At 45.3% G+C, this 141,031-nt stretch overlaps 8 protein-coding genes and 2 pseudogenes across 30 annotated transcripts in view; 4 read left to right on the forward strand and 6 right to left on the reverse strand.

Moving 5' to 3' along the window:
- Positions 1-6,948: 6,948 nt before the first annotated feature.
- On the reverse strand, positions 6,949-7,629 carry LOC306670344 (caspase-3-like; annotated as a pseudogene). Its single transcript has one exon. The product of its transcript is annotated as a caspase-3-like (transcript).
- Positions 7,630-15,918: 8,289 nt separating this feature from the next.
- LOC306637676 (large ribosomal subunit protein eL19-like) lies at positions 15,919-17,007 on the forward strand (annotated as a pseudogene). The gene is made up of 2 exons: positions 15,919-16,526; positions 16,981-17,007. The product of its transcript is annotated as a large ribosomal subunit protein eL19-like (transcript).
- A 4,688-nt stretch (positions 17,008-21,695) lies between these two features.
- Positions 21,696-22,416, reverse strand: LOC306670732 (cell division control protein 42 homolog). Its single transcript, XM_079155681.1, has one exon. It carries the CDS (start codon positions 22,310-22,312, stop codon positions 21,737-21,739), a length of 576 nt encoding a protein of 191 aa, XP_079011807.1. The 5' UTR covers positions 22,313-22,416; the 3' UTR covers positions 21,696-21,736.
- Positions 22,417-27,373: 4,957 nt separating this feature from the next.
- On the reverse strand, positions 27,374-55,309 carry PLXNB1 (plexin B1). Its single transcript, XM_079155428.1, has 38 exons — positions 54,859-55,309; positions 51,141-51,193; positions 49,391-50,503; positions 48,416-48,598; positions 47,964-48,092; positions 47,738-47,838; positions 47,325-47,457; positions 46,882-47,038; positions 46,467-46,575; positions 46,283-46,391; positions 45,220-45,873; positions 44,916-45,038; positions 44,603-44,725; positions 44,145-44,238; positions 43,885-44,057; positions 43,566-43,717; positions 41,946-42,051; positions 41,655-41,791; positions 41,201-41,374; positions 40,609-40,780; positions 40,209-40,451; positions 39,363-39,539; positions 39,137-39,285; positions 38,577-38,677; positions 38,265-38,482; positions 37,960-38,138; positions 37,746-37,812; positions 37,367-37,513; positions 36,320-36,488; positions 35,960-36,063; positions 35,801-35,885; positions 35,414-35,586; positions 35,128-35,288; positions 34,892-35,039; positions 32,855-32,919; positions 32,639-32,714; positions 31,611-31,685; positions 27,374-30,435 (listed from the first exon to the last, which is right to left on the reverse strand). The coding sequence occupies exons 3-38, from the start codon at positions 50,495-50,497 to the stop codon at positions 30,331-30,333; spliced, it is 6,378 nt and encodes a 2,125-aa protein (XP_079011554.1). The 5' UTR covers positions 50,498-50,503; positions 51,141-51,193; positions 54,859-55,309; the 3' UTR covers positions 27,374-30,330.
- A 1,286-nt stretch (positions 55,310-56,595) lies between these two features.
- Positions 56,596-69,178, reverse strand: CCDC51 (coiled-coil domain containing 51). Of its 6 annotated transcripts, XM_079155587.1 has the most exons (6): positions 69,076-69,175; positions 67,500-67,591; positions 63,073-63,155; positions 60,636-60,955; positions 59,243-59,407; positions 56,596-58,783 (listed from the first exon to the last, which is right to left on the reverse strand). In XM_079155587.1, exons 4-6 carry the CDS (start codon positions 60,945-60,947, stop codon positions 58,028-58,030), a joined length of 1,233 nt encoding a protein of 410 aa, XP_079011713.1. In that variant the 5' UTR covers positions 60,948-60,955; positions 63,073-63,155; positions 67,500-67,591; positions 69,076-69,175; the 3' UTR covers positions 56,596-58,027. The 6 variants fall into 6 exon arrangements, with proteins under 6 accessions (XP_079011713.1, XP_079011718.1, XP_079011714.1 ...); XM_079155592.1 differs by lacking the exon at positions 63,073-63,155 and having other exon boundaries at positions 69,085-69,175; XM_079155588.1 differs by lacking the exon at positions 63,073-63,155.
- A 12-nt stretch (positions 69,179-69,190) lies between these two features.
- On the forward strand, positions 69,191-70,909 carry TMA7 (translation machinery associated 7 homolog). Its single transcript, XM_079155696.1, has 4 exons — positions 69,191-69,325; positions 69,406-69,461; positions 69,547-69,634; positions 70,709-70,909. The coding sequence occupies exons 1-4, from the start codon at positions 69,310-69,312 to the stop codon at positions 70,741-70,743; spliced, it is 195 nt and encodes a 64-aa protein (XP_079011822.1). The 5' UTR covers positions 69,191-69,309; the 3' UTR covers positions 70,744-70,909.
- Positions 70,910-72,095: 1,186 nt separating this feature from the next.
- Positions 72,096-88,346, forward strand: ATRIP (ATR interacting protein). Of its 4 annotated transcripts, none has more exons than XM_079155492.1 (13): positions 72,096-72,491; positions 74,346-74,476; positions 75,864-76,034; positions 78,397-78,515; positions 79,910-80,067; positions 81,614-81,715; positions 82,305-82,434; positions 82,597-83,283; positions 86,508-86,650; positions 86,763-86,851; positions 87,313-87,393; positions 87,562-87,814; positions 88,207-88,346. In XM_079155492.1, the coding sequence occupies exons 1-13, from the start codon at positions 72,245-72,247 to the stop codon at positions 88,272-88,274; spliced, it is 2,379 nt and encodes a 792-aa protein (XP_079011618.1). In that variant the 5' UTR covers positions 72,096-72,244; the 3' UTR covers positions 88,275-88,346. The 4 variants fall into 4 exon arrangements, with proteins under 4 accessions (XP_079011618.1, XP_079011620.1, XP_079011617.1 ...); XM_079155494.1 differs by having other exon boundaries at positions 86,508-86,644; XM_079155491.1 differs by having other exon boundaries at positions 72,097-72,491; positions 86,760-86,851.
- A 538-nt stretch (positions 88,347-88,884) lies between these two features.
- TREX1 (three prime repair exonuclease 1) lies at positions 88,885-90,370 on the forward strand. The gene is made up of 2 exons (XM_079155641.1): positions 88,885-89,023; positions 89,360-90,370. Exon 2 carries the CDS (start codon positions 89,386-89,388, stop codon positions 90,328-90,330), a length of 945 nt encoding a protein of 314 aa, XP_079011767.1. The 5' UTR covers positions 88,885-89,023; positions 89,360-89,385; the 3' UTR covers positions 90,331-90,370.
- A 224-nt stretch (positions 90,371-90,594) lies between these two features.
- On the reverse strand, positions 90,595-111,763 carry SHISA5 (shisa family member 5). 4 transcript variants are annotated; one of them, XM_079155666.1, is made up of 7 exons: positions 111,577-111,763; positions 109,172-109,328; positions 102,918-102,995; positions 98,299-98,382; positions 92,314-92,429; positions 91,915-92,130; positions 90,595-91,741 (listed from the first exon to the last, which is right to left on the reverse strand). In XM_079155666.1, exons 1-7 carry the CDS (start codon positions 111,647-111,649, stop codon positions 91,662-91,664), a joined length of 804 nt encoding a protein of 267 aa, XP_079011792.1. In that variant the 5' UTR covers positions 111,650-111,763; the 3' UTR covers positions 90,595-91,661. The 4 variants fall into 4 exon arrangements, with proteins under 4 accessions (XP_079011792.1, XP_079011789.1, XP_079011790.1 ...); XM_079155663.1 differs by lacking the exon at positions 102,918-102,995 and having other exon boundaries at positions 111,577-111,762; XM_079155664.1 differs by lacking the exons at positions 98,299-98,382; positions 102,918-102,995.
- An 11,886-nt stretch (positions 111,764-123,649) lies between these two features.
- PFKFB4 (6-phosphofructo-2-kinase/fructose-2,6-biphosphatase 4) overlaps positions 123,650-141,031 on the reverse strand; it is a 56,043-nt gene continuing 38,661 nt past the window's right edge. For 9 of the 10 annotated variants that reach the window (XM_079155550.1, XM_079155545.1, XM_079155544.1 and 6 more), the window contains 5 exons: positions 131,122-131,226; positions 129,047-129,176; positions 128,847-128,909; positions 127,781-127,845; positions 123,650-125,707 (listed from right to left, as the gene is read on the reverse strand). In XM_079155550.1, coding sequence (XP_079011676.1) covers positions 125,648-125,707; positions 127,781-127,845; positions 128,847-128,909; positions 129,047-129,176; positions 131,122-131,226 — 423 coding nt within the window. In that variant the 3' untranslated portion in view covers positions 123,650-125,647. The remainder of the gene's footprint in view (positions 125,708-127,780; positions 127,846-128,846; positions 128,910-129,046; positions 129,177-131,121; positions 131,227-141,031) is intronic. The other variant, XR_013766473.1, reaches the window with a different exon arrangement.

The following is a 141,031-nucleotide window of genomic DNA, read 5'->3' on the forward strand; positions in this document are numbered from 1 at the left end:
GTGTAGGGGCACCCATTATCATAGTCAGTGACATAGATTTGTCAGGCCACTTCATTGTCCTCACTGGACTGTGGTCCCATGGAAGTAGGAAGTATGTTTTTTTAATTCAGTGCAAGTTTCTGACTAAACAATTTGCCTATATGTGTGTGTACATGTTTTATATGAAAACAGCACATCAGATTGCAAGTTTCCTGTTGCCAGTTCATATAGACAGCCCTAATTGGATGGGAGTCGGTGATGGAAGTATTATTGTCTTTGAGAGTGGGTCATACCTATTCCTCTTCACTGTTAATGGCCTCATGCTGCAACGATTTGAGGGCCACCAGAGCACCATCAGCAACATATGGGTGGTATGTAGGATGCTTTTTCTTCCCCCCCCCCCAATACTGGGGTTGAACCCAGGGCCTCATGCATGCTTAGCAAGGCACTCTGCCATTGAGCTACATCCTAGGACCTTCCCCTACTTTTTGATCTGAGCTTGACTCATTGTCCACTCACTCCCGGATATCCTTTGAAGGATTCTCTCCATGTCCTTGCTGCATCTGTGGATGGTTCTATACATGTGTACATGTGGGAAGAGGGAGGCCATTACCCATATCTCAAGAGGTGCTGTCACCTGGAATACATGGGGAGTAGTCTGACACCTAGCTGGTAAGCCCTGTTTTGTGACAAACTTTCCCTGAAGTTTATTTCTACATAAAAATAAATGAAAGGATAATAGGGGTTTTCTTTAAGATTCTTTATCGATATGTATGAATAAACTTATGATTAAAAAGAGAATTGATGGGGTTGGGGTTGAGCTCAGTGGCAGAGCACTTGCTTGACAGTGGGTTTGATCCTCAGCACCACATAAAACAAATGTGTGTCCATCTACAACTAAAATCCCAGTTCAGTACCCTCTTAAGAATGTCTTTCAGAGACACTGTTCTTAATTTTGAAGTTCAATTTTTCTTCCAAAATGATTGAACTTTAGGTGTTACATCTAAGAAATCTTTGCCTAAACCAAAACCACAAAGATTTTCTCTTGTGTTTTTTCTCTAAAAGTTTTATAATGGCAGGTTTTAAATTTATGATCCACATTAAGTTAAATTTTGTATGAGCAAAATAAAGATCCAGGTTTATTTATGTTTGTATGTGGCTATTCAGCATCAGCACCATTTATTGAATAAAAACTATCTCCAAAAAATTGTCTTTGAAACTTTGTCAAAAATTGCATCCCCAGCACCATCAAATTGCGTGTGTGTGTGTTAGTAGCAAGACCTTTGTTCTATTGATTACACACTACCTTGAAAGTAACTTTTTGTGGACACTTTGAAATTGGAGTATTCAAAGTTCTATAATTTGTTCTTTTGTAAAATTATTTGGCTATTCTAGTTCCTTTTTTTCCACGTAAACAAGGCTTTCCATTATAAAGTTCTCCAAAAGCTGTGCTGTGGTTCATATTAGAATTCTGTAGATTCAGTAGATATTTTGGAGGGAAATTAGCATTTTCACCATATTGACTCTTATAATCCATGATCCTGTATGTTTCCTTATTTAGGTTTTCTTTGATTTATTTAATCAATGTTTTCAGAGCTGCTTAGGTACAGATTTTACACATATTTGGTAAAAATACTTATGCCTAAGGTTTCAGGGTTATGGGATTCCTTGGTTTTTGGGTTGTTTTAGGTTGTTTTGGATTTTTTGTTTGAGAGGTTATTTGTTTTGGGGCCTTTTTCGGTTTTTGTGCAGTGCTGGAGAATCCAGGACCTTGTGCATGCTGGGCAAGTATTTTATGATTTTGGTGCCAATATAAAAACTATGATCTCGGGACGGGGTTGTAGTTCATGGGTAGAGTGCTTACCTAGCATGTGTGAGGCACTGGGTTCGATTCTTAGCACCACATATAAATAAATGAATAAAATTAAGGTTCAAAAACATCTAAAACAACTTCTAAAAATAAAAATATGGTCTTATTTCAACTTTTTTTTCATTACTAGTGTGTAGAAATGAATTGTATATTGACATCATCCTGCAAAATTGCTTAACTTATTTATTCTAGCAGGTTTCGTTTTTTTGTTTGTCCTGGGGGAATTGTTTTGTTCTGTTTTTTGGGGGGTTTTCTGTTCGTTTCTGTGTTGTGGTACTGGGGATTGAACCCCAGGGTGTGCTACCTCCGAGCTATATCCCCATCCTTTTTTTTATTTTGAGACAATGTCTTGGTAAGATGCTGAGGCTGGTCTTGAACTTTTGATCCCCTGCCTCATCCTCCTTTGTTACTGGGATTACAAGTGTCTGCCACTGAGTCCAACATCTAATATACTTGATATATATTTGCAGATATTTTATGGGGGGGGGTTCTAGGTAGACAGTCATATTGTATGTAAATAGAGACTAGTTTCTTCCATTCCAACATGTATGCATTTACTCCCTGATCCTTCTTTACTGCATTGGCTACAACCTTCAGCATAATGTTGGAGTGGATAAAAAGTGTTCAGTCATTCATCATTAATATATTCACCATATCTTTGTAGATGCCACTTATTGGGTTAAGGAAGTTCTCTTGTAGTACTCATTTGCTAAAGATTTTTATCACAAATGTTGAATTTTTCCAAATGCTTTCCTTACATAAATTGTGATAAGCATATGGGTTTCTTCTTTAGATAATTAGAGTGAATTATATTGATTAACTTATTTTTATCAGGACATAGAACTTTATTTTTAAATCTATGATTAACAAATAATTATATATATATTGGGTACAGTATAAAGTCTTCATGTTTGTATACATTTGTAGATGATTGAATCAAGCTAATTAACATATTAATCACCTCGTACTTTTTTGAGGTGAAAACATTAAAATCTACTTTTGGCAATTTGCAAATTAATTACTACTAACTGTAGTCATCATAGTGCACCAAAGATCGCCACAATTTATTCTTCCTGTCTAAAACTTTGTACATTTTGACTCCATTTTCCCATTCCCCTTCTGCACCCCATGCTCAGTTGCCATTCTACTCTCTACTTCAATTAGTTCAATTTTGCTTTAGATTCTGTATATAGTTGAAATCAAATAGTATTTGTGGTTCTGTGTCTGATTGTTTCCCTTAGCATAATGCCACATAGTGATTCATCCATGTTGTTGCATATGACATATTTCCTTATTTTCCTAAATAGTATTCCATTGTATATATACCACATTTTCTTCCTTTATCCATTGACATGCACTTAGGTTGATTTCATATCTTGAATATTGTGAATAATGTCTCAATGAACACAGGAGTAAAATTATCTCTTTGACATACTGATCTCCATTCCTTTGGATATATACTCAGAAGTGGATCATTATATGATAGATCATATGGTAGATCTATTTATCTATATATCATATGGTAGATCTATTTTTGATGTTTTGAGGAACTTCCATACTGTTTTCCATAATAACTGTACCAAATTTACAGTTTCAACCAACAGTGTTCAAGTGTTTCCTTTTCTCCATATCTTTGCCAACACTTGTTAAGTCTGAGAAATCCACTGTCATTCAAATCTTTCTATAAAACATGTGCTGTCCTCTGATTTTCAGTTATTTTCTTTGTCTTTAGTTTTCAGAGACTAGATTATGATGTTTCTAGTGTGCATTTCTTAAATTTTAACGTGTTTGGGTTTGATCAGCTCTTTGAAACTGTAGATTTACCAATTTGGGGGATTTTGTTTGTTTGTTTGTGCTAGAGATTGAACCCAGAGTCTTGTGCATGCAAAGTGTGAAGTCTAGCACTGAACTGTACCCCAAATCCTTATGGAGTTTAGTTGTTACTTGTCTATGCACACTCAGTGGGGAGAGAAAGGGGTTACCACTTCTACTCACCATAGTACAGAGGAGAAGGTGGTCAAAAGGGCTTTATCCCCATGAGTAGGTTGGGATTGCTAATCCTGCAAATGATACTCAGTATCACTTGGCTGGATCTATGCAGTTACTCAAAACCAAATTCAAGAGTATGATTAAAGGACCAATTAGAAAGAATATTTTTAGTTTTGTCAAGTACTAATTTAATATCAACAATGGATATACCTAGTTTCCGTTTCATCCACTGATCTTGTTTCTTCTGCCAGCAACCAGGTCTCCAGGGCAATATGTGATAATGTGAGCATAGTACGAGTGGTGTCAAGAGTTCATGAATCCAACATTCTGGTGATGTATGCTTTGAATTCATAACATGGAAACCAATGGAATTAACTTTGATCCTCCTCTTCTTCCTCCTCGATGTAATAAAGAGAATTGTTTGCAAGACCAGAATGATTTAAATGCTGTTAAGAAATGGTTGTATATACAGTGAATTGGACTCATGACAGATGTTATGAACAGGCACTGTACAGATAGTGTGGAGCAACACATCCTTTGTCCTTGCCATCAGGGGAGAACAGAATGCAAATAAGGTAGTAAAATGCAAATAGTCACAGAGGTACATTTCCAAATAATTCAGGAGGAATATGTTGTGGAGAAGATTTTCAATTGTAAACTTAGATCGACAAATTCTTTCACTTTAAAATCAGCCTCAATCAATGTTCTTGCCTATAAGCAACCAAAAAAAAAGTATTAGACATAGATTAATATTTAAAGATAGCTAGAAGAGACTCAGACTATAGTCTTTATTGGTCCCTTTTTCTTCCCAGTTGGCCTTTTAATCATACTCTTAAATTTGGTTTTGAATAACTATATAGATCTGGCAAAGTTATGCTATCATTTGTAGGAATAGAAATCCCAATCCGCTCTGATAAATCACTGTCAGATTTCTCTATCTCAAAATATAGATGGGAATAAATACTTAATAGGACTTGGAAATAGAGAATATATCAAAGGCTAAACACATAAGTGTTTCAGTTTGCATATTACTATAGCCATGGTATCAAACATGACAGAGCTGGCCCCCATCCTTGCATCACTAGCTAAGGATTCAGTTTATAGGGTTTCTTCCACATACAGACGGGTGAGGGAAAGGGTTTCTGTCAGAGGGATGAGCCGGTTGTAGATTAACCACTAAGAAACGTATTTAATAGAATAACAGGAGACAATTATCTTTTTTAAATCAAAGGGAGTGTGAGGGTCTGACTCAGATGGGGGAGCCCACCTTCCCTTTATTTAGTCATACAAGTAAAAGGGGGACCAGGAGGAACTTCTGTGAGGAACAGGATAGGGTGGAGTCAAGGAAGCCATTTGCTATAGTGGGTCATCCCAGTAAGACCTGCAAATTCCCAGCGGTGAGCCACTGCACAGACATCACATACTTCAGGCGTTCTGGAACGATCTCAAGGATTGCCAGTTCCTGAAAGCCATGTCTGACAGCTCAGCAAGCCTGGTTTTAATTGCTGGTCATAAATGACTCCCCACATGAGTTCTGAAAGAGAATAACAATTAAGCCTAAGACACTGTTCCTCCTGGCTTTTTTTTTTTTTTAAGTTTGAACTTATGTTTTGAAATAAAATGTTTTACGAAACAAATTCTTAAAATAACAAATTTTTACAAAATTGTCACACAGGAGCACACCTTAAGATACCATTACAAGCTACATTTTCTTAGAAAAAGTCAATAGATTCAGTCAATTAGCTGTCAATTAAAATGTGAGTTCCTTTCTTTGAGCAAAAAGAAAGCTCATGTGAAATGTTGGACTGAAAGCCAGCGAGACCCACCAGAGCAGTCAGTAATGGCTCAATACCTCCAGAAGTGAGGAAACCAGAATCCTGGCCTCCCTGGCTGAGGCTAAATTCTGCCTCCTGTCCCTCTGCACAGGACAGGCTCCAACTGGATGCTTCTGAAGTTCTGTGTACATGGTCCTTTTATTTCAGATAACTACATAAAATGTTAACACTATTTTAGTTTGATTGTAAAGTTCAGAAAATAATGTTTACAAATTTTACCACAAGGAGTATCATGATTTTTTTTATTATGACTCTCACCAACTTTGGAAGAATCTCCATTTCATAAGTTTCTGATTTAGTTCATCTTCTTACATCACTATTCATGCCTAGGGAACATCTGCCCCCATACCTGTACATGTAAAAATCCAGCTGGTGGTCCTTTTCTCAAGTTGAATGTATGGCTCTGCCTACATTAGACAGACTGTGCCAAATCTATTCTTAAATTAGAGTGCCCAGCCAATCATTTTTTCTTTCCTTCTATTTTTCACTATTATATAAATCATATTTTAGCATGTTCCTGCAGCATTTCTTCATATAGCCTAACAATCAAAAATTGGATTTTTTTATATTAGTTCTCTAGACATTTTATTGGTCTGTACATCTCGGTTGATTTGCATAAAAACAAACATATACAGGTAGATCTTAGCACCTTATAGTTATGATTCTGTCCCTCAATGTTGTAAGTTAGCCTTAAAAGAATCAACTCAGCTTGCTCATACTTTCTCTAAGATATTTAGTTCCTGTCTCCACAGTAAACACGAATTTTTTTACAACAGACATGCTCAGAACAAATGGCACAAAACCATGAGATATGACAAGTGATAAAAATGAACTTGGCTGACTTCCATGTATCAATTTTAAACTAATGGCCTTTGAACATTTCCTTGTCCCCAAGTTCTCAGATCCATGATCCTACAACATTTCTATAGTTTGACAAAAACTAGAATGCACAATCTTAAGTGTGTGGGGGAAATATTAAAATTCATTACTGAAATGTTTCACTTCATAAATTATTGAAAATTCATAGTATGGCATCACTAAATCTTGCTAATTATGAAAGATGTAAATTGACAATAATTTCCTCTCATAATGATTACAATATCCATGTTTATTCCTAATTCAAGTCCAACTACCTATTTTTGAGTTTGAGGTAGCTTCGTTATGGTTCTACTGCAGAAGTGGTATGTTTCAAAGTATCATCTTTAGATAAAAATTGAGAGAAAATAAAAGTATTGTTTTCTCACTTTGCATACAAACTAAGAAAAAATCAACTCTTTAGTGATAAAAATACAGTTCTTTTGTGAACATGAACACAATACATGGAAACTGTTTCTTTTCATGAAAAGTGGAGTCAAGGGAAAAGGGCTCAAATTCTGTTGCTACCTTCTGGTTTACCCAAGTAAGAACATGCATAAATTCAAGCTTATGAGCATCCAGTTTCAGCACTGCACAGAGTTACTGGATGAATGAGGATCCATTCTTGGAATTTTGCCAGGAAGAGTAACCTGCATAATGAAAAGTTTGGGTTTTCAAGTTAGACTTCTACAATAATCTCTGAAGAAACCTAATTTTTTCAGGTCAAGAGGTTCATTTGTTCCAAAAATTATTCCTTCATCATCATGGCTTAGAATTACACACATAAAGCTGCTCCTTTGCTACGATTTTCTTTAGAAATGGCATTAACTCCACAATTTCTTCACATATAAGGTCATTTTTATTCTTGACTTCATATTTCAAGTTCATTAATGTTTCTCTGAGGTTTGCTGCATCCACATCTGTACCAGACTGAGGCCATTCCAGAGCTTTTATGAAAGTTATAAAACATAAACCCTTTTCTGGATAATCCATTTTGTAACTATTGTCCAAGGATATTCCAGAGTCCATTGATTTGCTTCCATGTATGATCTTTGAAATTTTTAATGGATTTGAATCCACTGAGTTTTCACTGTTCTCCATAATTGCTTTTCTTAATACATATCAGGTACTTTGTGAAGCATCTCATCTTTGCTCTTCCAAGAAATTCTACAAAGTCAGGAAACCAACCTGAAGTGAGTTTATCCACAGATGCCCTTCTTTTCCCACTCTGCTGTGCTGCCTGAGGAAGCCAGCTCCTTATTACTTGTCTTCTGTGGTTCTATTAGTAGTCTCTAGCTTTCCAGGAACAAAGGGACTTGCCCTGATAGTCGCTCAGCTCTTACACGCTCCCATCGGCATACTGCTGCCAGTAACCCTCCTGGCTTTGAGGAGGTTAAAAGCAAAACAGTCTGAGGGGGTAGATTGTACTCTGTGGGAATGTAATCTTAATGGGAGATTACCCCAAAAGGCAGTGTAGGCTTCTAGACCTTAGTGTCCACCATCCCCTCTCTGTAAGAACAAACTTGAAGCTGTTACCAGCAGGATAAAGGAAGGGAAGCCCAATGAAGAGTCTATATAAAGGAACAAGTGGGTAAAGAAGGTATCACATCAGGTATTATAAATAGCATCTTGGAAAAGTCTGCAACATAATGAAATCAGAATTAAGACAGGCAGTTAGTAGATAGGTGATCTGGTAGAATGGAGAAAATGGATCCTGGAAGGCTGGGGAGATAGCTCAGTTGATAGAGTGCTTGCCTTGTAAGCACAAGGCCCTGGGTTCAATCCCCAGCACTGAAAAAAAAAAACTGAAAAAAAAAAAAGAAAATGGATCCTGGAAGTTGGAGACTGCCCCTGGGAAATTGGAATGACAGTGTCTCCAGCGCCTTTTTTTTTTTTTTTTTTTTATTGTAAACAAATGGGATACATGTTTCTCTGTTTGTACATGGAGTAAAGGCATACCATTTGTGTGATCATAAATTTACATAGGGCAATGTTGTTTGATTCATTCTGTTATTTTTTCCCTCCCCCACCCCTCCCACCCCTCTTTTCCCTCTATACAGTCCCTCCTTCCTCCTTTCTTGCCCCCCTCCCATCCCCCATTATGTGTCATCACCCGCTTATCAGCGAGATCATTCGTCTTTTGTTTTTTGAGATTGCTTATCTCACTTAGCATGATATTCTCCAATTTCATCCATTTGCCTGCAAATGCCATAATTTTGTCATTCTTCATGGCAGAGTAATATTACATTGTATATATATGCCACAGTTTCTTTATCCATTCATCAACTGAAGGGCATCTAGGTTGGTTCCACAATCTGGCTATGGTGAGTTGAGCAGCTATGAACATTGATGTGGCTGTATCTCTGTAGTTTGCTGATTTTAAGTCCTTTAAGGCCAAGGAGTGGGATAGATGGGTCAAATGGTGGTTCCATTCCAAGTTTTCTAAGGAATCTCCACACTGCTTTCCAGAGTGGCTGCACTAATTTGCAGCCCCACCAGCAATGTATGAGCGTACCTTTTCCCCCACATCCTCGCCAACACCTGTTGTTGCTTGTATTCTTGAAAATCGCCATTCTAATTGGGGTGAGATGGAATCTTAGGGTGGTTTTGATTTGCATTTCTCTTATTACTAGAGATGTGGAACATTTTTCACATGTTTGTTGATTGCTTGTAGATCTTCTGTGAAGTGTCTGTTCATTTCCTTAGCCCATTTGTCGATTGGGTTATTTGTATTCTTGGTGTAGAGTTTTTTGAGTTCTTTATAGATTCTGGAGATTAGTGCTCTATCTGAAGTATGATTGGCAAAGATTTTCTCCCACTCTGTAGGTCCAGAGCCTTTTGATCACCAAGATTTCCTAATGTTCCCAAAAGGCTTTAGACAGGGAATTGCTAATAAATACCCCCTGGGCTGCTACCTGCAACCCTTCTGCCTGCCCATCTGCTTCCCACCTTTTGGCCATTCCACTGGCATCTCCTGGGCCTAGTCATGTAAGCAGGAATGAGAGAGAGAAGGGGGTGGAAGCAGTAGAACAAAGGAAACTTTATAAGAGGGACAGGGCACTCTCATTTCTTGGGATACCAGAATACCAGCCACAGCCCCCTTCTTCCCTCCCAGGAGATGTCTGTGTTACTAAATTTAAATAAAACCTGCTTGATATCTTGCCTCTGTGTGCTTCTCTAATGTTCAAAGTTCAACATTTGCGGAAGCAGAACTCATCACTGATAACTGGTGGTATCAGTAATATGATTGGTTTATTTCAGGTAGCAATGTCCATGTGGCTAAGTTAGTGTTGAGTGTGTAATAAGACAAGGGTAGAAAGTTAAATCATGCAGACATTTGCAGGATCTAATCTAAACATTTAATACATACTAGGTGTAGTGGTAAGATTTTGGCATTTGGGGGATTTTGTTTTGTGTTTTTTAGGAAAAGAGAAAAGACATTTTAGATCTGTTTTGGAAACACCCTCATCACTGCCATTTTAAAAATTAATTTTAAAGGGTCCATAGTGACTAAGGAGTGCCAGAAGAGCCATTTTCTTGATTATAAGAGATAATAGATTCTAAAAGTAGTATATGGGCAATAAAATGTGAATAGTAGAGACCGAGGAAGAAATATGTAATCATGTACGTACATAATTTGCCAAAGGAAAGGGAAATAATAAATAGGCTTCTACAAGGATCTGTGATTCCCGAACAACTTAGGTTAAAATGAATTGCTGTTGGCTGTCACCTTCCAGAAACATAGGTGGCTTAGACGTGCAGAGAAAACTTCCTAAACATTTAAAATTGCAAATGCAAAACAAATTTTAAAAATCTATGGTTAAGGTGACTAGAAAAGAAACTGTCTAAATTGGAGAATACAAACAATATAAATCCAGAATATTCAACAAATACTGAAGATGATGTCTGTCTTCATAGACTTTTAAAGACTACATGTAATAGATACAGAAAATGAAAAAAATTCCCAAGATAATGTGGCCTGGGAAAAGTGAGTGAAAAAGAAGACCATGCACTAACAGCCTTCATCTCCCAAGACAAATGTTTTCCAGTTGCTGAATATAAACAGGGAGGAGGTGTTTTATCTCCCCTAAAGTAACAGTCTCTAGGAGGCGTTAATCTCCTTCAAAGTAAATCCTTTCCAGGCCGTGCCCACAGACCCCCAACCCAAGCAGTTCAAATTCCTGAGTGCCCAAGAAAACTGATATGCTCACTAGACCACCCTCAAAATAACTTATATAAACCCAGTCCCCTTTCTTTGTTCAGTGGCTTATTTTCCACCAGGAAAGTGGGTCCACCAATGCTATTTCATTCCTGCATGCCCTTTTCCTCTGTGAAACTTCATTCCTGAATAAACAGCTAAGATAATTTATTGAGGTTTGTGTCCTGCCTAGTCTTTTTTGCTAACAACGTGGTGGAATACAGGGCCTCTGCCAAACTGAAGGTCAGATCAGAGATCCGCAAGATCCAAGACTCTTGGAAAAGCAATACTCCTGTTGATAAACTGAGGGAAAATCTGTCCATTAGAGGATGATGGAAATAACTGCCTTTATGTGCTTCAAAAACAATTCTCCAGAGATTCCTAATTATAAATGACCTACACTTGGAGTTGGGCTGTGTATCAGTGGAGGTTCCAAGACAATAGAAGTATCACTTACAAATTAATTTGAGGAAGGTTTGATAAAGATTCATAATTTGGGGCAGGGTTTTTTAAAAGATTAGATGATTTATGATAAAAAGAATTAGAGAAGCTAAAGGAATATTAAATCTAATGTTATTTTTAGCAACTCCTTGTATGAACAGCCCTATAGTTCAACATGTCTACAAGACTGACTTGTCCTCACTAATCCAGACCCGATCTGGTTTCTTCCTCAGTCATAGGAAGCACTATTGCTAGGCACTATCCAGTGGGAAGTAGTTAACCTTCCCCCACCAATAAGGGTAGTAAATATATTATTTTACTAAGGTGAGGCACTGAAGTACAGTAACCTATCATAGTTGACTAAAAAGGGGTACATGCCTGCAATCCCAGTGACTCAGAAGGCTGAGGCAGGAGGATCACAAGTTCAAAGCCAGCCTCAGCAATTTAGTGAGGGCATGGGTAACTTAGCAAGACCCTATCTCAAAATAAAAAATAAAAAGTGCTGGGGATGTAGCTCAATGGTTAAGTGCACCTAGGTTCAATCCCCAGTGCCAAATCAATTAACTAATTAAATTTAAAAATAGAGTTACTGAGTGTTCTCACCTCTTCAATTTCCCTGGATGACCTGTGCTTCAAGCCACCACCCCTGAGTAGGAACTATAGAATCTAGAGAACTAATCAAGGTCATTTCCTTTATTAGAGCATCTTGGTCAGACATCAATGTTTTAATGGATGATATTTAAAATAAATGGGTGCCAGGCACATTGGCATATGTCTATGATCCCAGCAACTCTGGAGACTGAGGCAGGATCACAAGTTTGAGGCCAGCTTCAGAACGTAGCAAGTCCCTGTCTCAAAATAAAAAATAAAAGGGCTGGGGATGTAGCTTAGAGATAGAGCTCCCCTAGGTTCAATCCCCAGTACTGAAAGAAAAAAAAAAAAAGTGAGTAACAGTTTAAAGTTATAGATTTCACTAAAATGTTCTACTGAGTAAAGATTTCACAGGAGAGTCATCCTCATCTACCACAACATACCTGCTACACTAAAGTCACCATGGGATCAACCTGGACCCACTTTCAACATGCAGGAGATAAAACTATAGCAGTCCTTCCTTAAATCAGTTTTGCTTTCCAAGATTTGTCAAGCACAGCCAATTGCAGTCCAGAGATATTAAATGGAAAATTTAATAAACAATTCATGTCTTAAATTGCACACATCATTCTGAAAATTGTGATAAAATCCTGTTCCATTCCAGCCAGTGTATGCATACTGTATGTATATGCTACCCACTCGGTAGTCTCTTAGTATCTATCTTCATTAGAAAATCTGTAAGGAACAAGGTTGCAGCTATTTCTCCCCTGATTCTGCCCCCCCACACACACACACACATTTTATAATCTAGATTGTTAACTTTCTTGTCAGTCATTTGTCCAATTAGCTTGCGGCTTTCACTATTTAAGGGCAATTCCCTGCTATTTGCTCTCTTTTTTCTCTCTTTCACTTTAACTCTCACTCTCACCTTCTCTCTCACTCTCTCGCTCTTTCTTTCTCTTTCGCCCTTAAGGGCAGACACTCTGTTCATCTGCTAATAAAATTTCTTGTGTGAGTTCCCACATCCAGAGTGGTTTCTGGGTGCTTTCAAAATCAACTGTAACGGTATGGGGATCACAGTGCCATTGGTAAATGGTTTCCCTTACTTGGTTCAATAAATCACTCAAACTTATTCTGCATTCTATTTTTTATGATAATATTCTGTAATCATTTTAAATTTTCTATTTTTTTCTATTGGTTTCCTACAATTTAGGAATAGCATAAGTGCTTCATCTAGTAATATTGATGTATATTTATTCTTTTAAACAAAACTGTATCACCATCACATCACATTCAGTTTGACCTCACTGCAGCCATCTTGAGTCATTACTGCCACAACTGCCCCTGAGTAGCCCTGGTTGCTGCGCCCACCCCCTTAGTTTCCTAGTATACTCTTAATAAAACAATTAGAGTGATAATGTGAAGCTTCACAACTGGACCCTGCCACCCTCAATGCCAGGAATATGCCTGACATCTTGATATTAGCTTAAGGAAAAACAAATACTAGCTTGGATGAAGTTACTTTCGTCTGGACCACTTCATAAGCCCCTTTCCTCTGGACCAAATTTCAGGGATCCACTAATCTTGCTGCCATCCAAGACACACTTCTGTACACAAGACCCCTGGTAAATCACAGTATGAAATCCTGGATCCATCTCTCTCTTTCCTGGGTCTCATGGCACCTGAGTCATACCTGGGACTGGGTTGTTTCAGAATAGTATAATGAACAAGTCCTTGCCACTTGATAATAAAATAATCCACATCCCACTGCTTTAAAAGGATGTTAAAATCTTTTGTACTCCTTTTGTTTTACACAATAGCTATACACTGTTAATTTGAAATTATTTGATTGCAGCAGCCAAACAATGGGCTTAGAGAAACTAATACTATCAGCCTTGGGTAAGATCAGTTTCTCAAAGAGTTGAGGACATTATAAATAACGTTTGATTTTTAAAACGAGGCAATGCCAGTCATGTGAAAGCTCTGCTGGATTTGAGTAACCAAGAAGAGGTGTCTGCAGTTAGCTACTGGCATAGCAGCTGGCTAGCTTAGCAGCTGTCTCATCAGGGACTTTTCTGTGGACTTGGAAAGGCACTTTCTGAGGGCAGAGGTTCTTTTTTCATTCTCATTTGCCAGCATCCAGCAAAGGCTTTTCCTCCTCAGCAAAAAGACAGAAGATACAGACGATAGTTTCCTGCAAGTCACTGTCCTTCCTAGTCTAGACCCATTCTGACTGGCTGTTTAAACTGGAAAGGTTGTGAGCCCACATGGGCCAGCTTGCAGCTCTTTTGGCTGGGCCAGGATTGAGGGTCTTTCTGGGACAAACAGCAGCCAAATGCACTGATAAGTGAATAAGGACTAAGGTTTTACTGAGCTACCTGACAGCTGTTCAAAACAGATGTGATAGACGGGGGTTGTGGCTCAGTGGTAAAGCACTTGCCTAGCACTGGGTTTGATTCTCAGCAACACATAAAAATAAATAAAAATAAAGGTATTGCATCCATCTACAACTAAAATATATTTGGGAAAAAAAAAAAAGACAAAACAGATGTGACCCCACTAAGAATGCCATTTATTATAAAGGAAGATGGTTTGGCTTTTTAAAAAAAGACATGTCGGACATGGTGGGGTACACAAATTCAAAGCCAGCCTGGTCAGCTTAAGACCCTGTCCCAAAATAAAAACAGGCTGGGGGCTGGGGCCTGGGGATGTAGCTCAGTGGTAAAGCACCCCTGGGTTCAAGCCCCAGCAGTACCATTTTTAAAAAAAAGGAACCGTGCTGGATACAGTGTAATCCCAGCAACTCAGGAGGTGAAAACAGGAAGATCATAAATTAGGGAATTTAGGGAAATCTTGTCTCAAAGGTTAAAACGAGGCATGTGATTTCAAGTGGTCTTCCTGGACTCTGAGTCTACAGAAGTTACCAATATTCCTTAGTTATTTATTTGAATGGTATTTGCTGAATTCAAAGTGACTGAGTAGTCTGCATGGAACAACTATATGTGAGAATATTTTCAGACAAACTGGAAAAAGCCTGAAGTACAACCTGCTATAACTGGTGGTGATAAAGAAATATCCTATAAATAGAATATTTCTAAATGCTGACAATAGTCGATTCAAATCACAAGTCAGAGACACATATTCCATGTTCTATAACCACAATATAATTAGACTGAAACCAAAAAAAAAAAGGTATATTTTTAAGATTCTAAACTTCTGAGTAACAGATGGGTCAAACAGTAACAGTCCAAGAAAAAGACTGTTAGACAAATTTACAAAACTTGTGAAAATGTAAATGAATAGTTATTCATTGTGTTATTTATCAGCATGTACTTTGAGGAAAATATTTAACTATCACTCATTATTGAACCAGTAATGTCAATGGTAAACCATTTACTGTGATGAACTTAACCATGCTCAGTTCCCTGAATTTCTGTGAGAAATACAGGTTGATATCCTGACTTGAATAACCACACATCAGTTTCTTGGCTTATCAATAATAAATTTTCATTTCAATTTTTAAAGCTTATAGCCAAGAACTGTCCTCAGTCATTGGGTAACTTTACAAATTAGCTTTTGCTGCTGTCTTATTTTTCACAGCTATAACAAAAGACCTGAGTCTGGGTAACTAGACCTATACTCCTACCAAGCATAAACAATGGACAGATATTAAACCCTGCATTCCAAAGTTAGAATATACATATTACTTAAGTATGAATACAATTTTTTTTTCTTTTTGGAACCAGGGACACTTAACCACTTGAGCTACATCCCCAGTCCTTTTTATGTTTGTTTGTTTGTTTGTTTGTATTTGTGTTTGTTGTTTATGTTTGTTGAAACAGGGTTTTGCTAAGTTGCTTAGGGAATCTCTTAACTTTCTGAGGCTGGCTTTGAACTTGCAATCCTCTTGCCTCAGTCTCCCAAGCAAGCCACTGGGATTACAGGTGTGCACCACTGTACCCAGCTCCAAATAGAATATTTCTAAATGTTGATAATATTCAACTCACATCACAACCATCATAAGTCAGAGTCACATATCTCATGATCTGTAACCACAACAAAATTAGCCTGAAACCAAAAATGGAAAGGAAAAATACATCTTTAAAAATATAAACTTCTAGGAGTTCTTTCCTTTTGCTGCCAAGGCCACATCCATAAGTATGCTCAGTCTTCAGAAGAGGCTTACCTCCAGTGGCCTCCGCTGTTCGAAAAAGAAGGTCTGGTTGGACCCCAATGAGACCAATGAAATCACTGATGCCTACTCTTGTCAGCAGATCCAGAAGCTGACCAAAGATGGGTTGATCATCTGCAAACCAGTGATTCTGTCCATTCCTGAGCTCAATGCTGGAAAAATACGTTGGCTCGCCAGAAGGGCAGGCATATGGGCATAGATAAGTGAAAGGGTACAGCTAATGCTTGAAAGCAGGAGAAGTTATATAACCTGGATAAGGAGGATACGGATACTGCATAGGCTGATCAGGAGATACTGTGAAGCTAAAAGACTGACCACCACATGTATCACAGCCTCCATCTGAAGGTAAAGGGGAATGTGTTCAAAAACAAGTGGGTCCTCATGGAACACATCTACAAGCTGAAGGCAAATAAGACCCGCTAGAAGCTCCTGGCTGACCAGGCTGAGGCCCGCAAGTCTAAGACCAAGGAGTCATGCAAGAGCGGTGAGGAGTACCTCCAGGCCAAGAAGGAATGTCGCCGCCCGCAGCAACAATCCCGTGGATATTTGTTACCACCTGCAGCAACAATCAAGCAGGTATTTATTGGAGGTGGACTGGAAATAAACTACTTCTATTCCTGAGCTGCTTCCTTGCTTGCTTGCTTATTCTCTAGCTTATAGAGGAAGAGCGGCTTGCTTGATTTTAGAGGAAGAGAAGCTTTGAGAGGGAATTTTAGAGAAAGGCTTGCTACGCTTTTTTTGGCTATTCCTTCTTAGAGTTCTGCTGCTTCTTCTTAGAGGTGCATCCTGCAAACTAAAGGTGGGTGATAAGGTGCGTGCTAAAGGTGCTGTCTATCAGAGGTGCTTCTTAGTGGTGCGTCTTGTACTGCGATCTGTGATCTGCAACCTAGAGGTGTGTTCTTAGTCCTCTGCGATCTGCCTTCTACCTTCTGCCTACTGCTTACTGCTTACTGCTTACTGCTTACTGCTTACTGCTTACTGCTTACTGCTTTTTGCCTTCTGCCTACTGCCCGCTTATATTCCCTCCAAGAGGCGGAGGGTAGGGCCAGCCAGTTAAGTGAAGATCAGGCGAGAAGCCAACTGCCCAATCACGGCAAAGGTCAAAAAACGAGCAGGCAGGAGCAGGAGCACTCGGGAACACATGTGCACGCGTTGTGTGCGTGGACTCACTTGAATCCGGCCAATGATAAAGCACCTGAGTGTGTTTATGTTAACCAACTTCCTCACCGCGGATGTGATCAAAACAACTTCTGGCTGGCTGCCAGGCGCCATCTTGGCGTAGTCCACATGGCATAGCTCCCGACAAAGGAAGAGACCAAGAAACCCTCTTGTGTCTGCACATAGTGGTCTCAGTGATTAACTAGATCAGTCCTGAAATAAAAACAAGCTTTCTCTGTTAAGAAAGAAAGAAGGAAGGGAGGGAGGGAAGAAAGGAAGGAAGGAAAGGACAAAACGAAGGAAGGAAAAGAAAATAAACTTCTAAATAACCATGGGTCAAATAGTACATTATACTTACAATGACATTTGGATTGTACTTCAAATTGAATAATAATGAAAACATTACTTTTAAATTGACAGATATAGCCAGGCACAATGGTGCATACCTGTATTCCCAGTGGCTCAGGAGACTGAGGCAGGAGGATGGCAAGTTCAAAGTGAGGCCCTAAGCAACTTAGCAAGACACTGTCTCAAAATAAAAAGTAAAACTTACTGGGAATGTGGCTCAGTGGTTAAGTGTCCTTGAGTTCAATCCCTAGTTTAAAAAAAAATCAGAGATAGTTAAACCAATACTTTCTGTCCGGAAATATGCAAAAAAAAAAAAAAAAAAAAAAAAGATTGTATTTGGAAAAAAGAAAAATCAGTTAAGCTTTTTAGTCAAAATTTTAGGGAAAAAAGCAAAGTAATCCTAAAGAAATCACAAAGTATAAAATACACATAATAATCCAAATTAAGGCGAAAGTAAAAAATTCTATATAGCAATACAAAATTGCTGAGAAAAAAGTTGAGAAAGCAACCTCATTCACAATAGCTACCAAAAACAAATACTTATGAATCTAACCAAAAAAGTGAAAATTTCTATAAAGAAAATTGCAAAACACTGATGAAAGAAATTGAAGAGGACATTTAAAAATGGAAAGACATAGTCATTGATTGGAAGAAGTAATATTGTTAAAATGTCCATATATCCAAAGCAATTTACAGATCCAATGCACTCCCCATCAAAGTACCAACAACATTCTTCACAGAACTAGAAAAACACAATCCTAATCCTAAAGTTGATGTGGAAGAAAGACCCCCAATTAGCAAAGCAATCTTGATTTTAAAAAGAGCAAACCTGAGGCTGGGATTGTAGCTCATTGGTAGAGTGCTTACCTAGCATGGGTAAGTCACTGGGTTTGATCCTCAGCACCACATAAAAAAATAAATAAATGAAAACTAAAGGTTAAACTATTTAAAAAAAACAAATGAATAAAAATTTGAAAAAGAGCAAAGCTGGAGACCTCACAATAACTGACCTTAAAGCATGCAACAAAATCATAATGACCAAAAGACCTTGGTACTGGCATAAAAAGAGACACAGACCAATGGAACAAAATAGAGAAAAATACATTTACAGCCTACTGATCTGTGGTAAAGGTGCCAAACATACATTGGAGAAAAGACAATTTCCTCAATAAATGGTGCTAGGGAAACAATGTCCATATATAGAAGAATAAAACTAGACTCCTATCTCTTACCACGTACAAAAATCAACTCCAAATGGATCAAAGAACTAAATGTGAGATCTAAGACTATAAAACTACCAGAAGAAAACACAGGAGAACACTTCAAGACATTGATATAGGCAATGATTTTTCAGATAAGACCCCAGAAGCACAGGCAACAAAAACAAAAATAGACAAGCTTCTGATCAGCAAAGGAAAAAACAGAGTGAAGAGAAAAACTGCAAAGGGGGAGAAAATACTGCAAACTGTTAATGGAACAAGAGATTAATATCCCAAATGTACAAGAGACTCAATAGCAAAAAAAAAAAAAAAAAAAAAAAAAAAAAAGCCAAATAAATCCATTTTTAAATGGTCAAATAAGCTGGGTATGATGATACGTGACTGTGATCCCAGTTACTTGAGAGTCTGAGGCAGAAGAATCACAAGTTCAAGGCCAGCCTGGGCAACTTAGCAAAACCCTGTCTCAAAAAATTTTAAAGGTCATGGTGACTGGGGATGTAGCTCACTAAAAGAGTGCTTGCCTAGCATGTGTGAGACCCTGTGCTCAATTCACAGTACTGCAGAAAAAGGAGAGTATGAGTGATCTGAACAGACATCTCTCAAAAGCATGGCCAAGGACCACCTGAAAACTGCTCAACATAATTGATTATCAGGGAAATGCAAATCAAAACAACAATGAGATATCATCTCACCCTAATTAGAGGGGCTATTATCAAAAAGGCAAAAAATAAATTATGGCAAGTACATGGGAAAAAGGGGATTCTTATACATCGTTGGTGGAGATGTAAATTAGTGCAGCCATTATGGACAACAGTATAGTTTCCTCTAAACACTAAAAACAACTACCATATGAACCAGCTATTCTACTGAGCATATATCCAAAGAAGATGATAGATACATGATAGATGATGGATAGATATATAAGATATCAATATACCAAAGGGATATCTGAAAGTCCATGTCTATTGTAGCACTATTCACAATAGCCAAGATATGGAATTATGGAATTCAATAAGATGTTTACTAATTGAAGAATGGATTTTTTTAATGTGATATATAGGGCTGGGGATGGAGCTGAGTGGTAAGGTGCTTGCCTAGCATGCTCAGGCCCTGGGTTCACAAAAAAAAAAAAAAAAAAAAAAAAAAAAAAAAACTGTGGTGTATCTATAGAATTGTGGAATTCCTCCACTAAAAATTAAATCCAGTAACAGCAAATTAAATCCAGCAACAAAGATAAAACTGGAGGACATTGTTAAATCAAGTCAGGAACCAAAAAACAAGTACCTTTTTCATTCATTTACAGAAGCTAAAATAGATGATCACATAGGAGTAGAGAGTAGAATAGAGGTTACTAGAATCTAAGAAGGGGAACAGTGAAGAAGAGAGAGGGTGGATAATGAGAATCAAAATACTGTTAGAAGGGAGAAAATAGTTCTGATGTTCTATAGCACATAGGAGAACTGTAGTCTACAACAACTAATTACATCTTTCAAAATAACTAGAGAAGAGTTTGAAGGAAACCTTCAAACACATAGAGTTTGAAGGGAAATTTCAACATATAGAAATGATAATTGAGAAATGGAAATGCTAATTACACAGATCTGATCATTACACATTGTATACATGTATAAAATTATACTATCCCCCATAAGTACAAATATTATGTCAATTACAAGTAAATATTTTTTAAGGGTTTTTGTTTGTTTAATACATCTGAAAAGAATGCATACACAAAGAATTGAGACAGGAAAAAGCATTGATTCAACACTAATGAATCTACAAGATTTAGGATTTGGGTAAGGTGGAAAGATTACCTAAACATTTTTAAAAACTGGAAACTGCAACCAAATAAGCTGGAAAAAAAATCCCTATTAACACTTATGAAGAGTCTCCAAGACTCTTGCCATGATTTTCATTGAAGAATATGGGGGGCTAGGGAGGCCTCATAGGCAAAACAGAAATAAGGGGATTCCCAACTGGTCAGTCCCCTTATTGGTAAATGTTCTCTCACCCCATCCATCCCCAGCTTCTTAATGAAGCAGGCCTACATCCTCAAACCTGAAATGATGCCAGTCATCCTACAGACATCTGTCTTCTATGAGCACCACCCCTCATAGTCCTTACATGTGCCAGGTCTTCAGCTGGGCTCTAGGAACACCTGAGGTGCAAATCTATGCTAAGTATATAAGACAATGACTGACAGGGAAAAAAATTTGTCTTTTAATTACAAACCAAATTCATTTGGTGTATTTCAAAAGGTGCAATACTTTTCTTCATTTATCAGTGAAAGAAGTTAGAAATGAACCCCACCCCCACCCCAAAAAAACACCAGCAAATGGCAAACAAATTTCCTTGAAAGTCACAGTCACATATAGAGTGCATCCTAGAAAAAGAGGAGGGGCAAGACAGCTGCCACCCATTTTCATCAAATACCAGATCTACTCAAGGGTGGAGCGAAAAGGCAACTTTCCAAAAGGAGTAAATTATTAAGCAAGGCATTTACTATACTCCTTCCTAAGAGCACCAGGTAGGGAACACATTTTCTGAACAAGATCTAGGAAGTGGAACGTGGAATCAATTTCTCCTCCTCCACTAAGGGCTGTCCATCAGTTAATGAATTAAAAAAAAAAAAAAGAAAGACTAAAAAAACAAACCCCACACACTCCTCCCCCCACCAAAAAAGGCGGGGGGGTGGGGGACGGAAACAAAGGTGTTCCAGATTACTCTCCAGGTTGGAACCAGGAAACAGCTTCAACAAATTAGTCTGTTACAAAGTCATCACAAGCATGCCTTGCTTTTAAACAACAACAAAAAAAGTGTTTTTTTGAAACAACAAAATAAAAACTAGTACTGATCACTTTCTGACAATACACAATTACCCAAAATTAACTAGTATGGAGAGGGGCATACCTATGGGCCTTGTCTCACATGTGGGTAGGTGCAGGGCATTTGTTATTATTGCAGAAATGAATTTTAATTTTTAATCTTTAGTTCAATTTAAACATTGCTTCTAGTAGGATGCCTGACACCAGCTATGCAGAAAGGACTCTGGAGAGGCGTTCATAGCAGCACACACCTGCAGCTCTTCTCCGGTTCTGGAGGTTCCAGGGCAGCCGATATTGCTTCATCAAACACATTCTTTAGGCCTTTCTGTGTGACTGCACAACACTCCACACACTTGACAGCCTTCAGGTCACGGCCCAGCTTTTCAGCAGTCTCTGGAGTGATAGGCTTCTGTTTGTTCTTGGCAAGTTTCTCAATAGTAGATGGGTCATCTCTGTGTTCAGTTTGGGTCCCCACAAGCAAGAAAGGAGTCTTTGGACAGTGGTGAGTTATCTCAGGCACCCACTTTTCTTTCACATTTTCAAATGAGGACAGAGAGACCACTGAAAAACAGACTATAAATACATCTGTTTGTGGATAACTTGGCGGTCGTAATCTGTCATGATCCTCTTGCCCTGCAGTATCAAAAAGTCCAAGAGTATATGGCTCTCCACCAACCATAACTGTGACTGCATAGTTGTCAAAAACAGTTAGTACATATTTGGATGGAAATTTGTTTGTCGTGTAGGATATCAGGAGGCATGTTTTACCAACAGCACCATCACCCACAACAACGCACTTAATTGTCTGCATTGCAGAAATAGTTTTGTATCCACATTAAATATTTCAAATTTAATGTTGATCTCAGCTTCTCCGCTGGGACTTTGGCAGCACTGTGCCGGGTCTCCTCAGCTGCGGGACAGGGGCACACACCTGACATCAGCACTGCAAATATTTTTTTCATTTTTTGTTATTTTTTATTATTTTTTATTTGTTCTAATTGGTTATACATGACAGTAGAATGCATTTTGATACATTGTACACAAATGGAGTATAACTTCTCATTCCTCTGACTGTAAATGGTGCTGAGTCACTCCAGTGGTGTAATCATACATGTATATAAGGTAATGATGTCTGTCTCCTTCCTTCCCCTAGTCTACCGTCCTTCCCATCCCCTCCCCTCACTCCCCTCTGCACAATACAAAGTTTCTTCATTCTTCCCTATCTCCCCGCACTATGGATCAGCATCGACTTATCAGAGAAAATATTTGGCCTTTCGTTTTTGAAGATTGGCTTATTTCACTTAGCATGCATTCTCTAGTTCCATTCATTTACCTAAAAATGGCATAATTTCATTCTTCTTTATGGCTGAGTAATATTCCATTGTGTATATGTACCACATTTCCTTTATCCATTCATCTGTTGAAAGGTTGGTTCCATAGTTCAGCTGTTGTGAATTGAGCATCTATGAACATTGATGTGGCTGCATCATTGTAGTATGCTGATTTTAAGTCCTTTGGGTATAAACCGAGGAGTGGGATAGCTGGGTCAAATGGTGGTTCCATTCCAAGTTTTCTGAGGAATCTCCATACTGCTTTCCAGAGTGGTTGCCCAATTCGCAGTCCCACCAGCAATGTATGAGTGTACTTTGTTCCCCACATCCTCACCAACACCTATTGTTGCTTGTATTTCTTGATAATTGCCATTCTGACTGGAATGAGATGAAATCTTAGTTTTGCTTTGCATTTCTCTAATTGCTAGAGCTGTTGAACATTTTTCATATATTTGATCAATTGTATTCTGTGAAGTGTCTGTTTAGTTCCTTAAAGGTAAATATTTTTAAGTTTTTTTAAATTACACTCTGGATATTGAACAGCATTCAAACAGGAAGTGCAGACTCCAAAAGTAACACCAGATGTGTGTGAATATACCACAATGATTTCCACTTATGTATATAATTATAGTGCACTAACTAAAATAATAGATGGGAGATCAGTAGAGCAAGTGGATCAGGGAAAGGGAAGATAGGAGGGAAAAGGACAGTACTGGAGAACAAGAGTGAGCAGATGTTTATGTGCATGTATGAATATGGCATAATGAATCCCACCATTATGTATAATTATTATACATCAACAAAAATAAGTATTACTAGAAATAAAAGGAAGTTTTAATAATGAAAAAGGATTAAAACATTAAAGATATGAAAGTCCTAAACATCTATTTATGCATGTAATATAAGAACTAAGACTGATAGAATTAAAATGAGAAATGGACCGTGAGAAGCATGAGAAGGGAGCTGATGGGAAACCAAAAGACTAAAGTACAAGGAGGCAGAGAACAAAAGCAGAAAAGGAAATGGACTCCTGGTCCAGTATGGCGATGAAGGCACAGAAAGTCCCAAAAGGTGACTTGGGTGCATCTGGGGAAAGGAGTATGCTGAGAGATTGAACTTGGGCAGCATTGGACCAGCAGGAACCCGAGTTCCATCTGTGAGTCCAGAGACCTGGGTTATAGTCCCATTTACTGTGTTCTTGAGCAAGTCACTCCTCTCCCTTGACTCAACCTCCCCAGTGAAGGGATACCTTCTCCATCTTCCCAGCCTAGATACTTCCCCAGAGCAGCACCTTTCACATATGTGGAGATGTTGACCAGTCAGAGGCAAAAGGCCTTCCTCTATCTCTTGGATCCTAGATCTCTCTCTACAGCCCTGAAGAACTCAGAAAGTTACCCTAAGCATGGGAGGAAGAGGTAAGAAACCTCTCAGGAGGGATTGATTGCAGGGTCTCTGATCCTAGCAGTTGCTGTACCCTTTGATTTGTTATTAAACAAAGTCTTTCTGCTCACCACAAAATGGAAGCCAACCAGTTGAGAGATAAGGCAGAGGTAAGAAAAAGAAGTTCATTAAGTGATGAAGCTAGTCAATCACTGCATGGCTGGTACATAAGTACCATCTTGCCAGAAAGCTGAATTAGGAGTAGTTTATACAGGAAATAGGTGATTGTGGCCTTCTCACAGGTGATGGTTTGTGGCCAGATTAACACGCATTTGTTTGTTTATTTGGTAGTTGTAGATGAACAGCATGTCTTTTATTTGCTTTTATTTTTATGCAGTGCTAGAGATCTACACGTGCTAGGCCCAGCCCTTACACATACATTTGATTTTAATTCCCTAGTTACAAATGTTTAGTTCTGCAAATCTAAAAAATAAAAAGTCTCAGCAGCCCAGCAGGCTGAGACAGAAAGTTCAAAGCCAGCCTCAGCAATTTAGCAAAGCCCTGTCTCAAAATAAAAAGGGCTGAGGGTATAATTCAGTGCTTAAGTGCCCCTGGGTTCAATCCCCAATACCAATATAAATAAAAGTGATTATTTTTGTCAAAAACATTATTTCCTAGCCAGGTGCAGTGGTACACACCTGTAATCCCAGCAGCTCAGTAGGCTGAGACAGGAGGATCACAAATTCAAAGCCATCCTAAGCAATTTAGTGAGGCCTTAAGCAATTTAGCAAGACACTGTCTCAAAATAAAATGTAAAAAAGCTCAGTGGTTAAGCACCCGTGGGTTCAATTCCTGGTACAAAAACAAAAAAGAACCATAATTTCCTCAGGCTATTCTTATTAACTAGTTTGCCTATGTCAGTTCCTGACACATTACACAATGAACAGGCTAAAGGGGACAGCTGCCCAGAGGGCCTGTTGCTGATCACCAAATTCATGATTATAAAAGAAAATATACTCCAACTGATTATTGTTAAAGACAAGGGTCAGGTGAAATTAAACATGGAGCCAGGCATGCTCAGTTTCAGATCACGAACCCAGCTCAAGGTGAAGAAGCCTTCATGATATAGGGCTTCCCTATGCAGTACACAGGGGTGGCACTGAGGCCCAGCAGACACCTAGGACTTCTGACTCCCAGCCTGTGCTCCTCACACATCACACTTCCCTCCATCCCAGTAGAGGCTAGTGTAAGGTACACTTCTGGCTGCCCCTCTCCTTTTCTTCCTCCAACAGTCTCAAGTGGGACAGGGAGTCACCCAGTTCACCCTACAGCAGGGTTAAGCCCAGGCCCTGGGGTGTGGAGGGTCAGCTCTAGCACACAGGTTCACCAGGACCCTTCCCCCTCCAATGATAGTTTTCAAAGGATGCCTCCTCTGGAAAGGTGGTTATAGACCCAATCTTACAGAAGAACCCAAGACTCAGAAAAAGAGGTCATTGTCTCAAGGTGATCAAGCCCAGTCCAAACCCTAGCTTTCATACTCTGTCTCCATAGGGCTTTCCACCAGAGTACCTTTCTTCCAGAGCTTCTGCCTACCCCTAATGCCACATTCATCATACATACATGTATGCACAAATACAAACACACAAGTACAATGAGCAACCTGGTGAGTGGGGTTCTCTGCAAGGGATTAGGAATGCCTACACACACCTCAATGGGTATGAGGAATTCAGGGGCACCAGCCTCTGCATCTCTGGGGTGGACCTGTGTCTTTCCATAGTTGAATTCATCTGCCTTGAGACAAAGCTGTAGACAGAGAACAGAAAAGATGCCTTCCACAGCCTGCAACTTGGTGTCTTCCTTGGGTTACTTCCTGGGTTATACTCAGCATCCTACTCAACCTAGAGAGAAAGCACAGAGGCCCCATCAACCCTGAAAAGTTGAAGTTTCCAAGGTCCTTCAGGTAGCCCCCTCCCAAGGTGCACTAGGGCATGGCATGTGGAGGAAATTTTGGGAGCTGGGAGACTGAAAAAACAAGCCCTGCTATAACAGAAAGTACTGTGGCCTTTCATGACAGAGAGTCTCACAGGGCAGTAGGCACTCAGGTGGGCTGCACCAGTGGCCCTTCTTACAACTTTCACCCTGCTCTGCACTCCAGAAGCTAAGCCCCACTATCTGCACCAGCAAGGCTCCCCTCTCCTTTGCCTTCCAGGGCCTTGGATACCCAAGTCAGCTCACAGATGTCTGGGCAGTGCAAGGAGCATAAGGCCAAGGTAATTATTCCCAGCATCCTCCTGCAAGTTGGCAACAGCTGCCTTCCTCCTCTTAAGGCTGAAGCTACTAGGGGGGAACCCTTCCTTCAGTTACAGCCCCTATTGTCATGATAACTATTCTATCCCTGCCCGTTGGTGCCCAGGGCTCATGACAGCTGTACTTCACTGCCCATCATTGGCTTCCCTTATACCTGAAGCTCTGTAAATAGTCCCCCAGTTAAACTCTCTTCTGGTTACATCTTCTCTGGTACATGCCATCAGCTTCCAGCGAGGAGCTAGACAGATCCAGCACTTAAGATATTTCATTAAATTCTGCCAGGTGCATCTAGGATGCAACCCCAGGACACAGGGTGGCTCCTACCACATGCCAGAATGTCTCTATCCTTCTCACCAGGTCATGGTCAGGGAAGAAGAAACTAGAACCTAAGCCTCCTCTCATTTAGCTTCCTGTTTGTCCCATTTAGTGGTTTGTTTTCCTGAATAGCCACTCACTGTTCTCTTAATTCTGTCCTTAGACGTTGTTCACTCTAAAACCAGAATTCACGTTAAAGTCCAGTCCCAGCTCTAAAGAATGCCATTGTAATTTTAAGAGCTCCAGATACGGGAACTTCCCTTATCTGCTTCATATTCTACTCTATGGCCAGAAGATGGCAGTATATCACCATGCCCACTTTTCTACTTCACTTGGGGCCCAAATACCAGCTGGAACTGGGCAATGAACACATTCCTGAAGGTTCTTCAATCCACAGCTCACCTGTTTAAGGTGCACATATTAGTAAGATAATCCAAGTACTTATGTAGAAGATCCAAACTTGTAGTCAAGGAAGAAAGTGCCTTTCAAACATCATGGTAATATTCTTTTCTTCTACTTTTGATAAACTTAGAATTGGATAAACCATCATCCTTTATTAGGACTGAATACTTTGATTCATGAACCATTGCCAGTCAGCTGATCTCAGTGGTGTTGGAGGTATGTTTTTCTTCCAAGTTTTATCCTACAAGAGCCTAGCAGGTGAAGCAAAAACATCAGTAGGCGTTGGTGTCCAGCAGAAAAACCTGGACAGCCAGGCTTACTCTGTGGCCCCCAGCACAGTGAAAACCACCTATTGGCATTGGCTAGTAGAAGTCAGGGTACTTCTGCCCGTTCTGCCTATTCCCAAGGCTCCAAGTGTCTTTCAAGAGATTCCAAAATGTACCTTGTGTACATGTATGATTACAGGAATGGTGTGACTCTACATCGTGTACAACCAGAGAAATGAAAACTGCACTCCATTTGTGTACAATGGATCAGAATGCATTCTGCTGTCATGTATAACTAAATAGAACAATTTTTAAAAAGAGATTCCAAAATGTATCAGCACAAATTCAGTTATTACATTGACTAGCACATGGTTCTTTCAATATCAAAAAATAAAAACAGACCTCCTGGATCTTCTAACCATTTGGACAATTATGCCAATATTTTAATTAGTGAAAGCTATTTTAATAAAGCAAGTAGCTCCATAAATTCCCTAAGAATTTATGATATTGTGATATTGAGAAAAAAGGTGCTTTTTATGCTAACAGGCTTGTAGAAAACAGTAATGAGAGCACACCTTTGCAATCTTGGTAAGAAAAAGACTGATAAAACCAAATTACATTCTACATTGAAATTGTGGACTGGACCCAAGTGAACAATCATGAAGTCCTGTCAGTGATGGCAACTCCATTGTGAGCCATGGTGTTTGAGTGAAGACTGGAAGAGTTTTCTATCTTATTGTGGTAGGAATTTTTTTTCTTTATACATCTTTTATTACAACAATGTTCTCGGCTGGGGATGTAGCTCAGTGTTAAGAGTGCTTACCTAGCACACAGGAGGCCATGTATTTGATTCCCGGCACCACAAAACAAACATTTTGTAAAGGTGAGCCACAAAACTGAGTGACTCAGAGCATGTTCAATATTCACCCCTCCCATGTACATGTGCCCAGGTATGCAGATACTTGGCCTTCCTCTCCTGGAAGCCCTCATCTCCAGTTAAAGGCCTCTAAAACTTGCATAGGCCTGTGTATGGAATGAAGGCTTGACTTTGTGGTCTTTGTGGTGTTGACAAAGGCTGCCTCCTTCTCTGTGCCTGCCTTAAGTCCACCCCAAACTGCATTCTCCATCCACTCTGCTCTCTGAAACTGTCAGCTCCATAGTTACCATTGCAATTACTGGGGGAGCATAGGAACCATTCTGGGTGACTATAAAAACCTGGCTGTGGTACCCACTTGAAGAACTAAAGTTCACATGCTCCCAAATGATGACCCCTGACTACTAATGTGTCTGACTGTGGTCTGACCCACATCTGGCAGAAATGCAGGAGAGACATTAGAGCTAACAGAACAGCAGCTATGACTATCCCTGGCATGGACAAGACCAATGTGGGTCCTGTTGCCTTAAAGACAAGAACTTTACAGATGGCTTTGGGCACCAAAGAGAGGCAGCAAAAGGACTCCTGGAATTATATCAGCCTGCCTCTTCAAACCCTTAAGGAAGACCCCAAGGGGAGGCTGAGGGTTCCAGGGTTATAAGGAGTAAGCAAAAACCCAAAGGAGTGGTGTACCCTCTGAGGACCTCAGAGATGAAGGGCCCCAATTCCACCTTTATTCAGTGAGGGACTGGTCTGCTGAGGGAAGTCTCAGTCACAGGACCATCAACACCAGTACTACTGACCCAGATAGCAATGTAAGACCCCACTAGGACAGTCTCAAAGATCACCTGCTGCTATATATCAGGTAAAACCACCCAAGCTGTTCTTCATGGAGGTAGGCAATTGGGTTGAGTTCTTGCCCTAAGATGCCTTGACTTGGAAACCAAAGGTCCAGAAATGGGACCACAGAAAAGGGCCCTCAAGACCCATGCTGCCTGGAGTCACCTGTAATAATGCCATCCTTTCCCAATTCCTTTCAAAATAAATGGAACATGAGTACAGAAGTTATAAAACTTAAGTTGAAGAGATGGTGGACCCTTCCACCTCAGGTCACAGGCCTCCCCCAACCTGGTCCTAGATAGAGTTCTCCCTTCGCAGAAGCTTTGGTCCCAAGAGCCAAGGACAACCAGCCAGATATGCAATCTGGGGTCATTAGTAGGGACCCCAAGACCCTTCCAGGGTAGAGTCCACCTGCTAACATACATACCCCTGTGCCTGCCAGGCACAGCTGCCACCCTCATACTGTGGGAGGGGCTGGATAAGCCCACACATCAGAGTCTACTCAGTGTTATCCTTTAATGAAGTGCTGAGTCAGTGGGCCACCCTTCTCCCCAAGACCCCCTCAGTAGATACCCCTCACTACTGGCTGCCTGGAAGATAGGATGGCCCTGAGGCAGCCAGCCATGCTGAGGGGTCAGTTTGCAGTGGCCTAGGAAAGGCATTTATCTCAGAGACCTTGGATGTGACAGCAGCAACAAGGACAGAGGAAGCTAAACCGAGGTCAGGGGTGATGGAGAACAGAAAGTCTCTGAATCCTGTTGGGACAAAGGCCAGTGCTCAGGAATAGTACAGTCTGTCTCCCCAGGGGTCTGGAGGCCCTTCCGCTCAGGAAACCCTTAGTCCCAAATCCAAGCAGGCTGGTGTCACACAGAAGTAGCACACAGGGCTACTGAGCTCAGGGAGCAAGCCAGGCACCACCTCATGAGCTTCGAGGTCCCAGGTCTACAAGTGGGTCTAGCAGGGCTGAGGCCAGAGCCACCAGAAGACTAGGAGCCACCTTCCACTAAACCTGCTTATCAGTCACTATAGGCATCTAAGAAGGTGATCTCTCCTTAAGGTTCCAGGACTGTCCAGGCAGGGCTGAGGCAACAGCAGGCCAGGGCTCCCTTGGTTCCTAGAGATCTGTGACCTTGTTTTCCACAGCAGCTGCAATCTGCTGGAGCCGATAGCCCAGTTGCATTTTCTGGGCCGTGCCATCCTCCTCCAGGGCAGTGATGATCTGAAATGCAGACACCAACGCCATTAGGGGAGACCTGTGGCCCACACATTCACTGTAGATATCAACAGGTCTCCAAAGAAACACAGATGAGGGTAAGAGCCTGAGATATCCAGTGAACTGTCTGACTTCCTGTGTGACCTCAGAATCTCGCTGGAGAGAGGGATAATAGAGTAAAGTCACCATGGAGTTTTAAGGATTAATGAGATAGGGAATGATAGACTTTATTCAGTTACCTAGCATTTGTGGTTAAAAAACATAGACCTCACCCAGTGACAATTTAGTGAAAATGTAAGCAATCTAGTGAGACCCTGTCTCAAAATAAAGAAGAAAAAGGTCTGGGGATGTGGCTCAGTTGTTAAACGCCCTTGGGTTGAACCTCTGGTACAAAAAAAGAAAAGAAAAAAAGGGAACAGGAGGGCAACAGTGTCTCCATATGGGAACTACTACATCATATCATACCCCACATGCCAGCTGCCTTGGCCCACACCATGCTAAGCAAGGCTGCCTGGACTTCACATTTGTGGATCCAATCATTGTTAAATGACTGCTGTCCACCAGGCTGTGGGCTACAAGGTAGGTTCAACACTGAATAGCAACAGCCACGTCACTAGTGCCACACAGACATGTGAGTAGATGATTTCATCAGGCACTCATAGGTTGACGGGTGAGCACTCAGTGTAACAGGCCCAGCCAAGGGGTCCCCCAGAAAACCCCCTTACTGACTGTTGTACCCTTACCATCCTCATCCTGTGCCTGGACCCTCCTCTCTCATGGTTTATGAAGCCCAGCCAGGTCTGAACCCACAAAGGTGACACCATGCCCAACATGCTGCCTACCTCAGAATCTAGTAAGGACTGAGTGAAAGCGTGGCCCAGTTGAATGGTCCTAGATTCCCCAGCCACCCCCAATCTCTACCACCATGCCTGGGAGGCCTGCTAAGGAGCTGGGATGGGAAGTTGGGAAGAGCAGAGCCAACACCAAGAAGCAGGCCTAAAGGACAATTTCCAAACCAATAAAAGACCCGGTTCCTTCCCTATTCTGTGCTTGAGGAAGCCCAGACCCCCCCCAGTCACCACCCTGAATCACAGAGCCAGACCTCCTCACATCTGTCCCCTTAGTCTCCCCAGGGGCTACCTTGAGGTCAGCCTCCCAGTCAGGGCCCAGGGTCTGCCCACCTGGTCATAGTATTTGTTGATATACTTGTAGAGTTCATGAAGGGCTACTCGTGCCCCGAGGTCACCAGAGTAGTTCTAGAAAGAAGGCAGATGAGAAGTAAGAGAGATGAGGGGTCTGGCCAGCCATGGGAGCAGGCTCAGAACTCCAGGGGAGGGTGAGAAGAGAGACAGGAGCCTAAGAGGTAGAGCAAGAGACAGGCCCTATAGTGGGAAGTAGAGTCCCATCACAGATCAGGGACTCCAGGCTAGGCATGCCTAACTGAGGACAGGAGCCTTCTTAGTAGAAAGAGTCACCATTCTGCAGTTTCTTCAGAGACCCTGCCTTTCTCCCTGTCAAGGCTGTAACTTGGACTCCCACCTTCCCAGGGCACTACAGGGCTAGGCAGAACCAATGCCACATGCAGGCTATAAGCCCAGTGTAATTCTGCTCTGATCTCACTCAAGGATTTACTAAAGTTTTTTCATAAGGACACCTCTGAGCCTCAACCTCTTAACTAGGACACTGGTGTTGGGATCAAATAAAATAAGGCAACACCCCAAAGTACAGATGATGTTAGTATTGTGGTTGTCATCAACATCATCATTTCAGAAACTGTTCATAAATTCCTGAAGTTCACATTCCCTGAAACTGTCTGAGGAGTAGGAAGGGGCACATCTATACCACAAAGGCTAGGAGAACAGTGGGAAGATGCGGGCAGGCCAACACTAACAGGCCGAAAGTTGATCCCAAGCATTCCATAGATGCCAACAAGGGCTACAGGCATCCAAACACCTGGTTGAGTCAGATTAGGTGGAAGCTGCCAGGATAAGACCCCTGCTTGCTCTGTGATGAGATACCGGGAGCTCTGACATCTTGCATTAGCAACTGGAACATTCTACATTTATGCTGATGGTGTATATCATGCCTCAACCAACTCACAGGGCTGCTAAGGTCCCAAGGGCTTCCCTGCCAAGGAGCAGTATGAGGAGGGCAGGATCGTCATGGCAGGAGGCTTGTACCTGACCCAAAAAGCAGAGGCAGACCTTACCCGGGACAGCTCAGCCAAGACAGAGTTCATCTCTTGATCACTGGCTGGGACGTTCTGTCTGATGTCTGCATAGTACCTGCCAGAAAACCGGATACAGCCGCTGTTTGGTAAACAAGCCCACTCCCCACAGTCCCCACCAGGTCCCACCCCAAGACCTCAGCTATGTGTACGCCCACCCACCAACACCCTTTCCAGACTCACTCCCATCCCTGGTACCTTTCCACCATGCCTTTGTAACGGGGAATATCACGAGCATACAGAAGTTTGTTGATGGGGGAGTCCTAGCATCACCAGCAGGAGAGTATTGAAGATGGAAAGAAGGATGATAGCCTCTGTTAGGGTGATCGACTCCCTGGGGTTTTCAAGCAGTGCTTCAGTTTTAAAACTAAAAGTCCCATATCCCAGGAATCCGTCAATCACCAGCAAACCAGCATGATTGGTGACCCTAGCCCACTTTCTTCTGCAGGATCCTCCTCTGCTCCCTCCCTGCCTCAACATTCAGTTGCTGAGGTCCTTGGCTCAGGCTCCTCCCTTGTTATTCTGAGACAAAGCCTCCATCTGGAGTCAGAATGCAGAGTGGATGTATGGTGTTCACTCCTCAAGTAATCATTTTAAAAATCAGCGAATTGTGACCCCGAAAATCATATAAATTGCCCCAGACCACCTCACTCAGCTAGGATATGAAGCAGGTCTCTTAAGTCAAAGACCACAATTCTCTCACACTCAGACAGAGCCTGTACCACCAAACTGGGTTCAAGTCCTGGCAGCCATGACCTCTGGACCGCAGACTTCTGCTCTCAGGACTTCTGCTTCATGCTAAAACTTCCAAGAAAGAGAGAAAGATCTTTGCAGGGTACTGCCCCCATGAGAACAGGCCCAGGTCCTGCCTCAGCCTGAGTCAGGATGTATGCTTTCTCCTCAACTCTCCACAGCTTGGTATTCCTGGCTTGGACTATTTCTAAGCTACCCAGGAACCATTTGCTATTGTGCAGGGAAGAGGAGGCAGTAGAAAGACCTAGCAAAAAAAACAAAAAACAAAACAAACAAAACAAACAAAAACACCAAAAAACAAACAAACAAACAAAAAAATCACCACACAGAATCCACCCCTGGAGGTGACCCATGAGTCCTGGTGTGGCCTTGTAATTTTCAGTTCATCATAGGCAGAATGATGAAAACATGTGGAACAAAATGGCTTCCAAAAGACAGCACTACAAAGTGGAACTTTCATCAATATTGCTTCTTCATCAATATTTAGAAGTATGTCTCTTAAGAGACCAGAGGCCAACCATAGCCCAGAGGTCTGAGTTAGGCAAAGCTCCATTCATGGACCTGCAAAGCCATAAAGACCCTGCCTAATGGGTGCCTGAGTGACACACTGGGAACCCCATATATGATGGAACTCCGGCTTTGACTACATACTCCCAAACTTGGTGCTACCAGAGACCACTTCTCTATGCTTCCCAGATGTCCTCATGAACCCAATCCTCAAATCTGTCTTTCCTGGACCATCCTCCCTTCTACACCACTAGCAGACAGACACCTCCACCACCCTAAGGAACCAAATCCACCAGGCAGCCCAGAGTTGCACTGAGATCAGAGAATCCATGTCTCCACTGAAAACCACCTGGTGGACCCACAAACACCACAGGCTTACTGCCTCCAACTTTGAGCTCACCATAGCCAGAGGCCCAGGGACCATGTGTATCTGTCCTTCCATATCCCCCACATCTGACTCACAGTTTCTGTCTATCCTGTACCCTTTTGCTCACTTGAATCTGACCACTGCTTGTTCAAAGAACAGCCCAGCTTCCTCTGGACCCCCAGGTTCTAGTCTACCCACTGCTCAGCTGCCAGGATGCTCTACCAAATTCTCATCAGGTCTGATCATACCATGCCCAGGCCTTCTGTATCTTCCCATTGCCCTCAAGGTGAGCCTGAATCAAGTGGCCCTAGCCTGCTCCCACAGCCTTCCAGGTTGCACCTTCTGTTTACATCTTAATATTGTGAATTGGCACACAGTGCCCCCTACTCTTGCTCATCCCTTAAGATTAACCAATTGCCACCTTCCAGGAAGCTCTTGAAACAAAGCCTGGACAGGGAATGCCTTAGGTCAGTGGCCTTCCATAACCTTCTTCCTTGAAACTTTCAGGAGAACCTGAAAAATGTGTACACACCCAGCACTACTCACCCCCAGCCCATGCCACCCCTGCCCCCACCTGCTTCCTGTTGTATCCAGCCCAGCCTGCTCACCCGGCCCAGTTTGTGGTCAGCCAGGGTGCAGGCATCCATGAAGGTCTGTGCAATGACAAGGAGCACTGCATCCATGTTATCGGACGTCTGCACATCGAACACAAACTGTGGGTTTTTGATTATATTGATCCAGAACCTCAGTGGCAGGCTGTGAGTGGGGCAGACATGGCTGATGAGCATTTGGGGGAGGCAGGAGGGAAGAGCCCACACATGCCCTAAGCCCTGCCCCTGCCCACCTGTTGGTCTTCCAGATATGGATGGTATCTTGGTCAGAGATGCCGTGCTGCTGGGCCTGCTCATCCAGCAGGTCAAAGAAGTACTTCACAGCAAGAGGCACAGGGCGGCTGGTACTGAGAATCACCTGGAACAGGTCATCCACAAACTTCTGCAGGGTGCCCTGCAGTAAGAGGGGAAAGCAGACAGGTGTGGTCAGCAGTGGGACTTCAGCACCAGCCCGATCCCATAAGTAGCCACTTTCTCCCACAGACCAGACCCCACTGCTTGTCTTGTCCCTGGTCCCACCTTCATGGATAACAGGCGAGTCAGGTAGATCTCAGGGATGGCCTTGGCTCGCTCACGCTCTCCGCCCCGAAGGCTGCCCCTCCGAGGCCTGGGCGGCTCTGGTTCCTCACTCGGCTTCACCAGGTGCCAGGGCCGGATGCCCCCCTCATCTACATCCTCCAGCATTGGAGTCCCTGTGCCAAGACCTCATAGCTTATCACTCTACACCAGGTGCCACCTCCTGGGCCTCCAGGGTCCTCCAGGTTCCTTCCCAGGAGTGGAGGCACCTGGCTGAGGCTTCTTGGAAAGTAGGCACAAGCCCACCCTGAGGTCCAAAGAACTGTTCCCCATTACTCAGGTCTGGGCAAAGTGTAAGTTAGTGTAGATGACTGGGGATCAGGTACTCACGTTCTCCAGGGACATAATCCTGGTTTTCCCTGAGTATATGTTTGGTGAGGCAGGGAACAAGGGCCACAGTTGCTCCATCTGGAACCTGCTGACCACAGTTGGTGAACCCTCTACCACCTCCACCCCATTGTACCCCTTCTCCAGCTCCCACCCTCCTACCTTATAATGCTGCAGGGTGTTCAGGCGCCTCCACAGACCCTGGACCTCAGAAGTGACATCCTCATCAGAAAGGATGAGGTGTCCAGCCACCCCAGATCGCCATTCTGTAAGTATAAAATGGGACTTGGGCCAGGGCTTCTAGGATCCCGTTGTCACAATGGAACCCATCTTGTCCTAACAGAAGAACAATACCCCTTCATCGGGGGCAACCCCCCCTCACAAACTCTCCAAAAACCAACAAGGGCCTCACCACATGAGAGGTTGTCCAATATTACCCACTGGGTGATAAGATATCCCTGAAGGGCTAGTCCTGGACCATCCCAGGCCCAGCACTGTCTTAGGTACCCTCCCCACACTCACCAACATCCAGGGTGCGAGGGTCTGGTCGTTGGGCAAGAGGCACGCCTTTATAAAGCTGGTCCAGCATCTTCTCCTTGGCTTGGGAGATGGTATCACAATCCAGGACCTTCACGGGCACACCCTGGGCCTCTCCTGCCCCAGGTCCCACAGCCAACAGTGCATTCAAGGTCTAAGCCGGGCACATGAGAACCATCAAGATTTGTGTGACATTTAGGATGACCAAGACTCAAAGCCAAGGTCAGAGACAAACCACGAGAAAGCCACAGTCTCTAACCCCCAAGCAGTCCCAAATTCTTGTCTCATCACCTGTCTGCCTCCCCCAGGAACAGGAGCTTCCTACATTCATTGACCCCAGCACACAGGACAGTGTGCTTCTAAACATCTATGAGATAAATGGCAGAACACCTGAGTGAGCACAAACCCCTCTTCACTCAGGTTCCCAGGTGCCTGGCTGAGCTGGTCAGGTTGAGGTGCCTGAGGAAAGCCTGCATAAGCCAGGATTCCCTGCACAACCTGACAAAGGAGCAGGTTTAATGGAGCCTGGATGGGACCTCCTCAAAGGAAACCCTCATGTGGAACTAAAGGAAAGCAAACCCAGAGGAAAGACATGTAGGTCAGGCTCCTGGCTGGTAGACAAGGCCACATCCCTGGTAGGGTGGTCAGAAAGATACTCAGGTCCTGTCACAATACAGGTCCACAGTCCAGGGCAGAGCAGACTCCTTTCAGACCCTGGTTATATCCACTCTGGTACCAATCCCAAGTCTGGGGACCCTCTGAGGTACTCTCAAGGTATGGCCCTCAACCCTCTAAACTGTTAAGATTGTCTAAAGGCCTCACTTAGGCTGGAGGTTCATCTGAGTGACAGAATGCTTACCTAGCATATATGAGACTCTGGGTTTGATCCTCAGCATCAAAAATAAATAAGCAAAGGCCTCTCTCCAGCATGCAGCCAGAGATCAGCCTGGCTCTCCATTTAGGTACGGACACTAGAAGCTAGTACCTTAACTGAGGATTGATACAGCAGACCACACACATGCACACCCTCACCAGGGGACGGTACTCCACATCCTCTCTGAGTAGGCGGTTGTCGTTCAGAGTGTATTTAGCTTTGCCAGTCACGCTGTCCACTGGCCCCTTGTCCACTTGATGCTTAATCCCTCGAAAGAGCATGTACAGAGGCTCCCCAACTGAATCCTGGGAGAGTGTTGGCAGTTAGGGACCCAGGCAGGTAGCAGAGGTATATGCTATAGGGTATACACTGGGGAAGGGGACAGGATGCAAGCTGACGGTGACTGAGGACATGCTAGGCAGGGTCTCTGCTTTGACACAAGTATGCAGGCTAAGTTGCATGGGGGTTATAGGGTTAGTGATTAAAAGGGCTCAACCCCCTCTGAATAGATGTTTTAGCAGCCTCTGTCTCCCTCACCCTCACAAAGGTATAGAGACAGATGGACATCCAGTTGGTGAGCAGCTTCTCCACCACAGTTTCTGTCCTGGGATGACAGGAAATGGGAAGGCCAGGGTCAGCAGGTGGGATGCAGGGTTCTCTATTCTGTAAGCCCCAAGCAGGACCGAAGGCTCTGCCTCAGCTCCTGCCTCCAACTGTCCACTACCCACCCACTTGCAACAACCTCACAGACCTGCGCAGCATCAGCTTGGGGTTCTTGGCCACATACTGGGCTACCAGGTCACTAAGCAAGGTGCGAAGGATGTCAGTAAAGTACTCAAGCTTCCCATGCAGGGCCACAGTGAGCAGAGATGCCACATAGGCACGGTCCCGAGCAGAGAAGGTACGCTGACTCTCCAGTGTATGAATGAACTGGACCAGGGAAAGGATAGATGGGGGAGGGAATCAGAAATGCTAGAATGGAGAAGGACCAGACCATGAGAGTCCAGTTAGGGGTAAGATGGGGTAGGAAGGGTTCAGCTGGAGGTGGGAAAGCACCTTGGTAAGGAAAAGCTTGCTGTTGAGCAAGTTGGAGAGCTGACCCAGGCCCTGTTCCACAGTGGGTCGCCTGCTCTCAGGAACACCAAGGTCCCGATGCAAAGGCGACTCCCGGTGCCCAGGGAAGAAGACCCTCTCAGCATACACCTTATAGTCAAGGAAGGGGATGCCACTTCCAAGAAGGTCACTGGTGAGATCGGTCATCTCTGTCATGAGGTCTGTTGAGCAGAAGCCAGGTTGGGTGCCAATCCTGTGTGACAGGAATGGACTTGGGAAGAACTCTGGAGGCCAGAGCCATTTCTTGGGCCTCACCTGTGAACTCCTTCTTGCAGCGGTCCCGCACACTGCTCTCCAGATTCTCCAACTGGATCTGAACCTTCTTATAGTCCCTCAGGGCCTGCTTGCTCTTCCTCCTGCTTAGCACCAAGATCAGGAAGGGACAGCCAGGAGGCGAAAGCACAAGCACACCCTGACCTTGTCCAGCACAGTCTAACCCAGGGATGACAAGGCCTGGCCAAAACAATTCAGCCTGCCCTATCCCAGCAAGCCACACCCATCCATGCCCCATCTAGCTCAGTGTAGTTGAGCCTAGGGATCAGCAAACAACACCACCACCAAATTTGGCCTGTGACCTATTTTTACAAATAGAGGTTTGTTAGAATACAGTCACATTTATGTGTTTACATACTGCCCATGGCTGTTCTTGTGCCTGATTAGAGTTGGGTGGTTGATTGCAAGAGATATCCATCCTACAAAGTCTAAAATATTTACTCTGGTCCTTTGCTGAACCCTGGTGTGATCTGCCCCTTCCCCATCCTGCCACATCCCACTTCCTGCCCCAGACCAGCCCAGCCATACCTGGTTACACCCACCTGTACATGAGGACAATGATGATGACACCCAGAGCCAGAAGAGTAGCACCCACCCCCAAGCCCACCTGGGCTGCCACAGGAAAAGCCACAGGGCTCTCGCCGTCATACTGTACATGACCCAGGGAGAAGTGCAAGTTCCCCATCTGCACCTATGTGGGGAGTCACCTGTGAGGGAAGGTTTAGCACATCCCTGATGCCCAGTCCTGTCTGGGACCTGCCCACTGACCGTGAACTCAGGCAAAGCATCAGGTGCCTCCCGTAGGGCATGGTGCCATGGCAGAGGCTGCTCCACAGGGGGCTCACAGTACAGATGGTGCCGGGTCAGTGTCTTCACCACACAGGGGCCATCTCCTATCATGGCCACCACCTCCTCCTTGGATATTGCAAGGTCCAGATTCTCCCCCTGGAACATGGGGTGACTGATCTGTCACTTAGAACACCTCCCCAAGAAAGCTGGTGGCAATTTAGATCCTATCCCCCCCTATATGGGAAGGATGGTTCTGAGACCCACCCAAGGTGCAGGGCTAACAGTCCTTTAGCACTACTCCCCCGTAGATAGAGCTGATGGTCATGGAGATGTCATTCAGGCTGCTCTTCATGACCCTTTTCTTTCCCTCCCTACTTTTTCTACAAAGCTAAAAATTTGGAGAACCTAAAACTGCCTACAGAATCCTGTCCAATTAACTAACAAATCCAGAGCCCCCACTGTCTGAAGGTTCCCTAGGTGGGTGATGGATTGTCTACCTGTGGCCTCAGTGCCTATCTACTGCCCACCATGCATGTCAGAACATGTACCTAGTGTTATCTATGTAATCCAGGCTGCCATGTAGGTATTAGCCCAGTTACCTGCTATGTAGCACACTGCCCAGCTACTGTGTGTGCCAAGTCATTTACTGATTGTCATGAAGACACCCACCATGAAATGTTGGGACCCAGGCCACTAGTTAAACCCCTACCAAGAGTTAGGGTTCCCCCACCCCATAAGTCCCCTAGCCCTTGCTCCACTGTCCTGGCTTCTCCACTGCAAAGGGTGGGTTTTTTGGGTCCTGCCAAGCTCAAGAAGGAGCTGTACCTCCACAGAGAACACACTTCCAGGTTTGTGCCGGAATGGCATGGTGGGGTCCTCAGGGTTGAGGGGCTGCAGAGTGGGATCAGCCTCATAGGAGAAGGGTGTGGGGCTCAGTGTTGCAAAGTCAAAGACCAGGTTGTCGAGGACAAATTCTACCCGGACCCAGGGGTCCTCAGGCAGGCCTGGGAGGGCAGGTGTGCGGCACAAGATGAGCTGGGAGGAGTTCACATAACATGGCTCTTCAAACTGGTAGAAAAAGACAAGGGAGGGTCAACTGAGGAGCCACATAGGAAGGGGGCTGAGCTGGTACTAGCCACCTATGGCTGCCCACAGGGTGTGATGTGGGGAAAGGGGAGAGTGGTAGCCAGCCCAGGGCCAGCAGGGAAGGCCAAGGGTGTCCTACACGATGACTGCCACAGGAGGTTCCAGAGGAACACGCTGTCTCCAGGACCACACGGCGCCTCCGTCCATGCTCCTGACTGGGCCGCAGCACTCCTGGAGCCACAGTTACTCGGATTCTTGGTGTCTGCACCACATCCAGATTCTGGCCACGGACCCATATCTCACGTCCTCCACTGAAATAGAGATCATGAGCCACTCATGACATATGAATCAGAATCTTTTCTTATTTTTTTGGTACTGGGGATTGAACTCAGGGGCACTTTACCACTGGGCTACATCCCCAGCCCTTTTTATTTTTTATTTTGAGACAAGGTCTCACTAAGTTGCTTAGGGCCTCACTAAGTTGCTGAGGCTGGCTTTGAACACAAGTTCCTCCTGCCTTAGCCTCCCTAGCTGCTGGGATTACAGGTGTGTACCACCGACTGGCTGTGGATGAGGATTTAAATGAAAGTCAGTCCCAGCTAGCTCAGCCCAACCCAAGCCACACAGGATTCCCTATGCACGGGATTCAAGGGCCCCCACACAAAGCCCTATACCCACATAGGGAGTGACAAAAGCTCACTGGTCATGCAATCATGCCCTTGGTCCCACACCTGAGAAAACTCTTGGTGGGGCCAGCAGAGGTGATATTGGGATCTGATGTGTATTTGAACTGGCCATGCTGAAGTCTCCGCTCAGTGGTCCCAAACCACACGGTTACAGGAAGCGTAGCAGGTATGGCGTGTGGGCTGGTCTCACACTGCAGCTGCTCTGACTGCTGCTCCAGCCTGGGGAGGAGTGTGAAAGCAGAGGACAGGTCAGTTGGGAGAGAGGAACTTGGGACCCACTCAGGCCTCGGCTCCCTTTTCTCTCTTGCTTACTGCCATCTCCACCAGGTGGCCCTGAAGACTGTACTCCCACCACAGCCCCAGCTTTGGGAGGGCCTGATCACTTTCTCATGGGGTGAATTTGGCCCTCTCCCCATTTCTGTGTTCCCCAGCGTCCCACCCCCTTCCATCCTCTCCCTGGAGCACATGGAATTTTGAAGGATGAGGAAACAGCCCTCACAAGTGACAAAGCTGGTCTCCGACCATCACTCGGATGTCCTCTAGCCTCCCAGTCAGTAGCCTGGAACCATGCAGGGTGAGGCGGGTGCCCCCAGCTCTGGGGCCACGGGCTGGGAAGATGGAATGCACCTTTGGGTCCTATACAAAGGAGGACAGGGAGAGATAGAAAACAAAGGGAGCCTGAGTTGCACAAGACAGCCCTGGGGTGAGGAGCCATATGAAGGCAAAACCAGAGGGGCTGCCAAAGGGACTAGTCAATTGGCAGCTTGCAGGGAGCTCAGCAGTCTGGCACCTGGTAGGCAAAGTTGAGCTCAGAGATGCTACGCCCTCTTCCTGGCACTTCCACTGCAGCAGCACCAGCCACCTCCTCTCCACTGGCCCCAGTGATGCACACAAGACTGTGGGTACAGAGCAGGCAAGAAGTGTGAAACTATATCTAAGACCCACCTCAGAGAAACCCAGTAGTCCCTCTCCCCACCACTGCCAAATGTCTTTCCCTTCCCCATCCTCCATAAAACAGATCGGGATCCTCTCTTGTTTTGGAAGGAACTCCTTAAGGCACATCAGCAGGCCTTAGCATCTAAGAATTAATATTTGTGGTTTAACCTTTCAAGTGCAACCCCAGAGGCCCCCAACAAGGAGGAATTTATCCCTCTGTTATGGCATACATTTACAAAGGAGCCCTGTAAGGCTGGTGGTAGAGGGGTGGCTGAGCCAGCCACCCTGTCTTCCACCAACCCCACATGCACAGCACCCACCCACAAAATGGTAAAAACTTGATCTCTTCTTGAAAAAAATCTGAGAGCCTCTAGTCAGATCTGAGGGTAAAAGTGAACAGCCTAAGAAAATGCTGGTTGTCAGTCAGAAAACAGAAGTTGAGGAAAATTAATTTCCAGAATGTTAAGTCTCAGTGGCTCTATTCCATACCATTGTCACAGTCACTGCAAACACTTGGTGAAAACAGAACCAGTAAAGTGTGAACTGCCCAGGGGAGGCACCAGTCAGAATATATTTTAAACACCTTATAAATTACTTTGTAAACTATGTAAGTCTTATAGTTCTGGAATCATTAACAGTCTGGAAAGTCTCCTTAGGTTCTCAGTCATAACACATTTTAGAGAAAACTCCATGCTCTTTTGAAGTAGTTCCTTGTTTAAAATACAGATTGTGTCATTTGCCTAGCATGCATAAGACCCTAGATTCAATCCTAAGCACCACAATTAGTCAATCAATAATAAAATACAGATTGTGGGGCCTCACCAAAGGCCTTCTGAATCCACATCTCTGAGAGTAGAATTAGGAAACTATTCTCTCTCTAGGTCACCCTGATATTCAATCAGGTTTGGGTCCCACTAATTGTGGCCACTGCCTTGATGTCCCACATATGCACCTTGGAACGCTGCAACCACTGACCAGGTTACCATGACTAGAACCTCAGAAAGCCATGAGCCCTGGGGATGTGGCAGGGGTTTCCAGAGGCTGGACAGAGAAGCCTGGCATTCTACAGGTGTGCCACAAGTGCACCCCCTGAAAGCCCAGCAAGGCTAGTACTTGAGTAAGGACAGCTGGTGAGAAGGCTAGCCCCTGAGCCCAGCTATTGGGATATGGCAACCCTGCTACCACATCTATATCACTACAACTCAGGAAGTCAGATAAGAAGACCTAAGCAGAGCCAAGATGCAGTCACCAGTCAGCTCTGCCCCAGACAGGACCTGAAAGAACCCTGACCTGTAGGTATGTGCAGAATGCCAAGATGGGTACTTCAGTGCCTCAGTGGCAACCTTAGCACCAAGGCATTAGAACCAGAATCAAGGAAACAGGGAGAAGGAAAGCAGATGAGTAGCAGGTGGTAAACCCTGAGTAAAAAAGTCAGCCATCGAGCCCCTCCCATGTTGAGTCCAGTCAAACTCACCTACTAGAAACCTCATACTCCTGGGCATCCACAGCACAGAGCACTCCAGCCACCGTGACCATGCCCAATACATCCTGTACATGTTGGCCCAGGTTGGAGCCCCTGATGGTGACACGGGTGCCTCCGTCTATAGGTCCAGTCAGTGGCTCCACCTGTTCCAAGACAAGGACTGCTCACCTCTACCCACCTGTGTAGATTCTGGCAGTCTGGAGTGGCAGCCCCAGCCTCCCACCTTTGGGTTGCCTGAATCCATGGCACAGGTACTACCCTCCCACCAAAGACAGCACTGAGGAAGGGAAGTGCCAGCATTTCAACATACAGAGTGGATGAGAGGTGCAGGGCACTGGGTGGCCACAGCCTCAGTCTTTCCACAGGCCTCCTGGGCCACACAACGTGGATACTCCCCCTCACACCACACACAACCATATTGGGGCATGGCAGTTTGGCAGCGGCTGCAGTCCCCGTGGCCCACGGAACAGTTATATAGTATCACTGGAAGGAGCAGAGACAAATGTGAGAGGCAGGCCTGGAAAAGCCCTACTACTACCAGCCCACCCCCATGACCACTGGGTAGCTCACCATGCAGCCCATCAGCACTGTCCACACGTAGGCGGCCAGCCCGGCGCAGAAACAGCCCCACCTGGAGCTCTGGCTGCAGAGCCTCATAGCTAAACTGAAAAAGCAAGAGTGTGGTCAGGTCTGGGGTTGGGAAGACACCAGGCCTGGGGAAGAGGTGCTCAGAGAAAGGACTAAAATGACTAGTTATGGTAACACAGGGTCAGAGATCAGAATTGGGGTGTAGAGGCCCCACAGAGTGAAATGGTTGGAGATTAGAGGCAGAACTGGAATGGAAAGACTTTCTGGGATCTCTATTTAGAGGTCAGGCTGGATGCAAAGACCCCATGTGACACTGAGTCAGAGGTCAGAGATGGGGTACCCATCTGTTTTCCAGGGTCAAAACTGGAACTGGGACAAGCATGATGCAGCCAGCTTATGGCCAGTGCACCCTTGCCCATCCAGGTTCCTGTGATTTGCACCTGGTGATGCTGGCATGTGACATGGCACCAGGTATCTGGAGGCGGTGCACACTCAATCCGGGCCTCAACCACCACTTCAAGGCCCTCCAGCTCCAACACACACTCATTGTCTCCGGGGCTGTCCTGGGGGCAGAGAACACAGTTGTTGAGGCAGTTTGGGGAGCAGGTCCTGTGAGTCACATAGATTCCCCAGGACAGCTTCTGGGTTGTGATTGGGACACAGGGCCATGCCCACTTTCTGCTCCCCAGGGCTTGTGTAGTTTGTCAACAGTCAAGGAGGCTGCAAGGACAGCTGCAAGCAGGACACACACACCTGGAAAAGGCGCAGATTCCTGCCTTGCAGTTGAATTTCTCGTTCCACGTGGACAGGCATCAAAGTGGAGCCCTGAACACTCTCTACACACGGGCAGGAGCTTGCCCCCCAATTCATCTCTCCCTGCAGGCACCAAGAGTAAAGCAATCTATGGACCCTATACTGCCCACCTCAGGCCTCTGTCTTGCTGGACTTCAAGAGCAAGACCCTGCCCCTGCCCTTCCACTGAGAGAATCACAAGGCAAGCGAGGGGCTGCATTTCCCCGATCCCCTCCCGAGGCCTCCTTCCTGGGCTGGACCTCACCAGCTCCCAGAGCCCGGGGGTGTCGTACTGGTAGTCGAGGCTGGACAGGAGGATGAGGGGGGCAGGAGGGCCCTCGTGCTCTGCTGAGTCTCCATCACCTGAGAGGAGGGTGGAAGTGGAGAAGGCGGGCGCGTCACCCCCTGTCCACTCGTCGGCCTCGGGCAGCTCGCCACCTTCTCTCATGAGCCAGTCCAGAGCGGGCTTCGTGGAGCCAGTGGCCCCTGGGAAAGTGGTGGCAGGCACAGTGCCAGGGGGCTGATCCAGGACCACCGTGGAGGGAAGGGTCTCAGGGCCAGGCTCTGCAGGGGGCACTGCTGCTGCATCTGAGGGTGATGGGTGGGAGGCTGAGAGGTCCTCAGGTGTGGCCGCAGGTCCCAAGTTAGTGAGGGCAGGAACAGTGGTTCCAGGTATGGTGGGGAGGTTGGGAAGGAAGGGCTTCTCATGGAGAGGTGATTCTATAGAGGTGGTGGAAGGTAAGGGACCAGGACCTGCCCATGGCCCCAAGGGTCTGGCCCCAATCGGGACATCTGAGTCTGTGGCTCCTGGGTCCACAGGAAAAGTGTCAGGAACAGGAGTGACTATGGATATAGGGGCTGTGGGTGGGACAGGGGTGGGTACATCTCTTACAGGAGGGACTAGGGAGAGAAGTGGGCTCTGAAGGGGGAGGCAGAGAAAGACAGGAAGGGCCGCTCAGCAGGCAGGTGCAGGATCAGGAGGCAGGCAGGCAAAGGGTATGTTAAGAGGAAAGGAGACCAAGGAAAAGAGAAACAAAAACAGCCCATTAATTCTCCAAAGGAGAAACACAGAGGGCAGGCTCCAGGGGTGTCTGTGCTGAGGTGGGGCACAAAGGCCACACCTCTCGCCTCTCAGCTACAAACGTCCTCTCCTGAAACAGGCTGGACGGATCAGCAGCCATTCTCTAGTGAGTCCATCACACACAGCAGGTTGGGCGTTCAGGACACAGCCTCACATGGGCAGGCAGACACACAGACCCCGGGCCATCAGAAAACCCTCACACTGGGACCCAAAACCCCTATGTGGTCCATCCTGGGGTCCCACTCACCTGTTTGCTCATCACCATAGGCCCAGCATCACACGAGGCCTTGTGTGTGCACAGGTGCTGCCAGACACACCAGTTACACCCCCAGTGGCTGCTCACACAAGCCTGGCACCTGCACAGAGCACAACCATGGGGCAGAGATCGCCACAGGGGAGTTCAGATCTGGGGGACAGGGTGAGGAACTCACTGTGCAGATGGGCGGAGCTCAGTGACTGCCATACAGTCATAGAAGGAGAGGGAAGCTTTGGTGATTACCACGGTGCCAAATCTGAGCTCTACACTCACGGAGACATGGTCTGCAAAGTGGGAGAGAGGCCCAGGACTAAGGAGTGGGGAGCAGCACTCAGACCTAAAGCTGACATGCTGAGACCTCACAGAGGTGGTGCTACCACACTGGATGGGTAGAGAAAACCAGATCAGGGAAGACAGTCTACAGGACACAAAATAGACATTCTAGGGTTTTGGGAATCAGTGAGGAACTCATAGAAAAGCAACAATTCAAGATTCTTATGACTGGATTCACACCTTACCCTGACCACATCCCTTGGAACAAAAAGGAGTAAGGTAGGGTTCCCCAGGGGTTAACAGCTTCTCTCACCCACCGGCTCCTTTCTGCAGCACTGGGGCTTCACTAGGGTCTGGGGAAGGGCACATCACACCAGAACCAGTCAGCAGAGCAGGACTCTGATGCTCCCCAAAGTGGCAAGAATATGACTCCCCGGGCCATAGGGGTGGCAGGTTTGGCACCGACAGGAAAACCTGCCAAGAAAGTCCAGCATACACTTTCAGCACCCCACTATGGCTTAGGCAGTAGATCAGGACTCATTTACAGGGTACCCAGTGTGGGCAGGCACCAGTAGCCTCCACTCCAAAATCTCACAAACACCTTCTGACTGGGTCGATAACAGATGGAGAAATTGAGGCCCCCAAAAGGAGTGACTGTGTAAGGCCATGTGGTATTTGGTACATCTAACATCAAAATTGAAAGTCTGGACCCATCCCCAGAGCCCTCCCTTCTGGGGCCCTACCTACTCTGCTCACTCACCTCCCTCCTCTCCTCTCGGCTGATGTTGGCAGGACTCATGGCTGCCACTCGCAAACAGCCCAGCTCAGGCTGGAAGCTCCATAGCCACTGCTCTGGCCCCTGGCCCCTTGAGCACTCTGAATGGCGACTACACCTGAGAGAGAATGACCAGTCCCTAATATGTGACTCTTAAGGGCCTGCTGGGAGTTCATAGGGCAGGGACAACTGCAATCCTGAGCCCCTGGACGGACCCTCTGAGTGGCAGATAACACCAGGATCCTGTGATGCACAGACAGGGTGGATGATTGGGGTGTCCAGAATCAGAGGTGAGAGTTAAGGGTCAAGGGTCAAGAATCCTGAATGAGACAATTACACAGTAGGACTTCAGGCATGAGGCTGGGTCAGGAGGCATCAGGAACTGGTAGAACACTAACCTGCCAAGGAGCACACACCACCCACAGTATGGGTCCCTGTGAGCAAGGCAAGATGCACAGTCCAGGTGCTGAGCACAGGAAGCCACAGGAACCTTCGCAAGCTGTGACAGCAAAGAGGACCTGAGGCCAGCAATCCAAACACCACTGGCTCACCCACATGTGGATCCCCAACTCCAACCAGAAGACTCTCCCAGCAATCATGCCCTGGCTCATGCCTGGAACTCACTGTAGTCTGGGTCATAACATACAGGTGCTCAAAAGTCCCATCAAAGGTGAGGTCTCTGCTCACTGCAGACCCCTGCTGAATGCTCTGTATGGAGTATCGGTGTCCATCACTCTCCGGGCCCAAGTAGACCTGAGATCAGAGACCACAGAGTCTGGCACCAATTCCATGGCCTCAGACTCAAGGCCTTCTCCAATTCACAATTTAAGCAATTTACAGATAAAACTTCCCTCTGGGCAGTCCCAGGTCATTGCAAGCAGTCCCAGAGTAGGTAGAAGAGAGTTATAGATAAACCTATCCAGTCCTAGGAAGAGGAGCACAAATCTGGTTGGGCTATCACAGATCACACATCTCAGGCCTCAGAGGACATAGGGATACCTCCACCTAGGCTGAGTCCCTAGCAGCCTGTACTCTCTAGATCCCGGAACAGGACCTGGTACTTCCTGTGCACTCACCCTGTGCAGCTGTCCTTGACTGTCACCCAAGAAGGCAATGGTGTGTCCATCCTCTACAGTGACTGCCACAGCTGTTAACTGAACCCCCGGCAACTCTAGAATTGGTGTGGATTCCAAAGGGACATGGCTGGCCATAGGGCTGGGTGTGTGATCTGAGCCACAGGGATAAGCATCTGGGGTGTCCTGCAGGCAACAAGAAGCATTGGTTAAGTCCCTCACTAGATAAAATTCCCATCCCATCCTTCCTGGACAACCTCTTCCCAGCCCCTAGTCTCTCTCTGCCAGACCTCCCTGATAACCCTAGCCTGGGCAGCATCTGCCACAACCACATCCTTAGCCAAACTCCATGCACTTAATCTATGATTGCCATGGACAGTTACCAGTGGCTCCTTCCCCTCTTTTGTTCCCCACCCATGCCTGCAGCACCATCTTCTCCCATCCATGACCTGGGAGCCACTTCCTCTGATCTCTGTGCTCTGCCTTCTCTTGAGCCACTTCCTAAAGCTCTCATAGCTAACCTCCTCGCCTCCCAGACCACTGGCTTTAGCCCTCTGCATTTCTCACTGACTCAGTCTCGTTGTAAGTAGTTTCTTCCCTTCTGTATCCATTCTGAGGCTATAGCCACACAAGTCCCAACCTCCCCTTCCTCACTTGCTCCAGAACCTAAAACAATATGTCACATTTCAACATTTCTGCTCTTATCCTAGAATCTCAGTCCACCTTCACAATGCTACTTCTTCAACACTCTGGTCCAAGACATCCCTATTCTACTCTCTGCCACCCTGAATGCACTGCTGTGTTGAAATGCCCCTTCATCACCTAGGCCCAAAGGAAGTACCTAGTACTTGCTGACCTGATCATTCCTCACCTTACTACTACTAGTTTCCTTTCAGGTTCCTTGGGTAGCTTCTTGGCTGCAAATGCCTGGCCAGTGGCCTTGGAGAAAGGCAAAGGCCAGGCCATGCTGGAACTCACCACTGGCAGTTGGTCACAGCAGGAATTGACATCATACTCAATGTAGGCCACCTCAGTCCCATCCTCAGCACGGCCCTTCCGAGTATAGCAAGCATCTCGTGTATGATTAGCAAGCCGGTCCACCTCATCCAGAGGGAAGGCACAGAGTGCAGAGGCTCCAGATGCCCCAGTAGCCGCAGATGGGGGACGGCCCACAGTGGGGGGAGCCGCTGAGGAGAAGGCTGCAAAGAGCACCTCCCCACGAGCCACCTCCTGGGATACAGCCACAGCCGCAGCCTGGATCAGCCCATAGTGGCCACCCTGGCAAGCCAGAGGCAACTCTACATAGGAGTAATAGTGCTGGTCCCAGAGGCACACTCGAGACACATAGGCTCGGAAAGCTCTAGACTGAGCCTGCAGGTCCCGTCGCAGGAATAGAAAGTAGGCATTGGCTCCATGGGCAAAGGCACTCACAAAGTGGTGGCTATACTCAGAGAGGCGGCCCACTGCCAGCTTGGCTGTCTCTTCATAGGAGAAGGCAGCTTGGAGGTCTGGTGGTCGCAAGGCCCGGGTTGTGATAGGGGGGATACCACCCCCCACACCCCTGCTAGTGTATCCCCGCCCTACAAACAAGAGGGGCTCCCCTGCTAACCCCTGGGCCACCAGCCCCACTGTGCTGACTGCGGGGTCGTTGGCGGCCACATATTGGGTGTCCCCAGGCCGCTCTGGCCGCAGCAGCAATTGCCCAAGCTGTCCTAGGCTCCGCTGCTCACAGACCCCCTGGTGCACACTCCCGCACACCACCAGGGCTCCTGGGCTCACCAGGAGCAACTGGTTGGAGTTGTTGGTAGGCTGGGCCTGGGGGCACTCATCAGACATCACAGGCGGCAGGCAATCCCTGCTATCTAGCACAGGACCTGTAGACACTGTGGCCTCCAGCTGTAGTTCAGGGCTCAGTTGAAACAGGAAGTTGGTGGCCCCTAGATAGAGGGTGCCTGATGTGGGATCCCTCACCAGGTGTTGCAGATGTGTGCCATTGGCAGTGAAAACAGCTGGTGGAGAGGGCTGGAGGGTGAGGACCCACCCAGCCCAGAGTGTCTGGAGAAGAGCTGGGCCAAGGGTAGGCATGGTCACCTGTCAGGAAGAAAGGCTGAGTGGGATTCATGTGGCCAGCAGAGCACCCTAACGTCATTGATAAGGGATAGGCATTGCCTCCTAACCTGAGGGTAAGCAGAGGAGGATTAGGCTTAGATAAGCACTGTGGTCAAGGACGACCACAGGACCACATACTATCTGGGGAAGAAACAGATAACATTTATCCCTGGGAACTTCAACACCCTCCCTTCTCTGTAGGCACTATGCTCTCTAGAGTCCTACATCCACCCAACTCTACCCTCACTCCCTACTGTGCTGTGCCACCACATGAATCAAAGACAGCAGGGCCTAGAAGAAATAGGAAAGCAAGTGAGGAAAAGGAAGAGGCCAAGAACCTTGAGAGGCCCCCTCTGCATGGATGTTGGTTTCCTGGGCAGAGGGAGGAGGGAAGACTCAGGGGCCACTAGCATGTCTGAGTAAAGCAAGAACTGGGTGAAGGGCCTTTCTGGCCAGGAAACCAGAAGGGTGATAACCATAGAACTAACAGGCCAGAGGGAGGGAGGAGGTCCAGGCTGAGAGGGGTGGAGGGTGAAAGGCTGCGCCCCACCTCCGAGAGCCCTGAGCAGAGGTGGGAGGAACACTGCTCCCAGATGCCTAAGAGTGAGGTTAGGCTCACCTGGTAGGGCCAGCTGGATCAGGAGACAACAGCATGACCTGAGCAGGAGTGACCTAGCCAGGAAAAAAGCAAAATATGAATTTGGGGGCTAGGCTGCAGGTATTTGGGAACCCTGGGCTCCCCACTGTGGAGGAAGCACAAAACTACCCCCTCCCCATTGCCCAGCCTGCCTGTGCAGCCAGGCCCAGCCTGGCCCTCAGCCACCAAACACATTCCATAGAGGACGCCTCCTCAGAGCCCACATGAGGAGGGGGAGGGCAGCAAAGCCAGGCACCGAGGGGCCTGGGAAAGGTCAGTTAGTAAGGAGCCCCATGGCTGGCAGGGCCCAATCAGGCCCCCAACATGGCCCTCTGCCTCTCAGTTCTCTTCCTCTCAGCACTGTCTACTATCCTGTCCTCTACCCAAACTCTTCCCTATAGAGGCAACCCACTGTACACCCTCCACACCGGCCAAAAGCCCCAACCCCAACAAGCACCAATACATTGGCCGATACACATTTGTACATATCGATGCATGCACACCATCCAGCCTATGTGCATATACCCAAACAAACATATGGGTGCTTGTACATAAGTACACACACATGCTGATATGATGTGTACACACAGACACACACAAAAACACAGGCACACCCCATGTTCATCACCACATAGACACATCCATACAGAGACAATACCTACACATACAAACACACTGCATATTCTGTACAGGCACGCATCATACCCACCCACCAGAGACATACATAACACTACCCACATTTAGACAATCACACATACAAGATCAGAGCAGAGCCAGGGCCCAGGGTGTGGATGAGTGGGGGGTACCCTGAGAAAGTCATCATGTCTGTGTCCCCCGACCCCCAGTCCATCCGAAGGTCCATCCCTGGGCCTCCCCAAACTATGGGTACCTGCTCTTCTTACCCTCCAGCTAGGGCTCCTAAGTCCCAGAACCAAGAAACCACGGCAACATCAGCTTTCCCAGACCCCAGTGGTCCCCAGTTAAGAACATCAAGCATGCATCTCAAACTGGGAGACACCTCTCACTTGTCTTTGCTCAGACCATGTTGCCCAGCCCCTCCCACCACCCAGCTGCCAAGCTTTCTGTGCAGAATGTCCCAAGGGTTCTCACATCCCTTGGCCCAGGTCAACTCATCCCATCAGTGGCCTCAGCAAGGTGCTCTGTGGCTGCCCCTGTGTAAGCAGGGCTGGGCACAAGGCTCAGAGGAGGGTCTAGCAGCCTGGTGGGAGCAGGGACACTGTGGCCACAGCCTGGCTGGGCACTGCTCCCAAAATAGCTTGGGGGTTTCCATTTTTAGTGTGCAGAGAACAGGGCAGCTCTATGGGAGCGGGAACAAGGCTGCCTCTGTTTGCCACCCATGGGGTGGGGGGAAGGAGGCGGCAGGGAAAGTCTCGAACCCAGCCAGAAGCTCAAGATTGTGGCAAGGCCAGGCTGCCCAGGAACCCCCCCACCTTGTTTCCTCAGGATGGGGAGACAAAGTTTCTCCTTCTGGGAGGAAAATCCACCTAAGGATAGTCAGAGGCCACCTCCTGCACTTGGCTACTACCCATTCCTCCTACCACCTCATGCCAGGGATGTGCCCTGGGCATAGGGTCCTATAGTTAGACTGACATTCACTGTTTCATTTGCTGGCAAATATTTGCTTAGAGACTACTGCATGCCAAAGTTCTCCAGGCCTCAAGGGGCAGTTAAAAAAAAAAAAAAAAAAACACTCCCCAAATGTGAAATCACAACTGAGCTGAGGGGCACACAGGAAGAAATGCATGGGAACAGAAGAGATTCTGGCCAGGGAACACAGAAAGTCAAAGGCTGACCCACTCACTACAGGGAACTATGTCAGGCTTAATCAATCACAGTTTTCCCATGAAACAAGGCCTTGCACTGCTTCCCCATGTACCATGGGCAGGAGGAAGACAAAGGGCAGTGACATTTTCTCCTCCATGTTAGGCACACATATTTTACTTAACCTCTGCCACAAGGCACAGAGTAGCCCCTCTAATCTACCCCCAACCTCACAGGATTTTCTTTGAGCAGAAATGGAGTGCATCTCTCTCTCTAGAGCTTTTGGGGCACCTTAGAGAGAGAGGGATAAAGGTCAAACCCCTTGAGTCCACATCCTCCCCCACACATGCTCTTCGTTCCAGTCTGAACTGCAGGCTATTCCGCTTCTCCCTGTTGTCACAAGGGCTGTTCCCACTGCCTGGAATTCCCACTCGCTTTCTACCTCATTAACTCCCACACCCAGCCATCACCTCCCTGGGGAGCCTTCCCAGTTCTCCCAGGCTCCTGAGGAGGTTGAGGCCTGTGTGGCAGATAGAATAGACACACCCAGTCACCAGCCTAGTGTACAGTGCTCTGCCTAATGGGCTCTGAGACTCTGATTTCCAAATGACAGAATGAGAGCAGTCCTCTGAGCAGTAAAAATGGTAGTGTGTGCCTGGCATTAGTTGCACCACCCAAGAAGACCACTTCTCCCCATTATATCATTCCACATTGGACCTGAAGCTCCTTAAAGGCAGGGAATATAGCTTCTGATTTGGAGTCCCCAGCAACTAGCACAGACATTAGCACAGAGCAGGGGTTCACTGCATGGAGAATGAACCCCCATTTCTCAGCCAAAGAGACCCTATCCCTGGGAGAAATGGAAGCCTTACACACCCCTCTCAAAGCCAAGTTGGCCTTTTACAGGGCAAGGCATTGGTCCCACTTTCATTAACAACCAGGCAAGAGCAGACTGAGAAGGTTGATTTGAGCCAAACCTCGTGTCCCCAACTTGCACAGGCCACGATCTCCTGCCTACTCCCCACATCTCAGGCCCTGTCCAGGCTCACAGCCAAACCCTAACTGCCTGTGCCCAGGCCTGTCTGGCAGGCCTCTTCTGGGCCCATCTCTCTCTGAATCTCTTCAGCAGGGCCCAAGACTGCCTGCAAAGTTTACAAAGAGCAAGCACCACCAGACCCTCCTGCAGCAGTTCTCACCAATCAAAGTGGTCACAAAATGGCCCTTCCACACCTGTACATTTACCTTGTCTGAGAGTTAGTGGAAAACTTGCATTCCCTTTCCACCCTCCTGCCCCACTCCCATGGTCCACCAAAGGGGTAAGACTCATTGACATTGGTGCACACTGCTCACTCTATTCTGGGTGCTGAGTGAGGTGAAGGGAGCCACCATTTACCAGCCACCCGCGATGACCCAAGGCGCTCATCAATCATCCGTTGAATTTGAGTGTGGAGTGTGGAGAGGGGGTTCCCCTCTGGGTGTCGGGAGACTCGTGGTCCGCCTTTGTCAGTCGCAACCTCAAAGGGCTGCTACTCCTGTGGGAAAGCCTCGACCTTCTCATTCGACTCTTCACCAACCCTCCTCCCTCACTCTGCGGCAAGGAAAGGACCCCACCAGTAGTCCTGGAAGGGCGGGGAAGGGGCTGGCCGGTCAGTACCGCGGCGGTGGTGGCGGTGGTGGCGGGGCGAGGAGGGGGCGCGGAGGAGCAGCTCCACCTCCTCTGTCTCCCAATCGCGTAACAGGCGGAGCCGCCAGAGTTTGCTTTCGCGCTCAGAAGTGTAGTTTCAACTCTCAGGATCGAAGTCGCCCACCACTCATTAGGGCAGCCCCTGCTCTACGGGATCGAGGCCTGAGGCCATGCCACCTCGGGAGACACGGTCTCGTCCCAGTCCCACTGCCCCCGCCCGAGCCCCGCACTCACCACCCCGCCAGCCCGCGGGATGAGCGCGCTGAGACGGGTGCTGGCCGCTCCGGACTCGCTTAGGATCTGCGCTCGGCGGCCTCCCCCGGGGAGGTGGGTCTGGCGGAGCCGCAGCTGTTACCCGGAGACCGAGGGGCGGAAAACTGCGCCCGCTGCCCGCCCCTCCCGCCGCGGCGCTGCCACCGCTGGGAACAAAGGAGACAAAGCCGCGTCGGCCGGGCCGGGCTCCGCTCCTTCCCCCTCTTGCCCGCCGAGCCGCCCTCCCCCCGCCCGCCGCCAGGGCCAGGCCGGAAGCAGCCGGGAGAGCGGGACGCGCGGCCCTGAACCGCCCGGGACCCCGCATTCTGGTCCCCCGGGCTCCGCGTTTGTCCACCGATACGAGGTGGGGGGACGGTTTCCAGCAACTGGATAATGCTGCCCGGTGGCGGTAACCATGGCAACGCGGACCGCCGGGGTGGTGGCAGGTGTTGGGGAGTGAAACCTGGAGCAAGGGCGATCCCGCACCCCGCCCCGTCCAGGCCTCACCTGCGCGCATTGTAGGAACGGAATAGGCCGCCCCACCCCCACCCCAAGCAGCCTGGACAGTAGCTGTGGTTTGCACCCCTTGTGCTCATAGTACAGCGCCCGAGCCTCTTTCTGTGTCGCCAGAACGGGGTGGAACCCGCGCCTCTTACCTGCCTGGGCTGTTGGCTAGTGAACACCACCACCACCACCACCCCGCCTCGCCCAGTGCCCGGAGCTCCTTTCCCTTCTGGTACCGGGATCGTGTGGTCGTTCGCCCCCAACTTCCTTTATCTGAACTCCTAGGCCCCTTGTTTCCCTCTTCACACCTAGCTCTGCCCACCGCTCCTTCCAGATCTCCCCAACAATCAAGCTCTCCTTCCGGCCCCCACCCCGGGCTGTTTGAGAAGAGCTCGGGCTTTGGACCTGAGTTTGCACCATCACAAAGCCATGTAACCTGACACCCAACACCACCACCTATTTGCTAACTTACAAAGGGGGGGGGGGGGGTGACAGCACCCCTAGCCAGGCTATTAAGCAGGGTACACGGGCTGCGGAGGAGCACAAGCAAGGTCACACTTCCTTTCCTCCCAGGCCCATACCTGAACCCCACCCCAAGATGAAAAGCCTTGGGCAAGTCTGGGCTCCCTCACTATCAAACACCTGAGCCTTCCTGAGGAGGAAACAGCGGGCAGAAGGGTTTTCTCCTGAGGCCTATTTGTGGCTTGTGCAGGGTCCTTCACACCCTGGCAGACTGGAAGCAGAGGACCACGCCCATCCTGAGGACTTTGGCTCAAGGCCACTGACAAGGCAAAAAATCTCACCCAGAAGCCTTCACCGCCATAGGCTAGAAAAAGCCTCAATCAGGGGGCTCAGGTCTTCTACACTGGCTACTCTTCAAACTTCCTACCCGCTCAGGGTCTCCCTTCACTCTCATTCATCTGCCTTCTAAATTCTCCCTCCCCTTACCTCTGAGGTCACCCCTCTCCTCCATCCCCACTAAGAGTCCCTAAATCCAAGCACCCAGCACCTTACTGTCACCAGCATGGCAACCCCTCTCCAGTTCCTTTATTCCTGGCCTCCAGCCTCAGAGATTGCCAACTCTCTTCCCCATTCTCTAACTTTATAATCTCCAGCTTCCCCATGCCCATCCCCACCTCAGCCAGGACAGTTTGCGCCAACTCACTCACCCACCTTGGCTTTCCTGTCTCTACATTTTTTTTTTTTTTTTTTGGGTAGTTGTTGATTCTCTGTGGTGCTCAGAATGGAACTTGGTGCCTCACACATAATAGGTAAGTGCTCTACCACTGAGCCACTACCCCAACCTGTGGGATCCCCATTTACATGCCTGGAATCCTCCCCTTCCCAAATCCATTCACACAAGCGCACACTGGTCAGGACCTACCTTGCCCCATAGGTAAACTTGGACTTACCCTACAGTCCTCATCTGTACACAGATGAGGTATCTCCTGTGCATTAAGAGGAACAATTAGTACCAAGGTCATTCCATCCCATGCCATTCTGGGGAAACACTACACACCAGGTAGTCAAAGGTTCAGAGAACCAGTGGGGCCATTTGGGCTGAGCACAGGCTCCAAGAAGGGAGGATACCTAATGGGAAACACTTCTGACTTCACTAGCTTCTACAGAACAGTTTTACACAGGCACAGATGAATGAGCTACCATCCACAGACCTTAGGTACAGCTTCAGTGTACTCTGAAAGGGTAGGTGGGCTTTCTACTATGTACCAGATCTCCAGTACTACAACACAAGTATAGAGTACCACCCTACAGCTCCTGTTTACATAAGGCTATCCATGCCATTTGGTCAAGGAGGTCAAGGGTCACTGTTCCCCTCTGAAATGGGAGAGGTCAGAGGTTCTCAGGGCAGTCCATATCCATGCCTCATTGCAGTTCCCACCTACTGTGGGAGTCCATCCCCTTAACTATTTCTCCATTTACACTGCTGGTAACTACCTAAGCTCTGACTGTGCCTATTGAGGATCCCCAAATAGTGGAAGCACACCCAGCCCAGTGGCACACTGGTGCTGCCAAAGCACTCTGCACCAGAGACCCAGATTGGCCACCCATCTCTCTAATGATGTCCCTGAAAATACTAACCATTTCCCAAGTCTCTTTCCTCTGATCTCTCCTCCAATAGCATTAGAATCCCCAACACACCCCCATACCATGACAGAGAAAGAGATACAACAGGCTAGGTTACACTCACTGAAACCCCCAGGCCATGTGACAAGCAGATATAGCAAGCAGAGGGAAGGTCAGGAAATTCAAAATGAAAATCCAGGCCTCTGGAATGAGTACATCCAAAACAGACCTGAACAGAGGATCAGACCAAGATGGGGTAAAAAAGGAATTAAAGGGGGCTGAGTACAGGATCTGTTTTCAATGGAAAAAATTCAGTCTTTATAAATTATATTAAATAATACAAATTCTAAAACATTTTAATTGGACATTCACACAGTTGTGATAATTAATGTAAATGAGCATTGCCTACAAAGCAAAGTACATCTGCTGGTGAGTTGTGCAGATGATGCTCAGACTTAGGCTGAGGCTGTGTATGTCCCAAGACTCACTTGATCACTAGGATTCACTAATGAAAGCCACATCACACCTACCCCCTTAGACCTTCAAGAGGCAGATCCAGGAGCTAGCTGGCCTTGAACAGCATGTAGAGCACAGGCAGTGTGGCTATAAATGTCACACAAGTGACCAGTGTGCTGTAGACGGTGTTCCTGTTGCCTTGAACTTTTAGCCTCTGCTCCGTGTCAGACAAGGCCAACACCACACTCTGCTGTTCCAGCAAGGAGTTGAGCAGAGCCCCATCTGCTGGCTCCACCAAGCGTGGGTGTGCTGTGGCTTTTGCAAGCTGAACCACCCCAGCCATTTGGTTGCAAGTCTTTTCCAGGCCATCAAGTTGCTCTCGTAAACCCTCTAGACAGGAATGGACCTGCCGGGAATGACTGAGCTGCTCTTTCAAGGCAGCTGAAAGAACATCTGTGTCTTTGTTTCGGGTGGGGGAAGTACCTGCCAGTGACTCAGAGCCTTGGCCCTGCCCACCATGCACCAGGCTCCTCAGGTCTACCATGAGGTCTTGGAGGTCCCTCTGCTGGAGGGAGTAGCTAGACGCCTGTTCACGGATAGCCTCCTGGAGACTCACAGGCCCTTTCTGTGCCTCCAGGAGTAAAGCCTTTAGCTCCTGTAGCCGAACACGGTTGATGTATGTGGAGCCAGCCACACCAATCAGGGCTCCCAGGACTGACCCAATGAGGGACCAGTTCTTGGTCCTCTCGGCTCTTGCACGCTCCTTCTCATGACTCTCACGCACAGCTGCAGAAAAAAGGGAGAACTTCTCACGTTCAGAGTCTTCTGCACGCATGTAGGCCATGCGGAGCCTCTTCTCCTCCTGTGGAAACAAAGCATGTCACATAAGCAGCAAGAGGCCCTATGGCTACAGTCAGTGGCACATGGGTCACTCCCCTGCCCCTGGCTCTACAACACCTGCTGAATGATGAAGGCCACATAAATCTGGCCAGGTATAGGAGTAGAAGAACAGGGAGTATAGAAGTAGTGTCATGATCTTCCCATCTGGATAGTCTTGGGTCTGGCCAGAAGTGCACTGATGTTTCCCAAAGGTGTGTATAGGAAATGATGTGTCTGGAGCTGCCTGGGCTGGTCCCTCCAGTCATCTGGGTCCTAGAATGTTAATCAAACCCAGTACCCAAGAGGAAAGACATGGACAGGCTCTGGAAGCATGGGGCCCTGTCCCTCCACAAGAGCTTCTGGTTCACCTCTTAGTCTCTCTATAATTTCCACGTTAGAGGCCCTGTGCAGGTGAGAAAGGGCTACTTCATAAGAGGCCTACCTGCAGCATCCTGTGCTCCAGAGTAGCCAATTCCAGATACTGGTTATCTTCCCTAGAGACACGGTCCAAGCGGTCCCTCACCTCCTTCAGCTTAGCTTGTTGAACTTCCAAGTCTTCCCGAGCCTCTCGGACAAGCCCACGAGCCACCATGAATACTTTCTCAGCCTGCAGAGAGAATAGCAGAGGTCATCAGTCCCCTCTCAACACCCACACTGTCTCAGCTCCTTTGCCAAAAAGACAGTGGCTAAGAGGTCAATGGGGTGTCAACAGCAAAGGGCAGAAACGGTCCTTTTGGTGTTCCTCCTGGCTCACCCAGTGGTATAGCCCTGTGCCACACCCCTCCAAAGCCCCAGATTTATCCGTTCATGCAGAAATAATGTGCCTTAAGAAAATTGAAAGTAACTAACAATGCAATGCATGCTGTGTCCACTAAATCCAGCCAACTCTTGTCTGATACAAACCACAGTAGAACCTATGTTCTTACATTGTTTCCCATGTGTTACCTTATGTATGCCTCAGGACAAGGCCATCAAAGGCATTGCTACAAGTCTCCAGTTTATAGACCAGGAAAGTCCATCTTGGCCAAGATCACAATGTCCAAAGAAAGAAAGCAATGTGCCTCAAATCCTCAGGTCCTTCCTGCCTTGCTACAGTGCTTTAGGCCTAAGCAGGAGTGGAACCAGAGGTGACAATGAATTTCTGCTGCTACAAAGGACTTCAACCACAGGCAGTTCTCAGTGCCCTCTACCTTCACACAAAAGGCAGCAACTCACAGCCCCCTTGCCAGGAAGTCTCACCACTAACCCTCCCAGTCTGTGAAGGAATGTTTATTGGCCTATATACAGAATGTATATTAATGATCATGGACTTACTGGCACACAGCAAATATTTTCAGGGAGATTAGGAAGCACAGTTACATAGAGACCTTCAACCCAGAGGTGTCAGACCCAGGTTTCCATGCAAAAATAAGTCAAATCCTTCCACCAGAGGCAAGTCTGGCCAGGTGTAGTGGCACACACCTATAACCTCAGCAACTTAGGAAGCTAAGGCAAGAGGAACACAAGTTTAAGACCAGCCTGGGCAACTTAGTAAGACCCTGTCTCAAAAATAAAAAAGGGCTGGGGGTATAGTTCAGTGGTAGAGCACCCCTGGGTTAAATCCTCAGCACCAAAAAAGTAAATAAATAATAATAAATAAAAAGTACTGGGGATATAGCTCAGTTGTAAAGCAGCCCTGGGTTCAATCCACAGTACCAAAAAAAGAAAGAAAGAAGGGCAAATCTGGAGTGTTTTCCCAATACCAGCATGTGGCTGGTAACTTACTTGGTAATAGCCAAAATGCCACGTTTCCCAAATTGAAGGGCCAGGCCAACCACCCCAAGTCCCCTGCTCACCTCAGTCACATTTCCCTGGGCCTCTTGAACCTCATTAAGTCCAACAAACTCTTCATATCTGTCCCACCAAGTCTTGGCTGTAGAGGTTGCCCGTTGCTGAATGTTGTGCCCCAGGGCTCTTCCCAGGGCTGGGAGGCGGTGATACAGCCCAAAGGCCGCCTCCTCTTGTCGCTTCTCCCCAGGCTGGCTAGGGCCTGGGCTGCAGAGAGTCCTGGTCACAAAGAGGTCCCTTCCAAGGAGACCCCTTCGCACCAGTATGTGGGGTACATCCATGATGTGCTGCATGGCAAACACAGGGCAACACCCCATCATCAGGTGATCTATAAGGAGGACATCAGACAGATGAGCTCACAGCTAAGAAAGGGTGGACATTAGTTAGGTCTCAAGGCCTAGGAACAGTTTTGAACAGACTCACTTCCACTAAGATTATCTAAACCAAGTACCATTCTGTTGGGTTCAGAGACTGCAGCCCTGTGGCAAGAGAATGGTCAGGTTTCCCCCTGTGTCTCCTGAACAATGGAACACATTTGGGGTAGAGCTCATGTCTTCCATGTTCCTCCATGACACTACCCAAAACAGACCCTCCCACCTCCTTGCATCCCTCAGGTATCTTTGATGTGACCTGGATGAGAATTTTAGAAGCCAGTTTTCTGATAATGTCAATGAAAAATCCCAAACCTGAGTTGTGTCCATGCTGACAAAGCCCCACAAAGACTTATGGAGACTCCCTGGGAAGTGATGGAACTGAAGGCAATTCAGAAAAGATTAAGACCCAGAGTTATTTCTGGAAAAGACTCTCACATTCAACTTCCTAGACTTCTGAAGCCATCTTCCCATTGGGTAAGCAAAGTTTCAATTACATGCAAGGACACAAGGACACAGGTCATTCATGTCACAACAAAGAAAACACTCAGCTCTCTTTTAAGAAGATAATTCCAGGGAAGAAAAAAATCTGCTTTATCCTAAGAGAAGAGCTTTTCTTAGGTTCACACCAAGACTTCTCCTACCATCTAACTCAACCAGGCTACCAAGTCCCAGTCTCACATTTCTTGCTTTCCGTGAGCTTTTTCCTTCCTCTCCAACCTCAGCTACTGCTCAACAGGTTAGGCTTCTCTAGTTTCCCTTTTTTAGCCTTGCTTCAATGTTTGCGCCCTAGCAATGCCTACTTCCCCGACAACAAGTCTTCCAGTATCCAGAGGCAGGACTTGCCCCAGTCCAAGAACAGCAGTGATACTGAGGGCACCAAAGAGTGGGTAGGTTACCCATATTCTCAGGAAAACCTGGCACCTTCTTCTGGCCAAACCACATTTCAAAACCCCTAAGCACTGATCCTAGCTGTCAGAGTGACATCTAGTGGCCAAATAACCAAGTCACACAGAGAAAAGCAGGAGTTAAGCTCAGAAAGCCTGAGGAAGAAACATCAAGTGCCAAACAGAAAATGGTTTCCTGATGTGAAACAAAGACCTGCCCACAGCATCCCAGCCTTCACCTCATCATCTGTGAAGAAGCTCAGGCCCTCCTGAAAATTAGCCTCATGGGCAGGACATGTCAGAGTCAGAGTAGATCCAAGCTGAGAGCCACAAAAGGGGACATACATCCCCGTAACAGTGGTTCCAAGCTGTGCTGCACAGGAACCCCTAACTTCATTCATAAGGCTGGAGATCATGCCCAAGGAAGAGCACATCCATGCACAGTCGATGGGTAAGCCTTACAAGCCTCAATGCCAGTGCCCTCAGCACACACACCATGCCCCCACCATAGTCCTGCTAGTGTACCCTTCATCAAAGCAAGCACACAGCACTGCACCCCACTCTCTTTCCCAGCAACACTTGGCAAAAAGGGGTCATTACCTAGACTATCACTACTCTGTCCCCTCCCCTTTTCTTGATCCTACTCCATAATCAAGGCTGTTCCCTGTAGATCCCTCAGAACTTCCAACTTGTTAGGTTCCAATTTCTGCTTCTCAAATTTCTTCTCCAGCCTCTGCAACTTTCGACACCCTCTCATTCTGAAATCACTGCCCTCTCAGCTTCCTCCAATGTGCTCAACCTCTGGCAGAGGCCCACTGTCGGACCCCAAGACAGTCGTCCATCCCTGGGAGAGATGATAGCTACAGCCTCCAATGCAATCTCAGTTTCCTCCCCTGCCTTCCACAGACTGTTCTCCATACGGCAGCCCAAAGGTCTATTAACATGTGAGGACAAATCACATCCCTCAGCTCCTAGCTTACCTAGCATGAACCCCAGGCCTAGAAGCAGCTAACAAGCCTCTCAGCCCTTACCTTCTTTCTTCTCTCCATCACTGTACTCTGCTCCAGCCACCTTGACATGCTAAGCAGATTCTGTTACAGGTTCTATGCCCTGCCACTCCCCCAACCTAGGCCTCTCTTCCTCAATAAATCTCCGTGGCATACCCTGACGGTATGCTCATAGCTCACCTCTCAGTAAGGCCCTCCTTGGTCACTCCTTCCATGGTCATCTTTCCTGCTTCATTTTTCTCCATTAGACATCCATTTCCTAACTAGAACATAAGTTTGGTGACACAGGGACTTCATGAAGAAATATGTCAATAACGTGGAATTTCTTCTCCACTCCAGTCCTTCCTCCCAGCCTCTCTAGCCCATCCCAACCCCTGGCTTGTCTCTTAGTCCTCACCACTTAGGTATCTTCCAGACCCTTCAACCAGCAAAGGGAAGAATGGTGCTGGCAGAGGTAAAAGATGGAAAGCACCTGAGGTTGTCTAAAACTTGCAAATCAATCTGTGCATCCCAGAAGTAGAAGCAGACAAGGGTAGATGGAAGACAGCCTGGACAGATGGGCAGAGGCTCAATTAAACAGGTGAGGACAAATCACATCCCTCAGCTCCCAGCTTACCTAGCATTCCTACGGGCCAAGCTTGGAATCTTGCCCCTCCAAATTCATTCTCACACTCCATCTAGATTACTGTCTCCTGCCAACTGCCCTTTCCTCAACCCTCTGTCATCTGTACCTTATCCTCATTCACAATTGAAGGCCTACTTCATTTCTCACCAAGAAAATATGAATTTGGAACTTCCAACAAACTCCCATCATACCTTCCCAATTGCCAGTTTCTGCTCCATTTCTCTTTCTCTCTTCTGTTTTTGTTTTTTTGTTTTGTTTTGTTTTGTTTTTGTTCTGTTTTTTGTTTTCATTTTTGGGGGGGTTTTTTTGGTGGTAGTATAAGGAATTGAACCCAGGGGCACTCTACCACTGAACCACATCCCCAGTCATTGTTATTTATTTTGAGACAGGGCCTCACTAAGTTGTCCAGGCTGGCCTTGAACTTGATGATCTTCCTGTCTCAGCTGCCAAAGCAGCTGTGATCACAGGCATATATCACCACATCTCAGTAGGAAATTGCTTTTTGTTTTTTTCTGTGGGATATTTTTTGGGTACCAGGGATTGAACTCAGTGGCACTCAACCACTGAACCGCATCCCCAGCCCTATTTTGTATTTTACATGTGACATGGTCTCACTGAGTTGCTTAGCACATCACTTTTGCTGATACTGGCTTTGAGCCACTGGGATTACAGGTGTGTGCCACCGTGCCCAGCTTGGGCAATTGCCTTTTTTTTTTTTTTTTTTTTTTTTTGCAGTGCTGGGGATCGAACTCAGGGCCTTGTGCACGCAAGGCAAGCATTCTACCGACTGAGCTGTCTCCCCAGCCCCAGCAATTGCTTTTTGATAAGGGTACTATAATGATTCAATGGAGAAAAAATAGTCATTTCAAAAATGGTTTTAGGCTGGAACAGTAGCCCACACCTATAATCCCAGCAACTGAGAAGACTGAAGCAGGAGGATCACAAGTTCAAGGTCAGCCTCAGCAACTTAATGAGACCTTGTCTCAAAACAAAAATAAACAGGCCTGGGTATGAAGCTCAGTGATAAAGTACCCCTGGATTCAACCCCCAGTATTCCCCAACAAAAATGGTGTTAGAACAAATGCAACAAAAGAATTAATTTGAACCTGTATGTCACAATATATAAAAAAAATTAACTTGAAATATATCAAAGACCTAAATGTAGGAGATCAAACTACAAAAATCTCAGAAGAAAATAAGCAGTGACTTCTTAGATGTGATACCAAAACCACAATAATCAAAGTTAAAAAAAAAAAAAGAAAAAGTATTGGACTTCACCAAATGAAAACTTTTGTGCTTCAAAAGACATTATAAGGCCAGGTGTGGTGTTGCACGCCTGTAATTCCCGTAGCTCAGGAGCCTGGGACAAAAGGATTGTTAATTCAAAACCAGCCTCAGCAACTTAGTGACACCCTATCACAAAATAAATATGAAAAGGGCTGGAGAGGAGCTGGTTTATGGTTCAGTGGTAAAGCGCTTGCCCAGCATGTGTGTGACGCTGGGTTTGATCGTCAACACCACATAAAAATAAATAAAATAAAGGTATTGTGTCCATCTACAACTAAAAAAATGTTTTTTTAAAAAAAGGGCTGGGGGTGTGTCTCAGGTTAAGCATCTCTGTGTTCAATGCCCACTACCAAAGAAAAAAAAGACACTATCAAGAAAGGAAAAAGATAGGGTCTAGGAGTGTAGCTCAGTGGTAGAGCACTTGCCTAGCATGCTTGAAGTCCAAGGTTTGATCTCCCAGCATCGCCAAAAAAAAAAAAAAAAAGTGAAACGATAATTTAATTTATAGAATGGACTCCCCATCTCTCTTGATTCTCAGGACAAAGACTCTGACCAACACAGGCCCAGGTCCCATTTTCTCTCCCTCCTCAGACATTGCTCAACAATTGATGTGGCACTCACTTCAGCAACTATCCCATTTCTCTGCTCTTTACACCATACTCTCTGACAGACTGCCTGAACTCACCATCTCCACTTGTTTGCCTCCTGTTCTCTCACAAACCCTCTCTGCTCTGACCCTCATTCCCACCATGCCACTGAAACTGCACTTGTCTGGGTCACCACACTACTAAATTCAATGACAAGTTTTCTAGTTCTCATCTCATTTGCCCTGTCAGCAGTCTGTGCCTTATAGTAGCACCCCTCTTCCTTCAATCGCTATTTTCACTTGGCTCCTAGTTCCCCACTCATCTCCCTAGCCTCTAAACATCTGTCTCAGGGATCAGTGCTCACACGTCTTCTTTCTTTTTTTTTTTTTTTTTTTTTTTTTGCGGTGCTGGGGATTGAACCCAGGGCCTTGTACTTGCAAGGCAAGCACTCTACCAGCTGAGCTATCTCCCCAGCCCTCAGTGCTCACACTTCTAATACAGCCTTTTAAAAGGCTATGGTTGGGAGGGGGGCAAGAATGGAGGAAGGAGGGACTGTATAGAGGAAAAAGAGGGGTGGAAGGGGTGAGGGGGAAGGAAAAAATAACAATGAATCAAACATCATTACCCTATGTAAATGTATGATTACGCAAATGGTATGCTGTTACTCCATGTACAATCAGAAACAACATGTATCCCATTTGTTTACAATAAAAATAAATTTTTTAAAAAATTTAAAAAAAAAAAAAAAAAAAAAGGCTATGGTGCCAGGTGTAGTGGCGTACACCTGTAAACCCAGTGGCTCAGGAGGCTGAGGCAGGAGGAGCACAAGTTCAAAGCCAGCATCGGCAAAAGTGATGTGCTAAGCAACTCAGTGAGACCCTGTCTCTAAATAAAATTTAAAAATAGGGCTGGGGATGTTGCTCAGTGGTCGAGTGACCCTGAGTTCAACCTCCAGTACCCCCCCCAAAAAAATAATAAAATAAATAAATAAAAAATAAAAAGGGCTGGGGATGTGGCTCAGTGATTAAGTGCCTCTGGGTTCAATCCCTGATCCAAAAATAAAAACATTACGGTGCTGGGTGCTCACTTCAGCAGTATAAAATTGCAATGAAGATTACCATGGCCCTTGTGCAAGGACGACACACAAATTCATGAAGCATTCCATACGTTTCTACTATGTATAACTATAAAACTCTAATTTCAAAAAAGAATACTAATGAAAATTATGCCTATGGAATAAATAAAGTTAAGTCTTGATGCACTGGGTTGATAGATTATTAGTAGCCTTATTTAGATAACAAAATAACACATGCCACAAGGTGTTTTGAATGATTAAATTAAATCTGTTAGATCTGTACCTGGCAGAACAAAGTGATAAGTGGTAGCAATTGTTATTATTGATTATAATCAGAACAAATAAGCACTTGATATTTACGGGAACTATGTTTTTCCAATAAAACTGTCAAGTGAATATAAAAAAAAAATGCTATGGAGCTGAAGTGGTAGTGCTCAACTAGCATGTTCAAGGCCCTGTGTTCAATAACCAGCACTGTCTAAAAAAAAAAAATACATATATACATACATATACATGTACACATGTCCATGCATATTTTATATACGCACATGGAAATGCTTTTAAAAATGATTGTGGTAATGTCAGCACAGCTTTGATTATACTACAATCTATGGTCTGTACATATTAAATAGGTTAATTGAATTGTTAATTGATATAAATTATATGTCAATAAAGCCGTTATTAAAAAAAAAAAAAAAGAGCTTGAATTGGGGTATAGGTCATTGGCAGAACATTTGCCTAGAATGCAAGTGCCTAGAATGCTGGGTTCAATCTCCAGCACCTCAAACACAAAAATAAAACTATACTGACTTCTCTAGTCCAGAACTCTCCTCAGGATGTAGGCTTTTTTAATCAAACTGCCCAACCCTTATCTCTGCTTAAAAACTAACAGGGTGGAAGGCAGAATGTAGCTCAGTGATAAAGCATAGGCTCAGTGTGCTCCAAGACCCTGGGTTTGATCCAAGAACCACAAAAAAATGAAATCTATTGGTAATCTCATCTTCCCCTCTTGTTTTGGCTGTGACCAAAATACCTGATGAGAACAACTTAGAGGAGGGAAGATTTATTTTGGCTCATAGTTCCAGAAGTTTCAGTCCATAGTTGGCTGGTTTCATTGCTTTGGGCCTGGAGTGAAACAGAACATCATGGCAGAAGGACATGGTGGAGGAAAGCTGTTCAGCTCATGACAGTCAGGAAACAGAGAAGCAGGAAGGGAACTGGGACAAGATACAGTCTCCAAGAGAATGCCCTTAAAGATCTACTTCCTCTGATCATGCCCAACCTGCCTATAGTTTCCACCTCCTCCCAATAGTCCCTTCAAATTATTAATCCATCAGATGGATGCATCCACTGATGAGGGTAAAGCCTCCATGATCCAATCATTTTCCAAAAGTCCCACCTGTGGACATTGCTGTGCTGCCTTCAACACATGAGTTCTGTGGGGACATTCCAGATCCAAACCATAAAGTCTCCCAAACTGGTTTTTCCCATAACCTTCTCCATCTTAGTTGATGACAATCCTAAATCCAAATGCTCAGGTTGAAAACCTCACATCCTCCAAAACTCCTCACTTTCTCTTCTACCCTGACATCTAATCTATCAGTAAAGTCCCATCCTGGGATCACTACTCCTCTTATCTCTGCTAGTACTACCAAGTGGTCCCAATAACCAACATCCCTTGCCTGGATTATCCCAAGAGTCTCTTGACAGTCTCCCTACTTCTACTCTAGACCTTATAAACTGTCAACAGAGCAGCCAGTGGTCCTTTCAAAACACAGGTGAGACCATGTCTCTGCACAAACCCTGGAACAGTTCCCCATTTCTCTCAAGGTAAAAATCAAAGTCCTTTCCATAGCCTACAGAGGATCCAGCCTGGGCTCTCATTCCTTTCTGACCTCGTTTCCTACTATTCTCCCTTTCCTCACTCTGCTCCAGTCACATGGACCTTCTTGATCCTAGAAAACAGTAGACTAAGGATTGTCCCAACCCTTAGGTGACCAGCTGATCATGGTCAGCACTGCTTGCTCCTTGGACTTCTTCAAGTCCTGCTCAAATATGAACTCCTGGGGAGGTCTTTTTGTGGCCACCCTGTCAGAAATGGCCATCCCACTCTTATCCCAACACTCAGTGCCTACTTTTCCTGTTTTCTTTTTCTCCTAGAATATCTCATGAACTATGATATGTATTTCACTTATAATCTTTGCTTATAGTCTGTCTCACTAGAATGTCAGTTATGCCAGCACAAGAAGTATTGTTCACTGCTGAATCTCCAGGGCCTAAAAACATACCCAATAAAAGTGCAATGGATGAATAAACAGAATTCGCAAACAAGTGCATGCCTGATTATCTTATAAAACTCAAACTCCTTGCAATGACTTCCAAAGCTGTAGGATCTGGTGACTTGGACCCCCCCTCCCCACTTCTGCCACCTCCCCATCTCCCTCCAGTAACTATTTTCTTCGGTTCCAGAAAAGCGCCTTGCACGTGCACTCCCCTCTACCTGCAATGCTCTTTCTTCCTGTGCGCAACTGCAGGCCTGGAGCATTCTGGTCAGTTACCCTTTCCGGGGACCCCTCCACCCCCGGGGAAAAGACCCTTCCCCCTTGTACCTGGCGCACCTAGTCGACTGCACCGGAGCTGTAACCCAGACCGAGCGTCTGCCACTCAGTTGACCTCTGACCCGTTAGCGCCTGCCCCTGGAGAGCCGCATCCTGTAGCAGGAGGGCAACTTCCTGACTAGGACCCAATCATCGGGCCCGCACCGCGGTATAGGAACAGGAGGTGGGACCCGGAACTCCGTTTCCGGTTTAAGAGCAAAGTCTGGGGTAGGGGCGGTAGGCGCCATGTCCGGCCGCGAAGGTAAGTGTGTCCGGACAGCGGGGATGGCGGGGAGGGACCGGGCGGCGGGGACAGGCTGAACGTGCTCATGTCGCCTACAGGTGGCAAGAAGAAGCCCCTGAAACAGCCTAAGAAGCAGGCCAAGGAGATGGATGAGGTGAGGACGTATTCCGAGGCGCGGACGGGGCGGGCACGGAGGGACAGGGAAACCCGCCTGGAGTAAAACTGTTTTGCCTCTCTAGGAAGATAAGGCTTTCAAACAGAAACAAAAAGAGGAGCAGAAGAAACTTGAGGAGCTAAAAGCGAAGGCCGCGGGGAAGGGCCCCCTGGGTAAGTGAGGGCCGAGGGACGCTTAAGTGGGACACATACCCGGGCATATCTGTTCCCTGTCTCATTGGTGAACTGCGAGGTCTCAGTTCCTGGTCTCCTCTCCGGCGGATCGTCCTAGCCAGTCTTAGATTTGCAGCAGTAGGAAGGAACGCGAGCCAGAATAGAAGTCCTTAGCAAAATCTTGTACAGATTTAGCATCCCTCTTCTGAAAAGAAATCTTATCTTCCAGGCAGTCTTGGACTTTCAGTCCCTAAGAAATCTGCAGAAATTTACCCCAGACACAGATTCATACAGTTAGGTTTATGAATATCTCTCACACTTTCTTGCCCCAAATTTGTAACTCATGCTACTGGTTGTGTTGTGTTGTGTTTCTTGGTACTGAGGATTGAACACAGTGTTGCTCTATCACAGAGCTACATCCCCAGCCCTTTTTGCTTTTCATTTTGAGGCAGGGTCTCCCTAAGTTGCTCATTCTGACCTCAAAACTTGTGATCCTTCTGCTTCAACCCCTCAAGTAACTGCTGTCAGACGTGAGTCCCCGTGCCTAACTTTATTCTTTATAACGCTACTCAACTAATAACTTTTACTTACTATTCCTATTTTTTGTAATAAACGATTCCTCAAGTCCAGGTTCCTTAGAGTGCTGTTGTTCCATATGCTTTTCTAGCCTAACCAGGAACATCATATGAAAGGACTGTGGTATAATGTGGCAATATAGATTTAGAAATCAGACTACTGAGGTTGGAATTCTGGCTTGTCACTTACCAGTTATAACCTTGAACAACACCAAATGCGAAGACTTTAATATATAAAGTGGGATGCGTGGCAAGAGAATTAATGAGCTAATCTGTGAAGTACACACACAACATTGTGGAAGAGTACAAAGCTATTGCTGGGACCTCTGCCTTAACCTCATTCTGCCTTTGCCCAGAATAGATGGTATCAGTAAAGCCACTGTACATGCTTATGTCAGAATGAATTCCCAGGGTAAGAGCTAAGCTTTCCGAGGATCCACATCAAGTTCAGTGGGCCATAAGTACTGTTTTTCCCTAACTGTGACTTTTCCTTTTGCAGCCACAGGTGGAATTAAGAAATCTGGCAAAAAGTAAGCTGTTTCTTGTGCCTGAAATGATGGTGACTGTTGATTCCATTCCTATTTAAACATCAGGACCCCCGCTGTGACATCTTTTGCCACCTATAGCTAGAATGAAGTGTTGCGTTGAAGTCTGTTGTAAATTTAAGAATAAACTTTTGTAAAAAAAAAAAAAAAAAAAAGGCTTATTATCTCTTTAGTTTCATTCAGCCATTCCTACCTCAGCAGTGAATTTATAGTAGACCCATCCTAGAATCTTGCCAGAGTTTGCTCTTTGTTCTACTCTGAATTCTGTATCACTTGGAATTAAACAAGCTCATTTGAAAAGCTGTCATTGTGTGACATATATTCAGTGGAATGCGTTATTTGTGGTTAGTGGGAGAATTTACTTTGGAAAGGAAACAACCTGTCTTTATTATGATGTCCAAGTTACCATGTTTTATTTTGTTTTTGCGGTGCTGGGGATTGAACCCAGGGCCTTTGGACTTGCAAGGCAGGCACTCTACAAACTGAGATGTGTCCCCAGTCGTAGTTATCATGTTTTTACTGAGTAGTTCATCTGTTCATATAGTCTGCTATATGCAGACACTGGGGCATGTACCAGTGAACAGCAACTTTTTTCACATAACTCTCACCTCGTTTTTCATGTTGAATTCTTGTCTGAGTCCTACCATATTTTTCTTGCTAACTCCAACCTGTAGGAAAAAAACGGGACATTTCGGGGAAAGGGGATGTCTTGACCTCCTGAGCCTCATTCAACTCTATACAACCAACGCTTGGCACAAAAACACTCTTGCACTCTCAGAGGAATGAATGAATGTATGTTAACAGTCTGAGCAATTCTCATCCCCTCTAACACCAGCACAACACTCCTCAGGATCCTTTTTCATCTCAGACCTTTCCTCCCCAGCCAGACCAACTTCAAATGCTCACATTTGAAACATTTACTATTATAGAAGATGCCTGTTCACAACAGCTCCACTCATACTCCGCCCCCAACCCCGCTCTTCCAGCCTTCTCCCTTAGGGAGTCTCTCAGTAAGTGAAAGTTGTATCTGGCAGGGAGAACCTTGAGGTAAAAGACCACACCCCCTGAATGACGCCTGCCTCGATTCAAGCGCACACGGGCGAAAGTGAAGCCAAATACTCCTGCCCGGTTCTCCACTCCATACAGTGCAGGGAAGGGGCGCAGAAATGGGACAGATACGTCTCAGACCCGCACTCGGGGTAACTCATAGCGCCACACCGAGTCCCATCTCAGACTAGCGAATCCAGCTCCTAGCGCTATGCGCGGGACAGGGCGGGGCCGAGACAGTCAGAGGCCAGGCTGAACGCGGCGGCGCGCTCCTGTGTATGTCATTTTTTCGCGCCTGCGGGCTGGCAGCTAATTGGCCCTTAACCTCGGGGGCGGGGCACTAGCTGAGGAGAGCGGCGGCGCGCGGTCGGTTGGTCCTGCTAAGTCTTCATTCCCACGGTGTTGGGATCAGTGCCCTCCGACGCTTGGGGCCCACGGGAGACATGGCTGGGACACCCGGGCCGGGCAGCAGGAGGCGGAGCGGGCCCCTGGCGCCTCGCCCTGGCCCGCCGCCCGGCACAGGACACCCCCCCAGCAAACGAGCCCGGGGCTTCCCGGTGGCCGCCTCTCCGGACCCCGAAGACCCATTCGGCGCGCAGGGGGAATTCACCGCCGATGACCTGGAGGAGCTCGACATCCTCGCGTCACAGGCCCTGAGCCAATGCCCGGCCGCCGTTCTGGAAGTATCCAGTGAGTGCTCCTGAGGGTCTTTTCCCCGGCGGGTGGCGCAGACCTCCCCCCACCTCTTGAGGGCTGTGACTTCGGAATCCTGAAGCAAGTGCTGCCAGTGTCTGACGGTGCCTTTTCTTCTTTTTAAACCCTGATTTAAGCAACGGTTGTGTTCCAGAAGTCCTCTGATTTGGGGGGAAATCGGATGTCGAACAGCTGATTTAAAGTGTGGGCCGCGAGATTAACATTTATTTTCTAAAGTTTAGTCCACGCAGTTCTTGGTTCTAAGCAGAGATCCTTAGAATACAACTACCGCCGCTATCAGAACCATCACTACCCACGTGAAAGGGTTTGAATTTTATTAAGCCACTGTTCCCTTCTGGCAGTATGAGTAGAAGAGGGGCCTGGCACAGGCAAGAAGTGAAAGAGATTTATTCTTTTATACAACGAGTATTCTGTGTAGGTACCCAACGGTTAGGAACTACAGCAGACCTAGCAATGAACAAAATTTTAAAATTCCTTTCTCCATGGAGATCATATTCTCCTTGAGGAATGAGTGAAATGTTGTGGGGCTGCCAGAAAGAATGGTCTTAAGGTCAACCGACATCTGTACTTCACAGTTAAGGCATCATAAAAACCACACGGTCATTTCCTGGAAACCCAGCCTTCACCGTCTGCAGCGCAGTCAAAACAGAAATTCAGAAAGCACTCCTTAATGACCAGCTATTCATGTGACAGTACCACTCTCCATCCAGTGGCACAAGGCAATTCCTCCCCTGTCCTTAACCCTACATCTAATTCCTTCCTAAATCTTAGTATCAACTTTATCTTCTTAATCCATGTCTGGAATTCATCCTATTCACATTTCTACCGATTCCCTGATCTATGCCACCATGATACTTAAAGAGAGCATTCTGCTAAATTGACTCATCATTTCTAGTCTTGGCTCCCATTAAGTCAGAGTGATGTTTTCAGAACTCAGTTCTGACTTTGTTTCTCACAGACACATATGAGTATCCATATTGAAAACCCTTTAATTAATACAGATTTGCATTGTTTTGAAGTAAACCTTATTCAGCAGCTTAAAAAGAAAGAAAACCCTTTAGTAACTTCTCACTACTTCTAGTATAGAGATCAAATTTTTAACAGTCTGTAAGGCCCAGTCAATATGATCTGACCCTTTCCTCTCTTCTCTCTGGGTTCTAACCACACCAACCTTTCTTACTTTCTTGAATTTTCCCTGCTTCCTTACAATACAGGAATTGCACATGCTTTTTCTTATACTTAACTGTCCTTTCCACCCATTCCTCATCTCCATTCATCTGGTTAATTCCTGCTTGTCCTTCAGCTCTCAGCTCAGTAAGGTCTTCCTTAGGGAAGCATTCCAATTATTCCACTTGGGTCAGATTCCACTATTATAGGCTTTCCTATATTTGTCCTCTGCAGTTCTTATAGTTGTAATTTTACATTTATTCCTGTGATTATTTGTTGAATGTCCTGTAATGGTAAGGATCGTTTTGTTCACCATTGTATCCTTAGAGATTCATATTGTGCCTGCCATATTGTAGGTGCTCAGTAAATATTGTTGAATAATAGATCACAGTTCTGGCCTGTGAGATCTCCATGGTACCTTTCAGCGTTTAGATGAGACCTTGAAATTGGGTGAGCTTTGGGAAGAGGGTAGGTACTAGGGTCTGTTACTTCTAAGGATCATTTATATCTTTACATCATTTTCTTAGGTTGGAAAATACTGATGTATATTGCTTGCTAGATCTTTTTTCTACTTTACTTTCAAGAGCAATTCCATTCTGCATTTTCTGGCAAAAGCAGGAAAATATTGGGTTCTGAAATGTATATGGAAATTGTTTCTTACAGGTGTTCATAAGGTCCGTAGGTTAGATGGAATGTCAAAAAATCCCTCAGGGAAAAACAGAGAAAGTGCTCCAGTTAAAGATAATTTTGAATTAGAAGTTCTTCAGACACAATACAAAGAACTTAAAGAAAAGGTAGGTGACAACTTGTGATATTTCTTTAGTTGTTTCCTTGCTTGCTTACATATAGGGAATTTCTCCCAAGGATGCTCTACTACTGAGCTCTCCATACAGTAGCACCTGCCTGTAACTCTCAGCTCAGGAGGAAGAGACAAAAGTATCACAGGTTCAAGACCAGCCTGGGAAACCTAGCAAGATCATGTCTGAAAAAATAAAAAGGGCTGGAGATGTTTGCCCAACTCTTGCTTCTTGGGGCAGCAAACAGAGCCCTGGGGCTGCTGCTGTAATTTATAAGGCAAATTTTATTAAATTTGTAACTATTAAAAAAAAAAAAAAAAAAAAAAGGGCTGGAGATGTAGCTCAGTGGTAGAGCACCCCTGGGTTCAATCCCTAGTACTACAAAAAAAAAAAATAAGATGAGGCGTTTTGTTTATTTGTTTGTTTTTTTGGTACAGGGGTTTAAATCTAGGGCTGCTTAACCACTGAGCCACATCCTCAGCCCTTTTTTTTATATTTTATTTATTTATTTATTTAGTTGCTGGGGATTGAACACAGGGGCACTTAACCACTGAGCCACATCCCCAGCCCTTTTTTGTATTTTATTTAGAGACAGGGTCTCACTGAGTTGCTTAAGGCCTCACTAAGTTGCTGAGGCTGGCTTTAAACTTTCAATTCTCCTGCTTCAGCCTCCTGAGCCATTGGTATTACAGGCATGTGCCACTGCACCCAGCTAAAAGAAAGTTTTAAAACAACCAGATGTGATAGCACATTCCTATAAGCCCAGCTACTTGAGAGACAGAGGCAGGAGGATCAAAATTTCCAGGCCACTGTAGGCAACTTGGGATGGCCCTGTCTCAAAATAAAATTAAAGGCTGGAAATGCAGCTTTGTAGAGTACTTGCCTGGCATATGCAAGGTCCTAGGTTCAATCTCCATTTTAACAACAACAACAAAAATGTTTTAAAACAGGTATCTAGATTTGTCCCCATGAAATGAAAGATGGTTGGGGAAAGAAAGCCAGAAAATTTAGACTGAAAGACACTAAGTTGATTTCTAACAGCAAGTCAAGGGAAAGGGAAAAAACTATATACCAGATCCAAAAAGAGATATGTACTGGAAGAACACTAAGATGAATTTATAGCATATATTTTTACATGAAGAACACATCATCATGAAGTTTGCTGTTTTGTTAGCAGTTTTTCGAGAAAACAAAGACTTCTTTCATATGACCATCTGTACGTCCCTAAGAGAACCGGAAACATAATGTGGCATTTTAAGGTTCTGTGACATGTAACGAAGGGTGTTTAATGCCTGTTAGAGCCCAAAGATTCTGCACATATTAGTGACAAGTATATCTTTAAGCTATTCTTGCTAAATATCTGTTGTTAATCTGATATTTACAGCTGAAGGCAATGGAAGAAGAAGTCCTCGTTAAAAACGGGGAAATTAAAATTTTGCGTGACTCACTGCATCAAACAGAATCTGTTCTAGAAGAACAGAGAAGGTCACATTTCCTTCTTGAGCAAGAGAAAACCCAAGCACTCAGTGACAAAGAAAAGGAGTTCTCCAAAAAGGTGACCTAGAGTATTTGTTTTGCATGTTATGGACATAGCTCATGTGCTGCTGCTCATGAGTTCCTTTAGAAGCAATGATCAGTGTTGCCTGTAAATCTTCCAGGGAAGTTTCAACAGTTGTCTGTTATGCTTGTTTTTTGTTTTGTTTTTTGTTTGTTTTTTTTTTTTTTTTGCTTTGTTTTTATTAGTCCATTATAATTATATATAATGGTGAGATTCATTGTTACATATTCATACATGCTCATGACATAATTTGGTCAGTTTCATTCCCTAGTACCTCCTCTTTCCCTCTTCTTCCCCCGATCCCCTCCTGATCTCCTTTTTATTATCATGAGATTCCCTACCACCACCTTTTTTTTTTTCCATTTTTCTTTTGTCTCTCTAACTTTTACATATGAGAGAAAACATGGCAACCCTTGACTTTCTGAGTCTGGTTTATTCCACTTAACATAATTCTCTCAAGCTCCATTCATTTTCCTGCAAATGACATAATTTTGTTGTTCTTTATGGCCAAATAAAACTGCATTGTGTATACGTACCACATTTTCTTTTTCCATTTATTGGTTGACTAACATCTAAGCTGGTTCCATAATTTGGCTGTTGTGAATTGTGCTGCTATAAACCTGAGTATTCATGTATCACTATATGATGACTTTCATTTTGGGGGATAAATACCAAGGTATGACTGGGTCATATGGTGGTTCCATTCCTGGTCTTTTGAGGAACCTCCATATGGCTTTCCATAATGGTTCTACTAATTTACAATCCCATCAATAGTATGTTAGTGTGCTTTTTCCCCATATCCTCACCAGCATTTATTATTCTGTTCTTAGTGATTGCCATTCTAACAGGAGTGAAATAAAATCTCAGTGTAACTTTAATTTGCATTTCTTTTATTGCTAAAGATGGTTGAACTTTTTTTTTTCTGGTACTGGGGATTGAACACAGGGGCACTTAACCACTGAACCACATCCCCAGCAGTTTTTATTTTTTAATTTAGAGACAGGATCTCACTGAGCTGCTTAGGACCTAAGTTGCTGAAGCTGACTTTGAACTTGTGATCCTCCTGTCTCAGCCTCCTGAGTCGCTGGGATTAGAGGCATGTGCCACCACACCCAGCTGAACATTTTTTCATATAATTGTTGGCCACTTGTACTTCTTCTTTCAGGAAGTATGTGTTTAGTTATTTGTTTTTCTTAAATATTTTTCTTTTCTATTCTTTTCTTTTTTTTTTTTTTTTTTTTTTTTTTTTTTTTTTTTGTACTGGGGATTAAACTCAGGGGCACTTGACCACCAAGCCACATCCCCAGCCCTATTTTGTATGTTTTTTAGAGACAGGGTCTCACTGAGTTGCTTAACCCCTAACTCTTGCGGAGGCTGGCTTTGATCTCTCAATCCTCCTGCCTCAGCCTCCCGCAGCCACTGGGATTATAGGCATGTGCCACTCCACCTGGCTGTTTTTCTTAAATACTTTCTGCTTTTAGCAAAATTGCCATACACTTTTCTTCTAGGGTCTTCATATGGATTGGAAAAGAACTTAGGTGAATCTTGAGTTTGCTGTGATAGCCAGGAATAAATCACTAGCTTAGAATTTCTACAGTCTTAAATAAGGGCTCTTGGTAGATCAGAAACTCAGTTAACCTAGCTTAGACCAAAAGGAAATGTACTGAACTCAGATTCCAAGTACCAAGATAGGAGTGTATAGGCCTCAGATGACTTAAACCTTACCAGGTCAGGGAAATGCAAATCAAAAGTACATTGAGATTTCATCTCACTCCTGCTTTTATTCTCTATGCTGTAGACAGGCTCCATCCTTATAATAGAGGATATGTTCTCCAGAAGCTCCTGAGATCCTACTCATATTTCATAACTCTAGAGCACAGTTCAAATTTGAACTCCCTCATCTCAAGTTTTAAAATTCTGAGAAAGGCTCTGACTTGTGTAACTTGAGTTGGGTGTCTATCCCAATTGCCATAACCAAAGAGATGACAGCTCCCATTCAAATCACATGGTCCAAGATAGGGAAATGATTGTATGAAGTACTATGCTGGATATTTTATATTCATTGTTCCTAATCCCCCCAAATATGATGAAGTCAGTATTTATGTTATAGATTCAGCGAGGCTAAGTAAATGGTGGGATTGGTATTTGAACCCTCACAAATTTTCTTCACAATAGTTAAAGTACTATACGGTCTTTTAGAAAGAAGGCTAATGTTTGATACTTTAGGACATTTATATCATAGCAAACTTTCATATGTATTTTTCATTGCTTTTCTTTTTCTCGCTTGGGATTTTGAAACCCAGAGATATTTTTGTGATTGTGGTGGTGCCACTGAAAGTATATTTCTTTTGTCTTCCAGCTCCAATCATTGCAGTCTGAACTCCAGTTTAAAGATGCAGAAATGAATGAATTAAGGACAAAGCTTCAGAGCAGTGAAAGAGCAAATAAACTGTCTGCTCCTTCTGTTTCCCATGCCAGGTAAGGATAGTGCCGAAGGAATGATTAAGTTTTGCATTATTTAGTAAAAAGTCTATAGAACTCTCTCAAACTGGTCCTGAAAAAAGGCCATTGAGATCCTGCCACCTGGTCAGAGGTCCTTTTTTGTGAAGAATTCAAAGGTGGTCTGGATAAGGTTTGAGGTATCACAGCATAAAGGCCTGCAATCTGGAAGTACTTTCTCTGAATCAGGCATTATAAACACAATACCTGAGACTAGAAAAAGCTGGAAAAGTGATCAGCAAATTTGTGAGATGGGTCTGTCTTCATTTCAGTATAATTTATTTAACATGACAGGTTTTGCCCAAGCATGAGTATATTTCAGTCCTGGTTCTTTGGAATATTTCTGCTGATTTGCTGCCTTGGAACCTGTGTCTAATAGCCCCTCCTTTGCTGTCAGAGGTGCTCAGCTTAATTGTATCCTACCCTTTGCCTGGCAAAACAGTCTGGAACTATCAATATAAGTCTTGCAATTTTAACAGTGTCAGTCACAATATCTTTTTCTGGTATTAAATAGTCTGCTGCCTTTGCTCATAACAGGCAGGGCTTGTAATTGAAATCCTTGCCTTATATAACTTCACGTGAGACAGGAGAGCAAAAGAAGGCCATCTTCAGGGCTGGGGAGATAGCTCAGTCGGTGGAGTGCTTGCTTTGTAAGCACAAGGCCCTGGGTTTGATCCCCAGCACCCCAAAAAAAAAAAAAAGAAGGCCATCTTCACTCTTCACTCATTGATAACAGGAAAACCTGATACTGTATAATCAGATCAGAGAGCTAAGACTGCTTCTCTGACTTGAAGATGTTGGCTCTGAACAACTTGCTTAGTTTTCAACACATTTTTAATAGCCCCTATTAAAAATTAGGTTGTTCGCCAGGTGTGGTGGTGCAGGCCTGTAATCCCAGCAGCTTGGAAGGCTAAGGCAGGAGGATTGTAGGTTTGAAGCCAGCCTCAGCAACTTAGCAAGGCTGTAAGCAACCTGGTGAGACCCTGTCTCAAAATAAAAAAGGTTTTGGATGTGGCTCAGTGGTTGAGCACACTTGGGTCCAATCCCTGGTACCAAAAAAAAAAAAATTAGGTTGTTTCATGTTGAAAAGTTTTAGTGGAATTGGAAATGGTAAAGGAATTATGGCCAATATTTTTGGATGATTAGGAAAATATGAAAATAAATGAAATATTTTTTCAGTAATTTGGATCAAAATGCCAAATGAACATTATACACTATGCTCCTGGACAAAGATGACACATAAATAACAGATGAAGCCTGTGGTCAAAATACCTAGACATGAAAAGTTTAAAGTTTGTTGGAAGTTTTATAACCAGGTATTTTAAGTGATTTTAGTAGATCATTACTTTGCTTTCATAGTTAATTTTTTCCAGTCCTAGGAAAAGCCCTTCTGTGGTTATAAAGCCAGAAGCATGTTCTCCACATTTTGGAAAAACATCTTTCCCTACAAAGGAGTCTTTTAATGCTAACATGTCCCTTCCCCACCCCTGCCAGACAGAGCCAGGATACAAGTCTCTTGTGGGCAGAGAGGGTAAGTCAGTCTATTAGTCATCTATTATGGTGGAATTGACTACCCAAACTTGTGGTTTAAACAATTATTTGTTTTCTCCTGATTTCTGTGGGTTAGCAATTCAGATGGGACACAATTAAGATGGGATGGCTTAGCTCTATAGGGACTATCACTGAAACCTTGTTGGGGCTGGAGGATCTGTTTCAAGGTGACTCTTTCACATGGCTAACAACATAATCCCTCTCCACAGGGTTACTGTGTGTCCTCATAACATGGTAGATGGCTTCCTCTAGAGCAAGCAAACTCAGAGAGAACCAGTCAGAAGCTTTTTTTTTAATGGCCTAGTCTCAGAAGTCACATCCTATCACTTCTGCCACATTCTCAGAAGCAAGTTACTGAGTCTGGTATATTCAGTGGGGAGGAAACGAGGCTGTACCATTTGAAGGGAGGTGTGTCAAAGAATTTGCAGGCACATTGTTTGTTTGTTTGTTTGTCATCATCACCCACTCAGCATACTGGTAATTGAACCCAAAGGCACTCTACCACTGAGTTACATTCCCAGCCCTTTTTTATTTTTTATTTCAAAACAGGGTCTCACTAGGTCACCCAGACTGATCTCAAACTTGCATCCTTGTCTCAGCCTCCCAGATAGCTGAGATTACTGGCATGTGCCACTGCACCTGGCTCTTGTTTGTTTTTGTCTGTTTCTTCATCTGCTGTTCTACCATTAAGCTGAGTTACATCCTCAGCCCCTGTGACCATCATTTGAAACCATCAGTCATTTTACACAGACTATGCCAGAAAAGTAGCTAGATTGCAAGGACCTGTGTTCCTTTTGTAGTTCAGCCGTGAGTTTTACAGCCACTTCAGATAGGGAGTACTGCCACTGTGTAGAGAAAGATCATCTAGCATTAGTAGATACACTGGTGCCATACCAGTTCATCATATAATTCAAATACATCGACTCTTTCTACCATCAGTCTTTTTAAATCATTGGCCATCACATCACTCCTGAGAAACTATAGTCCATTCACATTTTTGGTGCCTGGCAACTAATAGGGTATTGCAGGATAGTGTTACAAGCAGACAGTAGAACCTGATAGCCTGGATATAGATCCCATCCTCATTATTTATTGGCTTAGCTAATGTAAGCAAGTGCCTTAACCTCTGTGCCTTAACTTTCCTATATGTAAACAGCTAATAATACCTCCTAGTAGGGTTGCTGTGAGGAACAAAGGAGCTGATATGTGTAAAACTCTCAGAGCAGTGTCTGACCCATACTTAGCCCTGTAAGTAGTAACCACTTAATTCTGTTAGTGGTTACTGTTTTCACCTTATTATTTCATTTTGAAGTAAGGAAAATGCTTAATTTTCTTCCTTCCTTACATAAATTCCTGTTTTACATGAGAAAGGCAAACGATGTGAGGGATCTTGAACTGCTTTGGGTCTTTCTTTATCCAACATTAAAGAAGTAGAACAACTGATTGTGTTTCATATTCATTGCATGTGAGAGTTGCAGATAATGCCTGTGCTTTTGTGCTCAACTTTTGATTCACATTTTATCTAGTTTCAGATAAGAAGACCCACAGCCTGAGAGGTAATCCCATAATGCAAGAAGAGGTACAGAAAAGCCTTGCTCACAGCTGGATGCAGAGGTCAAAGACTCAAGGTATCAAAATGACTGCTTTTCCTGCAGGGACCTACATGACTCTCATCATCCTCTACCACACACAGTAGAATTGTGTGGGAACTATCTGAGTCTCTGAGAATCCATGCCCCAGGCAGACCTTCAGAGAGTTCAGACAAGTAGAAGACTATGACTTTATAAAATGGAAAGGGCAACTAGACACAGTAGTACACATCTTTTACCTCTGCACCTCCAAAAAGGACTGAGGGTGTAGCCCAGTGACAGAGCACCACTGGGTTCACTCCCTAGTACATAAAATGAATTAATTAAAAAAAGAGAGAGATAAAGGGCAAGCTGAGTGTGGTGGTACATTCCTGTTGTCCTAGCTACTTATGAACAGAGGCAGGATGATTACTTGAGCCCAGCAAGACCTCATCTGAAAAAGAAAAGGGCAAAGAGCACGTATATCCCAGGTATATCTCAGAGCCTTCTGCACCCACAGGCATCTTAACAGAGCTTAGTGTCAGCTTAGAGGGCACTTGCATCCAGAGTCTTCACCTTTTCCTTCTGAAGCCATAGAAAAGGTCTCCCATGTCAGAACCTTCTAGGATTACCTTGTTTTCTTCTACAGGCTCCATTTTGATAAATCTGCTCCTGAGGCAGCCTTTGATCCCAGGATCATCCCTAGGTCTTTGTCACCTCCTAAGCAGTTGTTCTGAGACTCCTACTGGCACCCTCTCACAGCCATCAGGGTTTGGCAGGTAAGCATAATACTCCTGAAAAAAATTGTCTCTGGGAAGTCAGTCCCTTTCTGGCCCTGGCCAGCATGGGGGATCTGTGGGATGTGCAGGGAGACTAAAGAATTTGGCAGGCAGGCTGTTTGAGGCCCTTGACCTTATCTATTTTCTTTTGTTTGTTGCCAGTACCTTGACTGGGATTTCAGGCCTCAGGGGTACAAGTTCTCGCAGTGGATTGTTTTGCCCTTTGGCCCTGAGAGAAGCACAGAACCTGGCATTCACAGGACTGAATCTGGTTGCCAGGAATGAAGGCTTATGTGATGGAGACACAGAGGGAGATAAAAGGGCCTTCCCACTCTGCCAGCTTCCTGGAGCGGTGCACCTTCTCCCCCTTGTGCAGTTCTTCATTGACTTGCACTGCCAGGCTCTGCAGGATTTGGCAGCTGCTAAGAGGAGTGGAGCACCTGGGGACTCTCCGACACATACCTCCTGCTTGAGCTCTGGGGTAGAGGCCAGCACTGATGACTCAGTTAGCAACTTGGAAGGTTTCTCTGCAGCTTCACTTAGCATTCTTCAGCACCTGGTGTGCCACAGCAGAGCAGTTGTCTGCCTCTTACTATCAGGAGTGGGGATAGATTCTGCTGCTGGGGAAGGAAATGAGAGCCTGGTTCACAGACAGAGTTGTGGAGATACAATCTCAGTCCACAAGGAGGCTGCCGATGACCAAGGACTGCATCCACTATTGAAGAAGCTACTTCACCTATTGGCTTTCTCTTCTGCCGCAACAGGTCACTTTCACGTCAGTGTGCTGAGCCAGTGCCTCAAGGTTTTGGTGAAATTAGCTGAAAATGCTTCCTCTGATTTGTTGCCCAGGTATAAAGCAGCATGGGAGGCATGATTTTATGTGTCTTCCCTGACTTCTTGAGGTCTAATGTTTGGCCCTTGTACATTGCTCACATCTTTTCTTATCCCACTACTCAGCTCTAAGGCTTGGTTCAGATAGTTCTGAGGTCATGAGAAGTAGGGCCAGGTATCAGATAACCAAATAAGTGGTTTGTTTGGTTTAATTCTGGACTGCAGGTAAGCAAAAGGCACATGTGATAAAAGAAGCTATTAGCCACTGTGGAAGAATATCCTGTCCCAGGACAAAGGCTAAACCAAGAGGCCTTTGAACCTGAGATGTGGAACAGGTGAAGCCCATGTGGCACAACACATTTAAGTTTGGTGGAGTTCCCTAAGGAAGCAGAGCGTATGGGAAGGTCTGCAGCTGCAAGCTGACCTTGCTGAGTCTCTGCCTGTCATCATTGTGTCTACTTTTAGCATGAGTTATTGGTTGCTTGCCTCTCGTAGGATCTGTTAGAAGTGGAAGTATAATGAACCTAGCTCACACTGTTATCATAAATTCCTAATTTGGAGCTGGGCATGGTGGCACACACCTGTAATCCCAGTCTCTTGGGAGACTGAGGCAGGAGGATCGTGAGTTCAAAGCCAGCTTTAGCAACTTAGCAAGGACCTAAGTAACTCAACGAGACCCTTTCTCTAAATAAAATATAAAAGAGGTCTGGGGATATGGCTCAGTGGTTAAGCGCCCCTGGGTTCAATCCCTGGTACCTAAAAATTTCCTGACTTGGGAGTTCAGAACTGTGAGATGGCATCCGAGGAAATATAACCACGCTACCCACTGTCATCCAGTTTCCCTCATAGCACTGTTCCAAGAGGCCAGTGCCTATGTTGGAATGATTCCACTGGCTGGACATACCTTAAAATTTTTCTCATCTCTGAGCTCAGCATGCCTGTCCCTAAAACTTCTTCTGGATCCTAGTTTCCATGTAAATATTTCCTGGCTGATCCATTCCAAAGGTGGTTCTCAGAGTTGGACTGCAGTGCAGTATGTGGGGCACAGAACCATTATCCAAGAGCCAGCTCATAGTGACTAGTTGCTTTTTCCTATATATTAAGTGAATGAATTCCAGAAACAAGTTCTTACCATTTCTCTTGGTTCTATTGAACATGTCCACAGGGGTATTCAAGATAGCGATTTAATGAGTGGTCAGTATAGGCCAGACACAGATGCCCTCCATTCACTGGTTCATGTGACCATACATGGCCCTGCATCCTTTGCCTCACACAGAGCCTGTCTCACTCTAAGCAGTCAGTCAGTATTTTTTGAGTAAACCCTATCCTGAAGCAGGAAAACTTGTCTGAAAAATTCCTTTGGGAGTGTGCGGGAGTTGATTCTAAACCAATAAGTATTCTGAGCCATTGCCATAACTCTCTGACACATCTTCCAATCAGTGCTTCTCTTCAGAATTCCTCATGCTTAACCAGGCCTGGTGGGGCATGCCTCTAAACCCAGTGACTCAGGAGACTGAGGCAAGATCACCAGGTGTAAGGCCAGCCTCAGCAACTTAGTGAACTTAGTGAGACCCTGTCTCAAAAAATAAAAGGGACCAGGTATATAGTTCAGTGATAAAACACCCCTTGGTTCAGTCCCTGGCACCCAAAAAAAAAAAATCCTCATATTTATATGCTCAAGTTGAACCCTACTAACACACGACTTCCTCTTTGCCTTATAGTGAAAACTAGAGCAGGGGGTGCTATCAGGAGTTGAGCACAGTATGTGATACAGTACAAATAGCCAGGAAGCTTGTGTCTCTCCTGCTCCCCATCTTTGCCCACCCAGTCTTGAAAGCAAATCATCCTTATCTTTTCACTATTTTAGTTTGGGGTTCAGAGCAGGGTTTATTGTTTGGGTGTTTTTTTGTTTGTTTTGTTGTTGGGGGGATGGGATTAGTTTTGTTTGTTTTGTGCTGCTGGGGATTAACCCAGGAGCACTTCACCACTGAGCTGTAACCCCAGATTTTTTGATTTTATATTTTGAGATAGGGCCTCACTAAGTTGTTAAGACTGACCTTGAATTTGGGGCCTCAACCTCCTGAAACACTGGAATTATAGGCGTGCACCACTGCACCTAGCTCGGTCTTTTTTTACTTTGAAAAAGGTCTCACTAAATTGAATATTGCAATCCTGCTGCCTCAACCTCCTAAGTCACTGGGATTACAGTTGTGATCCACTGCAACCAGCTCATTCCCAGTTTTAACTAGAACGGCATGATTTCTCCTTTGTATACAAAGGCTGTGCATGAAATTTCATTTAAAAAGAAATTCCCAATTCAACCAAGAAATAACTTGGAAACTACTCCATTGTATACAAAGGTGAATTTTTCTTGCAGTTACTCTCAGGAGCCTACTATAGTTACTAGTTAAGGGCTGCTGGCAGTTGAACAGTGAGAGCAGGTAACCATGTTAAGTTCCAGTTTCCCACAAAGTTTCAGGGTCGCTGGCAAGTAAAGAAAATGCAACTTCTTGCACGCTTACAAGATATGCTATAGAATGAGTTCACCCAAATAGTGACATACTGACGGATAGTCTTGACCTTCATGCTAAGATACTGTATAGTCTAGCCCACAGAGTGTTTTAGATGGTGGTTCCCCAACCACCAGGCCAGTTCCCTCTCATGCTCTTGCAGGCTGTGCAGATTGAGCAAGCAGCAGCAGTCGCCTTGAGACTTGGTTATTGGTCCCTTGGTCATAGCTATTTGCCCCTGAGACCTGGGGAAAAGTGTACCCAGAGCCCCACAATTGGCACCTCACACTGAAGCAGAGGTGACCAGGGTTTACTGACAAGAAAATGGTCTTCCTTGCTCTGTGAGTGGCCTCATAACATCCAGCCCTAGCCAGGTCCGTGATTTATCACTTCGAATCCTGGCCAGCCCTGTGGTGGTGGGCAAGAACTCATACCCAAGTTATGACCTGCATCCCTATTTGGGAGCAAAGGCAGAGAAGAGACCAGGAGCTTGTAGAGGCCAGGCATCCCAGATCCAGGGAGTCCTCCCATTTACTGGATGTTGCTGTGCAAGGTGAGGACCTGTCATCTCTGAGCCACAGCGGTCCTGCAATAAAAGTTAGTGTCCACTCATTCACACAAGACAGCTTCATAGCAAGTAGGCAGTACGAGAGGGAGCAGCATTTGAGCCCAGGTCTGGATGAGCCAGGCTCCTTTTGGGGAGTGTCACATTTCTTTGGGCCCATCTTTCAGGTTCCAGTGTGTGTTGCCAGTGCTGCCACAGTGCCTCAGCCCAGAGACACCCCTGCCTTGTGTGCTACTGGCTGTTGAGCTGCTCTCCCTCCTAATGGACCATGATAGCCTTGCACCTCAGCTCTGTTCCCACTCTGGTAAAGGTGGGCCTGCACTCCTACAGAGGGAGGGAGGGGTTGGGGCAGGGACAGGGGCCTCCTGAGGGCTTCTGCAGAAGGGGGACCCTGAGTGAGATAGGAGTATCCTTTTCAGAAGGCTGCCTCCTCCTGCTGCTGTACATGTACATCACATCAAGGCCTGACAAAGTGGCCTCAGAGACACAATGGCTTCAGCTGGAACAAGAGGTAAAACTGGGACCCTTATGAAGACTGCTCATCGCCTTATAAGAGCCCACAAAGTCTCCTCCTCTCCTTTCTGGAGAGAAAGGGGACTGTAATTCTTTTTTGGTAACAAGATATTATCAAGCAGCTTATAGCTTATCAAGCAACTCAGTTTAGGCACTGCCCACACAAATACAGTACAGGTGGGCCCCAGGTTGTTCTGACTCAACCAAGTTGCCTGATAATTAATTCTGTCCTGGTTTGGGGGCCTGGTAGCTGGAGGTGAGTCTGGAGGCAGATGGGTTATTGGTGAAATTCAGGTGCTAGTCCTGAGTCTGACCTGGAAAACTGCTTCTGGGACCCCATTTGTACAAATGAGCAGTAGCCAAAGTAGCTAGAGCTCTTACGGGAGATGCCTAAAAAAGCCTTTGCAGTGACAGGGGTCTTATTCTGGCAGAATGAAATAGAATCTTTTTTTATTCCAGGCAGTATGGCTCCTGGCCAAACTGGGTGTGTATAGCCCTTCCCCCCCAGTCACTGGCTCTGACTGTCAATGCAGTATAGAGGTGAGTATGCAGTACCAACAACATGACAGCTCTGTTTGTGGTTAAGGGGATCTTGTGCAAGGTCCCTGGGTCCCACTCAGAACCCTGCTCCCCTGGGACAGCTAGGCTGAATAGGTGTTAGGGCACAGAAAGGTGGGAGACCTCAGTTTGCACACTCTCTCACTCCAGGTGGTTAGAGTTCTCACAGTGATGCTGCACAGACAGTGGCTGACCGTGCGAAGGGCAGGGGGGCTCCCAAAGACTGACCAGCAGAAGCGCACCATACGTTGTCTACGGGACACAGTGTTGCTCTTGCACAGTCTGTCCCAGAAGGACAAGCTCTTTACTGTGCACTGTGTGGAGGTCCTGCATCAGTATGACCAGGTGATGCCAGGGGTCAGCATGCTGATTCGAGGGCTTCCTGACGTGACCGACTGTGAAGGTGAGCCCCTAAGACACCCTCCCTGCCCCGACTCACATGTGGGTTCTCCCTGATGTTTGTGAGCAAGTCAGACTCCTATTCAGTAGACCTGCCACCACAGCCCTTTCTAGCACTAGGTACATTATTTTCATGCACTGGTTCTTCTCTGAATATATTGGGCTGCCCTTTGCTTATATCTGTTGAGTTGGCCTAACAGTCACGGTTTTTCCAGAATATCCTGGTCTGAATTGCTTTTGTTATCACTTTGATCATAGTAGCTGAGGGAGCAAGGCCTGGGCATGGAAGGGACTGGTTAGTTCCTGCCGGTGCTGGGAGAAGATAGGTGGGACCTCCCCAGGCCCTAGCACCTTCAGGCCTTCACCATTGAACCCTCCCTCTTCCTTTTGGCTCAGAGGCAGCCCTGGATGACCTCTGTGCCGCGGAGACAGACTTGGAGGACCCTGAAATGGACTGTGGCTGAGGCTCTGAGCATCCTGCCGCAAGGGGGCACCAGCACTGCTGCTATCCTCTCCTCATCCTCTGATTAAAAGCAATGACCAGCAGTTCCTGCTGAGAATGCGTTGTTTCCCCAGTCTGATCTGTTTGGCTGAGTGGGAGGGAAGGAACAGGCCAAGGACCCAGGGAAACTAGGCGCCTTCCCCAACTCCCCACCCCATCTCCCTGGCTGGAACTGAGATGGTCCCCATGGTAACTAATCTGCCTTAAGGAAAGCCCTGGCCTGCCTGTGGAATTGTCCTGAGTCACTGCTTTGGGCCGGGGCCATGGGGAGAAACCACTGTGAGGCAGAAAGGAGGCTGCCCTAGGTCAGAACTAAACCAGGGAAAATGGGCCAAGGACTAGACACAAAAGGGCCATGGCAGGGGCTCACGGCACTGCTCGAGACCTGGAACTAGCCTGGCACCTGGAGACAGCTGGGGCAACTGTCTTCCGGGTGGGCTCTCAACAGCGTGAGGGCCCCAGTGCACTGTAGCAGCCAGAAGGCCCACAGCTGTGGATCAGAGCAGACCTTTTGGGATGCCTGGGGAGGGAGGAGTATTGGCAAATGAGGGACAGACTAGGCAAGCTGATGAGCAGGGCGGGCCTTGCTCACGAGGCAGGCTCATGGGCGGGCCCAGACTCAGCTTCACTTCCCGCCACTGCTGCCAACAGCAGGACCAGCAAGAGTGTGTGTGCCTGGCCCTCCCTAGTCACTGCTGCCTGCCTATTCCGGTAAGTGTGGACCCCCAAGGGGACGGGGCAGGGCATGAATTTCATGGGTTCCCCCACCCTTACTAGGTGGGCAATAGGAACAGGACCAAACCCACGTGAGGAAGAGGTAACCCTCCCCAAAAGTATAGTCATTCCTCTAAGGAAGTCACCCCACCCTCTTCAACTTCCTGCCCTGAAAATGGGCTCTAGAGTTCCCAGACAGTGCCTGACTGCAGGCAAAGCCTGCAATATACTTCTGCCCACTACCCTTCCCCCACCCTTGCCCCCAGACCCTGCTCACTTTAGATCTTTCCCCTGTACTCACATGACCTACCCCAACCTCATGCTCCTTCCCAGGCTCAGCAGCAGGTACCTACCCCAGCATGGGCTCACAGGCCCCACCTCCTGGTCCCATGAAGACCCTCATCTTCTTGGACCTGGAGGCCACTGGCCTGCCGTTCTCCCAACCCAAGGTCACGGAGCTGTGCCTGCTGGCTGTCCACAGATGTGCTCTGGAGAGCACCCTCACCTCTCAGGGGCCATCACCCACAGTGCCCCTGCCACCCCGTGTAGCAGACAAGCTCTCATTGTGCGTGGCTCCTGGGAAAGCCTGCAGTCCTGCCGCCAGCGAGATCACAGGTCTGAGCACAGCTGTGCTGGCAGCTCATGAGCGTCAATGCTTCGATAACAACCTGGCCAACCTGCTCCTTGCCTTCCTGCAGCGCCAGCCACAGCCTTGGTGCCTGGTGGCACACAACGGTGACCGCTATGACTTCCCCCTGCTCCAGGCAGAGCTGGCTATGCTGGGTCTTGCCTATATTATGGATGGTGCTTTCTGTGTAGACAGCATTGCTGCCCTGAAGGCCTTGGAACGAGCTAGCGGCCCCTCAGAGCATGGCCCAAGGAAGAGCTACAGCCTGGGCAGTATCTATGCCCGCTTGTATGGGCAGGCCCCAGTGGACTCGCACACAGCTGAGGGTGATGTTTTAGCTCTGCTTAGCATATGTCAGTGGAGACCAAAGGCCCTGCTGCAGTGGGTGGATACTCACGCCAGGCCCTTCAGCACCATCAGGCCCATGTATGGGGTCACAGCCTCTTCTGAGACCAACCCAAAGCCATCTGCAGTCACAGCCACTGCACCCCCAGCTACTACCAGGAATGCTAGTCCCAGCATTGGTGGAAGCAGAAGACCCAAAGCTGTTATTTCAACAAAGGTCCCTGGAGTCCCACCCTGTGAGGGGCTGCTGGCCCCACTGGGTGTGCTGGCCTTCCTCACTTTGGCAATAGCCACACTGTATGGACTATCCCTGACCACACCTGGGCAGTAGATCAAGAAGAAAAATCTAATAAAGACCCATACAACACTGAGTAGTCACTTGCCTCCTAGCCTCTTTGGAAGCTGGGGCCTCTACCTGTACTAGGGACCTTGGGAGTGGGTCATAGTCTTTGTCCCTCACTCTCCTCACAGAATAAGCAAACCTTTGAGCCCAATAAAAGTAGGGAAAACACATATATCTAAACAGTGAATGGAAACAATACTCAGCCTAAGCTCAATCCCAGTAACCCAGGCTCTGAAGAAAAGGGGCAGCAGCTCTGAATATTTCCTTTTATTATAAACAAGTGTGCAGACCCTAGACTCAGAAACATACCAACAGATTCAAAGCTAAAACAGCTGGTCGAACATTAACAGGGCAGGGAACACCGAGGTATTTGTGTCTGGGCCATAGCTGCCACCCGGGCCCCCACCCCCACCTTTGGTCCAGATAGCCCCTTGGCCCAGGTGTCCCTGCTGCCAGCACAACTGTGGACTGGGACACACAAGTTGGATATTCTTATGAGGCTGGTATCAGGGGAAACAGTTTCAGAGGTCAGGTTGTCCCTCTCTTCAATTTCTCTCCATACATTTCAGCTTCACACATTTTAAAACAGAAAACAAGCGAAAGGTTTGGCTAAAAGTAAAACAAAAACACCGCAGGGAGGAGACCTGAGTTTGTTGGTGGACAGGCCCCCTTGTCCACCTGTGGGAGGGGCCAAGCGACAAGGGCAGGAAAGATTCCCCATGTGTGGTGGGGATCATGAGTGGATGTGGCCCTCCAGGAAGGATGCAAGGACAGTCAGTTGTCAGGTAGGTTGGGTGGGGCTGTGACTAAGTTGTGTTGACATTAGGAGCTGACCAACCTCCACTGAGTATGGCACCCATTCCAGGGAGCAACAGGACATCTACCCCAAGCACTAAGCCTCAGCCAGATCCCTACTTTGTCTACTTGCCTGCTTCATGGCACAGGCTCAGTAAAGAGCACCCCAAACCCTGGGAACAAGCCATGATTTTGAGCAGCAATTGGCCACTCCTAAAACCAGGACACATGGCCATGGTGCCCATGGCAATAATGTGACAGACTGTACCTGGTAACCCTGGGGTGAGTTGAAAAAGACCTCCCACCCCATTTTTCGAATGTGCTTGAGATTTCAGGAAGCATGATTTCAAGTGGGGAAGCAAAAGTTTGGTCCCAGCCCACTCTGGCAAGTATTGTTTCCTACCTGGTCAGTATCAGAGGAAGCCATGTGACTAGACAGGACACACACACCACACACAGGGCAGTAAAGAACTGTGCCTGCATACCACTCACACAACATAATCAAGTGTCAGCCAGAGGCACACTCAGGGGGCTGCCTTTGGGGGATCCATGTAGGCCGGGTTATAAGGAGGCTGGTTGGTAGGGTACGGCACGGCTGCACCTGCTGAGAGTAAAGCAGACAATGGTTGGCTGTGGCACAGTGGGCTGTAATGCAAGTGGGCAGGCTGGCAGAAAGGGACAGAAACAGTCAATGCCATACCCTGGGATAAATACCTAAGGGGCAGAGGCATGAGCTGGGGGATCAGGCAAGGTCACAGAACTCCCAATGGTACTTACCAGCCAAGGTCTCGTGGTAGGCCGGTGGGCCCATGGGCTGGGCCGGATAGGGTGGTGGGTACTGGGTCGGGTAGGGTGCTGCTGGCATCCCTGGCTGGGGAGGCATGGGATGGTAGCCCTGGTATGTCGGTCCAGGATAGCTGGGGGGCATACTGGGAGGCTGAGGGTAAGGGGCGTGCACCACAGTGGTGGCAGTGGTGGTGGTGGTCACGACCGCTGCAAAGAGAATTCCAGTCAAAGGCGCTCTAGTTCCCCAGGTCTTGAGCTGGTTTACCCCTCATCCCTCCAGCTTGGTCAAAGTAGGGCTCTATTCAGCTGCCCTCGCCTATCCAGGGGTCTGGACCTGCACACAAGAGGGGTCCCAGGAGGGTCAGGGGTGAGGTGTGGGGGCATGCTTACGACGTGGTCGGCGGCACATCTTGTACAAACAGCAGCAGGAGCAGGTGAAGCAGATGATGATGGTGACAACAGAGAGCACAAAGATGGTGAGGCCAATGGCTACGGTTGCTCCAAACCTGCCAAAGAGCTGGTCATGACCCAAGGCCCCTCACCCTCCCCAGGACCAAGAGTCCACACCTCACCTGCTCCCAGAAACATCCCTCTTACCAAAAGACTCTAAGCGTTACAGATATAGAACTTTCTAGTTGCGTAGCTTGAACTTGTCTCAATGTCAATTTCCTCACATGTAAAATGAGAGCTCTGTCCCCTGCTCCCCTCAGGAGCATGGGAGGGAGTTCAAGGCCCCCTGCACATGTCCATCCTCACCAACCATGAACCAGATGGCTATCAGGAACATGCCACGAGCCAAGCACTATGGCATGGTTGCTTCCCAGGCGAGAAGGCTAAAAGCATACAGGGTGATTTGGAGGAACAGGATGGAGGCAGCAACAGTGCTCTCTGGAAGAGGAGACCTCTCTGCCCAACCCAAGTGCCCACAGAATGAGGGCTTGCCCTTAGAGAAAGTAGGAAAGGAAGTTCACCAAAACAGACTTCCAAAGATAGACAGGGCCTCTTACTATCCTCCCATGTTCCCAGGGGCCACACTGTATTCTTATAAAAGGTAAATGCTTGGTAAATGCACCAAGTACATTCAAAGTTAGAAATAGCTTTGTTAGCTACAGGGCATGCACCCCTTGGAGGCCAGGGAGGGTGTGGGTCCCACCCCACCCCATCATGGGTTTCCAGCTCACAGCCCAGAGAGGAACACAATCTCAGCTAGGCCGGGCCCCTTGGCCAAAGAACAGGCCAAAGGACAGGCTCTGCACATTCCAGGCTGAAAAGCACCCAGCCAAGCTCCCAAGTTGGAAGCTATTGCCACCATGAGGCCAGGACAAGCCCTGAAGACAGGACCATCAGACCATAGGTGTCTCTCTGCCCAGCTAGAGTCAGGAATGCAGGAATACACATTCACACACAATCAATGACATGCCCAGGCAGAGCCAGTGTCAGTTCTGGAGTAACTCTATTTCCTGTCTAAGCCTCTAAAGAATGGTGCCCAAGCTCACCCCATGTTAGCCTCCGCCTTCACCCTGTGGCCTCCTGCATGCCTGGAATTTCCCCTTTCCAAGAGGGGCCACTCAGTTTCGATCTCCTCCCTTTCTTTCAAGGAAAAGAAAAGCAAATCGCTTCCTCAGTCCTTCCCATCCCTGACGTCATCGGCAGGAAGGACAGACACATGAGGCTCTGGAGCCACCCTCTTAAAGACACAGTCATGGCCCAGTTGCTGGCAGCAGAGCCCAGCTGTGCCAGCAACCAGAAGGGGGCCAGAGGGAAGGAGAAGAAGTCAAGGCACTGGGAGACTTTCCAGAGCTGCCTCTCTCTGATCCTGATTTGCCTCAGCTGTTTGCTGCCCAGAATAGCTCCACTGGGGGATTTGAGAGATGCCCCAGCCTCAGCATGCCTGAACCACACTCCACCTATACCCTCAAGCACAACCCTAGGGCCCTGGATGACAAACAAGATACTTTCAGCAGGTCCCTTTTGCTTCTCCTCTTTTATCAACATACTCTCCAAGCCTCTATCTGGCCTTACTAAGAGGCAGCTGCCACCCCACTGCTCCACCCTACCAGGTCTGATCATGTCGCCCACTGCTCAAATGCCTGCTTTGGCTCTTCTAGCTATTGGAAACAGTAATTTTCTTTATAAGTAAAGTACTTGCTAAACTGTGGGTATATATGTACTTTTCTGTATGTATATTATAGTTGACAAAGAAGAAAAAAGTCTTGAATTTGTCTAACTAGACATAAACTTACAATAAAGCAAGTTTCAATTTTAAACTAAAAATTTAAATGAAACACCTTATTAGACCTACAAAGTCTGTCATGGTCTGAGACTCTCACATTCCCTCCTTCTCTGTGCTTGCATGATCCTTTCAGCTTTTTAAAACACCATGCTGTGTCAGCTCAGGGCCCTTGCACAAGCAGGTCCTTCTGCCTGGTGGGCTCTTTTCTTCCCCCACCCTCGCTCCTACCTAATTAATTCCTTCCTGCTCTTCAGACCTCAGTTCAAAGCACCCATTCCCTACAGATGAGGTCAGGCTTCTTGACAAATGCTCTTACAGAATTAAATTCTTTTCTACCTCAATTTACAAACAAGAAATCCTTTGTGAGTACTTGATAAACTGCTTTAGGCAATCACTGTATTTCCAGGGCCTGGCACATAGTAGGTTCCTAATAAATGAATTAATAAATTCATTCAGGGACCCTGAATTCACTCAGGGACTCCTGGCACGACTGTCAGGCACAATGCTCTGAGGAAACCAAGCAACACTCAAGGGTGGTTGCAGAGTGTGGCAGAGGACCATGGCCACATCAGGTTTCAGTATTAATGGAACCATACCTCCAATGGGAAGGAAAGGGCCTCCCAAAAATGGGGTCAAGCCAAGATCAAGGAGTCCGAAGATCAAGTTCAGAAGGCAGAGTCAGACTAAGCAGGAGGCCAATGGCACAAGAGCCCAGGCAGGATTGGGGCTTGAAGGCCTCCAGGAGGTGGAAGATGCCCAGTGTTTAGACTATGAAAGGGCTGTCTCTGGACTAGGACAACCCAAGATACTGGCAAGACACTGGGCAGGCTGTAAGATAGTGAGTGGGCCTAAGGACCACAGAAAGAACACTTTGAGGACAGGGAGGCAGCCCAGGTTCATGATGCTCACACCTCACCTCATGGACCTGTCTTTCCTGCGTATTGGCACAGTAGAGTCAGGGCGAAGGGTCAGTAGTGACTGGTCTAGGGCCTGAGACCAGAGGTTCTACCACTCGGGTGCTTGAAAACAAACCAGTCATGTCTAATAGTCCTGTAAGTGAAAAGAAGCTGAAATCAGGATCCAAAACAACAGTGACAGGGGGACCAATGAATCTCTGAAGAGGAAACAAACCAGGTGGACACAGGCCATCAACCATTCAACAGGGCAGGGCAAGAGTCACTTGCCAAAGCAGGGAGAGAAGACCTGGGCTGATGCAAAGCCAAGAGGCCACATGGTTGTACTGTGGGAAGTCCAAGGCCCATGTTGAGGGAGGACACCACCCATACAGGGTGTGATGTCTCAAGGAGTAGCCCAGAAGGTGAGAGCCAAAGGTGAGGGCTCAAGATGAGGAAAAGAGGAAAGTTAGTAGTAGAAAATGGGGACAGAGCTGGGGCAGACCCCTGGCCCACAGGGTCTTTTTCTTCTAGGCTTCTCCCAAGATCCTGGCCACAGCCTGGGCAACAGGGCCTTGAACTCCACCAAGGAACCAACCCTCTGGTAGACAAACAGTACCCTCAGCCAAGGAAGTAACACAGAAATACCCAGCAGAAAGGGGGCCTCCATGGGGTCCAGACAGCCAACCACCTGAGGGTGTTCACAAAAGTATCACTGATAGCGGGCATGGTGGGATATGCCTATAGTCCCAATGACTCAGGAGACTAAGGCAGGAACATCACAAGTTTGAGACCAGTCTCAGGAATTTAGCAAAGTCCTAAGGAACCTAGCAAGACCCTGTCTCAAAATAAAAAGTAAAAAGGGTTGGGGATATAGCTTAGTGGTTAAGTACCCCTGGGTTCAATCCTTTGGACCAAAAAGAAGTGTCATTGATGACCTTGTCCCTCTACTCACCTCCCAGTACCTGCCATGTCCCTAAAGCTTTACAAAGCAGGTCCTGTGTATAACACAGGGGCTCAGAAGAACAAAGCAGAGGAAGACAAGGGAGAGGGGCATGGTGTGGGAGAGGGTACATGGATCTCATTATCTGCACTGCCTATGGGTGACAACAGCCTGGGTGGGAGGCTGCAGGGTTCACCATGACAGAGAAAACACGAAGCCCAGTGCTACACACTCCACAGCATGCTGCACGGCTGACAGATCCAGTCCCACATACACACTTTAGGGAGGGACAAATGCTCCTAAGCCAATCCTATTCACCTCTTGCTGCCACAAGCCCCAGAAAGCTGCTCTTCAAAGACTCCTTGGGACCTTGTCTCTCTACTCTCACAGCTCAAGTCTCCACCACTGCCAATAAAGTCCTTCCACATGCTGATTCCTCCTCCAACTCCTGTCACTCCTTTGTTCACTGCCAGGTCTCTCCAGGGACCTATCTCACTGTACACACTTCCAACTCAATTTTCAATCCACTCCATTGAACAGCTCTTGCCGAGGGCACTATACCTCTGCAGGGTAATGTCCCCAACTCACAGTGCAGTTTACAATGCTGCCTTCCTAATGTCCTCTCCCCTCTATGAAGGGGAGCAGCTCCTCCTGCTGCCATTCCTCAAACACTATTGACCCTCAAATTTGATCCTCAACACTTTTCTCACTCTTCTCACCCAAAGGGTCTGGGATGAGTCTTCCACCCCAAACCCACCCTTTACCCCAAACCTATGAGTGGGCCTCATCCTACATATGTCCTGGATCCCACACAGGGATGGATGCCCAGCCCTGTCTCCAGAGCAGAGATCAGGGCAGCCCCTATGTCTGCCCACCCTCTTGCGTCTTGCTGGCTGGCAGCTGCCAAATGCCAGACTCCATCCTCCTCCTCCCACTCCCCCTCCACCTCAAGTCCTGTCTCCCTCTGACCTCCAACACCTCTGGCCAGGAGGCCACAGCTACTTCCACTGGCTGTCTTACCCACCCCATCTGCTCTCTTCATCCTCTGTAGAGAAGTCAGAGTGGTCTTCTTCCTGAAAAAACCACACAGACCCCAGCACTGCACACAACCTTCTGTAGAACCCACTATCCTCAGGTTGAGGCTCAGTCTTGGCTGCCCTCAGATCTACACTAGTTGGGTATCGGAATATCCTATGGGGTCACCTGAAAGCCCATTCTCCTGCATGGGGGCCCTACCTAGATGAGGAGGAGCTCATTGAGGTCTCAGTTCCTGTCCAGCCCCCAGGTTTTTCCCTCCAAAAGAACAACCAGTTCCCAGCACTACAAAAAGAGGAAAGAAAAAAAAAGAAAGAACAAAAACAAAGGGGCAACCTTTGCTGAACCTTCTGCTGAAAGGAACTTAGAGATATACATCAGGGTAGGAGACAGCTCATGAAACACTCCATTCAGGAAGACACACACACATGTGACTGCGTGCCCATTCTACCCACACAAATGTGCATCTCAACACCTGTCATGGTGGTGACAAGACAGGTTAGGAACCTGGCTAAGGAGATTGGAGTTTAGGGAACAAGGTTGCTTCTAGGTCCCTGGAGATGAGGATTCCAACACAGTGACTAGTAACTATGATCCATAAACTCTGACACAGCAACCATACCATCTGCTCTCCTAGTACCTTTGCCCCACACCATTATCACCCTATCACCACACTCACTGCCTCCATCACTGTCATCATAGCCATCATTACTCCCTCACCATGACTGCCACCATTGACCATCACTTCATCTGATCACCACTGCCCCATGACAATCACCATCATCTCACATTTATCACTGTTATCCTCACCACCTGTCACATCCTCCCCTATCACTAAGCCCATCAGTCACCACTGCCCCACCCCATCACAGCTGCCCCCCACCCCAGCATATTAAGGAAGACACAACTCTCCAACATGAGGGTTAAAGGTCCTGGTGGCCAGGCATGGTGGTGCACACCTGTAATCCCAACGGCTCAGGAGACTGAGGCAGGAGGATCACAATTTCAAAGCCAGCTTCAGCAACTTAGTGAGACCCTAAGCAACTTAGCAAGACTCTGTCTCTAAATAAGAAAATTTGAAAAGGTTGGGGATGTGACACAGTGGTTAAGCACCCCTGGGTTCAATCCCTGGTACAAAAAATAAAGGTTCTGGTGGTCAAACGTGATGACAACTTCCTTGGGGCCCCACTGCATTGACTCTGCACTATCCCATAGGTCTCACCAAGCCCACCTGTCACTCTACCAGGAAGCTGCACCACAGCTTTATTTACCCTGACATGGGGTCGCTGTCAAAGCCAGATCGAAACCTCAGCGCCGAGCCCAGCTGTTCCAGTGGCTCTGTGTAGATGGGTACACTGCAAAGAAGGAAGTTCATGAGAAACACACTTGAATCCACCTACATACCAGGAACAAACACACTACCTTAGGGCACAAACATAACATGCACAAAAGCTATCATGTACTGGTAGTTTTCAAGGCCTCCAGAACTATCACACACACCAGATCTCACACTGCAACATCACACATTCTTCTCAGCTGCACCAGGGATGGTATCAAGGACACACCACATATGAGGTCACAAAACAAGTCTCAGTAGTTCTCTATGACATATTTTTTAAGACATATATTTTAAGACAGCTCTATGACATATTTTTTCTAACTACATAGGGTAAGGTTACAAACCAATAACAGAAGACTATGTGGTCACAAAGTTAAAAATAAAAGAAATGGCCAGGCATGGTGGCATACTCCCATAATCCCAGCTGCTCAAAAGGCTGAGACAAGAGGATCTCAAGTTCAAAGTCAGCCTCAGCAACAGCAAGGCACTGTCTCTAAATAAAATACAAAATAGGGCTAGGGACGTGACTTCAGTAGGTGAGTGCCCCTGAGTTCAATCCTTGGTACCTAAAAAAATAAAATAAAATAAAAACTAAAAGAAGTGCTTAAAATACAAAACAAAACCACACACACACACACACACACACACACACACACACACACACACAACTCATACCTTTGGAAACTAATTAACATGATTCAAAAAGACAAAATTTTTAAAAAATTGTGAACTACAGTGTGTTAAATAAGAAATCATAAAGAAAATTAACAAATATGTAGATCTGAACAATGATAAACAATAGTACAGATCAAAATTCATGAAATACAACTTAATAGTTCTTGAAGGGAAATTTATATCTTTAGTAGAACTTATTAGGAAAAAAGAAAGGTTAAAAATAAACAAGATTGGCCGGACATGGTGGTACATGCCTATAAATCTCAGTGATCTGGGAGGCCAAAGCAGAAGGATCACAATTTCAAGGCCAGCAGCAACAATTTAGCAAGGCCCTAAGCAACTTAGTGAGACTCTGTCTCAAAAATTAAAAATAAAGAGCTAGGCACAGTGGTGCACAACTGTAATCCCAGTAGCTGGGAAGCAGAGGCAGGAGAATCATGAGTTCAAAGCCAGCCTCAGCAACAGCCAGGCACTAAGCAATCAATGAGACCAGGTCTCTAAATAAAATAGGGCTGGGGATATGGTCAAGTGCCCTTAAGTTCAATCCCCAGTGCAAAAAAATTAAAAAATAAAAAAGGCTGGGGGGTGTAGCTTACTGGTAAAGTAACCCTGGGTTCAATCACCAGTACCAAAAATAAATAAATAAATAAATAAAGACTGTATTAAACTCGAGAAGATAGATGTGAAAGCAATACAACATGGCACAGTGGTCCATGCCTGTAATCCCAGCTTCTCGAGAGGCACAGGCACAAATTAAGACTCCGATCACGTGCAACTTAGCAAGAACCTGCCTACAAATATAAAATTTAAAGGACTCGGGGTGTAACTCAAAGGAGAGCACCCCTGGGTTTAATTCCCAGTACCATTTTCTAAAAAAAAAATCTAAGTAATACAGAAAACAAAAAAAACAAGAAATAGAACAGTAAATAATAGCCACAGAAAATAATAGAGAAGATAAATCCAAAGTTGAGAGAACTCTAGCAAGACTAAGAAAAGGGAAAGATATAAAAAGGGAAAAAATAAAAAACAGACTAAAAATGGAAAATAATTATAGGTATAATAGATATTTTAAAAATGGGAACCTAAGGCTTAGGGTATAACTTAGTGGTAGAACTCACAGGTAGCATGTATATAAAAGACTCTGGATGCAATTCCTGCAACTGCAAAAATAAATAAATTAATAAAATAATTTTGTTTGGATTCTGACTTGGATTCTGATTTTAACAAACCACTGTAAAAAGGCATTCTGGAAGATAGAAGAAGCAAATGAATACAGACTAATATTGAAAGCTAAGCAGCTCCAGTTAAGTATGCCAAATATATTACTGATATGATGGTTATATTTCTTTTTAAAGATCTCATTTTAGCCTGGCATGGTGGAGCATGTCTATAATCCCAGCGACTTGAGAGGTGGAAGCAGGAGGATCCCAAATTCAAAGCCAGCCTCAGCAACTTACTGAGGCCCTAACCAACTTAGTAAGACCCTGTCTCAACATAAAAGATAAAAAGGACTGGGGCTGTGTTCAGTGGTTAGGTGCCCCTAAAATTAAATAAATAAATAAACATAAAAATATAAAGGCCTCATTTTTAACAAAGAAAGTTAACAGTTAAGGAGAAATTCTTGTGATGTCTGGAATTGGCTTTAAAATAATCCAGAAAAGGGGACTGGAGTTATGGCTGAGCAGTAGAGTATATGCCTAGCATGCACAAGGCCCTGAGTTTGATCTCTAGTACTGCTGAAACATAATTCTAATCCAGGATAAAAAAAAAAAAAAGTAGTAGGAGGTATATGAAACAATAATGTCAGAGTGCTGGTAACTGTGGACATGAGTGAGAGATACATAGTTATTATATTATTCTCACTGCTTTTATACTTATTTGAAACTTTCCAAAATTAAATGTAAAATTAAAATATAAACCACATGAGGAAGAACTACATCCTAGTAAGTTTAAAGGATAGTTAGTAAAACAAAGGAAAAAGTAATTTTTTGAAAAAAATCAGTGTGAGGGCCAAGTGCAGTGGCACATGCCTGTAATCTCAGAGACTCAGGAGGCTGAGGCAGGAAGATCACAAGTTCTAGACCAGCCTCAGCAACTTAGGCCCTAAGCAACTTAGCAAGATCCTGTCTCAAAATAAAAGGGCTGGGGATGTGGCTCAGTGGTGAAGTGTCTCTAAGTGCAATCCCTAGTACCACCCCATCAAAAAAAAAAAAAAATCACTGTGAGGTGCTCCCATAGCACACATGCTAAAATTGGAACAATACAGAGATTAGCATGGCCCCTACACAAGGATGACATGCAAATTGTGAGGCATTCGATATTTTGTGCAATTCTTAAAAGATTATTTGACAACTGTATACTCTTTTCAAGAAGACACATTCAAGGTACAATGGGGTGGCACCCAATATTGAAAGTGTGACTTTCATATAAAAAAAAAAAAATCGATGTGGATCTGGGAATATAGCTCCAAGGTAGAACATTTGCCTAACCTTAAGCACTGCAAAAAAAAATTAAAAATAAAATAAAAAGCTAAAAAATCAGTTTGAAAGCTTTGGAGGGCAATGGCATGGAGAATACACAGCTGGGACACAGTGGTGGTAAGGCTGGGAACAAAGATCATAGATAATGCATCTGGCACCCAAGGTTTTCTTCTCCTAGGGGAGTTAGTCTATTTCAGAGAGGCATCTGGCCAGCCAGCATATCTAGAACTTCAAGTGGTCAAGGTGACGGGGAGCCTTATAAAGGTGGGAGATCCTCATGACCACCATTCACTTGCACTGGGACCTAAAAAGCTGTTTCTTGAGAAGAGAGAAACTGGATAGACTCAGTTTCTGATCATCTCAGTCCCTGCAATCAGGTCAAAATGATCTGGAGCGCTAACGTCTGTGGCAGAAGCAATATAATTTGCTTCTGGAGGGTCCTGAGCTCCAAATTTCTATAATCAATTTTGCAAATGTACCATCAAGCACACAATCAAAAATTTTCAGGAACACTAAGAGACTAAACAATAGGAAGAGATTGTCAGCAATATTGTCAGCAATAACTGACAATAAAAACGTCCACAGGGATTTTTAACTATTGAAGTTATCAGACACTGACATTAGAACAATATGCATACTGTTTAAAGAACATGGTGAGACTAAAGAAAAGAAGAGCTTACTGAGACTAAAGAAAAAAGTGAGTGATTCGGAGAACTTGAAATGTAATAGGTATCTGGCTAAAGAAATTTCTAAGCAAGTATTGAAGGAGCAGCTTAGTTTTTCTTTACTACTTGTAGTAAAATAGGAAAAGAAATAAATCAAAGATGGAATTATTCTAGCAGCTAAGGAGGCTGAGGCATGAGGATCATGAGTTCAAAGCCAGCCTCAGCAAAAGCAACTCAGTGAGACCCTGTCTCTAAATGAAATACAAAATAGGTTTGGGGATGTGGTTCAGTGCTCGAGTGCCCCTGAGTTCAATCCAGTACCCCCGCCCCAAAAAACAAAAAAGAGATGGAATTATTAAGCAAAAACTAATCAGAACTTAAAGATTAGGAAAATTTGGGCCTAGGGGTAAGTTCAGTGGTAGAGCACTTACACAACATGCACAAGGCCCTGGATTCAATCCCCAGCACTGCAAGAAAAAGAAATAAAAAAAGGAAAGGAAAGAAGAAAAGAAAAGCTTTGGAAAATTCTCAGCCTATCAAATATAGTCAACAGAGTCAATACAGTAATCTTATAGAATAAATACAATCCAAGATGTTTTTATGGACAAGCTAATTATAAAATATACAGTACAAGGAATTGATCCCAGGGGTGCTCTACCACCAAGCTATATGCCAACCCCTTTTTGTTTTTTGTTTTTTGAGACAGGGTCTCACTAAATTGCCCAGCTGACCTCGAACTTGCAATCCTCCTGTCTCCAGGCTTCCGAGTCACTGGGATTACGGGCCTGCACCACTGCACCAGTTTAATTCTAAAATTTGTATGGAAATACACAAGTCAAAAATAACCAAGATACTATTGAAAAATATCAAGCCTTACTATAAAACTACAGTAATTGTGAGTCTTCTATTAGTTCAAAGATAGACAAATAGATCCGTGCAACAGAACAGAACCTAGAAACATATCCATGCCTGTATGGACACAAAGTTGATAATAACTGCAGAATGACAAAAACAAATAAACAAAAAAAACCCTTTTTTCTAGGTAAATGGTATTGGTTCAACTAGATATCTATATTTAAAAATGAAACTTTGGGGCTGCAGTTGTAGCTCAGTGGAAGAGTGCTTGCCTAGCATATGTGAGGTACTGGGCATTCCATCCTCAGCACCACGTATAAATAAATAAAAGGTTTTGTGTCCATCTATAACTAAAAATATTTTCTAAAAATGAAACTTGATTCTTTCTTAGCTACTATTAGGCATATATTTAAAAGAAACGCAAACAGGGCAGGGTGGTGCACACCTGTAAAACCAATGATTCAGGAGGCTGAGACAGGATAATCACAAGTTTGAGGTCAGGCTGGGAAATTTACTGAGACCGTGTCTCAAAGTAAAAATTTTTAAAAAGGGCCAAAGATGTAGCTCAGTGGTGCCCGAGGTTCAATCCCCAGTACAAAAAAAAAAAAAAAAAAAAGAAAAAAGAAAAGACACTGAACAGAGTGGTGCACGCCTGTAATCCCAGCACCTCAGGAGGCTGAGGCAAGAGGATTGCAAGTTCAAGGCCAGCCTCAGCAACATAGCAAGACCCTGTTTCAAAATAAAACATAAAAAAGGGCTGAGGATGTAGTTCAGTGTTAAGTGCTCCTGAGTTCAATCCGCAGTCACAATACCAAAAAAAAAAAAAAAAAAGAAAAGAAAAGAAAAGCATCTACATGTGTACCAAAAGACATATACAAGAATGCTCAAAGCAGGGCTGGGCACAGTGGTGCACATATAATCCTAGCAACTCAGGAGAATGAGGCAAGTTTGAGACCAAACTGGGAAATTTAGGAAGACCCTATCTCTCAAAATTAAAAAATTTTAAAAAGGGCTAAGGATGTAGTTCAGTGGTAGAGCACCCATGGTTTTAATTCCCAGTGCCCTCCGCACTACCCCCCAAAAGAAGAAGGGCCATAGGTCATAGCATTATTTGTAATAGACAAAAAATGAAAATAATCCAGATATCCATCAACATTAGGATGAATACATAAGTTATGGTGAATATCATAATACCATACACCAAAGGAAAACACAATGTGGATTAAACTCACAATGTTAACAGAAAGAAAACAAACAAAACCACAGCAATCTATATATGATATGTATGATTTTGTATGTAGGCATGCATGTATGTATATGTGAGACAGTTGCTTTTGGATAACAGAGGAGATGTAAAATGAGAGGGAATGTGAGGGGCTTCTGAATACTATGATGCTCTATTCTTAGCCTGGACAGGTGATGGTTATATGAATGTAAGTCTTTTTTTTTTATTATTCTTTTTAGATATACATGACAGTAGAATGTATTTTGACATATTATACATACACGAAGTATAACTTACTCTAATTAGAATCCCATTCTTGTGGTCGAACATGATGTGGAGTTACACTGGTCATGTATTCATATGTGAACATAGGAAAGTTAGTAGCATTCAATCTACAGTCTTCTTTATTCCCATCCACCTTCCTTCCCTTCATTCCCCTTTGTCTAATCCAATGAACTTCTATTCTTCCCTTCCCCCTGAATATGAGTCTTTATTTTGTGATAATTCACTAAACTTATATACTTCAAATTTGTCTAATGTTATGTGTATGTTATCTATTACCTGAAGAAAGTTTTGGTGGCTGGCAGTGTAGCTCAGTAGTAGAAAATGTGCTTAGCATGAACAGGCCCTGGGTTCAATCCCCAACATATGAAAAAAAAAAAGTTTCTTCAAGGTACCAAAGTAGCTACTCTCTCCCCAAGAAGGAAGATAAAACTGAACCATGGAATTTAGAGATGCATACTTGGGCATTATAACTCTAAAGAAAAGTTTACCAGGATCAGTTACCTATAATCCCTGCTACTTTGTCAGGCTAAGGCAGAAGGATTACAGGTTTGAGTTCAGCCTCACCAACTTAGCAAGACCTGTGTCAAAATAAAAGGGCTGGGGATGTAGCTCAGTGGGAAAGTATCCCCAGTACAGAAAGTGAGAGAGAGAGAGAGAGAGAGAGAGAGAGAGAGAGAGAGAGAGAGAGAGAGAGAGAAAAGGTAGGAAAGAAAGAAAGAAGAGAGAGGATTTTTGGGGGGTGGGTACCAGGGATTAAACCCAGGGGCACTTATCTACTGAGTCACATCCCCAGTCCTTTTTTATTTTTTATTTAGAGACAGGGTCTTGCTAAATTGCTTAGGGCTTCACTAAGTTGCTGAGGTTGGCTTTGAACTCACAATTCTCCTGCTTCAGCCTCCCCAGCCACTGAGATTATAGGCATGCACCACCATGCCAGTAAGAATGATCTTTTAAAACTTTAAAAAATGGACTAGTTGGGGGCTGGGGTTATGGCTTGGTGGTAGAGCACTTGCTTCACATGTGTGAGGTTCTGGGTTCAATTCTCAGCACCACATATAAATAAATGAATAAAATAAAGGTCCAAACAACTAAAAAATATATTTTTTAAAAAATGGACTAATGGTATAACTCAAAGGTATAGCATTTGCCTAGAATGTGTAAGGCCCTGGGTTCAATTTCCAGGAATGAAATGAAATGAAAAGAAAAGAAAAGAGTTATATAAAAGTTAGAATAATAGTTACCTTTTTAGGAGGTGAAAGAGATACTGATTGGGAATGATCTCAAGTAGACTTCTGAATTGCTATAATGATATATATTCTATTCTGGGTGGTGGTTATGCTGGTAGTAGCTTTGTGACAATCAATGGATTGTACACTTACTTTGTGTACCTTTTTTTTTTTTTTTTTTTTTTTTTTGTGGTACTGGGGATCGAACTCGGGGTCTTGTGCTTGCAAGGCAAGCACTCTACCAGCTGAGCTATCTCCCAGCCCTGTGTACCTTCTTGTATATAATATCAGAGTACACTGTGTATAACACAACAGTATATAAAACCATCTCAATGGATGTTGAGAATTATGTAAACTGAGTAGTTATAGGATTCCATAATATCAATAAGTTTACTACATTTAACATCTTTTTTTTTTTATAGTGTCAGATATTGAACCCAGGAAGCAGTAAGTAAGGAGACAAAATATGGAAGAGAAGCTAGAAAACATAGGGAAGGAGAAGAGTAGCAGGTGTCTAATCAGAATTTCAGAAGGAAAGGAGAAGAAGGGGTAAGGAGTAATATTTAAAGAAGTAATGGCAGCCAAGTGCAGTGGCACATGCCTGAAATCCTAGCTAGTCAGGAGGCCAGTCTGGGCAACTTAGCAAGAATATGTCTCAAAATAAAAAAATAAAAAGGACCAAGAATATAGCTCAGTAATAGAGGACCCCTGGGTTCAAGCTAGTATAGCCAAAAAAAAAAAAAAAAAAAAAAAAAAAAGAGGAATGATAGAAAAATTTCCAGAGAGATACTAAACCACAGATTTAAGAAGCTCACAAATACATAACACCAAAAAAGAAACCCATACCTAGATAGAACATAAAAGTAACTGAACAATACGAAAGACAAGAAGAAAATCTTTAAAAGCACTCAGGAAAGGGAAAATAAGTGCCAGAGTACTTGCCTAGCCAGATTTATTTTAAATGAAGGACACACTGACTGTTTTACTCATATCTGAACAGAAATATTGGATGCTAGAAGACAGTGTGGAATGGAACTTTCATTATGCCAAGAGAAAATAGCCACCAACCTAAATTCCATGCTCAGATAAAATATTATTTTAAAATGAGATTAACATAAGTTATTATATTAAGAGAATAGAATAGAAAAAAGCATAAAATCTGAACAGACACAGAAAAAGCAGTAGACAAAATTCAACATTCCACTGGGCATGGTGGCAAATGCTTGTAATCCCAGCAGCCCAGGAGGCTGAGGCAGGAGAATCAAAAGTTCAAAGTCAGCCTCGGCAACTTAGTGAGGCCCTAAGCAACTTGGCGAGACCATGTCACCAAATAAAATATTAAAAAAGGGATGGGGATGTCGCTCAGCACCCCTGGATTCAATACCTAGTATTAAAAAAAAAAAAAAAAAAAAAACAGTCCTTCAAGATTAAAACTACAAGTAAATCAGGAATAGCAGAGAACTTCTTCAACTCAACAAAGGGTACCTATTAAAAAGCTACATCTAACATCATAAGTGAAAGGCTGAATGCTTTCCCTTTAAAACTGGAAATAAGACATAGACATCGGTATCTAGCCAAGTGCAATAAGGCAAGAAAAAGGGATTAAAGGCATACAAGTTAGAAAAGAAGTAAACAGTGAAAGAAAAATGGCATAAAAATAAATCAAAACAGTACAGAAAAAAAGAAAGTACAAAAGTACAGAATAAGAGAGACAAATAGAAAGTTATAATAAAATGGCAAATAGAATTCCATAATATCAATAAGTTTACTACATTTAACATCTTTTTCTTTTTATAGTGTCAGATATTGAACCCAGGGCCTCACATATGCTAAGCAAGCACTCTATCACTTGAGCTACACCACCAGCCAATACACCATACTTAAGTGGAATAAATGTTCCTGCTTTTTTTTTTTTTTTTTTTTTTTTTTATCATAAGCCATGTGCAGTGGCCCACACTTGTAGTCCCAGTTACTCAGGAGGGTTAGATAGGGGAGTCACTTGAGTCCAGGAGTTTGAAGCCAACCTGGGCAACATAGAGACAGACAGAAGGAAAGAAGGAAAGAGATGGGGGACAGGGTGAGGGAAGGAAGGGAAGGAGTCAAAAAAAAATTACATAATGGATTTTAAAACGTAAGACATTTGTAAAATACAAGGATATCCAAAGATTGAAAGTAAAAGGGTAGAATATGATCTATGAGGAACCCTCAATCTTGGCTGAGAGGTGTGCAGCCACTCACAAGCTGGGAAGTCCTTAGTAACTTGGTGACATCTCTCTGATCCAGCAATTGCAGTGTATATTTTCAGGTAATTTTTATAGGCTCCATAAAAAGAGGACAGAAAGGAGGAAATATACGAGGATGCCTACCACAGCCATCTATGATGGCAACATTTTTGGATTCATACCATGGAGAACCACATAGTTGATGGGCACAGGCCAGAAGTGCACACGGCACATGGATGGGGCTTACAAACACTATAAAGACTGCAAAAAGTAATGGAGTTCATTGTAACCCTACACATGTGCCCAAACAACAGTATAGACTTTGCAAGAACACAATCAAGAGGATATACCTTAAGCTCAGTAGACTGGCTTCCTATGGAATAGGAGAGGAATAGAATGGTCATGGAAGACTGAAGTAAATATAAAAGATGCGGGGCAGGAAGGGCTGGTCTTGCCCAGACCAGTCATGATCACCTGATCAAGCTATGACTAGCTTGACTAGTATGACTAGCTCAACCCTCTATATCTATGGTCAAATATGAAGAAAATACAGAATGTGGCAAAGGGAGATACATCCTCTTATGAGCCCATGACAAAGTCTACACCCCAAATACAGGGTAAATGCATGGGTCATGTTGGGAGGACATAACACTCATGCTCTGGGCCCTGCACAAAGCACACACACAACCAGGTGCATGCACACATTGTGGGTACACTTACACCAAGATGCCTACCCAAACGACATGTTGATACAGGTACACACTCAGTATCGAGCCACAGGGACAGGGGCAGTTGAGGTCACTGACCAATACCTGAGAAACCTGCTCAGCCCAAGGCTGGATGAACCAGTGCCCTTGAGGGTGGGGGAGCAGAGCAGAGGACTAACTGTGTAGGTCTTGTGAATCAGCCCAGAAGAAGGGGTCCAATGCCCAGTCATCATCTTAAGAAGGTTGACAGAGGGGCTGGGGTTGTAGCTCAGTGGTAGAGCGCTTGCTTCGCATGTGTGAGGTGCTGAGTTCAATCCTTAGCACCACATAAATAAATAAAACAAAGGTGTTGTGTCCATCTACAACTAAAAATTAAACAAACAAACAAACAAAAAGGGTTGACAGGCCTGAGGGATAGCACTCTCCTGTGTCACTGAGGCTCAGATAACCCACCAGTGTACCAACCTGGTCTCAGGTACAGCACATATTTCCTCATTCCACTTGAATTTCTTCAGCACATCAGAACAGCAGTATTGGTCGAAACAGGAACCACAGCAGAAATCAGGACAGGACTCAGGAAATAGGTTGCCTCCTGGAGCAGTCATGCACACCTCGCCATGGGCTGGAAGAGAGAAGCATACCTATTTGCTCTGACCCACAGGCCAGAACCCAGACAGCAGAGTCTTCCCCAGCATAGCCACCAGGCACAAGCATGCTCTGGACCATATTTATCACTGGCCATCGTCCAGCCTTGCCCTCAACCTGGGCTACAGCAGAGATACCCTAACTGATCTGACTTTCTACCTTGCCAGTCTTCTGGACTTCTGATAAGGAGTGACATTTTCAAGTGTGAGTCTGACTGGGCCTCTCCCCACTGTCAGACCTCCCCTGGTTTCCAGTGCTTCACGATCAAGCTGAGTCCTCAAAGCAGGATGTAGACTGCAAAAGGCCTTGAAAAATCACTCTAGCTTTCCAGGTTAGCCTCACTGCCTATTTCCCATCCCCCACCTTCAACTCTACTCATCCTCCAGGGCCTTACTTCAAGCCACCTCCTCCAGAAGCTGCCAAGCCCAGTAGACACAGCTTAATGGTAACACCCCTGACCACCTGCAGAGATCAGGCACTGGACTATTCAGTTTATAATCCTCATTTTCTCTCCAAATTACTCAGCCACAGCAGCCTCATTTACTTGATACTACAACTGCAAGGGCCTGAACTTCAGGCCACCCCCTGCCTACAGGTTGACTCCTAACCAATTCAGTCAGTCAGTCATACCCATCACAAATATCCATAAAAGCACTTATTCCTGGGCTGGGTCCTCAATAGGTGCCCAGGAAATGTCTGTGTTCTCGGTGACACTATATGAAGCCCTGGAGCTATCATGAGGCTGTCAGACACAGAGGTGGAATCTAGTGACAATCTTGCAAACTTCAATATAGAAGATCATGCTGAGAGAACTAAATAACCCAGGGCTCTGAGTTTGCAAACCTTCAAATGTTCTCATGTATCCTTAGGTTAACTTAACAGAGACTTAGACTCCATAAGCCAGAGGGGCAGTACTAGATTCTGCCAAGGCAAACCCCTAATGGAATACCCAGTTCAGAAAGGCCCACATGGCTATAGTAGACTGCGGGCAAGTCTGGTGATAATCCCTGAGGTCAGCCTGGAAACAATCTTGGCACAACATGTGGGCCTCAGACTTCGCAGCCCTAAACTGGCCAGGACCCCAGGCAGTGTGCAGTATCTAGAAACCCAGAGTGGTCTAGAAAACCAGAGTGGCCAGTGTATCATGCACTCTGGGGCTATTAGAAGAAGGAGACCTCAAGACAGAGCACTGAGTGACCTCCTTGAGAAAAAGGAGTGGGGCTGCACTTTGTCCTTGGCAATTCCAGGCAGAGCCCTTCTCTGGGCAAAGCTATGGAACAGAGGTTAGGATCATTGACAGGTCAAGCTCAGCTAGGTGGCCACTAGAAGATATTCTTAGCATGGCCCAGCTGTGGCAGCTAAAGTGAACCCACCTATACCTGGGCCTTTACAGCAAGAGCTACAGGCCTGGTCAAGCTGAAGACATATTGGTGAGTCTTTCAGGCCCAGCTCACAACACAAATGTTCTTCTGACCATCACACTCTGCTCAAGGCTCTCCAGGCATGATGGGACCCAGGAACCCTCCCACAGGCTCACTCTAGGGGTTGCTCAATCTGAGTACAGGAATCCCCCTTCTCATTTCCTCACTTAGGTCCTCCGGGTTTGTCTCAGCCCTCAGGAAACAAAGCCTTTCTCCTCCAGGAAATCACCAGCCCAAAGGTGTCTTTGGCTCTTCAAGGATGGGCAGGAGACTGTTTTAAAAATTCCCATCCCTAAAAGGCCCCTAGACTGCCCTCCCCAGTCTGTGAGTCATCAGTCTACGATCACACACAAGGTGGTGTCCCCTCCACAACGGAGCCAGGCTCAGCGTCCAGCGTCTGCAGGAACACAAGAGCCATGGAGGCAGTGGGAGTTCCCAGTCAGGAAACAGAGGCTGAGGGCAGCCTCTTGCTGCTATGCCTGGTCAACCTCAGGCAAGGGAATCCTACTCCAGCCTCTGGAGACCCAATACCCTGGAACATCAGAGGAAGGCTGACCCCTCGCCACCATGCCAGGACAGAACAAAGGTGGCAGTTGCCTGGGGTCTAAGCAGTGTCAGTTCAAGCGGGGAGGAGTGCTGGAGTGGAGAAGAGGTACTTCGTGAAATTGGCTGACTGCCTCGGGGCTATGAGAAGTAGGCGGGAGCACTGTGGGGCTGGTGCTGTCTGGCTCGTCCTAGGCACAGTGCGAGGAAGTGAGTGACCCTGTCCCTGGGCAGGACACACCAACCCTCCCCCCGGCTCACCACCCGGAGGCGGCGGTAACAGCAGCAGCAGCAGCAGCAACAGGGTCGTTCGTGCCGGGACCCGCGGAGCCATGGCTGAGCGGACAGAAGGACGAATGACGGACGGAAGCACAGATTCGTGGGGCTGCCAGTGTCTCGGCGAACAGTGCGGCCGCCTGCTTTCTCGCCCCGCCCCGGCGGGTTCCCGGAACCCCCGCCCGGGAGAGGAGGAGGGGTACGGAGGGAGGGCAAGTGGACGCCCCTCCCAGCCTCCGGGCCCGCTGCAAGCCGGTGTCTGCGCGAAAACTTAGGACGCGTTTCCGGGATGCGTGCCCCGCGCCGCATCCGAGTTGTCTTCTGCTCACCGAATACTTTGTGGGGGAGACCTCCAGTCCCCAGTCCTCGAGGCTTGGAGGGGGTCCCTGTGGAAATCTGCAACCTAACACTTGAGCGCCTACTGTTTGCCTCTTGGAGTTCGTGTCCAATCCCTCCCTCCCTCCTTGCGCCACGGTTTCCTCTTTTGCTTTAAGGATCTTTTGAGAGCTGCTTAAGGACCAGGTGAGGGGATAGGAAAAGTGTCCAGCGCAAACCTTAGCACTGTAGACACCAAACAAACGCCAGTTCCCTTCTCAAAGACTTTGCATAGGATCCTGGATCTGAGGGAAATCTGTACCCCACACCCTGGATGACACTTCCATCCATCCCCCTGGTGATCCAGGCTCTCAGCCCAGGCATGCTCTCCCTGGCCCAGGAGCCTCGACTGAGGGAAGGAACTGGCAACTCCCAGGGTCGCCTCTTGGCACAGGGTTGACGGCTGCTTCTGCTCCCTCAATGTGGCAAAGCCAGGAAAGGGAGTTGGAGCATCCTTCTTTTTATGCCCAGAATTTCTGACCTGCCCCCATCCTGTATCTGTCACAGCCAGTCATTATATTCAAGGTCGAAAGCATGAAATGTCCACTAACAGGAACCTGAGCCAGTGTGTACTCTGTGTGCCACCTCATCTTATCTGGAGGTAGGGGCATTGCTGTGGACAAAGATGGAGATCTGATGGGACAACTTGAGAAGACCCCAGCAGTTTCCCAAGGCTTGGGGGTTAGAATAGGGAGAGGAAAGCCTGGGTCTCCAATAAACCCCTAATACCACCTGAGGGCTTAAGACTTACCATGCTCAGCACACATGTTGGGGGCAGGGATATGACTGTCTCCAGACAAGATCTGTCTCTAAGGGGCTTAATGAGAAATCTGAACCACATCCTTTCTGGCACAGCTTCATCCTACATCTGCCTTCTGAGTTCTACTCTCCAAAGCTGAATGAAGCCCAGATCCCCCTTCCCCTGAAGTATGGCCACGACCTATTTACTTCCACATTCACCTTTCCGCACCATCCCCCTTGATCCCTGTTCCATGTTCTGGGTGCCTCCCTAGAGATAGTTTCTGCCTTTCCAGAGATTGCTTGTTCCATTCTGCCTTGTCCACAAACTTGGTTTCCAGCCAAGCTCCTCAGCCCATTCTCACTTCCCATCACCTACCTTTGGTGTCTTTGAGCTACTGCCCCACCCCCAGATCTTCCAGGGGCCTCTCACCTGACCTTACCCTCCTGACCTTGTCAGTATTAGGATCCCCCATACTCCCTTCACCTGCTCACAGCTCATAAACAGTCCATGTGAGGCCTTCATGGTTGCCCATGGCTCTAGGACCCAACCAGGGCTGTGCTTGGATAGGAAAAGGTGGAGACCAAGAACACCACAAAAGCTTAGAAATTGCAACCATACCCTTGACAGGCATGCTCCCACATGTGCAAGCATTAGGTAGGTTAGGCCTGCAAAACCTGGAACCAGTCATATCCACTTGTGGGCTGGGGAAGGTGGCCCCTCCAAGGCAGAAATCAAACACGTTGTGCCAAATGTGCATTCCCAAAAGGTTGCAAAGACACAAATCTCACATAATGTGAGAACCCAGACCAGCAAAGTATAAAATGCCAGGCCATAGGAACAAGGTAGACGGACTGAGGGCAGCTGGGAACAAGTGCAGTGCAGGTCTGCACCCCACAGTCTTGTGAGGCCTCTCCCCAGAACTCCTTTAATCCCAGCAGGTGTCTAGCCCCTGGTTTGTTTGTTGTTTGTTTTGGTACTGGAGATTGATCCCAGGTGTGCTTAACCACTGAACCACATCCCCAGTCATTTTTTAAAATAATATTTTTAATTATAGATAGACACAATACCTTTATTTTTATGTGGTGCTGAGGATCGAACCCAGTGCCTCACACATGCTAGGCAAGCACTCTACCACTGAGCTAAATCTCAGCTATCTCAGCCCTTTTTATTTTGAGACAGGGTCTTGCTCAGTCTCTTAGGACCTTACTAATTTTCTGAAGCTGGCTTGGGACTTGTTATCCTCCTGCCTCAGCCTCCAGAGTTTGCTTGGATTACAGGCATAAGCCACCATGCCTTGACCTGCCACTGGTTCTTATTGGGCTTAGTTGATAGAAGGTAGTAAAGGTAGAAAGTATCCAAGGTTGCAGCAAGAGGTCAGAGGCTGGGACAACAGTACATTTATGGGGCTGTGTTCCTTGCTCCATCTCTTGTAGGTTGTCACACACCCCCACTAATCCTTATCCCCAGACCCTGACCTCCACCCTCAACAAATTATAGAAGTAGAAACTAGAGGTACAAGGTAGACATTGAAGGTTGGACATGGGGAGGGGGGTCCCACCATGTTTCAGTAACCCTTCCTCCATTGTCCCTGCAGTCTCTAAGAATGGAAAGGGCCTTCCCTGATGCCCTATCTAGGTGTTTCACCAGGCATAGGTGGCTTCCCAACCTATCTGCAACTCTGGAAACAGCAGTTTTAGTAAACTCTCCTCAAATACCCAACTTGATAAGAACAACCGTTTCATGCTGGGACCTTCGTTACAGTTTGTTAGCCCTCTCTTGGAGGCTAGCAAGTCAAAACAACTCCCAATTATGCTCAGAAAGCATAGTGTCTGATAAGGTGGAAGTAACCAGGTATGGATGCAATCCATCAGCTCAAGACTGGTCCTCTGGGCGAGGAATAATGCCTGCTAAAGCAGAGCACTACTTTAGCAAGGGTCCTTGAAATGGGTCCCTTTCCCCCATTTCAGACAGTGGATGTGCCACTTACTCACTCTCCCAGCTTCCTTTGCCCAAGGCAAGAGCTTTTGCCCTCAGCCCAGTCGATCAGACATAATTCTCCCTGAAGTCCTAGGCGGATGCTGGTGACCAACAGCAGAACAGCAAAGATTCTATTTTGGTGGTATTACCAGATTCCATGTCAAGAGGCCTGACTCTGGGACCCCAACAGACCAGATTCAACCATCTGCTGCCTTGAGAGTCCAATCAGAGAGAAAATGATGATTGAAGCAGGAATTTATTTAGTATGGCCATCTTGGAAGGAACAGGAAGACTAGCATCCTAAGCCCAATCTTCAAGGTACTGACACTAGCTCCAGGATTATGTAGGGGGAAAATGAGGGCAGGGGGTAAGAGTAGTCAAGGATTCTTGGTCAAATTGTGGTCTGGTTGATCCTCAAGCAGGTCCAGTTTTGCAAGGTCCTGATAGCACCCATGAGGGGGCAATTCAGTTTCCATCATGAGGTGATCTGCCTGCAAAGCTTATTGTTCTTAGAACCTGAGGCATACTAAGGAGAAATGACTCAGAGAAAGAAGGGGTTAGAGGAACAAAATGGACAGTGACTGGGTTCTCCTTTAAGTCTCCAATTAAAGCCCCTGCTACAAGGAGGAACACAGCAGTCATGGCAGCAGCACATAGTTCTAGGCTTATGGTGAAGGCTTAGTCACAAAGACCCCCTGCATGCCTCTGGTGGTGGTAGCAATAGCATGCTTACAGGCTAAACCAGAACTGTGATTTGGGCTGGAGATGATGCTATATGGCCTCAGAATCTTGCTCTCTGATCCCTTTGGTGACTTTGAAAGCCATACAAATTCCACTTGGTACAGTCAGTTTCTTCCAGCTGATAAAAAGTTCTTACCAGGACAGCCACTCTGGAAAGCAGTGTGGAGATCCTTAGAAAACTTGGAATGGACCCACCATTTGACCCAGCTATCCCACTCCTCAGCCTATACCCAAAGGACTTAAAATCAGCATACTTCAGAGATACAACCACATCAATGTTCATAGCTGCTCAATTCACAATAGCCAGACTGTGGAACCATCCTAGATGTCCTTCAATTGATGAATGGATAAAGAAACTGTGGTATAGGGCTGGGGAGATAGCTCAGCTGGTAGAGTGCTTGCCTTGCAAGCACAAGGCCCTGAGTTCAATCCCCAGTACCGCAAAAAAAAAAAAAAAAAAGAAACTGTGGTATATATATACAATGGAATATTACTCAGCCATAAAGAATAATAAAATTATGGCATTTGCAGGTAAATGAATGAAATTGGAGAACATCATGCTAAGTGAGATAAGCCAATCTCAAATATCCAAAGGACGAATGATCTCACTGATAAGAGGATGATGACACATAATGGGGGGTGAGAGGGGTGCAAGAATGGAGGAAGGAGGGACTGTATAGTGGGAAAAGAAGGGTGGAAGGGGTGCAAGAATGGAGGAAGGAGGGACTGTATAGTGGGAAAAGAGGGGTGGAAGGGGTGGGGGGAAGGAAAAAATAACAGAATGATTCAAACATCATTACCCTATGTAAATGTATGATTACGCAAATGGTATGCTGTTACTCCATGTACAAACAGAAACAACATGTATCCCATTTGTTTACAATAAAAATAAATTTAAAAAAAAAAGTTCTTACCAGGAATGGTAGCAGGTAACAGGGAAATAGGAGTGTCCCGACTGATAATCTGCCAGGTTGGAGCTAAAGATAGTGGAAATGCAGCCAGGTTGGAGGGCAGGGCTCTGGCAACTCATGCAGGCAAAGATGGGGCTAGCAAAGTCACCACTACTATGTGTATAATGAAAAGTATTTGATCTTAGTTTTATCATTGGGATGTCCAGTTGGGGGTCCATGTCTTTCATGTCCTGAACAAAGAATTAAGCAAGACACACAGAAGTTAACAGGCAAAGTACAGATTTATTGAAAATAAAGGTAGAAGTGGCACTCCATAAGTAGAGTGGAGTGAGCCAAGCAAGAGAGAGAGAGAAGGTCAAGGCCTGATGTCCCGAAATGTGTGTTTTATATGATGGACTGTGAGGCATTCTCTTCACTATATGGACCAGATTGAAGAATTTATTCCAGTTGTTCCCACTGGTTACCTTATAATACCTGACTGGAATAGTGTCCAATTTTCCCCCATTGTTTACTTTAGAAAACCTAATTAGAATATAGTCTTCTTTACCCCCATTGGTTATTTTAGAATACCAATCCTGTGGCAGGAGTTATCATGGGCAGGAGTAGTCACGATGAACAAGGACATGATGACTCATTTCCCTATCTTGTCTTCCTCCGCCATGTTGGTGCCCCCGAACTCCTACCTAACGTAAGTTCCCAACTTCCAGCTCCTACAACCCTTGGCATTTACTGTTTTTCCTTTGCTAATGAATAAAGGGGAATAGCAGGGGGATGAGAACTTCAGATTGCAGGCTAATGACCAGAAAAACCAAATCAGCATGGGTTCTAGAGGACGGGAATTTCAGTTCCAAACTCCAGGAAAAGAAGAAGGTAGAACTTGAGTTCAATTTGCCATAGCCAATGAATTAATCAACCATGCCTATGTAATGCCACCTCCAAAAACTCCTCTAACAGTGGGGTTTGTGGAGTGGCAGACACACTTATGTTCTAGGAAGGTAGTGTGCTTGGAGAGGACATGGAAGCTCTGTGCAGTGTGGGGAATCAACCTAGGGTCTCAGACATGCTAGGCAAGTGCTCTACAACAGTTATACCCCTAGTCCTTGGGCAAACTTCTTTAATATGCTAACTCGAGTAGACTGGAATCCCGTTTTCAAGAAAAGAATGATCTGTTCGCTTCCTTAAGAGTTTAGGGTTCGGGAGGGGGGCAAGTATGGAGGAAGGAACTACTGTATAGAGGGTAAAGAGGGGTGGGAGGGGTGGGGGGAAGGGAAAAAAATAACAGAATGAATCAAACAACATTGCTCTATGTAAATTTATGATTACACAAATGGTATGCCTTTACGCCATGTACAAACAGAGAAACAACATGTATCCCATTTGTTTACAATAAAAAAAAAAAAAAAAAAAAAGAGTTTCAGCTTGGGGCTGGAAGTTTTTTTCAGTGGTAGAGACTTGGCTAGCATTCACGAGACCTTGGGTTTGATCCTCAGCACTTCAAAAACAAACAAACAAACACTTCAGTTTAATTACATGGCATTTTACATGAGTGACTCCATTTTGGTCTGGTCTACTGGGACTTAGAGCAAGAAGCTCAGTTCAAAATGATAGCCTCTCATATTTTTTATTTAACTGGCTGTTCCTGGGCTGGTGGTGTAGCTCAGTGCTTTGCCCAAAGTCCTGTGTTCAATCCCCAGGAAAAAAGAGAAAACAAAAGAATAACAAAAACCAAAAAACTCAGGCTATTCCTGAGTTGCGTTCTTTATATCCTTTATAATAAACCAAAAATAGAAGTAAAGTGTTTTTATGAGTTCTGTGAATCATTCTAATGAATCATAAAATCTGTTGTGAGAAATAGAAAGTCCAATAGTCCATTTTCAGAATATAGTATTTTGCCTTAATTGGGATGTAAGATCCAATCACAACCATTTTAAGCTTCCCAATCTATAGCCAATCATAGCCATTTTAACTATAGCCCTTCCCTCTACCCTTTCCAATTTTAAATAAATTAGCCAACTGTGCAGATTGTAACCCTGAGTTCCTCCTATCAGAAAAAGGGGCAGTGCAGGTTTAGGAATAAAAACAGGTAGACTTAGTCAGGCAAGATGGGGCAGGCCTGTAATCCAGAAGCTTGGGAGGCTGAGGCAGAAGGATCATAAGTTCAAAGCCAGCCTCATCAATTTAGGAAGGCCCTAATCAACTCAGTGATACCCTGTCACTAAATAAAATATAAAAAAAGGTCTGGGGATATGGCTCAGTGGTTAAGCACTCCTGGGTTCAAATCCTGTTACAAAAAAAAAAAAAAACATGAATATGTGACATGTCAAAATACATTCTGCTATCATATATAACTAAAAAGAATTTTAAAATAAAAAATAAAAAAACAGGCAGACTGCATGCCATTCTGTGGAAGTGAAGTGTGCCTTGCCAAGCTACTTCCAAGCATGAGATTCCTTGCAGCACCCTGGTATTTCTAACACTGTGGAGGGGGTTGTTGGAACTCTGGATTTATAGCCAGTCACTGAGAAGTATGCACCCCACCCTTGGGGACTTCTGGTTGGCACCTTAAGTGAGTGGGCAGTCTTGGGGAACTAAGCCTGTGGGATTTGTGCTAATTCCAGGAGTTAATGTAAGATTTAAACTGAATTATTAGACACCTAGGTGGTATCCGAAACAGAGAATTGGCTATTGGTGAGCCATCTCCTTGCACAATTTGGTTGAAAAAAGGATATCATAGGAGGCCTGTCAGAGGATGAACACATTGAAGACAAGTGTTTTAGTCAGCTTTTTTGCTGCTGTCACCAAAAGACCTGACAAGAACAATTAGAGGAGGAAAAGTTTATTTGGGGTCTCACAGTTTCAGAGGTCTCAGTCCATAGAAGGCTGGCTCCATTGCTTGGGGCTTGAGGTGAGGCAGAACATCATGGTGGAAGTTTGTGGCAAAGGAAAGCAGCTGGAGACATGGGGCCAGGAAGAGAAGAGAGAGAACTCCCCTTCCCATGGACAAAATATAAATCCAAGGGCACGCCCCCATTGACCTACCTCCTTCATTCACACCCAACCTGCCTATATTTACCACCCAGTTAATCCCTACCAGAAGATTAATGCATTGATCAGGTTAAGATTATCATAACTCAATCACTTCACCTCTAAACTTTCATGCATTATCTCACACATGAGCTTTGGAGAGACATCTAAACCATAACAAGGTCTTTGAATAGCATGAAGAGGGGCTGGGGTTATAGCTCAGTAGTAGAGTGCTTGCCTAGCATGTGTGAGGCATTGGGTTCAACCCTCAGCACCACATGTACATAAATAAGGATATTAAAGATTAAAAAAAAAAAAAAAGAATAGCGTGAAGAGCTAAGAAATCCAGGATTGTGGTGTTCAGGTAGTTGCTTCTAATAGCACCAGTTTAAAGAAAGCGAAAAAGGTCAAATTCTTAGCTGCTGTGTCAAGGCACTAAACATTATTATCAAATCTAAGGACTAATTCTATGGTTTCCAGATTTAAATATTGTTTGAATTCACAGCCTAAGTTTTCTTTCTTTCTTTTTTTGTTTTCTTTTCCTTTCCTTTTTTTGGTGTTGAGGATTGAACCCAGGACCTCTCAAATGCTAGGCAAGCAGTCTAACTGAGTTATACCCCTAGCCCCTCACTGGGTCTATTATGTGAAAGTTAGGCACTGATCAGGACAGAGAACCCTTGGAAATTGGACTCCACCTGTCTACATCCAGTGGGCAGCTCTGTCTATTGCCCTTGACCTACTAGTCTATGTGACATGGAGGTCACCCCCTTTTCCTTTACACAGGCCTCACACAGCTACTTCACAGGCTGCTCTGTGAGCTCTTCCTCATTGCAATGTGGGGTACTTAGGGTTTAGTCCTCAGGCCTCATTTCTTCTTTACAGTCTCTTTGGAGAGCTGCCCAGTGTTATAACTGTAAATATGATCTACATACATGAGGCCATTTCTTACCTGCAGCCCAGGCCTTTTAATACCAGACTTGAACCATCTTGTCAACATCACTTGGATATCCATCTGGCATTTCATTTAAACCACCTTTGACTGAACTACTGACCCATATCTCCCACAAGCTTCCATGTACACAGGTAGTAATTCCACCTCTTGGCATCATCTCTTTCTCACATGCCTTCCTCCAATAGTCAGCCAATCTTGATTCTACCGTCAAAATACATGCAAAAGGACTGTGAGTATAGCTCAGTGGCTTAGTGGTAGAGTGCTTACCTATCATACTGAGGCCCTGGGTTCAATTCCAGCACATATACATTGAAGTATATATATAAAAGCTAGGCATGGTAGCACACACCTATAATTCCAGCAACTCCAGAGGAGACAGGAGGATCACAAGTTTGAGGCCAGTCTCAGCAATTTGGCAAGACCCGCATCAACTTGGCAAGACCCTGTCTCAAATTTAAAAATAAAAAATAAAAAGGACTGGGGATGTAGCTCTGCGGTTAAATGCCCCTGGGTTCAATCACAAGTACCAAAAAAAAGTGCACATATATATACATACATATATATATATATATATATATATATATATATATATATGGGGGTGGGTGATGCTGGAGGTATAGCTCAGTGGTAAAACCCATGCTCAGTATGCTCAGTATGCCTAAGGCCCTGGGTTCAGTTCCAGCACCAAAAAATATAAAACAAAAGAATAAAATAATAAAATGAAATGAAATAAAATAATCTTAAATAAACAAAATAAATACAGAATAGATACCACTTCTCAGCAGTTCCACCACAAGCATCATGTCTTTTACCTTGATTATTGCAGCAGGTTCCACACACATGTCCTGACTTCTAGTCTGCCCCATTAAAGTATACTCTCAACTCAGTAGCAGCCAGAAGAAGGATCCTTTTTAAATGTTTAAAGTTTAAGTCAAGTCACTCTTCCCAGGCCCTTTCACTGGTCCTCCTTTATCCAGGGCCCCACATAATCTGTTCTCCATGACTTCTCAGACTTGGTCTTCCTCCTTTTCCTCCTTCTCCTGTGGTCACCCCAGCCTCTTCTATGTCCTTGAACTCACTGGTGCAATGCTCCATAACCTAATCCAGGGCCTTGGCACCCTCTAATATGCTACATCATTTGTTTATTTGTTTACTGTGTCTCTTACCACTAGAATGTCATCTATTTGACAACAGGGAATTTGCTCGTTGTGCTTATTCCTGTATCCCCACTACTTAGCACATGGTAGGCATTTAATAAATGTGTTGAATTAATAAATTAAGTGGAATGAAGACATATTAAAAAAAAAAAAAAATCAAAGGACTCAGATCACCACTAACCCTGAGTTTCTTTGGTACCTTCCTTGCCCACTGAAGGTGTCCTAGAAAGATATCATGAGGGACCAGCTTTGCAAGAGGGAGTCAGTGATTCTCATGGTCCTTCCTCCCAGCATGTCCCTTACACCTTAAACTGGAGATGGATCCCAGCATATCTGGGAGATTCTATTACAAGTGCCAAACCCAGAGGGATGGCTGATATTTCAAAAGAATTACAAAACATTGTTATATTTTATATTGGCCAAAATATGAAGAAATATGTGAGATTGAAGTCCTAGACCAAAGAGATAAGAACAAATTTAAAGTGAGCTATATTTATCAATATGGGTGCACTTAGCAGAAACTTGGGGTTCACTGTGCTAGCTCAAGTTGCTGGAAATTATTCTACATACCTATTTGGTTAGCTGAATGAAAGATGGATCTCACTAAATGCAGTGAGATGCAGTATTAGTCCACCTTCCACTGCTCTAACAAAATACCTGAGGCTTAAAAACAGAAAGAAAAGCGGTTAATTTTTTATTTTTTGATGCTGTGAATTGAACCCAGGGCCTGACACATACTAATCAAGCACTCTACCATTCACTCAGCTATAAAAGAGGTTTATTTAGCTCAGAAGCTTTTTTTTTTTTTTTTTTTTTTTTTGGTACTGGGGATTGAACCTAGAGGTACTTAGCCACTGAGCCACATTCCAGCCCTCTTTGATTTTTTGAGACAGTCTTGCCACGTTGCTTAGGGCCTCACTAAATTGCTAATACTGGCTTCGAATTTGCAATCCTCCTGCCTGACCTTCATGAGTCACTGGGATTATAGGCATGCATCACCATGCCCAGTGCCCTTTTTTAAATTTTGAAAGTGTCTCACAAAATTGCCAAGGCTTGCTCAAATTTACAATCCTCCTGCCTCAGCCTCCCCCATCTCTTGAATTACAGGCCTATATTTGGACTTTACCTGTTAAAGATCTTCCACATCTCAGCATCGACATACTGAGGACCAAGCTTTCATCACATGAAAGCTTGGGAACACATCCAAGCCATATCCAAACCATAGCAGATGCCCAAATCTCCCTAGTACAATGTAGGGGAAAGAATTCAAAACCTCAAGATCTAGTCATTCACGCAAAATAAATGTTGGGACTGAAATGTTATCATGGACAACTCACCTTTTCCCTGAATTCCTAGAAAAGGCCCAGAAAATGCCCAGAAAATACTCTCTTCACTGAGGTCTTGGGAATTTCACTGCTGAGGGGAGCATCTTTGAAAAACTTATTAAGACTACTGTAACTAAGTGCAACAAACTGAATGACTAAAACAACATAAAGTTTAAGAAGCTTGGGCAATTCAGTGAGACCCTGTGTCAAAATAAGAAATAAGAGGGGCTAGAGATGTAGCTCAGTGGTAAGAGTATGCCTGGGTTCAATCTCTAGTACCACACACACACAAAAGAGAAAGGGGGGGGCTCTTAGATTTCAATTTAGATAACAGGATCCTCGGTAACAACAGTTAAGAAGCAGTGTTGAGCTGCCAGAGGAATGAGGTACAGAGACCATGACATGTAGGGCATGTAGGGCTTGTAGATAATCTGAACGGTCAGACCTGTGGGGATCTTTCACAGTAGGGAATTAAGCACCAGGCCCCCAGAACAAAAACAGATGGGAAGCCAGCAGAGTTCTACTTATACAACAGAACCTGTGGCTCAGCTAACAAAATCCTGACTGTAATTTTCCAGACAAAATCAGTTCATGAACCCAGGGGCCCCTGAAGGGAGCCAGGTGGGGCACCCTTCAAGGAAGGCCTCCAGCATGCCCATGTGTATAGCTCAGGGCTCAGTTCAGGGCAACATAACTCCTCTCCAGTGACCAGAGGTCCCCTGAGGGTGGGAGTTGAACCAAGGGTCCCCACACAGACTAACAAGAAAGACCTCTATATGGGGCATGTACAGAAATGGCAAAGAGAATACTTCACAAGTGGAGAACTGGCTACAAAATTCAACCTTAAATTATCATGTTTTTAAAAAGTATTTATTGCAAAGAATTCTGGACACAGTGTGATTTGTAGCTGAAATTTGTATCATCCATTCCCAGGAAAGCAGGAAAACATCTACAACTTGGGCACATCAATCAACCAGGCATGTGGCTGCCCATACAGAGGCTTCTCCAGGCCAATGCTGAGGGAGAGGGCTGATCCTTGCACGTGCCCCAACTGCAGACTTCCCTCCGCCCTATCCCTAGTCTTTGTAATACATCCATGTCCAGCAGCTCCTGCCTCCCCTCTGTACATGGAGAACCAGGGATTCAGTGGTCTTGCTTCAGGTGACATCGAGATATAAATGCACAGCCACTGACCAAAGGGACCTGCTATGGCTAATAAGTGAGTGTATTCAGGAGGTGACAAAAGTCACCAAAACTTCAAAGGACACAGAAGCAAAGGCTGTAGTCTCCATGTCCCAAAGGCAGTGGTTTTGGTCCTCTGACCTCAGTTTGGGGCTCCGTACGCCAAAGGAGGTAATTCCAGGAGGAGGATCCTGTCCTAGCCCTATCCTAGACATCTCTCTACTTGTATATGTCCACAGATACTACAGTACATAAGGATGAGAGACCACTGGCCAGGGACAGGGACAGCGGCTTCTCTCAGGGACAGGTAGTACCTGTAGGCTACAAAGCCCAGGGGGGCTGGAAAGGTAGGCTGCTCTAGCCAGGCACAGGTATGGAAAGATTCTGGATAAAAAGTTGGCTTGGGCATCCATGGGCACGGTTTCACCAATGCCCACTTGTGGCATCTGACAGAAGGGCATCTGACTGCTAGTCCACCCAGACATTTTCCAGCCCTAACCCATAACCTAACTGACCAGATCCAGAACCCACTGCCTGGACCCAAAAGAACTCAGCGGGGCATGACAGATGCCAGACTTCGCAAGGCCATTTTCACAAGGCTCTTACGCACATGAATCAAAGTTGTGATGCAGTTGGAGAAATTCTCCCTTCGCCAGGAACTACCTCTGTCATCTCCTTCCTCAGTCTCACAGGTAGAAGTCAATAAACATTAGGACATATTTTACAGGACCACAAGTTTTTCTGAACCATTTATGGTAAATGCATGTTTCTGCCACCAATATACATTCTTGTGTGAACAGAGGCTGCAACAGGCAAGAGGCAACCTTCTCCCTGGCTGCCAGTGGACACAGCGGGGGAAGGGGAGACCCAGGCTCCCCCTTGAGCACTTCGGTGTATGCACCAGAAAGGTAACTTGTACAACTGCCCAGTCTTTACATGGTTGCACTGTGACCAGTTGGGAAGGGGTAGCCTTGGCCACCAGCTCCCCCATATTCCAGTGTATACAGAGTTGGGAAGGGGCGACCACAAATGCTGTTCTTCCTACATGTTTTTATAGCATCACAAGATGCCAAAGCAGTGTGTTGCTTTCATGAGAGTCCAGAAATATGAGTAATATGTACCTAAGGACCTGGTGAGTGTCTTCTGCTCTTCAATTCTTGCCAGGGAAGGAGGGGGAAGGTTCTCCCTCTCACCTGAGGCAGCAGATGCTCAGGGATCCATGAAGACCGGGCCACTGGCTCAGCAAGAGGCCACAGAGAAGGTAGTAAAGTTCCTGCAGGAGGTCACTTCACCCACCCCAGACAGTTGGGCCACAGTGACAACATCCCAATGAGACTTTCTGCTTCACATTTAGGGATACACACTTCACAAAGCCAACTGGCCTGGTGAGAGTGGCCACCTGAAAATTGCAACAAAGGGGCCAGCTGCTGGGCAACCTCAGCCCACCTACACGGCACAGTCTAGCCCAGTGATTCTTAGCAGCAGGATAGCAGCCATGCCCAACCCTGTTACTAACTGTCAACAAGGAGGCAGGTGAGCTGGGCAGGGACTTCTGGGTGCTGCCAGCCGTACATTGCTTTGAGAGTATTCCTGCATGGTGACTATCACACACACAGATCTTGTCTGCAGAGATCAATGCCTGCCCAGGGGTTGCAGTGGATGAGAAATGGTCACTGGTGAGCCGGGACTGTGACAAGGGCTTCCTCTGGAGGCCGAGAGATGTCTACATTCTGCACAATAAAAACACAGAACATTCATCCTGCAGCAGGAAAGATGGAAAACCTGCTGCCTGCTTTCCTTATCACTATGGCCAGATGGGATGGGTGCCCATTCTCACCACAGGAGCCCCGGCCACAGGATTCTAGACCCTTACCTTCCTTAAGAGCACAGTCATGAGCTTCCTGACACATAGTGGATGCTCAGACAATAGACAAAGATGGGGCGGGAAATGCCACTCAGCTCATTGCTCCATTGCAGGCAGGTGAGGTGTTACCCAAAGCAAGGCTAACTCCTGTTTCAGGGTTGGGACACCTAGGGAGAAACCCCTGGCTTGGAGCCTGTGTCCTCATTAGTCGGGGAAGGGAGGGAGTTCAGCTCCTGGGGGGTGCCTCCTTCCTGGCTCTGTCGGTTCACAGGTATCAGACATAGTCCCAGAAGCCTATGGACATCTGCTAATCTACAGCCTGATCTGTCTCTTCCAGTCTGAGGCACAGTCCCCTGAAACTTTCAACTACAGATGGCCCCTACATAACTGCAGAGCCAAGTTCCATCTTTGGCCTGCTGAGTTCAGGATATCTTAGGCCTGAGAACATGGGACCTGAGACTCTTCTCAGTTCTATGAGGCTGTCCTACATAAGCCCTGATTCCTGTGACCCCTCTTCCCATCTGTGGGCTGTGGGAACTATCACCTGCAGGAGCAGGTCACCAATGACTTGAGTTGCAGCCTTGTACAATGTGATGCTCAGATCTACAGGGAGGGAGACACAGCCCCCCTGACCCACACCCTGGGCTCACAGATCAGTCATTGGAATTGTAGGGATAAGTACATTTCTCACCTTGAGGTAGGTTTCCTGAGGGATCCCTTTCCATATCCCAACTCCAAAGATGGACCAGGAAACTATAGGATCCTATCTCCCTGAAAGGGAACTGTCTGGAAACCTGTGGCCAACAAAAGGTTAACTTCTTTTTCAGAAGTTATCCTCTCAGAAGTACACATCCTGAGACAGGGAAAGTGACTATCAGCTGAAGCATGCCCATGGGCTGGCAGGGTTGGCTGCCAGACCCAGGGACCTCATTCATCATCACCCTGTCAGTTCTGGGGGCCCAACACCACCTGAGCTTTCCTCAGTGCAAAGGATGCCTGGTAGAATATGCCTTCCCTTGTGACCTGTGGGTGCCAGATAGCCTGGTTCAAACTTGGCCAATGCACACAAAGATTCCCAGAGCAAAGGGGAAAGAGGCTTGCATGATGAATGGTCCTGGCTGTGGACAGCAACCTTGGGAAGGAATAGGACACATGCATACATCTTTGCAGGGTTCAAGGCCAAGGGAATGTAGGTGAGCAGGGGCACCCCAGCAAGGACCCATGGTCCATGTATGTCCTACCATGAATGACAACAGGCATGACTGAGGCCACAGGAGTCTTCCCGGTGCAGTGGATTCCAGGAACTGGGACTGGAATCCCAGAAGGGGAGGGAGGTCCTTTCCTTGGTTGCTATGAAGGGACCCCCACATGGGCACTGAAAGTGGTTCTGGACAGCACTTAGGGGAGTTCCACCACCATAAACAAGGCCCTCAGGGAATAGAGGTGGTGAGTTGCCCTTCTAGAGGAAGTTCTCTGCCTACAGCTGGGCCCCTCAGTATCTTCCCTAACAAAACATGATACTGTTTTTATGTTCAAAGGCACTTTAGTCAGAAAAGGTGCTCATATGAGGCCTGGGTTGGTAGGAGAAGATAGAAAAATCCCCACTTGTCCCTCTTTGGCTCAAGACCTCTATGGTGGCACTACTGGGAGCTGTGTGACTCCTCAAGAACTGGCAGCCAACCATACCCAAGCTCAGGTGCTTACTGACATGGTGGCCCAGCCCAAGGGATTTCCCCACCCCTAGGGCAGCTTGTCTTGGGAAGCATCTAACCAAACCACAACTCCACCCAAGGACAGGAGAACAATCTAGGCAGAGAACAGCCTTGGCAAAAGATTTGAACTCCTTCTGGCAGGTACCCAAGCTGGGGGCCTTAAAGATGTGGAGTCTCAACACCCCTGGGCAACATGTCTGCCACTCCAGCAGTGACCCCAATATTACCTGAGGTCTGTCCCGGTGCGTGTTCACAGCGGCCACATTTAGGAATATGGATTCCACTTTACAACCTGTCAAAGCAGAAGAGGAAATTTTAGTTCCCCCTCTCTAGAAAGACAGCTGAAGACAGAGGACAAAAATCTTATCTCAGGAGGAGGTTGTGAATTGGATAGAGCAGTTATCTCAGCTTCACTCTAGTCCTTCTACCTCAGGTAGCTCCAGGGACCTGGCATCTTGTCAGTCTTGTGCTTATCCATGTATGACTGCCCAGAGAGCACCACCCAGAGGACCCAAGCTGCCCATACAGGGACCAACGGCAGAGCAGTAACAGGCCTATGCTCAACACAGAGTCACTTATTTGGGGGGTTCCCCAAAACACTGATAACCCCAACCCTGCCACACAAGGTCAAAGCAACTTGTGCTGGGTGCTTAGTGCAAGGCAGAGATTATCACACATTGGAATGAAATCAGCTGCCCATGCAGCATCACCCTTAAATGCAAACCTGTATCAGAGGAGCTGAGACCCAAATCAAGAAGCTGCCTGAGCTCTCTGATGGTGTAGTGAGAAGCAGGGGTGAATATAAACTGCCCTGCACCCAGAATATTTTTAAGATCCAGGCCCTGGGGGCCATGGGTGTTGTGGTGCTTTTGGAAACACCAGTAGAAAAGGCCCACATGCAGGTGGGTAATGGTTAAGGAAGAATCACTGGGGAGGCTTCTTGAGGTCACATCAACTTTTTTTTTTTTTTTTTTTTTTTCTCAGTACTGGAGATTGAACTCAGGGCCTTCCACATGCTCAGCAAGGGTTCTTACACTTAGCTACATTCTCAGCCCTTTATTTTTTCCTCTTTTTGGTGGAGCGGGGCTCAAACTTGGGATCACACAGGTATGTGTGACAGAGTCCCACTTCAATAATAACAAACTTAAAAAGCAAACTGGGAATAATAGTGGTATAGGGACTAGAGAAATGGGCCCCTAATGGAATTTTCAAGTGATTTGTGAAAAATCACAGAATGCTATAGACAGCTAAGGTCATAGCAATCTCAGATCAACCTATGGGACACTCCCTTACCATAAGCCACGGGGGTCAGCTTCAGGACTGTGTGCAGTGGACACTTGAGGTAGGGCAGCTGTTCTGTGGACAAAGAATGGGATGGATGACATACCAGGGATGCCCAGGTAACAGTCCCTCTTTTTCACACACACTTACACACACACACACACATACACACCATAGAGACATCCCATCTCCCCAGAAGCAAGATCTTTAACCTGCTGCCTTGTCAAGGAAGTAGGCCAGAAGACACCGCATCACAGCCTGGTGGCAGATAACTAGCACATTCTCTTGCCTCTCCAATTCCATGATGACTGGTTCTAGACGCTGGACCAGGTCCTCATAGGACTACAAGGACAAATAGGAAGGATGTCTCTCAGGCCTGGCTCCCAGGGTAGGAAGAAAAGAATCCTGGGCAATAGGCTACCTTCCAAAAAACACTCCTGGAGCTGCTCACCATTCAGGAGGTTGTGGCTAACCCTCTTCCAGCCTGGCTCCTGAGGGGATGGGGTGGGCAGATGCCCCTAGAAGACTGCCAGTGAGATGTCTAGCTTGAGAAGGAAGCAAGTAGGAGTGGGCAATGTAGGAAAGGAGCCATCTCCTCCTCCCAGGGCCAGGACCAGACAGGTCTGAGAGGGCTAGGCCTCAGACTTCCATTTCAAAGGGCCACCTCACATCCACTCATGGGGCCTTACACTGAACCTTCCTTATGAAACTCACATTCTATCAACTGTGGCTGGTGGAAAAGATGCTACCTGCTTCCAGTCCACAGAAGACAAAGGTAGTAGGGAAGGGGAACAAAGGTCCCAGAACTTCCTAGAGAGTAACTCAAAAACACATGAGGTTTCCAGGAACAACCCTCACAGTCTACCTGCCCTGTGTCCTGACCTAACTCTGTGGTAATGTGTACCTTGGACTCTTACTGGTCCCTTGACCAACCTCTCAGCTGGACTGGTTTAGAGAAATGGGCTTAAGCCCTGAGGGAGTTTTATTTCTCTGTATACAATGAGTAACCCTTTAAAATAAAGTCTCCATGTTTGAATTTGCCCCACCCTTTGACTAAGAAGCAATACCAATGCACTAATTTGTGCTGGCCCCCAGTAGTTCTAGAGAAATCTAGGATCAAGTCTTTATTTTTTTATTTTTTCAGTACTGGGGATTAAACTCAGGTTTGCTTGACCACAAAACCACATCCCAGCCCTATTTTGTATTTTTATTTAGAGACTAGGTCTCACTGAGTTGCCTAGCACCTTGCTTTTGCTGAGGCTGGATTTGAACTCACAGTCCTCCTGTCTCAGTCTCCCAAGCTGCTGGGATTATAGGTGTGCACCACCACAACCAGCCAGGATCAATTCTTTTGGTAACTAATTTCCTATCCAATTTCTCCCCTACATTCCCAAGTTTGAGCAGCCAGCTGCTTTGTTTCTCTTTACTGCTATACAGTTGATTCTAAATTTGAATTCTGTCTCACAGCATGATGTGAGGAACATAACCATGTTATCCAGAGTTACACTATTCCCATTCCAGAGGACAGTACAGTGTAGTGGTCTGTGAGTCTGGCGACTAGGTGAAGGTGTGTCTTTGTGTGTACAAGCATGAACTATGTGTCTGTGGGGGGTATTTTGATTTGAGTTCTGCCTCAGGCCTCTTCCTGGAAGGGAGAAGAGATGCCTGAGTGAAAAGTGACCCGCCCAGTTTCTGACCTGGAGCTTGGACTGACCAGGGATTCTGTCAGAGGGGAGATGACAAGTGCAGATTACTTATAGTATAGTGGTCACAATCTATCTGGGGAAGGTGCTTCTGGGCCTGGAATCAAGGCTGGAGTGGTGCCTAGAGCTGGAGAGAGAACAAGATCACCCAGTAGAGGAAAAGCAAAGGTCCAAGGTAGAGATGCGTGGGTTAAGACCTAGGCCTCAGGCCTGGCATATGTCCCTGACTCCTTGGTTACTTGCACACCCTGGGAAGGGCTGACAACTCTCTGGCAAAAAAGCTGGCCTGGAAATGTAAGGAGAACAAAAGCTAAGCTAAACCCCACAGAGCCAGGCTTTGTCATTCTCAAACCTCCACCCCTGGAAAGGAGGGAAAAAAAGGATGAGGAGCAGGGATTCAACAACTCCCAGGGGGTTGGATGCCTGTTCTATGTAGCACTGTCCACCCACCAACCAAGGAGGGGGCAGAGGCCTGGGCCACAGAGTTGGGAAGTGGTACAGATGAAATACACACTCGGAATGGCCACAGGCAGTATTCCCAAGTAGGCATCAGGTACTTGGATTAAGACCCAAATCTCACCTACCTCACCCTTGGGGTACCGGTACCGGTACTTGTCCTGGTCCCGCAGGGCAAATTCCAATGGATAATGATCCTGGATTTCCTCATAGGTCATCTCCTCACAGACACCCTAGGAAGACACCACAGTCATCACATCTCCCAATCTAGGCCTAGAAAACCAGTCTTGAGGTGGTTGGGGGACTACAGGCAGAGGAGACCAGTTTACAGGGCATTTCCTGGGCCAACGGAACTCTCCCAGCCTAGAGCTTAGGCTGTCTGGGAAAAGCAGGACCCCTCAGAACATAGCCTGGTGGCAGCCTCCTATTTATATGAAGCTACCAGAACAATCCTTGTCCATCCATCCAGTTTATGTCATAAAAATAAATGCAAATAGTAACTGCATCTTTTTTCAGTGCTGTGAAAATACTAAATCTTATAATAGAGTGTTGTACAAATTATAAAGCAAAATTTCACTTGTGTCATTCAGAACACACACATACAATATAGATTACTTTATACAAATACATTAAAAAACAAAACAGGGTTAGAGTTGTGGCTCAGTGGTAGAGCACTCAGCACCACATATATAAATAAAAAAAAAATTAAGGTCCATCAACAACTAAAAATATGTATGTATAAAGTTAAAGTAAATTTTTAAAAAATAACAAATAAATAAAAAGTACCTAACCAGCAGAGAAGATAGCTGATTAAAAATACTTAGGAAAATGTATATTACCTTATACAAATAAAACAAGCAAGCAAATAAACAAAAATAAACAAAACAAAAAGTATCCAACCTGCAGAAAGCTGACTGAAAACAGTAAAGTGTAATGTAAGGCCACAGGCTCAGAGTGAATTAAGCCATCTCTTCCATAGCCTGGTCCAGCCCTATCTGAGTCTACATTACCAGCAGCATTGTGGACCACTTCCCCAGGACCCTGTGAAGAGTGACAAACTCTCCCCAATCCATTCCTTCACCCAGGAGTCCAGGAATGTTTGAACTGATCAGTGTTTGTCCCAAGGTCCAAGTCAAGAGCCACCAGAGAAGAGAGAGAAACAATAAAATACCGTAATAAAAAAAGCACCTAGAGAGAGGGAGAAACAATAAAATACCCTAACAAAAAGCTGCAAGTCTCTGATTTTGTTCATTTTTTTCTACAAAGACTGGGGCAAAGTTGTCTATTAAGAAAAAATAGTGCTGAGCATGGTGTACACCTGTAATCCCAGTGACTCAGGAGGCTAAGGCAGGATAATCACAAGTTAGAGGCCAGCCTGGGCAACTTAGTAGAAATAAAAAATAAAAAGGGCTGGGGATGTGGTTCAGTGATTAAGTGAGTTCAATCCCTGGTATAAAAAAAAAAAAAAAAAAAAAAAAAAAATCAGAACAGAAAGTACTAAAACAGAGAACAGAAAAACAATAAAGCACCAAAATCAAAATTAATTCTTGGAAAAGATCAACAAAATTCAAAGTTTATGAACTTAGTTTAACTAGACTGACAAAGAAAAAAGAGGACTTGAGTAGTTATCAAAGTTGGAAATGAAAGAGAAGACATTACTATCAACCTTATGGAAATATATATAAAAATATAAAATATATATATAAAATATATATAAAAAAAAGAATGTTATGAACAACAATATATATGGGTTTTAAATCCATGGATTCAACTGAGGGTCAAAAATATTTGGAAAAAATTATATGTATAAATATATACAGACTTTTTTCCTTAAGAATACAACGCAGAGCCGGCCACAGTGGGCACACCTATAATTCCAACTCAGGAGGCTGAGGCAGGAAGATCGAGAGTTCAAAGCCAGCCTCAGCAACGGTGAGGCACTGAGCAACTCAGTGAGGGAGGAGGGTCTTGCTGACACCTTGATATCACACTTCTAGGCTCCAGAATTGCAAGAAAATAAATTTCTGTTGTCTGAAGCTACCCATTTTGTGGTACTTTGTTACTGCAGCCCCAGGAAACTAACATGTTTTGGTACCAGGAAGTGAAATGCTGTAATAAATAACTAAAAATGTGGAAGTGGTTTTAGAACTGGGTAGTGGGTAGAGGCTGGAAGAATTCTGAAGCGCATGATAACAAAAAGCTAGATGGCTTGAAGAAACTATGGTAAAAATGTGGACATTAAAGAAGATTCTGGGAAGCTTAGACACAAGTGAAGATGGCAGCAGAGAAAGTTTCTGTTGCCTAAAAAAATAGGTGTATCATCATGAACAGGTTGATAGCAATGTGTATATTAAAGGTTCATCCATGAGGATTCAGAAGGAAATGAGGTTCATGTTTTTAGACATTAGAGAAAAAATAATCTTTTGTTATAAAGTGGCAGAGGACTTGGCTGAACTAGATTCTAGTGTTCAGTGGATGTCATAAAAAGTCAGATATAACAAGTGTTGCCAGGAGTGGTAGTGCACACCTAAAATCCTAGTGGCTCAGGAGGCTGAGGCAGGAGGCTTGTGAGTTCAAAGTCAACCTCAGCAACAGTGAGGCACTAAGCAACTCAGTGAGACCCTGCGTCTGTAAATAAAATACAAAATAGGGCTGGGGATGTGGCTCAGGGGTCAATCCCCAGTACCAAAAACAAAAAAACAAGGGTTGGCAAAGATAGAGAGAAATAAGAGAATGCAGAATCGTGTTGCTACATTGGAAAACAATTTGGTTATTTCTCAAAAGGTTAAACACAAGAGTTACGATATGACCCCACAAACCTATTCCAAGCTATGTGTTGAAGAGAATGAAAACATATGTCAAAACAAAAACATGTATGAATGCTCATATTAGCATTATTTATAATAGTCCCAAAATGGAAATTATTCAGTCACAAAAAAGAATTAAGTACTGATACATGCTACAACATGGATGAACTTCAAAACATTATACTAAGTGAAGGTGCTGACGATATACTAAGTGAAAGAAGCTACAATTCAAGGATTACCAAGACCATATATTGTAGAGGTTTCAGACCAGTCAATGTACAGAGGAGTAAAAGTCCTTCAAGTTGAATGAACTCCTCAGGACAATAAGGCCATCTGACTGAATGGCTTAGAAACACTCTACAACTATGCTGTCCTTGAGGCCTGGAGACTGTTATCTTATAAAAACATTTGGTACTACTGGACTCTGAGAGGCAAGCTAGGTATGTGATCTGCACATGCACAAAGCTAACTGCACTATGTAACCGAATGTAACTTGATATAACTCTGCAATAGATAATAAAACCTAACTGGCTTTCCCATGAGAGCCACTTCTTGCTGTTCGCCATCCTGCATGCTTGCCTGTTTATCTGCTGTCCCCTTAACGTTTACAGCTGGACCCTAATTAACCTTCACAGCTGAAGCCCTGAGCAGGGACCCTTCTGGACATGTCTACAGGAGAAGGGGACAGCTTACTGCCTGGAACAGGTTTTGATGTGTATCTCTCATCGGCTGGTACCAATCCCACTGGTAAGCTATGGGAAATTCCCTGTCTGAAGCTCAACGTCATCATCGGGCTGAACTTTCTTCTTTGGTTCGTAAGGCTAAACATAGCTGGTCTGTGGTTTTGCTATCTGAAATAGATTCTTGCTGTCCATGGTATCGTAGGGTGGGTCCTTAAGACCCAAAGATTGGGAAGATATAGGTAAAAAACTGCATGAGGAGCCCCGGGCTCCTATTCCTGTGTTACATGCTTGGTATTTGTGTGGAGATGCTGTCTCAAAAATAGCCTTGACAGCGCTGCAAGGTTCTCCAGTAGTCTCTACAACTGGAGTTTTTCCTCAGCCTCTGCTTGCATTCCTATCCTTCCCTCTCCTCCCCTAGTCCAGTATATCTGAATGTCTCAGGCAGGCAGCTGCAGAGGGAGAAACTCATACCTTGGCTATCTGCCCCATTAGATTAAATAATGCTAATCAGCCAGAATATGAAAAATTACCTTTTGCTGTGTTTAAAGAATTAAGAAGGGCAGTGTTGAAGAGTGGAATTAATAGTAATTTCAAGTTTGATATGATAGAGGGGCTGGGAACAGATTGTGCCTTGGTTCCCAATGATTGGAAAGCATCGGTGAAAATGGTTACTTCTCCTGCCCAAAATACAGTGTTTTTACAACAATACTCTGATTTAGCCTGTGTTAAAGTTGAGGATAATGCTCAGGGAAATGTTAATATTAATTATGATGACTTGTTTAGCATGGGGCAAAGAGGGACATTACAACAAGAAGCTCAGTTGCCTGCAGCCACTGTTGCCCAGATTAGAACCTTAGTTTGTAAAGCATGGAGAAGGATCCCAGACATGTGGGATCCTTCAGAGTCCTTTGCTGTAATTCGACAAGCCTTAGGGTAGTCTTTCATTAATTTTGTTAACCGACTGACTAAAGTTATTGAAAGACAAGGAGACAATTTGGAGGCTGCCAATATTCTGACCAAATAACTGGCTTATAAAAATGCCAACCAAGGTTGTAAGGAAAAAATGAAATCTATTTACCACAAAGTGGATACTATACATTCTGATTTAATAAAGGCATATCAGAATGTTGGAACTGAAATTCATAAAGTGGCTTTACTAGCTGCTGCTTTAAAGCTCCCGATAAACTTTGTTACCATTGTAAAAGAAACCAGGCCATCTTCAAAAGGATTGTAAGATTTAAAAAAAAAAAAAAGGGCCACAAAAACTGCCCAATCAGAAACATCCAATCTGTCATAAAGGATTTCATTGGGTTAATCAATGCAAATCTAAAACAGACATGTCGGGAAATCCAATTATGGTTCACCTCCTGACCCAGGGCCAAAGGAGGAGAGACCCTTTTCACCTGCTAACACCGCTGTCTCCATCACAAACGTTTCCCATGCAAACAGAAACTCCTTCCACAAATCCTTTCATGCTACTAGAGGGAGCGCAGGGATAGATTTGATTACTACTGAGGATGCTCAACTACATCTCCCTGGGAAGTTTGTAAAATTGCTACCCAAATTCAAGGACCTCTACTCAAAGATACCTTTGGTTTAATTTTGCCCCGCTCCCACAGTGTTCAACATCTCTAGTAATCAGAGAAACGCAAATTAAAACACTAAAATTAAATGCTAAGGAAGGAAAATTTATAGTTCCTGGAGTAATTGATTCTGATTATACTGGTGTGATATATATTCAAGTTTGGTATCATATGCCATTAAAACTCCCCAAGGGATCCCCTATAGCTCAATTAATTGTGATTCCTTATATTACTGCCCAACAACCCCTAAAAGAAAGTGAGAATGCAAAATTTGATTCCAGTACACACACTTTACAGAAGAAGGTATACAGGCGATTAACAAATATTTTAAAAAGTGTTCAACATATCTAGCAATTAGAGAAATACAAATTAAAACAACTCTAAGATTTCCTCTTACTCCAATTAGAATGGCTATTATTAAGGACACAAGCAATAATAGGTGTTGGCATGGATGTGGGGAAAAAGGCACACTTGTACATTGCTGATGGGACTGCAAATTGGTGTAGCAACTCTGGAAAGCAGTATGCCGACTCCTCAGAAAACTTGGAATAGACCCACCTTTTGACCCAGTTATACCATTCCTCGGTTTACACCCAGAGGACTTAAAATTAGCATATAACAGTAACATAGCCACATCAATGTTTATAACAGCTCAATTCACAATAGCTAGATTGTGGAACCAACCTAGATGTCCGTCAGTAGATGAATGGATAAAGAAACTGTGGTATATATACACAATAGAATATTATTCAGCCATAAAGAGGAATAATATTATGGCATTTGCAGGTAAATGGATGGAATTGGAGAATATCATGCTAAGTGAAATAAGTCAATCCCAAAAAATCAAAGGCCAAATGTTTTCCCTGATAAGTGGATGATGATATATTATGGGGGAGACAGGTTGGGGGAGAGAAGAATGGAGGAACTTTAGATTGTGTAGAGGAAAATGAGAGGGAGTGGGGGTATGAAAAATGGTGGAATGAGACAGACATCATTACCCTATGTACATGTATGATTACACAAATGGTATGAATCTACATCGTGTATAACCATAGAAACAAAATTATGTACTCCTGTTTTGATGATATAGCCCATCTCATAGAGAACTTGCCTAGCATACAAAATGATGTACTCCATTTGTGTACAATGAATCAAAATGCAATCTGTAAAAGTGAAAAATAAAAAATAAAAAAGTTTGGTTCATCATTGGAGCATTTTTACCTATTATTGAAAATAGACCAAAATTAACCCTTTGTTTAAATGAGCAGTCAATCACAGGGTTATTGAACACCAGTGCCGATATTACAGTTATACCCCTCTCAGTATGGCCTTGTGCATGGCCCTTACAAAGGGCCAACCCAGTTTGGGGCATAGGAGGCAATAATGAACAGGTGTATACAAGCTCTCTATGGTTGTAATATTCCGCCCCTTCCAACCCACAGTAAGTTATTACTCATATTCAACCATACATTATGGCAATTCCCTTTCATATGTGGGGCAGAGACATCTTACTCAAGTTACAAATGTCTATGGAATCACCTTTTTTAGAGGGGCCTCTGCAGATTTGACTGCCTTGCCATTAATATGGAACGTCATCACTCCTGTCTGGGTAGAACAATGGCCATTATCCAAGGAGAAAGTGGCAGCCACAAAGACCCTCGTTCCAGAAGAGTTACAATTGGGACATACTGAACCTTCTACAAGTCCATGGAATATGCCCATTTTTACCATAAAGAAGAAATCATGGAAATGGAGATTATTACAAGATTTAAGAGAAATTAATAAAAGTATACAGCCTATGGATCCACTTCATTGTGGATGGCCTAACCATAATCTAATTCCTCAGGACTTTTCCTTATATGTAAGAGACTTACTAAAAGACTGTGATTTTTTAAATTATTTCTCTTTCCTGATGATCAAGAAAAATTTGCCTTCACAGTTCCTGTTATCAATCATTAGCCTGCTGATAGATATCAATGGAAAGTTCTTCCTCGAGGTATGTTAAATAGCCCCACATTATGTCAACATTTTGAGATAAGGCTCTTCAGCCTTTCCGACAATTATCCCCACATATTATTGTTTTTCATTATATGGATGGTATTTTGATCTCTGGGCCAATACTTACAGAAGATACAACTAAATTGCAATACATTTCTATTACAATCTGGCCTTCATGTGGCCACAGAAAAAATTCAATGACAACTCTCTATTAAATATTTAGGACATAAAATACTCCAACGTTACTTCATTCCTCATATTCCAAAATTGACTCTTCCTTCCAAATTTTCCTTATTTCATTTGCAACAATTTTAGGACATTTCAATTGGGCCAGACCATATATTTCTTTAACTACTGATATGCTATTGCCCTTTTTCCGATGTTAAAAAAGCAACACAATCCCACCAGTTCTTTCCAATTAACTCCTGCACTGACTACAGTTCTTCAGCATGTTAATGAGAAATTATGTACAGTTCTTATAGACAGACTTCCAACACTCAATGATCTTTTATCTCTAATAATCTTTACTGGAAAGTCTTATGCCTTTGCTGCAGTTGTTGCTATTTATAATAAGGCTTATATTCTCGCACTTTTCAGGAAGAAATATTCTCCCTTATGCTGATATGTATGCTCAATTGATCTCAGATGGTCACAATCATATTTTATCCCTTACAGGAACATATATTCATGTACTTTATCTTACTTATGGAAAGACCTTACATTTACAATATTTATAATTTTCTTCATATTATCAAGCTGTCTTAACTGATTTTTTTAGCTTGTATTGCTTTCCATGTACCTCCATATGAATGCCTTTCCTTATTGTGTCAAGTCTCTCATGTTCCTTTTTCTATAATCTCCTCCCTTCCACTTTCCAACCAGATTACCATCTATACTGATGGTGGAAAACAATGGAGTGTAGTATCTATATTCACTGATAAAAAATGGACTGATTATTATACATTGCCTCAAGCTTCAACTCAGTGAGCAGAATTAGCTGCAATTATTTTGTCTCTTCACCTTAAACATCATTACAAATTCACAGTATATAGCCAAACTGATGCCTCATATTTCCTCTGCAATTTTGTCACCTCATTTGGACTCTAATTTGTTATTCCTGTTTATCACTCTTCAATCTCTTTCACAGGATTGTATGGCTCCAATATTTCTTGCTCACATATGTAGCCACATTAAAATTCCTTCACTCACTGAAGGAAATGCTCATGCTGATGCTGCTATAAAATCACTTTATACTTCTTTTCAGATGCTATGGAAGCACATAATTTTTTTCATCAAAATGCTGACTCTTATTACACTCCATTTATGTATGATCTATCAAAATGTACAAATGCATTCTACTGTCATGTACAACTAATTAGAACAAATAAAATTTTAAAATTAAAAAAAAAATGCTCACTCTTCAATGACACCTTTTCTGTTTCCTTTCCACAGGCCCATTTCATCATTAATAATTGCTCTCATTGCACACCCTTTCGTTCCCTGACTTGGGAAACTGTGAACCCTCAAGGTTTACATTCTAATGCCCTCTGACAGATGGCTGTAACTCATTTTCCTCCCTTCTACCCCTATTCTTTTTCACGTTACCATAGATAAATCCTCAGGCCTTATATGGGCCAGTGCACATTGTTCAGAGAAGGTCTTAGCCTGTATCTCTCATTTGCTCCTTTGAATTGCTGCCATGGGTAAACCTCACCATTTAAAAACTGAAAATGTCCCTGCTTATATTTCTAGTGCCTTTGCTCAGTTTTGTGATCAATGGAATATAATTCTAACCCAAGGAATTCCCCACAATCCTACAGGACAAGCCTTAATTAAACATGCACATCACATGCTTAAAATGTGACTTAGACCAACAAATGGGCTAAGGATATGAACAGATGCTTCATAGAAGAAGATCTACAAGCAATCAACAAACATATGAAAAAATGTGCTCCATCTTTAGTAATAAGAGAAATGCAAATCAAAACTACACTAAGATTCCATCTCACTCCAATTAGAATGGCGATTATCAAGAATACAAGCAACAGGGCTGGGGAGATGGATGAAATTGGAGAATATCATGCTAAGTGAGATAAGCCAATCTCAAAAATCCAAAAGACGAATGATCTCACTGATAAGTAGATGATGACACATAATGAAGGGTGGGAGGGGGGCAAGAATGGAGGAAGGAGGGACTGTGTAGAGGGAAAAGAGGGGTAAGAGGGGTGGGAGGGGTGGGAGGGGTGGGAGGGAAGGAAAAAATAACAGAATGAATCAAACCTCATTACCCTATGTGAATGTATGATTACACAAATGGTATGCTGTTACTCCATGTACAAACAGAAACAACATGTATCCCATTTGTTTACAATAAAAATAAATTAAAAAAAAAAAGAGCCAGTATAACGATGCCTTTTTTTTTTTTTTTTTTTTTTTTTTTTTGGTGGTGCTGGGGATTGAATCCAGGGCCTTGTGCTTGGGAGGCAGGCACTCTACCAACTGGCCACATCCCCAGCCCTCCACACCTTTTTGAGTGCAGATTGCTCCCTGTCAGGCACCTATCATCCGCCGTTTGCTGTCTCTTGCCTGTCCATCACCTGCATTTCACCTATCCATCATCCACCACCAGAGGTTCACCTCCTGATTGTCCGACAGCAGTCAGCAAACTGACCACCAACCGCCAGTGGAGCGCCAGCTGCCTGCTGTTGCCTGGAAGTGCACTGTTAAGTACCAGCAGGTTTGGTTACATGTGGCTGCCGCCATTTTGAGAAAACAGCCAGGCCCTGTAGGACCTGTCTCCAGGATCCCTCAGCCCGAACAATCACTCCCTGCCTCCGGGGCCCTCACATTGACTGACTGCTCCCCGCCACCAGGACCCCCAGACTGACTGACTGTGTCCTATCACCAGGAACCCCAGACCAACTGATTGCACCCCGCCTCCAGGATCCCAAAACCAGACCATCCACA

This window comes from Sciurus vulgaris (assembly GCF_902686455.1).
Source record: "Sciurus vulgaris genome assembly, chromosome: 10".
Classification (NCBI taxonomy): Eukaryota; Metazoa; Chordata; class Mammalia; order Rodentia; family Sciuridae; genus Sciurus; species Sciurus vulgaris.

What these genes read in the sequence shown, in the direction of transcription:
- LOC306670732 (XM_079155681.1), bottom strand. Translation starts at nt 22,312, where the DNA reads ATGCAGACAATTAAGTGCGTTGTTGTGGGTGATGGTGCTGTTGGTAAA.
- TMA7 (XM_079155696.1), top strand. An exon ending in AGGCCAAGGAGATGGATGAG is followed by an intron (nt 69,462 to 69,546) that starts GTGAGGACGTAT and finishes TTGCCTCTCTAG; the next exon opens with GAAGATAAGGCTTTCAAACA. An exon ending in CGCGGGGAAGGGCCCCCTGG is followed by an intron (nt 69,635 to 70,708) that starts GTAAGTGAGGGC and finishes TTCCTTTTGCAG; the next exon opens with CCACAGGTGGAATTAAGAAA.
- PLXNB1 (XM_079155428.1), bottom strand. Translation starts at nt 50,497, where the DNA reads ATGCCTACCCTTGGCCCAGCTCTTCTCCAGACACTCTGGGCTGGGTGG. An exon ending in GTCTCTATACCTTTGTGAGG is followed by an intron (nt 37,514 to 37,745) that starts GTGAGGGAGACA and finishes ACACTCTCCCAG; the next exon opens with GATTCAGTTGGGGAGCCTCT. An exon ending in CATATCTGGAAGACCAACAG is followed by an intron (nt 35,040 to 35,127) that starts GTGGGCAGGGGC and finishes CCCCACTCACAG; the next exon opens with CCTGCCACTGAGGTTCTGGA.
- ATRIP (XM_079155491.1), top strand. Translation starts at nt 72,245, where the DNA reads ATGGCTGGGACACCCGGGCCGGGCAGCAGGAGGCGGAGCGGGCCCCTG. An exon ending in ACAAAGAACTTAAAGAAAAG is followed by an intron (nt 74,477 to 75,863) that starts GTAGGTGACAAC and finishes TGATATTTACAG; the next exon opens with CTGAAGGCAATGGAAGAAGA. An exon ending in AAAAGGAGTTCTCCAAAAAG is followed by an intron (nt 76,035 to 78,396) that starts GTGACCTAGAGT and finishes TTTGTCTTCCAG; the next exon opens with CTCCAATCATTGCAGTCTGA.
- CCDC51 (XM_079155589.1), bottom strand. Translation starts at nt 60,947, where the DNA reads ATGATGGGGTGTTGCCCTGTGTTTGCCATGCAGCACATCATGGATGTA. An exon ending in CCCAGGGAAATGTGACTGAG is followed by an intron (nt 59,408 to 60,635) that starts GTGAGCAGGGGA and finishes TTCTCTCTGCAG; the next exon opens with GCTGAGAAAGTATTCATGGT. An exon ending in TGGAGCACAGGATGCTGCAG is followed by an intron (nt 58,784 to 59,242) that starts GTAGGCCTCTTA and finishes TTGTTTCCACAG; the next exon opens with GAGGAGAAGAGGCTCCGCAT.
- TREX1 (XM_079155641.1), top strand. Translation starts at nt 89,386, where the DNA reads ATGGGCTCACAGGCCCCACCTCCTGGTCCCATGAAGACCCTCATCTTC.
- SHISA5 (XM_079155666.1), bottom strand. Translation starts at nt 111,649, where the DNA reads ATGGCTCCGCGGGTCCCGGCACGAACGACCCTGTTGCTGCTGCTGCTG. An exon ending in AGGAGGATTGCAAGTTCGAG is followed by an intron (nt 98,383 to 102,917) that starts GTCAGCTGGGCA and finishes CCTTCTTTGCAG; the next exon opens with TGTACCCATCTACACAGAGC. An exon ending in GATGTGCCGCCGACCACGTC is followed by an intron (nt 92,131 to 92,313) that starts GTAAGCATGCCC and finishes TTCTCTTTGCAG; the next exon opens with CGGTCGTGACCACCACCACC.